The sequence below is a fragment of the Colossoma macropomum genome, unplaced genomic scaffold, assembly GCF_904425465.1.
Source record: "Colossoma macropomum unplaced genomic scaffold, Colossoma_macropomum, whole genome shotgun sequence".
Classification (NCBI taxonomy): domain Eukaryota; kingdom Metazoa; phylum Chordata; class Actinopteri; order Characiformes; family Serrasalmidae; genus Colossoma; species Colossoma macropomum.
This window is the reverse complement of record NW_023494791.1, coordinates 3,663,923-3,808,101: the sequence shown is the minus strand read 5'-3', so window position 1 is coordinate 3,808,101 and position 144,179 is coordinate 3,663,923. Positions and strand designations below refer to the sequence as shown.

General features: G+C 39.4%; 1 protein-coding gene across 1 annotated transcript; it reads right to left on the bottom strand.

The window, feature by feature from the left end:
• Nucleotides 1–67,335: 67,335 nt before the first annotated feature.
• Nucleotides 67,336–143,953, bottom strand: lrrc1 (leucine rich repeat containing 1). The gene is made up of 14 exons (XM_036573671.1): nt 143,264–143,953; nt 115,861–115,978; nt 114,133–114,211; nt 105,708–105,797; nt 95,169–95,225; nt 95,012–95,075; nt 93,886–93,960; nt 92,437–92,581; nt 90,605–90,723; nt 88,419–88,502; nt 77,475–77,590; nt 74,831–75,000; nt 72,586–72,725; nt 67,336–68,966 (listed from the first exon to the last, which is right to left on the bottom strand). The coding sequence occupies exons 1-14, from the start codon at nt 143,420–143,422 to the stop codon at nt 68,808–68,810; spliced, it is 1,575 nt and encodes a 524-aa protein (XP_036429564.1). The 5' UTR covers nt 143,423–143,953; the 3' UTR covers nt 67,336–68,807.
• Between the last annotated feature and the right edge of the window lie 226 nt (nt 143,954–144,179).

The following is a 144,179-nucleotide window of genomic DNA, read 5'->3' as shown; positions in this document are numbered from 1 at the left end:
GATTACTGACAAAATCTGATTTTCTGCAGTTATCAGATTATTAATGTAAACGCACTCAGTGTTTTGATAGGCCAGATATACTTATATATTTTTGTCTCTCACCTCTACAGCTCTTATTGTACTGATATGTTCTGATGTTCTGTCTCATTAGCAATGAAAAAAGGCTAATCATTTTGTATGATGTCATCATTCACATCACATACTTAAAATTCAGCACCTCCAACTTAAAAAACCTTCCCACGTCCCCGAAGACAGGGTAACGTTTTTGACCGGAGTTTGCTGTAACAGCAGCTGGTGATCAGCGCAGGTATGGAATGGACACAATGCTACACAATGATACATGACACTCCACATAGCGCCACATAGCCTCTGAATCGTAATCGAATCGAATCGTGAGGTGCCTAGAGATTCACACCCCTAATGACAACTGTCTCTCATCTAACCTAAAACTGCTAGCTCTAGCAGTAGCTCGCTAGCATTAGCATTAGCTTTAACCCACAATGGCTTAAAGACTTCCCTTCCCTTTTGAATGACTGATGCTGTTTGCCTGATAAAATCAATCATTCAATCAAGCCATCAATCAAACAATGTTTATAAATGTGCTCTGTCTGCTTTTTTGCGAGCTGAATTTGTTGAGAAGCCCTGTTGGACGGCTGACAAAATAATTTACAGCAGCCCTCTGACTAAAAAATGATTCATGTTATGTTGCCAAAAGAACATAAAGAGGGCTTAAAGGACTTAACTGAGTGGGTTTAAACTTTAAAGGTCTGTGACTAACAAGGATTTCTATAATCAATTAATTGTTTCATTACGGCTTTGATTTATTTATTAATCTGAAGAAGAAAAAGTGCACGTAATAGATGTGTTTTTAGGCCATCAATATGCTGGCTCAAGTGGTTGCTAAGGTGTTTCTAAGGCATTGCTATGGTGTCTCAGGTGGTTGCTAAGGTGTTTCTAGGGCATTGCTATGGTGTCTCGGGTGGTTGCTAAGGTGTTGCTAGAGCATTGCAATGGTGTCCCAGGTGGTTGCTAAGGTGTTTCTAGGGCATCGCTATGGTGTTTCTGGTGGTTGCTAAGGTGTTTCTAGGGTATTGCTGTGGTGTCTCAGATGGTTGCTAAGGTGTTTCTAGGGCATTGCTATGGTGTTTCCGGTGGTTGCTAAGGTGTTTCTAGGGCATTGCTATGGTGTTTCCAGTGGTTGCTAAGGTGTTTCTAGGGTATTGCTGTGGTGTCTCAGGTCGTTGCTAAGGTGTTTCTAGGGCATTGCTATGGTGTTTCCGGGGGTTGCTAAGGTGTTTCTAGGGTATTGCTATGGTGTTTCCGGTGGTTGCTAAGGTGTTTCTAGGGCATTGCTATGGTGTCTCGGCTGGCTGCTAAGGTGTTTCTAGGGCATTGCTATGGTGTCCCAGGTGGTTGCTAAGGTGTTTCTAGGGCATTGATATGGTGTCTCGGGTGGTTGCTAAGGTGTTTCTAGGGCATTGCTGTGGTATCCCAAGTGGTTGCTAAGGTGTTGATAGGCTATTGCTATGTTATCCCAGTTGGTTGCTAATATTTGTGTGTATATATCGAAACTAATATGTAAGTGAGCCTGTATGTAATTCCTATGAGGGGCAGTGTGAGTGTTGTCATTTGTGACCTAATTTTTGGCAAGTAGATTTGAATTTTCTCAACATTTTGCTGTTTATTTCTAATGGAAAAAAATAATAATGCATGCTGTATGAAAACTGTACATGTGATCAGCCCCTAAACCACAAACACACTATTGGTTCTAGCTTGAAAACTGCAACCTGCAAAAGGTAGAACAATGAAACAATGAACAGTAACTTGACTTTGTCAAGCCAACTTAATTAATGTGTAATTAGTGTGTTTGGCAGTTAACTTGTATTCAAACCTGATATTACCAAGCACACAGGAACAACTGGTCATCAGTTATATCAGCCATGTTCAATAATGTTGATTAGTTGCTAAAACTTTGAAAAGATTGTGGTAACACTTTCTATGAATGTCACCTTTGTAAGCATCTATAAACACATTTATAACATGTTATAATGCCTTCATATGGCATTATAAACATGATTATAAACATTTATAAAAATGAATTACACTAGATTACACTTTATAGCCATGTTTATTATGAATTGTTAATAAAATGCATTATAAATAGTGTTAATAACATGTTATAATGTCAGTGCCAAAGAAGTCAGTCCCAGCTTGGAGAGCGTAAAGTAAAGACAAATACCAAGCTAACGGTGGTGTACATTACCTTTCCCACATTGGGTAAAACACTGATGGCAGCTCTAGTTTAAACTCTGACATTTGAAGCCTGTAATGTGCTTTACTGTGAATGTTTTAGTGTTTCAGTAAATCCTTCAGTAAATACTTCAACTTGAAGCCTCACTCTGAACACTGGAGGAGGCTTTAGTACAGTACGCTTCACTTTACTTAGAGTGGACAAATACGACTTATGAGCTTATATAATTTGTTATGATCAGTACTTATAATGTATTATGTTAACAATTCATAATGCATAATAAGCATGGCTATAATGTATAATGCATTTTTATAAATATTTCTAGCCATGTTTATAATGCCTTATGAATGCATTATAACATGTTATGAATGCGTTTATAGATGCTTACAAAGGTGACATTCATAGAGAGTGTTACCAAGATTCTTTATACTCACACATCTCACTCACAAAGTGAATGCGTTTTTGTGGCTTCATTTATTTTTAAGAGTGCGGCCTGATGTTCTAACTTCTCCACTACCAAGACCCACTCATGGATCAATGGAATGAAGAATGGAGTCTACTGAATGGAGTCTTCTTCTCTTCATATTACACAATACTGCTCATGTCAATACCCTTAGCTTATGTTACAGTGAGTTTCTTCAGACCCAAATGTTAGGATAACGTTAAGAAAAACAACCGGAGAAGAAAGAAGAAAGAGTTGACCGTCCATACTGGGCTTATTTGAATCTTCATTTGAATGAACGTTGTGAGAGGAACCTTCTGAAAAGACAGCGAGGGAATATGAAGACAGGCCCCGTGGCTCTGGAAACAGTATCTAATCAGCAAACATAGGCAGCACTCCTCCTCCAGTTCAGCTTTTTGAGAGCTCAGCTCGAAAATAATGAATCATCAAGTGTTCCCAAACAAATCGATTTACCATTCCAGCGCTTGTCAGTTCCAGCAATAACACCACCCCCCACCTCCTCCTTCACACTCATGCCCACCCCCATCCCCCCTTAGTGAAAGCTCTCGCGCTGGCATGCGCCACATTCTGCATTCTGCTTGCAGTTGTCGCTGTCCGTCTCTCGTGCACCACCATCAGCGTCCTCTGGGGTGCGCGCATACCAGTTGGTGTGGCAGCGTATTTAGCTGTTTGTGGGGACCCAGGATGGCAGAAAAAACATGCAGTTTAGTGTGTGGCTGGTTCTTGTTTTAAAAAGATGGTTATGTTTAAGGGGATTCCGTGGAAATTTCTGTATAATTCAGTGGTGGTGATAGGAACCAGGGGTCACCATGACTACAACACAAATATAGACATTTTATTTACTATCCAAAACCACCAGTGAACCTACACGAGTCTTCTGAGTTTATATGTAATGTTGATGATGGAAATCAGAAATAATGTGTTTTCTTTGGGGACTATTTTGCCTCACAACGGCCTGCATGTGTCCCTCTGCTATAAAGGAATTTTAACAAGTGCAATTTGGCCAGAAGCTTATGTCAAAACAGACGTAAAACAATGTCTCAGGCATCAGGCAGTGAATTCATAACCATTCTATGTAGTAACTTTCTGTGATGGAGCTTTTAGAGGTGGATGTCTGGTTCCCATCACCACCACTGTGAACAATCCTGACTCTCTAGAACAGAGCCTTTTTGGCACCAAACCACTCTGAATGACTTTGTATACATCTTAACCACTTAATGATGCAGATATTTAAAACAAACAGTGGAATTCCCCTTTAAAGAGCCCTTTTTGGCACCTTTATTGTTAAGAGTGTAGCTTCTCCACTACCAAGTGCACTCATGCCTTAATGAAATGAAGGAGTCCACTGAACTGGAACATGCTTCTCTGATGGCTTATGTAATACTGTCAATATCAATACTACCTCTAGACTTGTGTAACAGTATGTATCTTTTGACCCAAATGCTGTTTGTGGGAACCAACTGTCTCCAGGATGAAGGTGAAAAATGCATAGCTGGTTCTTCTGAGGAGATTTTTTAATGCAGTATTATTTGAAGGTTTTCTTTGAGGGCTATTTTGCCTTGCAGCGCCCTGCATGAACCAGCACCCTCCACTATGAAGATTTAAAAATACGTTTTAGACCAAAATCTTCTCAGAACTATCCTAAAACAGCATCAGGCAGTGTATTCATAACCATTTAATGTAAAAAACTTTCTGTGAGGGAGATTTTAAAGACATTAACCTCTTTAGATTCTATCACCACCACTGTGAAAATCTTTATCATAACAGTTTATTTATGTAGAAATGTTGGTGCAATTGGTTGCAGTTGCCCCAACAGTGTTAACTTTACAGCTTGTTAGGCCCGTTAGGCCTAAATCTGAGTCAGGTGTTGGCAATTCCAGAGCATAAATTCTGTGACTCTTTCTGCTGATAATCAACAGTGACGGGCTCATTAAGCAGCTGACTAAAGATCTGAAATTAAAGATAACTCACTCTTACAAAGAGAGAAAAGGCTATAAAATAGATCAATAATTTATGTAAACACCTCCTGTTCACAGTTTTCACTATCTAAAATGTCTTTAATAAACAAAAATACAACATCACTGCCAAGGACCTACAAATTTGGCTGGCAAGGGAATAGTGATGCACTCCACAAACATGGATCACAAGAGTCATTAAAAGGAAACCTTAAAAGTGACACAGAGACAAACTCAAGTGCAAAGCAGTAGAGACTCAAGAATGGAGAAGATAGAAAGGGAAAAGTAGGTTGCATTAAGCAGGACTGTCGCAATATCAGGTTCAGCTCAGGATATCACTCCTGTGTTAGTCGCTCTTCACTGTAAATCAGAGATGTAAAATAATGCACTACATTTAGTCTTGTTATTGTACTTGGCTACATTTTTCTCTGTACTTTTTGGAGTATAATTAAATCATAGTGGGTTTAACCCTTACTTGAGTTGGTTTTTGATTAAATACGTTTGCTAAATCATGTGAATTTCAGCATATAAACCAATTAGAAGAAAGTGTGGTTAAATTTAAAAGACTCGGTTCTGAAAAGTGATGAAAAACAGAGCAATATATAGCAGATCCCAGCTGCAAAAGGCTCTGATGAATTGATAGACGGCGAGTTTAGAAACGTTAACAGCACACACAAAGAACATACTTTATCAAACAGTCATCTTCATTCACTTTCCAGATGTTTAGGTGGACTCAATGTGTTACAAGAATGCCTGGACCCAGGGTTTCCCAGCAGAACATCACCACGAGCATCACACTCCCTCCACCTGCTTGCCTTCTTCCTACATTGCATCCTGATGCCATCAATTCCCCAGGTAAGAAGACACATACCTGGGCATCCACACATTGTAAAAGGGAATGGGACTCATATGACCTTCCATCGCTCCAACGTCCAGTTTGGGCACTCGTGTAACCATTGTAGGCTCTTTCAATGGTGGACAGGGGTCAGCATGGGCACTCTGACCAGTCTGCAGCTACACAGCCCCATATGCAGCACAGTATGATATGCTGTGTGTTGGGACACATTCCTCCCACAACATCATCATCATTATTAAACCAATATCATTAAACATTTCAGTGACTTGTGCCACAGTAGCCCTTCTGTCAGTTCAGACCAGACGGGAGAGCCTTTGCTGCCCTCACACATCGATGAGCCTCAGGCGCACAAGAACCTGTCACCAATTTATGGTTTGTCCATCCTCAGTCCACAGTTAGTAGGTACCCACCACTGTCGACCACCACTTCTGACCAGGAGAACGCCACAAGCCTTGTCACTTTCTTTTTTAGAGTCTGACCAAACAGGTGCAGGTCAAATATAATTTTTTAGAAGTGACTGAAGTTCATTTTCTGTTCATTTTCTGTTTTTGTATGTGCTCAGGAAGAAAATCAGTAGCAATTATTTGGTGCTACTACATGCATATCTGCATATCGTTGCCATTCAACGAAAAACAAGTATCTCCCAAATGATAACTTTACAGAGGAGGGCAAAAACCTTCCTTACATACATTTATTATTAATTTTTCACACTATATAAAGGACAGCTGCTGAGCTCAAATGATGTAGAAAAATAAAAATTGCAAAAAAGTGATGATATGCAGAAACAAAACTATATTCTGAAGTGGCTGCAGTTTTTTTGCTTGAAAACTGGTCCCAAAATGAAAAAGCAATTTGTGTTTGTCTTATTTGCCTAAATTAAACAGCACAGACTGATTTGAGACTTTTTCCACTGAGCAGCACACCTTGAGCATTCACTCTCAAGCTTAGACCAACAGGATGTAATTAAACGGCTCATTTTTAGCAGCACTGAGAGAATTCTTTCAATGTTGGTTAATTATTTATTTACTAAATAATTCTACTCTACATAACACATGCCTGGTTTTCCAAATTAGCACTTCATGCTTCAGGGATTGTGGTTTGGCAGCATTATCTGCATCTTTTCAATTTACAGGATTTACGCATTCTTACACTCCTGCACCTCAGGAAAAATATTAGTGTTTAATTAGATATAATTTACATAATTTGTAACAGATTTTAAGTCAAATCTCTACAATACTATCAATAAATTATTGCATTATGGCAGTTCAGTCATAAAATCAAATATGAATGTACGAATTGAATGTAAAAACTTCTGCTTTGTTTGTTTCTTTGTAGAATTTTTGTTTGTTAATACAAGATAGACAGACTGATGATTCTGATTTTTGAATAAATTGTATCTAACATGTTCTTTTAAACTGTAGCCATAAAAATGTTGATTGTACATGTTATTGTTGATTTTCTAAGTGAAAATAAGTTAGAGTGAACACATCCTCTTCAACACATCTGCACATTTTAATACATAGTTAATGTGGTAACACTTTCTATGAATGTCACCTTTGTAAGCATCTATAAACGCATTCATAACGTTATAATGCATTCATAAGACATAAATATAAATTTATAGCTATAAACATAGCTATAAATATTTATAAAAATGCACCATACGTTATAGCCATGTTTATTATGCATTATGAATTGTTAACATAATACATTATAAGTACTGATCATAACAAATTATAAGTGCTCATAAGTTGTATTAGTCCGCTCTAAGTAAAGTGAAGCGTACTGTACTAAAGCCTCCTCCAGTGTTAAGAGTGAGGCTTCAAGTTGAAGTATTTACTGAAGGATTTACTGAAACACTAAAACATTCACAGTAAAGCACATTACAGGCTTCAAATGTCAGAGTTTAAACTAGAGCTGCCATCAGTGTTTTACTCAATGTGGGAAAGGTAATGTACACCACCGTTAGCTTGGTATTTGTCTTTACTTTACGCTCTCCAAGCTGGGACTGACTTCTTTGGCACTGACATTATAACATGTTATTAACACTATTTATAATGCATTATATCAACAATTCATAATGTATAATAAACATGGCTATAAAGTGTAATTCAGTGTAATTCATTTTTATAAATATTTATAACCATGTTTATAATGCCTTATGAATACAATATAACATGTTAAAAATGTGTTTATAGATGCTTACAAAGGCAACATTCATAGAAAGTGTTACCGTTAATGTTAACGTTTATGGGGTTTTTCTTCCCCAATATGTCAAACCCAGCAAATGAATAAAAAATTGTGCAATAAAATTTGCAGAAAATTCACATATTTAAGTGTGTTCTCTGTAGAAGATGTGTCGACTTATTTAATATATATTTATATTTACAACTTAGAAAATCAACAGAACATTTAATTTGACCCAACATTTGTTCAAACTGTTCAAACTTTTGCATTATACAGAAATTCTGAAAGATCGGCAGAATTCCCCTTTAAACTTCAGTCAGCAAAAAGTATATAAAATAATCCTAAAATACTTGAGTATCCACATGCAGAATGTTTACTCTTTATTATAGGAGAAGTCCACCAAGTTTTTACATTTTTGTACAATTAAATGGTTAAGATGTAAACAGAGTCGTCTGAGTGGTTTGGTGTGAAACGTTCTGTTCTAGAGAAACTTACCGAGTTAGAACTGTTCACAGTGGTGGTGATAGGAACCAGACGTCCACCTCTAAAAGCTCCCTCACAGAAAGTTACTACATGAAATGGTTATAAATACACTGCCTGATGTCTGAGACACTGTTTTAATGATACTTTTGAGAAGATTTTGGCTTTGGCCTTTGTTCATGGTGGAGAGATACTTGCAGGGTATTGTGAGGCAAAATAGTCCCCAAAGAAAACACATTATTTCAGATTTTTCACTATTTTACCATCATCAACATTCCATATAAACTCAGAAGACTCGTGTAGGTTCACTGGTGGTTTTGGATAGTGAATAAAATGTCTATATCTGTGTTGTAACCATGGCAACCCCTGGTTCCTATCACCACCACTGTACAGAAATCTGAACCATTTCACATCAAACCACTCTGAATCTCTCTGTTTACATCTCAACCACTGACTTATGCAGAAACTTTGAAATGAGCTAGACACCCCAACCGCTGTTGGATGCTGTGAATGAAAAAAAAAAAAAATGAAAAAGCAATTTGTGTTTGTCTTATTTGTCTAAATTAAACAGCACAGACTGATTTGAGACTTTTTCCACTGAGCAGCACACCTTAAGCATTCACTCTCAAGCTTAGACCAACAGGATGTAATTAAACGGCTCATTTTTAGCAGCACTGAGAGAATTCTTTCAATGTTGGTTAATTATTTATTTACTAAATAATTCTACTCTACATAACACATGCCTGGTTTTCCAATTTAGCACTTCATGCTTCAGGGATTGTGGTTTGGCAGCATTATCTGCATCTTTTCAATTTACAGGATTTACGCATTCTTACACTCCTGCACCTCAGGAAAAATATTAGTGTTTAATTAGATATAATTTACATAATTTGTAGCAGATTTTAAGTCAAATCTCTACAGTACTATCAATAAATTATTGCATTATGGCAGTTCAGTCATGAAATCAAATATGAATGTATGAATTGAATGTAAAACTTCTGCTTTGTTTGTTTCTTTGTAGAATTTTTGTTTGTTAATACAAGTCATAAGTCAGTGCCTTTTGGGTGTTTATTTACAGGTTGACTAAACTCTAAACCTGTTCTGCACCTTGTGTAAAAGATCTTTCACAGACAAAACATCCTCTTACTAAATCTGGAGTTATCTGAGTTCACTAAGTGAGCGAAAACAAGAAAATGCACGCTCAGAGTGTGGACCTTCCTCTGTGTCATTTGCCTGGAGCACTCAAAAAGTCTTCAGGCAGAAGGAATAAGGAAGTGCCTTTGGGGATCCCCACGAACCCGAGGTTCACAAGCCACCGTGACAGCTTTCCATCACAATCACAGCACTCTTAAAGCCGAGCAGTACGCTATTATATCGCTGCGGCTCATCTTCATCTTTTTTTCGGCTGACTGTATTCGACGTTTTGGAAAACATTTTTTGATCTTATCTTCTGAACGGGGCTGGTGTCACACTTCCTGGTTCTCATTCGGAATCTCATTCCATTATGGACTCCACTTCCTAGAATCCTTCCGTCAGTCATACAACTCCACCCACCAGTAATTAGCCACCCAGCGGATTACAGTTACATGAATACTGATTACCATCACCTGTACTGCCCTGTATATAAACCTGTCTGTTTGAACCCTGTCTTTACGAAGTATAGCCCCTGACTGTCAGTGCATACCAAGCCGTTCTCTTCTCCGATTGCTGTTCCGTTTATGGCCTTGCTTTGTTTCCTCATTACTGATTCTCATCTTTGTCCTTTTGGCTTTGTCTACTTGTTTGTTTACTTTTTGGTTACAACCCTTGCTTGTAAATCCTACTCTGTTATCATCTTCGCCCATATATGTGTTTGGTTTATCTGGTTGCTGACCTGGTCTGGTGTTAACCCTGCTACTTCAGTTCATTTTCCTCTTAATAAACCAATTGGTTTATCTTTTATCCTCGAGTGTCTAATTCATGAATGGATGAATGGATGAATCATGGACGTATACAAGAGACATGTTTTCACCCGTAAAGCCTTTGTACACTTCTGAGTTCATGATCCCATCAACAAACACAAGCTTAGCGACAGCATTGTAAGAAAAGCAGCCCCAGGCCCTGTGCTTTACAGTAACATTACTGTAGTCTGGTTGGAGTTCTTCTCCAGAAACCTCTTAACTCAGTCAGTGTTCGGGACTCAGACACAGCCTCAGTCTTGAAGTCTAGGCTAAAAACTCACTTGTTTAGTGGAGCCTTTGGTAATTAGTTTTCCCTGTTAGACAAAAGGTGCAGATCTGGGGGTTCATGGTCATAGAGTATTACAGTAAACTGGGAGTGTTGGTGCCGTCGTCCCGCTGCCTCACTCACTCACTCAGGTTTGTTGACGGTGGAGCGGAGGGGCGCCGACATCTCAGGGAGCCTCATGACTCTGTTAGCTTTCTGGTTTCTCCCTCTTAGTTAGGCTGTAATAACTAGACCTGCTGGAGTCTCTGCTGCTCTGTTACACTGTAATCTGTGATCAGTCACTCTTTACAGAACTGACTCTCTGTGTGTTTCTCTGCTGAGCTGAACAGCTGCCCACCCTATGAGTCTGGTGCTGTTGGTTCATCTGCCTTGATTGGGTGCCCACTGCTCGCCAGCTCTCTGGACTTGCTTGGCCACCATTTAAGCCATTGCTTAACCTGATTTTTTCCCTTTTCTGTATTTTAATATGTTAAAACCTTATTCTCCGTTCATTTTGCTTGTGTTATTGTTTGCTATCCAGTGTCGACCAGAGGAGGATGGGTTTCCCTTTTGTGTCTTGGTTCCTCTCAAAATTTCTTGCTCTTAGGGAGTTTTTTCTTGCCACTGTCGTCGTTGGCAATGTCCATGGGGATCCGGATTTTTCTGTAAAGCTGCTTTGTGACAGACGCTGCAGACACACCTTCATGTTTTAATGTTGATGATAAAATATTAGTGATGGTGGTGAATAATGAGGAGACGGAGCTGAACGTGTGTGTTAGTTAGGAAGAATAACGTTAGCGTGCTCAGCTAAAGCATTTGGGAAATGGAGACTGAAACTGGGGAGCGGCGGCGCTGTGATAAACAGCAGGGGGCACTGACACATTCAACTGTATCGCACTTTAATTTTGTTTGACCTTTTTTTTACATCAGTAACGTTGTCTTGATTATTTTGATTTGTTTACATTTCAGCTGTGCACATATGGTCAGTTGCTAGGTAACAGACAGGACAGTCGACTTTGATTGAGTAAGTTAATATTTTCTAACTTGAGATAAGATGCTGTAAGATAAGATTCCTAAATTAAGATGAGATTTGTTTCTGTAATACGAATTTGTGAAAAATCATATCTTGACCTGCACTCTTAGCAAAAAGTGTTCTATATATTACCAAAAAAAAAGTGTTCTTTGGGTTGTAACAATAATGGAACCCTTTTTGATGCTATATAGAACCCTTTTCCAAAAGCGTGAAATAATTCATATGAAATTACAACAATATGAAATTTTCTATCAAAGACTCAACATCTAATAAAATGTGTAAACGTTCATGTAACTATGCCACACTTTTTCCATGCAATCAAAACGGAGTAGAGTCAGCATGTACAAAATTTGTTACTTATACAGGAAATGTGAGTTAATTTGTTAAATGTATTTGTTAACGTAAGTAAAATGTGCAATTAATGCTGAAATATTTTCAAGTTTGTCAAACAATTCATTTGTTCTATTTTTTGAGCGAGGATTAATTGCAGCTTTAGGTAAATACATATAGGAACAATAAACAAAAAAGATTTACTACAATAAATAAATAAAAATAAATAAATAAATAAAGGAAAATCTGTTTAATGTAGGCAAATAGAAATGCTATAGAACTTGCTGGGAAAGCTGGAATCACCAGTGAGGGTGAAGAATAGGTCAGGACTAAAAAAGGAGTTTAGTAAGGTTTAGATTTTAGAGTAGATGAGGTGACATGAGCACTTACGATTGGCCTTATATGTGCCTCAAGATTGACAGATATAACTAATCCAGCTATGGGAGGACATAACAAAGCAGAGGTCTGGAAACGCAGGACAGGGCTGTGGGAGCCGACGATGATAATGACCGCAGATGTGCTCCGCATTAATGAGAAAACTTTCAGTGACTGACAACCTCACAAGTCATCACAACAGGGACATCATGCTGTGAGAGCAAGAACGGCCCTTATTAATGATAAAAATGGCAGTTTTATTGTCACAGCGCTCAGAGGATCTTTTATATGCTCAGGACGAGCATCAAATTAAATCAACAACTATGGCAGGACATAATCTGTGAAGGACAGCGGAGCCATTATCCAAAATGGAAAATCTAAATGACCAGAAATTGGACAGCCATTGAGAAGTTAAATACAGGATGATGAAATCATCTAAAATACAGAGCCAGACAGGAAATCATGAAGCCTATGGCCAAAAGTATGTGGACGCCTGCCCACAAGAATAAATTGTTGGACGTCCCATTCCAAAACCATAGGCATTAATATGAAGTTGGCCTCCTTTGTGGCTATTACAGCTTCCACTCTTCTGGGAAGCTTTCTACAAGAGTGTCTGTGGGAATTGTGGTCCATTCATCCAGAAGAGCATTTGTGAGGACAGGCACTGATGTTGGACAAGAGGGCCTGGCTCACAATCACTCACTGGCTCTGTTTATTTCATTTCGGAAGACAAGAGAAGCTTTTAGAGCTCAAGTCTGACTCCATAAGCTGGAAACAGCATTGATGCGCCCTCACTCAGCACTTACACTCCAGTTTTACTGGAGAAACTCACCAGGCGAACTGACCATTTTGCATTTGGTGGCCCTCTGGCCAATACAAAAGGGTGGTCAGTGGTCCATAACAGACCAATAAAGACACTCTGAATATAAAAATCAGTGAAAAAAGAATTGACTTAATAAAAAAACTAAACTAAATGTTTTTAAATGGTGAACAAAATTAAGACAACACCAAACAAAAGCAGCTTCATTCAGTTTTTGCTCCTGACCTCTAGAAACAAAATACACTCCCACTGGCCCTCAGTTGTCCACTTGTGAGCGACTAGTGTTAAAAATTGTGCTCCAGAAACATTCCACTTGATTTGCCACCGTTATTTTGATATTTTTTAGTTTACTGATACATGCTTATAGCAATAGGACTCTGTATTGACACCAAGCAATACATTTCTACACCACTGTTATTTGTAATAGGCAAAGATGTATATTTTATATAAACATTTTAAACATATAGTGCAAATAACCGCTTATTCTATCAAGTTATAGAGGCTGAAGCTGGGAATACACAACATGACTTTTAAAATCTTGACAGTTTTCCAAAACGGAGAGCATCACAAACTCAACATCATCCTTTCATAGAATCTTCTTGTCTTTTTGGTGTGAGGACGCACACACTACACTGTAAGGCAAAGAGAGATTGTACCACACGTGTGAAGGAGCGAGGACACTGGGAGCAGAGTGTGCAGACACAGAGTTACCTTTTATTCAGAGCACAATGCAAAAATCGCTCTGCTTTTCAGCCAGCATACAAAATCAAAGAGCACACTTTCAAGAACTTTGATTTTATTTTATTTTCCTGTCTTTTATTTTTGTTTCGTTTCTTTTCGCGTGGCTCCTTCTCTCTGGGCTCTGCCACCTACTGAGAAGAGAGATGGCTATAAGTAGGCTGACAGAAACAAGGCACAGGTGAACATTATCAGCCACTCAGCCTGCTAGTTCAGCATGACTGGTTCTCTATCCTGCACCTGACACTCAGCCACGCCCCCTCCTCCACAACACCTAACAAGTTACAGCTACAGAACAACTCAAACTCTCAGAGGCGGTACCTCCCCTGGTATCACATGATACAAACAAAGCAAAACTGCACCTGTTTGTGCTTTTATGCATAACAAAAACCAAACTGAGGATGAGTGGGGTTGAGAAACACTGATATTACAGTCAGAGAGAGAGAATATTTCATTACAAACTGGCTTATTTGTGTGTTCATCAAGCAGCTCCTCTGTCTCCTCTGCACTCACGTTGTGCACACACATTTTCTCAACTCGTCCAGCTCTTACATTGGCAGTTAGTTGAATCACTGGCCGTGTTTACATGCAAAGATTTTTATCAATCTGATTGAATACATTCCTGTTATAGATTAAGACTGATGTGTTTATTCTCACTCTACTCAACAATCTGATGGAAAATCTCCATTTACATCCTCACTACAAGTAATCTGATCCAAAATTACACACATGTGTAGAGAACCACTGAGTGTAGACGTTACCATGACAACCAGTGAGTCCAGTCAGAGTGAGATGAGCAGCAGTGAGCAGTGCTTGTGTTTTTAATCGCTTTAAAATGATGTCAGACTCAGGAAAACGTCCTTCACGTGTCCTTATTAAAGAAGGCCGAGAGGAAGACGTCGTGTTCTGAGACACATAAGCTGGACGTCCATCCCACCGCCGTCTTTTAAAGAGTCTCCTCTGCAGACCAGTTTCTGCTCCGCCATGTTGAACGGTATAAACTTTCACTATGACGTGACGAACAGGATCAGAACATACTTAAACTTTCCGATAGGGAATGTAATCAGATACAGGTGTTTACACGGATATTATTCTTCTATTTAATGGATTATTTACAGGATTACCCACCTCGATCAATCGGATAGAAATTGTTTTCCGAATGGCCTCAACTGGACTAGACTATTCCGATTGAAGTGATTATATGGGCGTCTTCTATTCCGATTGAGCTATTAGTCGGATTATTAACGGATTATTAGGCTGCATGTAAACGTGGCTACTCATTCAGTTACATCACTGACCATCTCACATTATTGGAACATTATACTTCACACTATAGTTAACATTATAAGTGAACATTTTGAGTCATAAACATTAAACATGTTTGAAAACATGTTCTTGTCTCACACTACAAGATCATCCAGGCCATCAAGTTGCCTCCAATTGAGCTCCTGACCTGGAGAATCGCGTCAGATTGTGAAAATTTGTCAGAAAAAAATCATGTAATGTAGGTTTATACAACTCTCCTCAGCCTCCTCCACTCCAGGGTCAGAGTTGGGAACTGCATTAACGGCTCTGAGCCCTCGGTAAATAAACAAGTTTGTCGGTGCTTACATATGATAAAAGTAAATGACATCTGTTTAGATCTCAGCGAGACACAGTCTCCACAAATCTGTCCTATTTCGAGCTTCTGAAACACCTCCAGACGTCCTGCTGAGAACACTGACTTTGATGATGATGAAAGATGTTGCCGGAACATTAACCTCCCCAAGATCCTCCTGAGGGCCATTTACGCAAAGAGGAAACCAAGAAAAACCAAACGATCTCTGTGGATAAGCGAATCCTTTCATGGCTACCATGAATCTAGAAGAGTGAAGGATCTGTGAAGGAAGAAAAAGATGTGTCTTTAGTTTAGTGAGGCTCCCTGGTGCAGTTCTGTCAGCTCAGGTCTTTACAGCAAACTGTATTAAACAGAGTTGGGCAGAGTGAAGTAAAGTGAAAAATAAACCACTGTATAATCGCTATAATATGCCTTTTCTGGTGCCAAAGGTGTTTGAGATATTTAAGCGATAGACCCGAGACTACAGAGCTACACATCATGTCAGAAAGAGAATAATTTCAGATGTTTTCATTGATTTTTTATTGTATTTGCCATTTCTGGTCTGACTTGGGAATACGGCTTGTTAAAAAAGGAAACAAGATCATGAAACAAGTTTAAAAATGAATGAAAAGAGAACTTGGCATTTTTATTTCCATTTCAAGTTAAAAGCCAATGAGCCTCATCTGTTTAGAAACTGTGGTGCTTGTCAAAAGTGGGAATGTAAGTGCCATAAGAAATCATATCAATTAAGCTACTGACAAAATCCAGTTTTGAGGATAAATAAAATCCCATAGCTCAACACGAAAGATCCACCAGAGCACTTCTAACAAATAGGTTTAAAGTCAGAGGACTTTTAACTGACTTGGACTTTAGACTAAAATCATTTTGCTTTGAGTGACCCTAAATCTTAATTATGTTTATTTTATTAAAACAAATGATTGAACATTCCCTGCGATGGACTGACGACCTGTCCAGGGTGTAGCCTGCCTTCCGCCCAATGACAGCTGGGATAGGCTCCAGCACCCCACCACGACCCAGAAGGATAAGTGGTTTAGATGATGGATGGATGGATGGATTGAACATTCCAATTCAACACTACCAAAACAATCATAACACTACCAAATGTTTCAGTAGTGACTGTTTCGGTGGTGACAATTTTAGCTCATTTTGAACTCAAAAACAAAGCTAGTACATGACCAGCAAACACAGCTTTGAACAGCTGTTCACACAGAAAAAAATCATCATATTTTTTCTTGAAAACACAAGTTTACTTCATTCCAGACAATGTGTTTCGGTAGTGACAATTCATTGATTTTCAGACACATTTACTTCAAAACAATGGGATCTAACTGCTCACCATGTGGCCATGAGGGACAGGGATGCAGCCTCGCTGCTCTAGAATGCAGGGGCTTGGCTAAAATAAGGTCCCACCTACAGACTAAAACTCAGTAGTGACATGAAAATGGGGGTGGCATTTGTTTTCAGCACGTTTTTCTTGATGAATCTAAATCTCACAGCTTCGCTTTTAAAAAAATCAAAAAGATCTGAAGATATTAAAAAGATTAAAAATACAAAAATATTAAAAAGGTATCATTTGCAGTGTAAAAGTGTAAATTTAGGGTTAGGGTTTGGAACAGACACCTCCCAATAGAAAGTACCCTATAAATGATGATTTTGTGTGTATTTAGCTTATTACTACCTCAATTAATGCCTTGGGTCTAAATAGATCAGAACATAATCCTCGTAAATATCTAAGATCTGAATACATTGTCTTTTAAATAGTAGGACTGCAGTTTAAACTCATTTGGTAGAGTGGGATATATCAGTCTTAATGGCACAGTAACAAAAACAGCCTGTTTAATTATAAGGGATAAAGAGAGGACCCTCCTCCTTTTGCAGCACTTAAGAGAGCACTGGTCTAAGTACTTATTGACATGTATTGCATTTATACTGTGTCTAATTGTGTATCTTTGTTCTTCTAGGTATCAGCACTGGCTTTTTTTTCTGGCATTGTCTGAGCTCAAGGGTAGTTTGGGCTCTAACCTAGTTGTACTAGCTAAGATACATTCTCTGAGTGGACAACAAAGCACCTTTGTAAGTCACTCTGGATAAGAGCATCTGCTAAATGCTGTAAATGTAAAATGCAAATAAGAAAAAAAAACATAATAAAATGAAGAATATGACCCTTTTATGAAGAACATAACCATAAGACTAGACTCCGTTCCAGAGGTTCCAGTCGTTGCTGTGGAACTGAATGTTCCCCAGACCAATCCCAAGTATCTGAAGCATCAGGTGCATTATACGTTATAGCCATGTTTATTATGCATTAGGAATTGTTAACATAATACATTATAAGTACTGATCATAACAAATTATAAGAGCTCATAAGTTGTATTAGTCCGCTCTAAGTAAAGTGAAGCGTACTGTACTAAAGCCTCCTCCAGTGTTCAGAGTGAGGCTTCAAGTTGAAGTATTTACTGAAGGATTTACTGAAACACTAAAACATTCACAGTAAAGCACATTACAGGCTTCAAATGTCAGAGTTTAAACTAGAGCTGCCATCAGTGTTTTACCCAATGAGGGAAAGGTAATGTTCACCACCGTTAGCTTGGTATTTGTCTTTACTTTACGCTCTCCAAGCTGGGACTGACTTCTTTGGCACTGACAGTATAACATGTTATTACCACTATTTATAATGCATTATATTAACAATTCATAATGTATAATAAACATGGCTATAAAGTGTAATTCAGTGTAATTATTTTTATAAATATTTAAAACCATGTTTATAATGCCTTATGAATACATTATAACATGTTATAAATGTGTTTATAGATGCTTACAAATGCGACATTCATAGAAAGTGTTACCAAACATTTTATGCTTAAATGGTTCTTTGCATGGTGAAATGGTTCTTCAGATTGGTGGAGAATGTGTTGAATATGGTTCTACATAAAGAACCTTTTTTGAAAGTCTTTCTATAGAACACCAAAAACCGGTTCTGCTATTTTGCCTTGCGATTAACTATTTGAGCATGCAAATGGTTTTATATAGAAGTCATGGTTCTACATAGAACCATTGCCTTTAGTAAAGAACCCTTGAAGAACCTTCTTTTTTAAGTGTGTAGTTAATCACAAAGTCGGTTCTTTATTCCTTCACATGGTCACACAATCCCACAAGTTTCTCATAAGGTTGTTGCCACCTTCTCCATGAAAACGCACCACCCGACGCCCACAGAGAGCGTCATCTTCTTCAGTCACCATCTTCAGTGCGATAACACCACTTTCTCAGCGGATATTATAGTTTTGAAAGTTGCCTGAAATCTGCGGAAATGTGTCATGTTTGTGTTCATAAATTCATGTAATAGTGCGACAGCCTGGTACAAATAATATGCTAATAATGTCAGTGATTTATGACACATAAAAACAGTTCACTGACATGAAATCAGGAAGTTCAGCATCATCTGTAGACGATCACAGATGGCTGGCGAGAAAACATCACATTATGAACAGGCCTGTGTGAACAGTGTTTACTCAATAAATCTCAGCATTCTGTTCAGTTCTGCTGCAGAGGGACATCCACAGACATGCAATCCACTGTGTCAAAAATAGAACAAAACTTTAGATTTTTCAAAGATATTATACCTTCTGATGAATACATCAAACAAAAATGGGTCCATATATCACACAAACCTTTCACTGATGGAGTCTCATTAGGAGGATGCATTAATTGTCATTTATTGTTTTGCTATTGCGGGCGGCACGGTGGTGCAGTGGGTAGCGCTATCGCCTCACAGCAAGAATGGCCTGGGTTCGATTCCCGGCCGGGTGACCAGGGTCCTTTCTGTGTGGAGTTTGCCTGTTCTCCCCGTGTCTGCGTGGGTTTCCTCCCACAGTCCAAAAACATGCAGTCAGGCTGATTGGACATGCTAAATTGCCCCTAGGTGTGAGTGAATGTGTATGTCTGTCTGTCTGCCCTGTGATGGACTGGTGACCTGTCCAGGGTGTATCCTGCCTTCCGCCCAATGACAGCTGGGATAGGCTCCAGCACCCCTCCGTGACCCAGAAGGATAAGCGGTTTAGATGATGTATGTTTTGCTATTGCTTAAAGTGCCTATTTCCTACATTTGACTTGTACACTGCATGGCCAGGTATCTGGACACACCTCCTAATTACTGAATTCAGGTGTTTCAGCCACACCCATTGCTGACAGATGTATAAAATCAAGCACATAGCCATGCAATCTCCACAAACACAGTAGAATGGGTCGCACTGAAGAGTTCAGTGACTTTAAACATGAGACTGTCATAGGATGACAGTAAATTCATGAAATTTCTGTCCTGCTAGATCTGCCCCTGTCAACTGTAAGTGCTATTACTGTGAACTGGAAGCAACATCAGCTCAGCCATGCAAACTCACAGAGCCACTGAGTGATGAACAGTGTAGCATGTAAAATTTGCCTCACTCACTACAGAGTTCCAAACCACCTCCCTGCACTGGGAGCTTCATGAAGTGAGTTTCCATAGCCAAGCAGCTGCACACAAGCTTAATGCCTGTTTCACACCAGATGTGATGCAACACGCGTGTTAATCCAGAAACGTTCCGGATGCTTGTTATTTCACACCAGACGCAATACATGCATCACAAAGCAAGAGCCTTGCTGTTTGTGTTGGGTTTTCACATATTATAAATATCTGTATTGTAATTATTGCTCATATAAGCTTTGTATAGATGACATAAAGAGATCAACAATAAAATCTTGACGAGCTGCCCTGACTGTAGCTGGCTTTCTCACCAGGTGATGTAGCTCTATATAAAGAGGAGGAGATGACTGTGTTCACAACAGTAACCGACTCAGTGGATTTCAGTCAACCTGTCAAAGAGTTAAAACTAGATCTACTGGATTTGTTTATTAGCCTAGATTGTATATCATAGCATAGACATTGCATTTCTTTACTGTTTTTGCATCGAAACTGCTGACATACCGCACGTTGGCACACATTAGAAATAGACCTAAAGCACATTTTTTGCACTTCACGCATACGTTTTCATCACTGCGCCACATGACATGCGCGACCGGTGTGAAAGGCTACATTGAGTGCGTTTACATGCACTTGAGTAATCAGGTAATGTGGAAACTCCAGGTCTACAGGTCTAGTCAGACAGTAATCAGATTTCTGTTTTACAACCAGCCAATAAACTCACAGAAGAAGACAAGACATAAACGTAACGTAAAGCTCAAACTTCAAGCCCCGGCTTTTACATCACACAACTTTACCTGAAAATATGAACATACATCATCGTCGAGAATGTAGTCGGTTTCAGCGTCACTCCAAAAGTGTTTTGCTGCATCTCGCGGCAACACTGCTCACTTATTTCCAGTACTGCAGTCTGTTTCATACATGTGCAGACGGAGAAACCCGAAAGAAATCAGAGTAAGAGTTTACATGCACTGAGAAATCTGATTACCAAGCTAAAATCCAGCTCTCTTTATTGGATTTCTTAATCAGATTTCTAGATCGGAGTATGGTGTTTACATGACCATTTGAATAATCAGTTAACTGCAGAAATCTGATTATGATCAGATTATTGAGAGTATGTAAACACGCTCATTGATTAATATAGGAGTAATATCCTATTTTACGCCATTGCGTGCCGTGTCATATGGCGCAGTTACTGCTTCTGGTGTGAAAAGGGCTTAAGATCACTAAGCGCAATGCCAAGTGTCGTCTGGAGTGGCGTGAAGTATGTCACCACTGAACTCTGGAGCAGTGAAACTGTGTTCCCTGGACTGATGAATCATGCTTCACTGTTTGGCAGTCTAATGGGTGAATCTGGGTTTGGTGGATGCCATGATAACGCTACTTTATACGTAGAAGAGGAGATATTTTATTATGATTTGAATTTGATGAAAACTTTTTTGATGTTTGCACAGCTTGTTTGGCTGAAAGAAAATAATATTCTTTAGATTTTTGTTGTTTTTTTGACATCAAAACGAATGTAAAACATCAGACGTTCAGACTCAAACCTGTACATACAGAATGTATATTGAATGTGAGCATCATTTTTAATTGTGAGCATCATCATTAATTGTGTAATTGATTGTGTAATTGCCACAATGATGACTAAACAAAGGGTTCAATGAAGGTACTGCGGGAAAGGGGTGACGTTATATAAAGCCCAGAAAACTAAGCCTCTTTAAGTCCTGAGGGGGCTGAGGGAGGCTGAGGGAGTAGAGCTGTGCAAATTGTCAGGTAGACAAAAAACAATGCTCTTATTTCCTTGGAGACTCAGGCTACCTTTGTGTCTGTCATCATGTCAGTCCGACTCGATATCTGCGCTTCATAAAGAACCAGCCACCACACAATCCTCTGATCCACCCAAATTGGAGAAAAGCACCTCAGTGTATTCTGAGAATTGATGCTGGGATAATATTGTCTGTGAAATTAAGACAGGCGCATACACCACACCACCGCGCTGACTCCCTCATTGTGTTTCTGGCGAAGCATTGAAAGACAGAGAAAGAACACCTGAAAGAACACCTGAGGTCAAATTACAAAAACTTCCTGTCTACAAAAGCTAAAGGGGAATTCCAATCTCTGTATAATTAAGTGGTTAAGATGTAAACCGAGTCGTTCTGAGTGGTTTGGTGTGAAACGCTCTGTTCTAGAGAAACTTACTGAGTCAGAACTGTTCACAGTGGTGGTGATAGGAACCAGACGTCCACCTCTAAAAGCTCCCTCACAGAAAGTTACTACAAGAGATGGTTATGAATATAGAATAGAAAATTGCTTTGCATGGTGAAATGGTTCTTCAGATTGATGGAGAATTGTATAGCACTTTTTTGACAAGGGTTCTATTTAGCACCAAAAAGCGTCTATTCTATTCTATACAAGCTTGACATCATAACAATAGAAGAACCCTTTTTGGTGCTGTACAGAACCAAATACAACACATTCTCCATCATTCTGAAGCACCATTTCACCATGCAAAGAACCCTTTAATCGTGCAAATGGTTCTTTTAGTGTTCATGGTTCTATATATAACCATTTTCTTAACTAAAGAACCCTTGAAGAATCTTTTTAAGATTCTTAAGAGTGGTCTTGGATACAATGCAAACTGGCTGACCCTTCATTTATTTCATTTCCAATCAAAATATCCATGAAGCACAAGTTATTACATATTCAGGAAAGATTTTTTAGGAGATTAGATAGTAAATAATTCAATTGAATAAGGAAGGAGAAAGTCAAAGGAAATAAGTGAAAAAAAGGAGATAAAAAATTGATTAAAGCTACAGAGAAAATGGGGCTCCTAACAACCACCTGGAAGACCTGGTAGACACCAAAACTGCCCCTGTCAGATAAACAGCACTTAAAGCTTTCATCTTTGAGAGAGAGGAGAAAATCAAGCTGCTTCAGATCTGAAAACATCCACAGGTGTTTCTGTCCATCCTTCCACTGTGAGAAGACGACTCAGCGCTGTGGGTCTGCAAGGATGTGTAGCTGATCAAGAAGAACCTCACTGAGAAAAGGAGACGGACACATCAAACAAAGAAGCTGAACAATGGACTGACCACCCCAGAGTCCAGACCTCAACACCACTGAATGTGTTTGATTACTTCAGAAAATGATCAACCAGGAAAAAACAAGCACTGCAGAGGTCACAAAAATGATGCATAAAATGGTCGTGGGTGCAGCAAACTCAAAGTAACAATTCTGGCAAAAAACAGAAAATCCATCTGCATCCACAAGGCATGTGCAAAACAAATCCCAGAGTAAAGAAATTCCTGGGAACACCGTTTTAGGAGAAAAATAAAAATCCTTTATTAAAACATGACGATATGTATAAAAATGTGCCGACGCGTTCCGGCCTTCTCAGGCCTTCATCAGGACACAAAAAATGGCATAACAATAGAAACCACCCGAGAACACCCATTCATATACAAAAGCTTCTGCCACCTGTTGGTCAGGAAGAAAAAGAAAAGGGGGAAGGGAAAAAAATTAAATAAAATTCTTAAAGAAAAGGAGTGAAATCACTATCCTCATTCAAGCCGGGATACTCTGTGGCTTTAAGAGTAAAATTCCAAATCGTCTCCCTCTGAACTAAACGCCCGGCCACAACACGTCGGCACATTTTTATACATATCGCCATGTTTCAATAAAGGCTTTTTACATTTCTCTTAAGGCAGTGTGCCCAGGAATTTCTTTGCTCTGGGATTTATTCTGCACATGCCTTGTGGATGCAGATGGATTTTCTGTTTTTTTGCCATTCCCAGCATGGAATTGTTAGTTTGAATGCTAAACAAACTTCTAAGACTGAACTTTGGAGGTGTGTCTGCAGATTCTTTGAGGAACTGAAAGTGAGTCTCCTGAAAAGAATGGAAGCTGGAATAAATACTGAAACACTGAGTGCATTTACATGCACTCAATAATCTGATCATAATCGGATTTCTGCAGTTATCTGATTATTCAAATGGTCATTTAAACACCGTACTCCAATCTAGAAATCCGATAAAGAGGCTGGATTTGAGCTCAGTAATCAGATTTCTCAGTGCATGTGAACTCTTACTCTGATTTCTTTCAGATTTCTCAGTCTGAGCATGTGCAGAACAGATGGCAGTACCGGAAATAAGCAAGCAGCGTTGCCGCAGCGAAACACTTTTGGTGTGACGCTGAAACCGACTACATGCTTGACGAAATAAAGGACTTAAATATTCTTCATCTTCTAGATGATGTATGTTCATATTTTCAGGTAAAGCGGTGTGATGATTTAAAAAAAAAAAACCCGCGGTATGACGTTTGAGTTTTACGTTACGTTTACGTCGCGTCTTCTTCTGTGAGTTTATTGGCTGGTTGCAAAGCAGAAATCTGATTACTGTCTGACTCATGTAGACCCGGAGTTTCCCCATTATCTGATTACTCAAGTGCATGTAAACATTTTGTTTGGATTACTGACAAAATCTGATTTTCTGCAGTTATGTAAAGCACTCAGTGATATATTCTCCCTTGTTAAATGTATGTTTTCTACTGCTTTTGTTTTCTGATGCTGAACTAGTATTTAATGGCAGTTTTGACTGGAAATGAAGTAAAACTCTGACTTTTGCACAGTATTGTTCCTGTAGTGAACAACTCTAAACCAGACAGAGGAGGTCTGAGCTACAGTGAAATCATCAGTTTCTTCAAGTTTTTACTTGTTACGACAAATTGAATAAACTCTTCAAGAGAGCAGTCAGTCACTGGAGCATTTCTCAGAATTCATTTGCATATAGAACGGGATGTTGAAGATTCTACCTCATACATTTTGTTTCACATAACCAATTAAACACTTCAGTGACACCAGCATGAAGACGTCTTACCTAACCGCTGTTAACGCTCCTCCCCGCCACAGCGCTCAGAAGACCAAAGACGAAACTTCTCAGCTTGTGGAGTAAAAAGGAGGAGAGAGACAGAGAGAGAGAGAGAGAGAGAGAGAGAGAGAGAGAGAGAGAGAGAATAGTGTATAATTCAACAAAAGAACATGAAAGTCTGGCCATTAATGAGCAGAGTGTCCACGCTGTAGAGACGCAGCAGAATTTCCTTTTGAACCTTTCAGGATATATTCAGCACTGCTGCTCTGACTTCTCAGAAGTGTGTTGAGATTTCTTTGAGTTTTGGCAACAAAACAGTGTTAAAAATACAAAACACTCCAAACCAGAAACACAACACAAGGCAGGCAAGCTCTTCAGCATCACCCGCTCTGATGGGTTTACAGCTCAAAGAGCTTTTAACCTGATTTCACATGCTTGTATGTTTGTTTCTGACATCGAGAGATCAGTCGGCCTGTGACTCATTTCATACCTTTGACAGATATTATTATCATTAAGTGCTTTTAAGTTGATTCCGACTCCTGGTGACCATTTGGACAGTGTTTCTCCAGAGTATCCCATCTTCTGTTTGGGTCTTCAGGCCTCTGAATGGCTGGTTCATGATTCCTCTGATCGTCTCCATCCATCTCGTAGTTGGTCGTCCTCGTTTATCTTCATTTCTTCCCAGCATAATGATCTTTTCCAATGAACTGGTTCTTCTCAGAATCTGTCCAAAATACGATTTGGTTATTTAAGTTATTATACGTTTGGGTATCTGGGCTTCGAATGAGAGATGAGGCTTGATTTGGAAGAAGACTCATTTGTTTGTTTTCTTTGCTGTCCAAGGTTCTCTCAAAAGTTCAAAAGCATCAGTATTTTTCTTGTTCTGCTTTATCATTGATGTCCAGCTTTCACATTTATAAAGAACCACAAAGACCACGTCCTGGACAATGCTCATCTTTGTCTGTAGAGACCAGAGGTGTGGATTCGAGTCATATGACTTGGACTTGAGGCCGACTTGAGTCACGAGTTTGATGACTTTAGATTTGACCCAAGAAAATCGAGAAAGACTTGGGACTCGACTCTGACGCGAACTTGAGCTTCATGACTCGAAAAGACTCGACATCCAAATGGGGAGAATCATGGAGAATCTGGCTGCAGACACAGTCGATTATTTATCATGTGAATTAATTCATTTGCTGTCGTAAATTGAATAAACAGCAACGTCGTCAGATGTATGTCACTGTGCTCATACTCGTTTATTTGATTTCGTAAAATAAGAGAAGCGTTTAGAGCTCAAGTTGCCCTCCATAACTCCTCAATAATAATCCTCAATAATAATTTTGTCACATTTGTTTCATTTGGTACTCTTTATCTACTATGAGGGCTTGTGTGAATATCTGATGAAGTTTTAGGTCAAATTTATGGAGAAATATAGAAAATTCTAAAGGGTTCACAAATATTCAAGCACCATGTATGTGGAGGGAAATATTGTAAGAAGCAGCACTGCAATCATTCATCCCTTTCTGAATTGGGGAACCATGTTAATCCAGAACTCACTCACGCTATCATGCTTGTGCTGCTCTTTGAGCAAATCTGATTCTGACATTTCCAAGATCTCCAGTTGAGGAGATGCTTCATCCAGAGATGGAAGTAAGCATTTTGGCCTCTGTAGTCCACTGGCCATCTGTAGAAACGGTTAACGGCTGTTGTAAAAGCTGGAGGATTTCACTTGAGAGCTAGAAGCACTGTAATTGCTACCCTGCAATTCTCTCGCTGTCTCGTCATGAACGCATGTCTTTGTGCATTTTGTTTTTCTCGCTGTGTTGCCGCAGTTTTGGAAAGTGCCCTTTTCCTCTCTGTAGATCTCATTCAAACAGTGCCAGATTTAAGCAGAAAGCTTGCAGTTGCAAATTCAGCAGATTTAGGTGAGACATGATGTCACATAAAAAATGCACATACACTGATCAGGCATAACATTATGACCACCTCCATGTTTCTACGCTCATTGTCCATTTTATCAGCTCCACTTACTATATAGGTGCACTTTGTAGTTCTACAGTTACAGACTGTAGTCCATCTGTTTCTCTGATACTTTGTTAGCCCCCTTTTACCCTGTTCTTCAGTGCTCAGGACCCCCACGGACCCTCACAGAGCAGGTACTATTTGGGTGGTGGATCATTCTCAGCACTGCAGTAACACTGATGTGGTGGTGGTGTGTTAGTGTGTGTTGTGCTGGTACGAGTGGATCAGACACAGCAGTGCTGCTGGAGTTTTTAAACACTGTGTCCACTCACTGTCCACTCTATTAGACACTCCTACCTTGTCAGTCCACCTTGTAGGTGTAAAGTCAGAGACGATAGCTCATCTACTGCTGCACAGTTTGTGTTGTTCATCCTCTAGTCCTTCATCAGTGGTCACAGGACGCTGCCCACAGGACGCTGTTGGCCGGATATTTGTGGTTGGTGGACTATTCTCAGTCCAGCAGTGACACTGAGGTGTTTAAAACTCCAGCAGCACTGCTGTGTCTGATCCACTCAGACCTGTGCTAAGGTTATGGCACTAGTTATATTTTGTGTGTTAGACTCTCACTACTCTAGAATATTCTCACACACACACACACACACAACATGGAAGGTGTTAGCTCATGTGGTGGTTTTCCTGATGAAACACTGCATCACCTGCAACAGAGCTCATCTCCAGAACATAATTGAAATCTGCTGTGAACTTGTCAAAGTATACTTCAAAATTACATTTGTCCTTTAATCTGTTTATTTTTTCCTTGATTTTATCCTTGATTCCAGCCTTTCAGTTGCTTATTTGACATAACAAATAGAAGTGATTAATAAACAGTGGGGAACCCTCAAAACCTTCAGAGAAGATCTGTTGATTTCTGTAAAATAACTAAAATACACACCTGTAATTTATAATAATAAAGCTCATTTCTCTGTAACAGAACCATCAAACCTGCTGTGTTTAAACTCTCCAAGTATTGTAGCAATACTCAGTTTTGGTTGGAAACAAAAGGGTTAAATTCTTGAAATGCCCAACAGAAAATTGTCCAATCAGGATTATTTTCTCCACGGTATTTGGGTAGATACAGCTGAGCAAGCTCTCCCATTGTCTAGGACTTCAGGAGCTGGACTGAACAGCTTACATGTTAGATTAACTACCAGCATAATTAGAAAGTAGCTGTGTCCCAATTCAGGGTCTGCATCTTTCGGCCGATTGTGTCACAGCGGCGCGACTAGGCTGTCCGATTTCGAAGACCTTCATATGCGGCCAAGAAATGTGTCCCTCTTTTCCACGGCAACGAATGATCCAGTGGGTGGTTCCTTCGCCAGCCAACATATCCTGAGGTTCACTGCGTGCCTGTGAGGATTCGAGAACATGGCGGCGCCAGCAGAGGAGCAAACGGCGGCTGAGGAGACACTTTAGATGCAAGAATTGGGTTTAAACTGAGTCGAATAGCTAATTATACAAATGTTAAAAAAAGCCAATGTGGTCTGAAGCAAGACTTATGCTAACGTGCAGGCGCTGGCAGTGAAGCATCTCCAGCTCTAATAAATGAAAAAATTAAAAAACTAAAATCGAAGTTTCTGGCTCCATCTTTAAAGAACCTTAAAAGAAGTTGACAGGAGCAGCATTTCGTGACGTACCGGTAAGGGCAGGAAGAGCGGTGCTGTGACACAAACGTCAGCCTTCGTAGGTCTATGCAGCTTTCGAAGGACATGCCTTCATAGGGGATACACCCAGTGACAGAAGACTCAACCAGTCATGTTTTGTTTTGGTGGGACCAACTTTGGGTAAAAAAGAAATTTCACACTAGACTTCAAGGAGTTCTAGATATAACTGTGTGGTCTATTTTTATTTTCTTTAGTTTTAGTTATTTCTTTCAGACTTATAACAGAATGTCTACTGTATGTGTTCCCTAACTAGCAGATGCACAAATAGCTGCAGGGGAAATACAAGGTATAAAGCCTGTTTTCTAGAACTGTTGTCAGACTGGGCCTGGATCAGACTGATCTCGAGCATGTTCTTCAGTAAAGACATCAAATCTGCATCTCCTAATTTTTGAACTTTGCACAGAAAAAGTTTTACAACAAATGTGAATACGAGCCGTAGTCTAAGCAGGTTTGGGTTAGTTGTTAGGAATGTAAAACGGTGGTGGAAGCTCTATGGCAGGAGTCTTTACTGAAAGAGTCACTGTAAAACTGATGCATACAAGCTCAAATACATGTTAATGTCTGTTACAAGCTCGAAAATTGACATATAGAATGTCTTTTAGGAGCTTTAAATGTCCGTGTTTAATCTAAAACAAGCAAAAAAGGTTCGTGTGAGTCACTGTTAGTGATCATATAGGGGCAATCGCAGAAATTAGCGTTATCATTATGTTTTTTTCCTTGTTTTTTTTTCAGTTTTGACATGTATAGCCTGAACTGAAGGCCTAGCTCTAAAAGTCACAGTTTGCTAATGTTGATAAACAACAGGAATGGCCTGGTTTTTGGTATTCAGTTATGATACAACATCACATCATGCACGGTTTTCTGCAGTGAAGGAATCTGATAGAGGTGGCCATACGCTGCAGTACTAACAGTCCACCTGTGTTCCTGCCGTCTCCAGCCCCTATGACCCGTGTTAGTACCTTCTTGGTTTATTTAAGGCCTCTGCTGTAGTTTGGGCTCTGTGCATGCCATAGGGCACGGAGCGGTCATGAAAGTTTCAGCCTGTCTTTTTATCCCCCACAACTTTCCCCTGTAGCAAAGCCCCCCAAACTGACAAACACAAGCAGATGCACTCAAACCACACACAGCGCACTCACTCTTAAAAATAAAGGTGTCTAAAAGAGAGAGATGCCATATGAGAACCACTTTTTTTCATAAAGAACCTTTCATTTCCTTTTGTGAATGAGATGTGCAAGTGTAAAGAACCTTTTTAAAGTCCAGCCTCTACATAATGTAAAGGCTCTATATCAATTCAAGAGTTTTCTATAACCATAAATCCAAGACAAAACATGCTTAGGATGGTCAGTGTATTCATTCCTCTATTCACTATAATTATAGTTACAGGCTCAGTAGCTCTTATATTGCTGCTTGGGATGAACGGATCAATTCTGAGGTATCAATACTTCTGATTATGATGTTTCCTTTTGAGAATCAAGCCTTGAATTAAATATTGATGCCTCAGTCCTTTAACTAGTAATTTGTTTTCTAGAGAAGCACAATAATAATCAGCACATATAAGCCTAGATTGGAGAGTTTAAGACTAATACAAAGACAAATATATTTTATTGATTTCTAAAAGTTTGTATTCAAGTATGTTAGTGAGAATACATTTGTGCATAAATTCTTATTCCTAACATTAAGTCCTTAATTAACACTAGTTTCAACCTACCATGTAACCTAATTCGCTTGCACCACAAATCCTTAAGCCATGTCTCAGCTTGTAACAAATGCATATGCCACTTGAACACAACAATAACACGTTCAGAACCGATCAATAAACCCGCTGCCATGGTCATAGCCAGTTTCAAGGTCTCTCTGAACTACTAAGCTCAAATTAAACAGTAGCTCAGAGGTCAGTAACACAAATGTTAAGAAGAGCCATTTTGTCCTTTCAACAAAAATCAATCCACAGTGGCCACAATATTTTATGTCCATATTACTATCTTGGCTCAGTACATGCTGAGGTACCAGTATAGGCTAACTAACTTCATATAAACAAAAATGCAGACTTACTTTGCTCTGATTTAAGTTTAAGTTTAGCTATAGCCGCTTTTCTCGCATCTCAGGCAGGAAACTTTTTCAAAAGTGGAATAATTCCTTGTAAAATGTCTCTCAACATTCAATGTTTTATGAGGCTGAAGTCGCTTCTTATTCAGCTTCTTGTTTGAATTTTTCCCATTCCACCTTAAATGATGCCTGAGGTGCCAGAATGTAACTGCAGCACCATTTAAGGTGGAACGGGAAAATTTGAACAAGAAGCTGGCGAATGAGAAGCGACTTCAGCTTCACAACTTTTTAGTGTTTGAGTGTCTCATTGCACAATAAACATATCAGGAAACCAGCTGGAGTGATTATAAATGCAAATAAGTCCATTCGTCTCCAAATTATCGATGTTCGCCTTAAATTTTTCTCTTTGCATTTTCGTTAGCTACTAGCTGGGCGAGATTGTTGTCTGTGTTGCTATGGTGACCAGCAGTCTGCGCGCCGACCTTCAGGGTTAAAGGGTGAATTAGTAGCTATATTTTAACTCCAGCGTTTAAGACCATTTATAATTGAACTCTGTTGAACAATCAGCAGAGCTTTATTTTACTGTAAAGGAGGATTATTTTATTTTTACCTACTAATCTAATTCAACTGTGGAGTCACAACAGGACAGTAAAACAGCCGTGAACTAGTTTTAGTGGTGAAGCCCATTTTGATTGAGGTACATGTAAACCTAAACAAAGAAAACACATTATAATTAGCCTACACTCTTAAAAAAGGTGGTTATTCAAGGGTTCTTTAGTAAAGAAAATGGTTCTATATAGAACCATGAACACTCAAAGAACCCTCCGCATGATTAAAGGGTTCTTTGTATCATAACGTGGTTCTTCATATTGGTGCAGAATGTGTTGCATAGGGTTATATATAGAACCTTTTTGAAAAGGAGTCCACATAGTACCAAAAAGGGCTCTGCTATTATTGCAACGTCTAGCCTATAATGGTACAAGAACCCTCGAGGAACCTTCTTTTTTAAGTGCATATCAAGTCTGCTCAATAGTACTGAAGGCCTGAATGTGGTTTAAGTGGGTTGGGAGCAGTTTTGGGGCTGTACTTACAGAAAGAGATTTGGGTGACTATTGACTTCTAGTGTTTGTTAGCATAGTTAGCCTTGTAGCTCCAGTTCTAAACTAAAGAAAGTACCAAACATGGCTCAGCTGATCAACTACAACTGTATCTTCAGTCGTTGTGTCTCTGTGAGGTCTGTGGTGTGTCTGTGTCATGTCTAGTCTCGTTCTGAGCACTAAGGCTGATTGTTCTTTGAGAGGCTTGTTGTGACTGAGATAAGGACCACAAGGCAGCTTGTGGAGATAATCCTACATCGTTGCTGGATGAATGTAGCCAGTGACGCTGTGCCTGTACGCAAGAATGAATGTTTGTGACTCAGTCTTGTCTCCCATTAAAACTTTTATCTGCCACAGTGTTTAATAACATTTTGTCTGATTTGCACATGATTTGCATAGAAGTAGAACCGCTTTCTGTCAGCATGTTAGTGTGGAGAGACCTCTCTCTTCTCTCGTCGCTCATCTTTCTTTCTCTTTGCCTATTATTTTCCTTATTTGTCTTTGTTAAGCCTTTTTTGTCTAATGCAGTTTGCTTAAGTAGTTTATTATGGCTCCTTTGTTATTAATACCTCATTGGTTTTCCTATTTGTTTACCTTTAAATGTTAAAAGGTGCTTTTGCATCAAATACTTTGAATTTTAACTCAAAATTTTGGTCTTCCAAATGTACCTTTTGGGCTCCCATCATAGAGGTTTTGAAAAAGTCAAATTTTCATCTTAGCCATTTTCATGTAAATGTGGTAGAGCTGTGTGAATTTATCCAACCAACCAACCAACCATGCTGATGCTGTAACTGAAGCTACTGTAAGAGTAGCTTTTTCCTTGCCTTCCAAATAATCTGTTGGCATGGAGGTGGCATCTGTTGATAGTTTTGGAGACTTAGTGACCCTAAGATGCTACTTTTTTCCGTGATCCTTGGAGATTTTTTCGCCTCTCTTACCATCATCCTTGTTGTGCATGGAGCCAAAATAAACGTAGGTCCTCGTCCAGGCAGGTTTGTCACAGTTTGATTGGAACTGTTTAATTATTGCTCTAGCTGTAGATGTGGGCACGTTTCTGAAGGAGAATTATTTTTTCTCTGAATAAACTTACTTTAATTAAAAGTTTGATTTCTCTCATTTTTCCAGTGTGAGCTTAAGCTTATTCACTAAAAGTTTCACTAAAAAACATTTTTACTCATCTTTACCAGGGGTGCCAACAATTGTGAAGGGCACTGTAAATAAACACTGAGAGAATTTAGGATTGAAAATTTAGGACATGAAGTTAAAATAACTGTAAAGGCAAAGGAGCCATATTAAACTGGAAGAACTCTGCTATCTTAAAGTGAGAGTGAGTAATGCACAGAAACTCAGATGATGCAAGTGAACACAAATCAGCCTGTAATTCAACACTATAATAATTTAGCTCATCTGAACCACCAGGAGACCTAAGCTGTATGGAAAATACTGCAAATTTTCTCAGACAGTAAACCACACTCTGGGAAATCCGCAGCAGAAACAGAGGGGAATTTAGTCTATTGCAGCCTAAAGGCCCCATAATAACTCAGCGTTTTAACAGTGAAGTGAATAAAGCACTGCATGTACATATTATTTAATATTATTTGCTACCTTTTTCTGATCATATTTCCTGGCCTTACATGGTGATCAGAGGAACCTTCTCTACGTCTAACAGTTTCAGGGTTAGAGTTAGCTGCTCTAGTTTAGCTTGGCTGTTTTATTACAGCATGTCACACTGAAGCAAACTGAAGTTCCAAAGCACTTCAGCATTTATTTTCAGTTCCATCCACTCAAGCTAAACCTAAAGGAAAGTAAAAGTAGGAGGAGAAGAGCTGTGCAGTGGGAAAAGCTACCATCACAGTGCGTAACAGAGCAGCTAACTAACAGGCAGCTTCTTAGTAAGCATCTCTCTCTCGCTCTCTTTCTCTCTCTATATTTACACCGATCAGGCATAACATTATGTTTCTACGCTCATTGTCCATTTTATCAGCTCCACTTACTATATAGGTGCACTTTGTAGTTCTACAGTTACAGACTGTAGTCCATCTGTTTCTCTGATACTTTCTCTGCCCCCTTTTACCCTGTTCTTCAGTGATCAGGACCCCCATGGACCCTCACAGAGCAGGTACTATTTGGGTGGTGGATCATTCTCAGCACTGCAGTAACACTGATGTGGTGGTGGTGTGTTAGTGTGTGTTGTGCTGGTCTGAGTGGATCAGACACAGCAGTGCTGCTGGAGTTTTTAAACACCTCAGTGTCACTGCTGGACTGAGAATAGTCCACCAACCACAAATATCCAGCCAACAGCATCCTGTGGGCAGCGACCTATGACCACTGATGAAGGACTAGAGGATGACCAACACAAACTGTGCAGCAGCAGATGAGCTATCGTCTCTGACTTTACATCTACAAGGTGGACTGACAAGGTAGGAGTGTCTAATAGAGTGGACAGTGAGTGGACACAGTGTTTAAAAACTCCAGCAGCACTGCTGTGTCTGATCCACTCGTACCAGCACAACACACACCAACACACCACCTCTATATAACACCAAAAAGTGTTCTTCTATTGTTACGCTTTTAAAAATTATGGTTCTTCAAGGGTTCTCTAGTAAAGAAAATGGTTCCATACAGAACCATGAACACTCAAAGAACCCTTTGCATGATTAAAGGGTTCTTTGCCTCATGACAAAGTGTCTAAGAATGTGATGTAGAAACCCTTTTGAAAAGGGTTCTATATAGCACCAAAAAGGGAACCTTTTTGGTGCTAAATCGAACACTTTTCAAAAAGCTTCTATGTAGAACCATCTACAGCACATTCTCCATCAATCTGAAGAACCATTTCACAATGCAAAGAGCTCCTTCATCATGCAAAGGGTTTTTGAGTGTTCATGGTTCTATATAGAACCCTTTCAAAAAGCTTCTATATAGAACCATCTACAGCACATTCTCCATCAATCTGAACACTTTCACAATGCAAAGGACACTTTGCATCATGCAAATGGTTCTTTGAATGTTTTATGGTTCTGTATAGAACAATTTTCTTTACTAAACAACCCTTGAAGAACCATCTTTTTTGAATGTTTAATAGACCCCATTTGATCCATCTAATTCTTACCTTTAGAAGTCCTCAATTAGCTGAATGAGGTGTTAGATTTGAGTTCTAGGTGAAGGTAGAACTCCAGGAGGAAGGTTAGTGACCACTGGTGTCGAGAGATGGATGACTCAAAGTTCTAAATTAGAAAAATGCATAAATCATTCAGTAACACTCTATGAATGTCACGTTTGTAAGCATCTATAAACACATTCATATTTTAATGCATTCATAAGGCATCATAAACATGGTTATAAATATTTATAAAAATGCATTACACATTATAGCCATGCTTACTATGCATTATGAATTGTTAACATAATACATTATAAGTACTGATCATAACAAATTATAAGAGCTCATAAGTCGTATTTGTCCACTCTAAGTAAAGTGAAGCGTACTGTACTAAAGCCTCCTCCAGTGTTCAGAGAGGCTTCAAGTTGAAGTATTTACTGAAGGATTTACTGAAACACTAAAACATTCACAGTAAAGCACATTACAGGCTTCAAATGTCAGAGTTTAAACTAGAGCTGCATCAGTGTTTTACCCAATGTGGGAAAGGTAATGTACACCACTGTTAGCTCAGCGCTAACTTAACACTGCATATCTAATAGAATGCTAGCAGAAAATATCATTACTGTACTGTAGTGTAGTGTAGTGTTACAGAGTGAAGGGTTCTAGTGCTTGACGTTAGAACCAGTGAGGGAACAAATTACAATGACAGCGCTCTACTATCTCACCTCTCCCTCTCCAGACCTTCACTCCACAGTGACTTCATGCTCAGTGTGATGTCAGAGGGGGGTCAGGGGAGGGGCTCACGAGTACTTGGTTTGCTGTGATGTAATGTAACATTTAAAGTGAGAGCTCTGGGTAAGAAAAGCTCACTGTAGCAGTAATTCTAGGCTGGACAGCCTGTTTGGAGCATCTGAATATTCAGGACTGAAGCCCTGAAGATGCAGCTCTAACAGCACCAGCGCTCAGAAATAAAATACTGGAAATCTCAGGGTGTGAATGAACTTTGTATTTGTCTTTATACTCTCCAAACTGGGACTGGCTTCTTTGACACTGACAGTATAACATGTTATTAACACTACTTATTATGCATTATATTAACAATTCATTATGTATAATAGACATGGCTATAAAGTGTAATTCAGCGTAATTCATATATTTATAAATATGTATAACCATGTTTTTAATGCCTTATAAATGTGTTTATAGATGCTTACAAACGTGACATTCATAGAAAGTGTTACCAATCATTCTTCTGAAGAACATGTGACATGTTAGGACTGGGAAGCCCTTTTCCAGAGTGGCTACAAATGAGCCTTTGTAGACGAAAATATTTTTGCAAATAAGGAAGCGATTTGAGGACAGTGTTTAATGTACAGATTTAATATATATTTAATACATTGGAAATAGTTCATATATAAACAGTATATGTGAAATATATAATAGACTTTAGATTGTAAGGCTCAAGTTAAAATAGATAATAGTTAAAATAAAATAAATCTGCTCTATATTTTTAATTCATGTCTCTGTACAGCCTAGTCGCTATGAAACATAGAAAACCACATAGCGTATACATACAGTTACTGATGGGTGGTTATGTAGGAATTCAAGTGCAGCCTCGACTGGATACATCGTAAAAGACCTTAAGAGCATGAGGAGGGGGGCTCAGATGTGCCTCTGTCATCGCCCCCGTAGAGCTGTTTCTTGCGCCCCTGCTGCCAGATTATAACCCAATTATCAAATGTATTAGATCATTTGTAGAAAATGCAACACTTTGCTTGATTCCTGCTACATAACTTAGACATAACCAAGCCATAGACACGCCACAGCAGATGTCATATGCCGTCATGATTTGATTTTGTTTAGGGACTGGACCATAGAATCATCCTAACTCTGAGATTTTATCTCATCAGTTATGCCACCATGACTCCTTTAGACAGAACTGACTTTAGGACCAGAACTGAAAGCCCTTATAAAGAACAGAGTGAAAAGATGGGACTTCAGCTCAAAGGTTATGACAACAGGAAAGACCACTAACTTCACCACTGATGGAGAAGATGTGGAAATGGAGGACTGCCTTTACCTGTGTGTGCGCGTGCGTGTGTGTATTCCATTGTAGGTATGGTGGCACAAAATGACTGCCACTTTACATTGGTTTTTAATCTGTTTTCATTTGTTAGGAGTTTGCCATCATCCCACCAAGACAGCGACCAAGAGCAATTTTCCACCCGAGGCTCGGAGGCTTCTTGGGCTGGCTGTTTGGGTAACACTACATCACAGCTATGATGCAGCCTGGACCGGCCGCGTGGGTGACACTGTATTGCAGCTATGAGGCTACCTGAAACGGAGACCTGATCGACTCTACGTCGCAGCTGTGGGCTGCCTGGACTGGCAGTGTTCGCTGGGCAGCGCTACTCCACAGCTACAAGGCCTCTCGGGCCAGCTGCCTAAGTGACACAACATCGCAGTCACTCAGCTGCCTGGGCCGCCACTTGGGTGACTCTGCATTCCAGCTGTGAGGCTGCCTGGACTGCTGGTGTTCGGCTGCAGGGACATTTTCGGCCTTCAAGGTTTCCTGGGCTGGCCGCCTGTGTGACGCACCATAGTTGTGGAGTGAGACTTTCCCCAAGACTAGGGACTCTTGCCAGGCTAGCTAAGTGACTCTATACTGTGGTCATTGTAAACCCCCTCGCTAGCTGTTGGAACTGTGGAGTTGTGTGTGTTGTTTCTGTGTTGTTTCATTTATTGTTGATTATGTATTTTGCTATTTTCTGATCTCTTTGTAAAGCGAACTTATTATTATTATTATTATTATTATTACCTACTAAGATCAACAACAAGGATCCAGCACTTTAGAAATACGACACAGATCAGCACTCGGCAGAACCAGGATGAAGGAGCTTGAAAAGATCTTCAAATGTTATGCTACGCCTCTGCAGACAAAGATCAGAATTGTGGTTCTTTATCGATGTAAAAGCTGGACAATAAACAAGCAAGACAGGAACAATCTGAACTTTGGTGTTGGCCAAGACTTTTGAGAGAAACTTGGACGGCAAAAAAAACAAACAAATGGATCCTCGACCAAATCAAGCTTCTCCTCTCACTCAGAGAACCAAACTGAAGCTCTTACTTTGGACACATTCTGAGAAGAACAAGGTCACTGGAAGTGAGTTTTATATTACTGAAAACATCTGTCTTGACAGCTCATACCATCTTATGACATCTTCCATGACATGTTTATGGCATGGTTATGTCAATGTTATGTAGCAGGCTTTAAGTAAAGGGTTACTGAAAATGCATTATGCGTGAGTGACAAGCAAGACCAACTCTTGGAGCACGGGTCACCAATCTCAGGCTGTTTTCACACCTAATTGGTTTGTTCACACCAGAGTTTGGGTTTTTGTGACATGGTATCACTTTCATTTGGCTCAGCTGGTTTCACACTGCAGTGGTTGTAGAGCACCAAATTACACACATCGGTAGTTCAATACCTGCTTTAATCGGTCAGAAGTTTGGCAGGGATATAAAAGAACTGTTACTTTTGTGTTCGCATGCATTAAGCAACCTATTTTCTATTTTAAATTTCACTAGGTTATAGTATAAGATCTATCTTTTACTTAAGTTCCTATTAAAATGACTCATAACTTCATGATGAACGAAAAGAAAGCTAATGCTAAGAGTAAAAAAAAATAAATCTTACTAGAAATGGTTTAATTATGCATCAGTTTCAGTATAAAGTTGCATTATGTAAGATTTTTGGTTAAATTTTTAAGAGGTTTCTGAGTCTGAAATAATCAATTAAAAATTTGGGTACATCTTAATGTATTAACGTCACACACAGACTCAAAAAGAAGGTGCGGTTCGACGTTTATGTCTCAAATGATCTCAATATCAACATTATACTGATGAAGATGTGATGACTATAGTAGATAATTCACTCACATCCTCAGAAGACGCTCCTTCACCAAGTTTTGACTGAGTTCTCTTAGAATTCTCTTTCAATCGTCAGATTCATCCACTTGGGGAAGGGGTCCGAAGAACAATCCACATACAAAATGTTCCTCTTCACACTGTGTGCAATTACACATTTCCACCAGAGAGGTCTCCAAATCCCCAAATCTTACATAATGCAGCTTTAACCAATCGTGTGGTGTTAATAGCAGCAGCTTGTGCTGCAAGAATCATATTAATGTCTGCACCCAGCCAAAAAATAGATGTGGCCCACTGCAGCTTTGACCTACATTCAATTCTATTTTTAGTTTGTTTGCTTCCTTAAGCCTTAACTGTTTTGAAATCTTTAATAAAAGTCACATATTAAATAATAGTACAGTGTAACCCAACAATTTTTCAAAAATACATCTGTTGTTTTAATAGTTATTACTGCAAACATGCATTCAGGCTCTTTCTGGTGTGATTTGCATGCTCATAGCGCCCCTTGCTGGAGAAACTGCAACACCTGCCCGAAATAATTGGCTTCTTGGTATAGTGGAGCCACTCTGGAATTCAGCTATAAATCAATAAATCACTCTGGGGGAAACCAGCAGAAATGGCTTGTTAAGGCCCCATAACCCAATGTTTTAACAGTAAAAGTTAATAAAACATTATATGTACATATTATTTATTTTGTTTAATGGTAAATTGGTTCTAGTTCTCTATCTGTTCTCTTTCCCAACACAGTGATTATCGCTTTTTAAGCATTGTCATTGGCTTACTTGTCAATATTCAATTACATGGCCCTGTCGCACAGGCCTAGTTCCCAAAGGCTCATTAGGCTCGTTATTTTTGCCAGACTAGTTTCGTTTTGCTGGATGTGGACCCAAGTACTGGTGGAGCGTTCACACCTGTTAAAACAAACTGGTAGGTGTGAAAGGCCTTTATTCACAATGTGCTCAAGTGGCTGCAGATTTTCATTCCAAACAAGCTGGAGAACCAGAAGCTGAAACCAGCCACTGAAACAGGTGGAATCAGGAGTGCATTTGCTTAATAGGAATGAAAACCGCGGTTCTTCATAATATGACTGGTGACTCCTGCTTTAGAGTTTCCTCATTTCATGTCACAATTTTCTAATGGAAAACTGACTTTTTGGCTGTGTTTTGTTTTCAAGCATCCCTGAATGCCTTCAATGTTAGTTAATTGGATTAATGCATCAGTAAATAAATAAATAAATAAATAAATAACTATGTTAACGCTACACAAATGAAATAAACTAGGCATGAGAATTAATCCTGCCAACCCCCTGCCTCACCACATAAAAGGCTGACCACTTAAGGCATACGGACACATGCACAGCATTCTGGGAAATAACACAGGAACCCAGTCCACTTCCACTGAAATTGCCTGCGAAAGTGAATTTGAACAGTAATTGGAGACGAGTCGCCCTCTGACACAAACAAGACTAAGATAATATAATCTGCATGGCTGTGAGGGCGATTCATACTCCTCCACCTATATTAAAACAATACCAATTCGCAGAGAATTTACCCATTATAGGCCTCAGAGCAGCGCTCGGCCAGAAAGTGCAGAGCAGCATGAGTGGGTGAGTTGAGTTCACTTGCTTTTTACTGGTAAAGTATGTACTGGATAACTGACAGCCAGGCTTGATAACTACCAGCCCTGTAATCTGTTCTTTTCCAAAACATAGGACGTTTTAATGTGATTGAATCTGTGCTCATTTTAGGGGCTGAGGGTAAATTACTGCAGGTTTTTGCAAGAGAATGTCTTCAACTCCATGAATCAATCACACAATTCAATATAGTACTGAGCAAAGGTCAGAGACCACCCTTCATTTACCTAATTACTAGTCAGAAAGGCCAGTTAGTACAAGTTTTTCATTTTTTAGGAGATTAAATATAAAATAATCTACTTGCAAAAGAAAGGAGAAGGTCCAGTTTCCAAAATTGGAAGGAGAAAATGTGACTCCTAGCAACCACCTGGAAGACCTGGTCGACACCAAAGCTGCCCCCATCAGATAAACAGCACTTGAAGCTTTCATCTCTGAGAGAGAGGAGAAAATCAAGCTGCTTCAGATCTGAAAACATCCACAGGTGTTTCTGTCCATCCTTCCACTGTGAGAAGACGACTCAGCGCTGTGGGTCTGAAAGGATGTGTAGCTGTCAAGAAGAACCTCACTGAGAAAAGGAGACGGACACATCAAACAAAGAAGCTGAACGATGGACTGACCACCCCAGAGTCCAGACCTCACTTTTGCACAGTGCTGTATGTCACCTTCGGACACAGTTTTTGCAAAGTGGTCGGCGATAAAAGCTCAAAAGAACAGCAGGTACTGTTGAGTATGTGGCACGTCATCATGCAGGAGCACCAGTGAATGACATGCCTGCCTCTCTCTGTTCTAAGACCCTCAACACTCCACATTTCCTTAAAAACTGTAGTCTATTGGGATATTACTGATTTACAGAAGAAGAAAATGAATGGTAATCAATTCTTTGTTATTTTGATCACCCTTGAAACTTGACAAGATGAACCAATCAGGTTATTTGACGGCCAACGCCAGCACTGGATAGCTTTCTCAACTGATGTGGACCACTTCCGAGGACCAGGAATCACGTCTCCCGGGTCCAAAAACAGCTTTCACACCCGACCAAATGCACCAAACTGAAAAAACAGCTTCAGGTCTGGAAAAACCCTAAAGGCTGCTGTCGGGAACTTGATCACCAGGTGTTTTCCATCTTTGACTCCCTTGTAGGAATAATCCTGCAACTTTTTTTGCATGTGAATAAAACCATGTCCTTGCAATGCTAATAAATTAGCATATATTGCCTATTAGCTTTACGCTACTTGTCAGAAAAAAAGGAAAATATCCATACAATCAATCTGCTCTTAATTACAATTACAGTATAAAATGTTCCTAATGACATCATTGAAAGTAATACAAATGCAGACAGTACATCCTCTCCAGAGGACTAAGTCACTACGACCAGATAGAAAACTCGCTGTAGTTTGCAGACTTTCTCACGGCGGGTAGAAAGCACTGTTCACATCTGAGTAGACGTGGTCATCGGGGTCGTCGGAGTCATCAAAGTCGCCTCCGTCCGCATCGTGGGTCAGGGGCTCCACGTCTTCGTCCGAGGTAGAGGGATGAGTCAGAATGATCCGAGGTATCTGAAAAGGCAGAACAATTGAAGGAGAGTGGCAAAAAAAATCAATCAAGGACGCTTTTTGTGGTCACGCTGATTGAAATGGTGCTCGTATGACACTGACCGAGACTTCAGTGTGAGCGCTACTGTTGGCCCATTGAAGTTTTGGGTTCAAACAGCCTTATTACCACTGAAAAGACATTGAATTAGTTCAGATCCCTCGTCATGACATGACCTTGAGTGCGGCCAGTGTTTTTATTAGGGACACACCAGAAGGACACGTGTTCGCCAACAGAGAAATGAAAGGCCTTGTTTCAGATATGTAGCATAAATGCATGAGAATGTAGGTCTATAGCAGGGGTCAGCAACATGCAGCCCTTTTACTGCCCCATTGTGGCTCCACAGCAGAATTAGATTTGTAGGTAAAAAATAAAATTACGGAGCCCCTGAAGGGACATGGTGTGTTTTTTTTTAGGTAAAAGGAACATGGTGTATTTTTTTCTTAAGGTAAATATCGGTGCGCACCAGATACTATCAGGTGAGCACCCTGTACTATCAAGTGAGCACCAGATACTATGTGGTGAGCACCTGATACTATCAGGTGAGCACCAGATACTATGTGGTGAGCACCTGATACTATCAGGTGAGCACAGGATACAATCAGGTGAGCACCAGATACTATGTGGTGAGCACCAGATACTATGGTGAGAAAAAAAAGTGTGTGTGTGTGTGTGTGTGTGTGTGGTGTGTGTGTGTGTGTGTGCTCATCTGCATATCCATAAACTGTGTCAGTGTTCATTGGGCTCCATAGTATCATGACTTCACAGACCACTACTCTGTACACCGGCTGTGCTTGTTATCCTTCATCATTCCGTCATGGAAGAAGACATTCATGACTTTTCACAGTCGAGACGGGTGGCACAAGAACAAATAAAGCAACTTAAAGATGATAACGTAAGCTTGTTCAGACAGCTATAAAAACCTTAATAATTTACCAATTTGTCCCTTTCAAAGAGATATAGCTAAATGTAGGCTGCCTTTGCTATAAACAGTTAGCTAGCTAACCTAGCTAGCTGTAAGGCTTGCATTGTTCTCTACGCAATGCATGTTTTTGCATTAAAACTATACACACCCACGACAAAAATGAGCCAGTGGGCTCAAATGTCTTCAAGTTTAAGTGACAAAGAGAACTTCTGCTCCTTGCAAAACGGATAAATGATTCCATTGGCTGGGTTACTTTTCCATTTTGGAAAAGTGAAAGGAGCACAGACAGTTTCACCACCTCATTCAGCAGCTGGGACTTTTTACATAATTTATAGCTAACTGTATATAGCAAAGGTAGCCTACATTTAGCTATATCTCTTTGAAAGGGACAAATCTGTAAATTATTAAGGTTTTTATAGCTGTCTGACCAAATAAACTTACCTTATCATCTTTAAGTAGCTTTATTTGTTCTTGTGCTACCTGTTGCCAGTGAACACCGACACTGTTTATGCATATATGTATTTTTTTTCTTACCACATAGTATCTGGTGCTCACTTGATAGTATTGGGTGCTCACCTGATAGTATCAAGTGCTCACCACATAGTATCAGGTGCTCACTAGATGGTATTGGTTGCTCACCACATAGTATCTGGTGCTCACTTAGTATCTGGTGCTCACGTGATAGTATCCGGTGCACACCAGATTTTTACCTAAAAAAAAAATAAATACACCACGTCCCTTTCACCTAAAAAAAAATACACCACGTCCCCTCAGGGGCTGCGTATAAAATAATCCTCCTTTACAGTAAAATAAAGCTTTGCCTGTCAACTTAACAATAAATGGTCTTAAACGCTGGAGTTAATGCAGAACTGCTAATTCAACCTTTAATCCTGAAGGTTGGCGCACAGACAGCTGGTCACCATAGCAATGCAGTCAGAAGTCTCGACTAGCTAGTAGCTAACGAAACAGCAAAGAGAAAGATTTAAGACGAACATCGATAATTTGAAGACGAACGGACTGATTTGCATTCATAATCACTCCAGCTGGTTTCCTGATACGTTTAATCTGCAAAGAGAAAGTCAAACAATAAAAAAGCTGAAGTCAGTCTTTTACGGAGTGCCTAAGAGGCCGTGGTTAAAGAAAAAAAAGTTAATGACATTGCGTTCCCTCGCAAAATATACGCTCTTCAGACAGCAGGCAAACGTAGGACCAGAGGTGCCCAACAACAGAGCTTTGTTTTTGGCATATTTAATTTTAAAAGCTGTTTTATTTGTAAAGTTTATTCAGCAGTTGTTCTCTGCAGGTCTCTATACATGTAGCTTTTACTGTACGAGGACACTCGACCTCAGTTTCAGTTTGAGTCATGTTTGATTTTGAGAAGCGACACGTCTTTATATTTCAATCCAAGATCAACGTAAAATTCACTGAGCTGCTTCATGTCTGAGCTTAGCAAAGCTTTTGCAAGCGAATGCAAACCGTTGCATTGTAATGCAAAACATTTGCGAGGGAACACAATGTCATTACCTTTTCTTACCACGCCCCCTTAGGGGCTCCGTAGTTTTTCTCATTTGAATTTTCACGTTCCACCTTAAATGATGCAGCATTTGCATTTTGGCGCCTCCATTTAAGGTGAAACTGGACATTTTGAAGTCCGCGTTTTCATTTATAATATTTTTTTAGCCTATACTATTACATCAGAACATACTGAGACATATTTGCAGCCAAGATGGTAAAATGGACATTAAATGTTTTGGATCCAAGGTGTCTTTTTTGTGTAATGGACAGAATGGCTCTTTTTAACATTTAGGTTGCCGACCCCTGGTCAATGGCAAGGATTTCATCAGACCCAAACATCAAATAGCATAAAAATGCAAATGGACATCTTCACTTACCGTCATGGTGTGTTTCCCAGCCTGCAGGGTGCTGGTTTTGAGCGTGCTCTCCCTGTCTTTCCCCAGCCTTATTTCCTGAGCCAGGTCACTCTAATGACAGAATAACATCACAGTTGTGAAAGCAGAGTTATATCAAGCACAGCCTCTTCATTCAAATAAAACAATTAACCCCTTAAACTCTAAGGGTTCTAAGGGTACAGTACTGTGACAGAGAACATCCTTCATTTAGTTCATTTCCAGCCAAAACAGCCTTTAAGTATAAATTATTCTGCCAAAACTAAATATAACCTAAAATCTTTAGTATTTACAGTGTCCACTCTTTCCCTTTATTACAGCTTGGGCTTAGCATATACTGCTTCTCACAATCCAAGTAATCCCAAACAAATTCAGTGGTGCTGAGGTCTGGACTCTGGGGTGGTCAGTCCATCGTTCAGCTTCTTTGTCTGATGTGTCCGTCTCCTTTTCTCAGTGAGGCTCTTCTTGACAGCTACACATCCTTTCAGACCCACAGCGCTGAGTCGTCTTCTCACAGTGGAAGGATGGACAGAAACACCTGTGGATGTTTTCAGATCTGAAGCAGCTTGATTTTCTCCTCTCTCTCAGAGATGAAAGCTTTAAGTGCTGTTTATCTGATGGGGGCAGTTTTGGTGTCGACCAGCTCTTCCAGGTGGTTGTTAGGAGCCCCATTTTCTCTGTAGCTTTTAATCATATTTTGACTTTCTCCTTCCTTATGCAAGTTGATTATCTTATATCGAATCTCCTCAGATATATTACCTGAAATATGAACTTGTACTTTTGACTGGAAATAAAAAAGAAGGGTCTCTGACTTGTGCATAATGTTTGTGCACCTACAATTCAATTCCTTAACCCTCTATCACTCTCATAACTACATAATATTAGTTTTATAGTAGTTACTGCATAATAAGCTGGTAACTTGCTAGTGGAGTGTTTTCCTCATGATAGGTGGGATTGGGGGTTGAAAGGGAAGGTAATTGCATGATATTATTGGTTCATGTTATTTTTCCCACTCACTGGTGCAGGACGTTGCATTCAAAACTCAGAGGATGTTTCCAAGAGGAGGAAACGTCATTACATTTTGATGAAAGACTACAGAGAAACAGGGATTTTATCTGTTAAATGAGATGATGTGATGAGTCGTGTTTAATGTGGTCAGGGAGGTGAGCTAGCTAAGGCATAAAAGGTCAAATTTGATTTCAGGTTGATTAATTACTGAATAACAAGCCTGAAAACAGCCCAATGAACCCTTGAGAACTATTTATTCTGGAACAGTAACTATAATAACTGTTATGAAAGTGAGTTGTACAGAGAGTGAAGAACTGAAGTGTGGGTATACACAGTCGTATGCCAAAGTTTGGGCACCTCTGGTGTTTTGCTGATTGAAAATAAGTGAACATATCCTCTAGAGAGAACACACGTCCACACAATTACTGTTAGCATGCATATATATGTCACTGTTGTCAGAAGAATCTCCACTTTTGACGTTTTTTCAGTTTTTGACTTAATTTGGAAATGCATGTTACCCTTTACATTGTATGTAAATTTCATGATGAATACTAAAAGTTACTAAAAGAAATGACCTAAAATGACTTGGAAAAAAATCTGGTTCCACTGACTTTACATACATTAAAAGTAAAGTGTGTTTTTTCCTTCTTCTGTAAAGTTACCATTTATGAGATACAAGGTTTTCTTCCAACATCAGCGTCATGTATATTTATTTATAAATAAATATACATGTATAAAGCAATACCACTTTGATTAAAATAGGTAAATTAGCTATTAGTGATACATGTATTTGCTTAAAAAGTATATTTAGAGTTTTTCAACCTAAACTCTATGTACTGCAGTTACATGTACTGGTCAGTTACCATGGACAATAATTTTCTTGTGCTTGACACATAGAAAAATAAAAAAAACAAAGAAAATGCCCAATGGCTTGTATGAGTTGGTTATGAGTCAATAGGTTTTATGTTCTTTAGCAAGTACAGGCAAAAATGTCAATATTTCTGTCAGTGGTAATTGACTGCATGCTCCAGGATCAGCAGATAGAGAAGAGGAGGAAAAACAATGGAGTATTCCTTTAAGGCCTTGTTAGGAAGTAGGTTGGAGAAAAACTGATAAACAATCACTGACTGAACTGTTTTTCTCAGATGGATTTATTGCAGATTTAGTTTCACAGCTCCTGGGTTTGCACTCACCAGCCCTTTGCCATTGCAGACCACAGCTTCAATCCTGCTACCTAAAGGACTGCGGTCCAGGGCGGACTCCGGGCAGGAGTCAATCCACTGGCGGCTAATCATTAGAGGCTCAGAATCAGTCATGTCCTGCTCCTGAGACGTTCGACTGTCAGGCGGTGAGGGTCTCTCCCGGAGCACCTTCATCTTAATGCAGCTCCCGGCACTGCGCAGGGCGCTGACCGCCTCGTGGTGACTGACTTCACGCATGTCCTGACCGTTGACCTAAGGGCAGGCAGAAGAAATGAGACAGAGCAGCAGGTCCAAAACAGCCCTGAACCCATTATGTGAGGAGAGTGACAGTGTGGGCAGTGAAGATTCATGCTGACCTCACCTCAAATGATCACTTTTTACCAGCACCTGCATATCAAAGGCCTTCTAGAGTTCCCTCGGTTGATACCTGCTGGCATTGTTCTTTCAAGTTGAGCTTGTTTGTGGTTACTTTTCAGAGGCCAGTTGCAGAAAAAAGGCTACAATCGTGCCAGAGGACTTCTTGGGGCAGAGGGGTTGACTGTGGGTCACCTTATAGTCACAGACTCCCCACCAAGAAGGCCTCTGCCACAATTCTAACCTTTTTTCTACATATCCCTCTCTGTCTCTGTCTCTGTCTCTCTCTCTCTCTCTCTCTCTCTAAATATATATATATATATATATATATAGATATATATATATATATATATATATATATATATATATATATATAGATAGATAGATCTATATAGATATATATCGCTGTTGTCGGAACAAAACCTCGTATCTCCAAATTGGTAACTTTACAGGAGAAGGAAAAAACCTACTTTACTTTTAATGTAAGTCAATGGAACCAGAACTTTTTCCAATTAATTTTGGGTCGTTTCTTTTGGTCCATTCTTTATGAAATTTACACACAATGTAAAGGGTAACATGCATTTTCACATTGTGTCAAAAACTGAAAAATGTCCAAAAATAGAGATGCGAGGTTTTCTTCTGACACCAGCAATATATATATATTTATATATATATATATATATATATATATATATATATATATACACACACATATATATGCATATATATATATATATATATATATATATATATATCATATATATACACACATATATATGTGTGTATATATATATATGCATATATATGCATATATATGTGTGTATATATATATAGATAGATAGATATATAGATATATATAATCTTTTTAGTTTGAACTTATTCATTGATATTATTTACTTAAATTGCGACGTGTGAAACTCTTATAAACCCATGTTTCTAGAAAACCCATAACTGTAATCATTTACATTTTCCTGCTATCATGCTTTAGAATGAACAGTTCTATCCTTTACGTCTGGGTTGCCTCAGATGGGCTCCAAAAGCCTTTTGTAGCATTTTGAGGCAAAACTTTTACGGCACAATGGAGTTTTTGAGGATCATCCTGATGCAGCTAAATCTGAAGTACATCCGCTTCCAGTAGAAGCACATTCACTCATGAGGGTGGCAGCCTTCTGCTGATAAAGTCTACACAGCGTTCAGCATCTGGGTGATGATGACCTCCAATGGCCAACCGTGAAACAGCTCCACAGACTGGTCAAATATGAGCTAAAAACAGTGCACACAGTCCCAGGTCAACAACCAGCCATTTTTGGTTTAGTGAATGCTCCTAAAGTATTGGTTTATGGTATTTATACTACATTTAAAGTATTTGTTTGAGTTGAGTAAGCTCAGCTCGCTGGGTCACTCGGTCATTTTAAACTTTTACTCTCTAACCACCTCCACTCTGTCTGCACCTGTTTCACCTGATTTTTTACCTTTATTATCTTATTTCCACTATTTTACTATTTATTTGTTAGTTTATTTATTATGATTCATATTCTTATTCTTAATTTAGTTATGATTATTATTATTTTAGTCATTTTAATACATTTTTGTTTACTTTTTGATCTTATTTTCCTCTTATTTTATTTTGATTTGATTTGATTTTATTAACCTTTACATCTTAGCCATGTTTTAATTATTGTTTTATATTTTTATTGTATTTTTATGATATTATTAATGCTTACCTGATTTGAGTCTTTTTTTATTTATTAAATTTACTTTTATTATTTGATATGTTTTTACACATTATCAGTCCTTTGCTCTGTATCTACTCGGCAACACTGTAAATGAGGGTCACCGTCAATGTTCTCCGAGATTAAATGAAGGTTGATTGATGATTGATTGATTGATTGAAGATCCTGCATTAAAGTAATACCTCAGCTAAAAATGTTGCTCATTGCTAATGATGTATGAAATTAAATCATGCTGATGGGTCTATATCAGCTTTCACTGACTGCATTTCTGGGTTACTTATTCTACATTTATCAATATTCTAAAATCCTAAAATCAGTCATTTCTATGGAAGCCCTCAGATGCACACCATATTTTGCATTCTGCAGTTCTTTTAACAACAAACTCCATCTGGATGTGCTGAAAGCAACACAGCCCATACCAAAAAGAACTGTAGTAATATTATAAGAGGCTATACATTTTCTATAGTGCTGTACAATGCTTCTATAATAATTCATAATATTTTTGAACCTGGATAGTGCTTTCTTATAGTAATCTATAATACATATGTAGTATCCCATAGAAACTACAGTAATCATCCTTCTTTACTATAAGATTCTTCTAGGAATCCTGTAGAAATGACTGCAGCGTTGAAGGGGAACTCCACCAATTTTGCGAAGTTAATTAATCATTTAATGGTTTAGATGTAAACAAAATCCTTCAGTGGTTCGGTGTGAAATGCACCCTTCTAGAGAAATTTAGTCAAAATTGTTCACGATTATAGTACTAGGAACCAGACGTCGTTATGTCTAGACTACAGATATCTCCATTTTATCTGCTATCCAAAATGACCAGTGAAAATGACCAGGTATCTTATCATTTTTTTTTTTTTAACCCAATTTTCTCCTCAATTTAGTCGTTTCCAATCCCACCCAATAGTCAGGACTCCCCCAATCACACAATACTACCAACGCTAGGAGGGTGAAGGCAAACACAGGCTTCCTCACAGACCTGTGAAGCATCACCGCTTCTTTTCGAACTGCCGCTCATGCAACATCATTGGACAGCTGAACGCGCTCGGAGGAGAACACTAAACGCCAGGTCTGTTATGTCAGCTAACAAACGCCTGCACTGACAAGCATCGTGCTGAGTGATGGGGGAGAAGGAGGGGCTATCCTACCCACCCAGAGAGAGCGAGGCCTGTTGTGCTCTCTTGGACTCCTGGCTACGGACGGCTGTAGCATCACCAGGGATCGAACCCGTGATCTCCTGATGATAGGGCCAACGCTTAGACGGTTTTTATGTCTCACTGATAATGCTAAAATAGTGCTAAATTGAAAAAAAAACACGTTTTCTTTGGGTACTATTTTTTCCTTACAGCGCCCTGCTTTTGGAGAAAAGGCCACAGATTTACACACTCCAGCAGAAAGTTGAATCAAGGTAAGAAACATTCGTGAGTGAACTAAATTAGTCGTCCGTGCAAATATCACTGTCACAGCCGTTAGCTTAGAACAGACCGTCTGAAGTGGGCCACGCCATAAAATAACTACATGCCTCGCTATCCCACCTCATAAACTGGTAATCCAAACAGCAAGTAGTTTGTTGTTGACACCACTAATTTCCATTCACCCTGGGTTGCTTTGCATCGACGCTGGCAGGTTCAGTCTCTCTCTCTCTCTCTCTCTCTCTCTCTCTCTCTCTCTGTCTCTCTCTCTCTCTCTCTCTCTCTCCCTTTTGTCTCTCTCTCTTCTTTAAAACCGCTGCACCTCCTTTGTGTATTCTGGTTCAAACTGATATGGATCTACGACAGTTTGGAAACAGAGCTCCTCAGTCCTCCCCACACTCTGCCATCTTCCAAAATAGGTAAGAAAACCATAAAAATAAACTGTAAACAAAAGCTGTTGGTGGCGTTGGCCATGTTGAATGGCTATAGCTACAGGCTAGTAACAACAAAAGCATGTGTGCATTGATTTTAGTTGAGATGCGGTTTTGAGAGGAAACACAGAAATAATCCTGGAGAAACAGTTTATACTAAAAACATGTTTTAGGCCAAAAATCTGTAACAAAACTATCACAAAAACAGTGTCTCAGGTATCAAGCTACGCATTCATAACCATTTTGTGTAATAACATAAAAATGCTGCGGACGTCTGGTTCCTAGTACTATAATGGTGAGCAATTTCTCTGGAAAGGCACATTTCACACCAAACCACTCTAAACCACACAATTTTGCAAAATCGGTGGAGTTTTCCTTTCAATATAGATCTGCCTCTCCACTCTGCCAGCACAAATGGCACATGTTAATGCACTGCTTATACAATACTGAAAAGAATATTAATAATTCCTCAAGCTCACCTCCAGCACTCTGTCTCCTATATGAACTCCTGCCTTCTCCGCTGGGCCTCCTTTACTCACCCTGGAAATGAAGATGCCCTTGGAAGGTAAAGGACAAATCAAGGTCAGGACAGGACGCTCTTACATTTCAAGCACGTCCAGCAGTTACGCACCACTGTTTGACCTTTTCAACCCTCGACTTACTCCAGATATTAATCCTAAAGGAGCACTCCAGCATTCCTCAACCTAATCTCCATCTGCTGTATCTGTAACATACAGTCAACCACCATGGACAGTAATCTCCACATGTTTCCCTGCAATTAGTCACAGAAAGGAAGCATGTTGACTCAAAGCTGTTATAAGCCAGCAAGCAGATGATAAAACACCTCCTCATTGCTTCTTGTTCTCACTTTATTTCAAGCCAACAGGATTTTCTGTTCTCATTAGATATTAGGTTGAAAAACAGTGGAGTATTCCTTTGAAGGGGAAGTCCACCAAATAACCAGCCTATAGTAGCGTTTTGAGGCAAGACTTCTTATGGCGCAATGGAATTTTTGAGGATCATCCTGATGCAGCTAAATTGGAATTATGTCCACTTCCAGTGGCAGCCTGTAGCTGATGGTTGAAAAATAGTGGAGTATAGTGGAGATAGTGGAGAAGGAGAAATCCACCAATTTTTCAAAATTTCCTGTCTTGTTTTTTCTTTTACAGTGTTGGTGAGCTGGAACCAGGGGTCCTGACGTCTATCCATTTTATTTACTATCTCAAACCACATATGTCTTTTGAGTTTTTATAAGTAATAATTAGGCCTCTCTGGGGACTATTTTACCATCCTGCATCTACTCTATGTTTTAGGCCAAAATGCTCTCAATATTATCAAAAATGTCTAAGATATCAGGCAGCATGTTCATAACCATAATGTTTTATAACTTCCTGTGAGGAAGCTTTTAGAGGTGGACACCTGGTTCCTATCACCACCATTGTGAACAGTTCTGACTCTGGAATGGAGCGTTTCACATCAAACCACTCGGAATGACACTGTTTACCTCTTAACCATTTAATGATGCAGAAATTTTGAAAAAATCAGTGGAGTTCCCCTTTAAGACATTCTAGTCTGTAACTACTACAAAGCTAATATATAGTTATGAGAGAGAAGAACTGCGACACAGGCTCACAGAGATCAAAGGCTTAAATGTGCAGCGTTTAATAACTGATGCACTGAAACAAAGTTAAAGTAAGAAAGGTTCAGACTACCTTTGCTTTCAAATGCACTGTCAAAGATGCGGAGGATGTTTGCTCACAGTCTCGCATGCAAATGCCGTCTTCCAGAATTTATTAACGAAGCCAGCTCACTGGCAGCTCATTAGCCTGATTAACCTCAGCAGCTACACTGACTCACTACTTGTTTGGCAATGAGAAGAACTTGCACACAACAAATTGGGCAATTAGTAATATGTGTATGTACAGTCTTGTGAAAATGTTTGGGTGCCCCAGGTCAAACTGTATGTTTTGTTGATATGTGTATATATATATATATATATATATATATATATATATATATATATATACACACACACCAATCAGGCATAACATTATGACCACCTCCTTGTTTCTATGCTCATTGTCCATTTTATCAGCTCCACTTACTATATAGGTGCACTTTGTAGTTCTACAGTTACAGACTGTAGTCCATCTGTTTCTCTGATACTTTGTTAGCCCCCTTTCACCCTGTTCTTCAGTGGTCAGGACCCCCATGGACCCTCACAGAGCAGGTACTATTTGGGTGGTGGATCATTCTCAGCACTGCAGTAACACTGATGTGGTGGTGCTGTGTTAGTGTGTGTTGTGCTGGTCTGAGTGGATCAGACACAGCAGTGCTGCTGGAGTTTTTAAACACCTCAGTGTCACTGCTGGACTGAGAATAGTCCACCAACCAAAAACATCCAGCCAACAGCGTCCTGTGGGCAGCGTCCTGTGACCACTGATGAAGGACTAGAGGATGACCAACACAAACTGTGCAGCAGCAGATGAGCTATCGTCTCTGACTTTACATCTACAAGGTGGACTGACAAGACAGGAGTGTCTAATAGAGTGGACAGTGAGTGGAGACAGTATTTAAAAACTCCAGCAGCACTGCTGTGTCTGATCCACTCAAACCAGCGCAACACACACTAACACACCACCACCACATCAGTGTTACTGCAGTGCTGAGAATGATCCACCACACAAATAGTACCTGCTCTGTGAGGGTCCATGGGGGTCCTGAGCACTGAAGAACAGGGTAAATACAACAGATCTGTCTTATATGCTGTGTAAATATGCAAATAGATATACTTCCATTACTGCTCTCTCATATTTTACTCTAACTCATGTCTATTTTTTTATTTCTGTGTAATTTAAGTCTGTTTTTATTTCTATTATATTTTTATATTCCTAAAATGTTTGTGTGCAATCATATGTCTTGCAACTGTAACACCTCAATTTCCCATTAGGATCACCATAGTTCTACCTGTCTATCTATTATAAAGCAGAATTACTGTTTATTAGCTGAGTGTAACATATTGGAAATAAAGTTTTATTACATTTGATTTTTTTTTGTAAAACTCAGCAAATAAAACTGCACTAAAATATGCAGAAAAAGCCATATTTGTTAAATTATTTTTACTTGAAAGTGAGTCTACTGAAAAGAATGGACGCTGTAATAAAGGTAAAGAGTGGACACAATAAATACAGAAAAAAATGATATTGATAAAGATAATGATATTTAATTGTTCAGTTTTCTGCTTTTTTCCTGCTGCTGAAAAATGAATAACTTGTACTTAACGGCTGTTTGGGCTGAATATTGTATAAATGAAGGGCCTCTGATTTTTGCATTATAACAAAATATATCGGTCATAAGTGACTCATTTGCAGTAACTTGGCGTCAGAGACGCTGTTCTATATTCTGGCCCTTGCGAATGGATGTGCATGTGTCTGTTATCTTAATCAGAGCCGGCATTATGGTAATGCTGGTGGAATGAGAGGCAATGCAGGAGCAGCAGAGAGAGATAAGGCACCTCATCATTCTCCTTATAGGGCAGGGAGCCTTTCCCTCCTGCAATGCTGATGCCCAGACCACTTCTCTGCCCACTCACTTTGATCAGGAGCTGAGAGAGAGAGACAGAGTGAGAGAGAGACAACAAATAAATGCTTACTCCTACAACTGATCTACTGAAGAAGAAATTTCACTTAATGTACAAAGTGAATCATTTCAGTTTTGACGGATAGAACAAATAAAATGTACTGAGTCACCAGTTACTGTAAATGTGCAGTTTATATAGAAAAGGCTTCTAAAGTTGTGTCATCATTGTATAGTTGACATTATGCCCATATAAGGAGCTCATGGTCTAAGCTGGTTTTCTCTATGGAAAAAATGAATGGCATTTTTAAAAACTGCCAGTATCACAGCCTGTGGTAAACAAAAGTCTTCCGAAGCTGATATGTTTTTATCCTGTGTACAGTTTTTTCCCGTATTTTACTGGATCCTTGTAATTTCGAGACCTTCAAATAGCTGAAATATGAATACTGCTATATGCAATAACTAACCAAGCTAACACTGCAGTGCAATGAAATGACATTGTAATCTTAAAAAGACATGGTGGTATAGTGTAGTGGGTAACACCTCTGCCTTCTACACTGTAGACTGGGGTTCAATCCCCGCCTGGGTAAGCACCCTACACTATACCAATAAGAGTCTTTGGGCAAGACTTCTAACGTCTACTTGTATAAAATAATCAAATTGTAAGCTGCTATGGATAAGAGTGTTTGCTAAATATAAAAAGATATGAAAAACTACACATGCGAACCTGGTCACAAAATCACTTCTTTTAAAAAAATAATGTTTAACCTCTAATTCTCCTGGGTATATTTCGGTTTGTCCATCTGAATTTTCATGCCCAAATCGTAAGGCAAATTATTCAGTACCTGCATGAAATAAATGTACATTTTTGTTTTTTTTTGTAAAAGTTCCCCTCTAATTAACAGAAAATGTGTTTTATGATCATAAACATATTGCTATATGCTTACAATTTACTGCTGAAAGCCAATAATCTTAGATGTTCTTTGTATTTTTTATAAAGATAATTTTTACAGAGCAGATCACTGAAGAGACGCCATCTGTTTATAGTTTATAGCCCAGATTTGTGGAAAAATGGGTCGACTTTTAGTAGAAAAAAAAGTAAAAAAAAGTGAGTTCAGCTTCTTTTATTATAAAGCTTTAAAACTACATTACCCATCTATTTGACTGGAAAGAAGACAGTTACAGCTCTCATACGACACCCACTTTTAGAATGTAGCTTATGAAATATGAAAGTTATGAAGCAAAGAATATGACGAAGTGCGTTTTGGAACCACCGGTGGAGTTAAAAATGTTAAACATTAGCTTACATAAAATCACAAGAGGTACTTAAGAAATAATTTAGGTTTAATGGGTTCAGCTGACAAAAAAGGTTCACTTGACCTGCGTTCAGCCCCAATAAAACGTGGCAAAACATTTATTTAAGCAGAAACATGGCAACTATGGCAGCTGAGAAGGCATTCTTGACCTTTCTGGCAGATCAAATGGGTGTAAATGTGTGAATGAAGCTAATTATATAAACAACAATGTTGAAATGCTTTCAAAAACATGACAAAGATTGTTTGTGGAAGTCTACATGTACAATAACCCATACAGTGTGTTAAAATTAAATAATTATTAGTTGATTCTATTAAAAAACTTTACAGTAAAATGTCATGTCTTCTAACAGCTTCAATAATTGCGTACACCAAGCTGCAGTGGATGCATTTGTAAAGGTGTGCATGGCCTTTTTTAAGGCGGGGTTTATATACATGTCGCTGCTGATTGGGTAACACCTCTGACACAACCATCCAACAAGAAAAAATGTACCTCAAAGCCCACTACACACTATTTTGACAAAACTTTTTCAACCCGGAAACCAGAATGTCTTTCCCGTTTCTGCTGTTTCTCTTCTTTTAATCTTTTCTTGGCAAAACAATATACAATGTTAGGTAAATGAGTTTTTGGTACTCTCACTATTCTTGTAGAACACGGTCAGTCCCCTGAAGGGGTGCCAGAATGCAAGACACATTTCTGTTCGCACTGTATTTAAAACAAATCTTTAACCCAAGGGTCACCAGTCTTATCCGCAAAGGGCACTGTGTGGCTACAAAGGGCACTGTGTGGCCGCAGGTGTTCATTCCAGTCAAGCAGGTGCCCACCTGTAGCTACACCAGCCCTTTGCGGATTAGATTGCTGACCCCCTTTTTAATTAATTTAACAAAGAGATTCATTTTCATCTTCCAGTACTGCAATAATTGCGTACACCAAGCTGCAGCGGCTGCATTTGTAAAGGACTTTATTAGAATCCACGGTAACACTTTCTATGAATGTCACCTTTGTAAGCATCTATAAACACATTCATAACATGTTATAATGCATTCATAAGACATTATGAACATAGCTATACATATTTATAAAAATGCATTATACATTATAGCCATGTTTATTATGCATTATGAATTGTTAACATAATACATTATAAGTACTGATCATAACAAATTATAAGAGCTCATAAGTCGTATTTGTCCGCTCTAAGTAAAGTGAAGCGTACTGTACTAAAGCCTCCTCCAGTGTTCAGAGTGAGGCTTCAAGTTGAAGTATTGACTGAAGGATTTACTGAAACACTAAAACATACACAGTAAAGCACATTACAGGCTTCAAATGTCAGAGTTTAAACTAGAGCTGCCATCAGTGTTTTACCCAATGTGGGAAAGGTAATGTTCACCACCGTTAGCTTGGTATTTGTCTTTACGCTCTCCAAGCTGGGACTGACTTCTTTGGCACTGACATTATAACATGTTATTAACACTATTTATAATGCATTATATTAACAATTCATAATGTATAATAAACATGGCTATAAAGTGTAATCCAGTGTAATTCTTTTTTATAAATACTTATAACCACATTTTTAATGCCTTATGAATACATTATAACATGTTATAAATGTGTTTATAGATGCTTACAAATGCGACATTCATAGAAAGTGTTACCGAATCCATTGTGTGCATGTTTTTTTAAAGGCGGGGTTTATATACATGTCACTGCTGATTGGGTAACACCTCTGACACACCCATCCAACAAAAAAAATGTACCTGAAAGCCCACCACATACCATTTTGACAAAACTTGTTTTTCAACCCGGAAACTGTAGCAAAACGGGACTGAACGTGTCCCAGGTATGGGGTATTCTGTTGAGGTTGCCAGTGTTGTTAGTTCAGTGTGCAGCAGTTTTAGCCAGCATGTAGCAAGATTCATATTTCGACTCTTTTAACGGCCTCAAAATTCAGAGACATTCACAGGAAAATGCATGTGGGACAAAACAGTCAACTTTGGAGCATTTTTGTTTACCACAGGGCATGATGGGGGTGAATTTTTGAGGACCGGCATTCATTTTTTCCTATGGCGAAAAACAGCTTTGACCAGAAGCTCCTAATACAGCTATAAAATGACGACACGTCTTCAGAGGCCTATTACAGACTGTTGCAGCACAACTGATCAGCCACCCTTTACCCCATCTATCAGTGGACAGTGTGCACAATGTTTAGCACAAAACCAGCTACTACTATGTAGGTGTCCTTGTCCACTGATGGATGAAATAGTGAGGGGTTTGTAAACTGTGCAGCAACAGGTTGGCTACAGTCAGTAATTATATCCTACAAAGTGCACCAATGCAGTAGGCGTTTCCGATAAAATGGCCAATCACTGTATGTTCAAGATGCATAATAAACAGGTAACTCAGTACACAGTAAATCTAGAGTTATATTATCAGCAAACGCCAAATGTGCTTTGAAGCCGTGTTTTTTGTGACGGTTCATTTGTTCCCAGATGTCTTACTCTTAATGGCACTTGGGAGATGAATGATTTGTACGAGCAGGGTCGTTCAGTCGGGGGCGACTGGCTGAGCTTCTCTGAACGGGGCTGGTTCTCCGACTCATTAGCCGCGTCTCCTTGGAGATGGCTTGCCAGACGCTGCGCTCTGTATTTCTGCAGTTTCCGGTCCTGTCGGTTTGCCCCTCCGGTTTGCCTTGACCTCCGTACCACCCCTTCCATTTCTGAGAAATGAGTCAAGCCATCCTAAGAGAGATAGAGGAAGATGAAAACAGTGTTGGTGATTGAGGCATATTGGTTTCTTTTGGCAACTTATCTTGGTGATGCGCCTTGTAGGTGGACAGTTATATCTATAAACTATAGCTTATTATTTTCCACGCAGACCTGTTTAAGCCATTATTTAGGCCTGAGATCATCAGTTCTGGTGTCCGAAGGCCACAGTTTGGTGATTTTTTTGCTCTACAAAACCTTGACTAACTGTTTAAGTGACAAAACAGGTGTATTGAGCAAAGACATAACCAAACTGTGCTGCACTGCAGTGACTCTTGCTGTAGCCTTTCATCACTGGGCATTCGGATCACTAATGTTTGGAGGACTGTTGCCAGCAGAATGGTCCGCCACTCGGATAATACGTATCTGGTCAGCAGTGGTCCTATGGTGGGGCACTGTGTGGCTGCAGGTGTTCATTCCAGTCAAGCAGGAGCCCACCTGTAGCCACACCTGCCCTTTGCGGATTAGACTGATGACCCCCTTTTTAATTAATTTACATAAAAAATCGCATAAATCACAAAAAGTTTTTTTGCAGACCACTGTCATCGTCCTAATCTTCCACCTCTTTATTGCGCCCCAGATTCTTTCGCATGCAATCAGTAATCTGATCATAATCCGATTCCTGCAGTTATCTGATCATTCAAATGTTCATGTAAAGAGCACACTCTTATTTCTTAGATTGGAGTACAGTCTAGAAATCTGATTTTAGCTCAGTAATCAGATTTCTCAGTCCATGTAAACTCTTACTCTGATTTCTTTCAGATTTTTCAGTCTGCGCATGTGTGAAAACAGACCACAAATAAGCGAGCAGCGTCGCCGTGAGACGCAGCAAAACACTTACTGAAACCAAACACATTCTTGATGAAATTAAAGATTTAAATATTCTTCATCTTCTAGATGATGCATGTTCATATTTTCAGGTAAAGTGGCATAATGAGTAAAAAAAAAGCTGCGGCATGAAGTTTGAGTTTACATTACGTTTACGTCTCGTCTTCTTCTGTGAGTTTATTGGCTGGTTGTACAGCAGAAATCTGATTACTGTCTGATTTATGTAGACCCAGAGTTTCCTCATTATTTGATTACTCAGGTGCATGTAAATGCGTTGATGGGATTACTGACAAAATCAGATTTTCTGCAGTTATCGGATTACTCAGTGTTGGGGATTGAGGCATATTGATTTCTTTTGGCAACTACCTTGTAGATGGACAGTTAAAAACTATAGCTCACTATTTTCCAAGTACAACTTGTGTCAGTCATGCTTTAGGCCTGAGATCATCAGCTCTGGTGTCCGAAGGCCACAGTTTGGTGATTTCTTTGCTCTACAAAACCTTGACTAACTGTTTAAGTGGACAAAACAGCCTACTGTACACATACAGTAAGGATAAAAATGACAAATAATGACAAAGTTTTTTGCAGGCCACTGTCATCATCCTAATCTTCCACCTCTCTATTGCGCCCCAGCTTCTATCACTTGAAGCCCGCATAGTATTGATCTCTCAAAAAGACAGAAGGATCACCGAAGAGTTTCCATCAGCACTAAGGTAATGATTTCACACAGCCAGCAGCTTCACCTCATCGGTGGGCTCCTCTATCTCCTCTGCATCTTTCTCCGGGCTGGAGCTTCGGCCGTGCGAGGTATCGTTAACAGGGAAAAGACTGAGAGTGCCAGGCAGCCACTCTCTGCCCGTCACCCAGCGCAGGCCAGGAATGGGCCAGCCATGGCTGCCGTTACTCCCAGAAGGCTTAGCAGCTCGACATGCCTGCAGGTGAAAAAACAGCACAGCCAGTCACACAGAGGTGCAGAGTTACCCACAAGCCTTCAGCTGCCTGCTGGCCAGCTCTGAGGACCATTTAACCAGCACAGTGATAGACAGCCATCGACCGCTGCGCCTCGGCCTGTCGCAGCTGTCAGATTCTGTGCACAAACACTGCCAATGAATGCAATGAAAGGATCATAGTCAACCTGCCGTTCCCAGAGCTGACCAGTCGAGTGACGTTGCGTCTGTGTCTAAATTTTCATTAGTTCTTTCTATGAATAAAAATCAGGTATAAGAAAAATACATTAAAATTCAACATGACGCCGAGATGTCGACTTTGTTTACCTGCACATGTACTGACCTGACCTGAAGTTCTCATTAGCATTCTCAGCACAAGAAGAGCACAAGAGCAGAATTAATGTGATGCACTTGTCATTGAGAGTCTTGGTTCGCATTCGTCTCTGTCACTTACATGGATACAGATATTTGTGTCGTAGAGTACTTGTGGTTTTGCTTCCACTAACGAGTGTTGGCAGTCAAGCCCTATAGTGCCTGCGTACCTGCAAAATGCAAATGACCCATCTTACAAGCAGGGCTTAAGTAGGCTGCATCCAGGGGTTCCATATAAATGGGACATCGCTGAATTTGCATGTGCGCAATCGGATGAACGTTAAGAAATCCAGAGGAAGGTGTTTGAAAAGAGTATGTGAAATTTACGCAAAGGTAAAAGCACTGTTACTTCGAGAGAATCTATTTGAATAGATCAGGGGTCAGCAACCTGTAGCTCTTTTACTGTCCTGCTGCGGCTCCACAGCAGAATTAGATTTGTAGGTAAAAATAAAATAATCCTCCTTTACAGTAAAATAAAGCTCTGCTGATCGTTCAACACAGTTTTAACAAAAAATGGGCTTAAATGCTGGAGTTAATGTAGAACCGCTAATTCACCAACTTTTAACCCCGAAGGTTGGCGCGCAGACTGCTGGTCACCATAGCAATGCAGACAACAATCTCGACTAGCTAGTAGCTAACGAAACAAAGAGAAAGATTTAAGACGAGCATCAATAATTTGGAGACAAATGGACTTATTTGTCACGAAGCTAAAGTCAGCTCCTCGTTCACAGCTTCTTGTTCGAATTTTCCCGTTGCACCTTAAATGGTGCAGCAGTCACATTCTGGCACTTCAGGCACTATTTAAGGTGGAACAGGAAAATTTGAACATGAACCTCATGAATGAGAAGCGACTTCAGCCTCATAAAAATCTAATGCTGAGAGACATTTTACAAGAAACTAATGTTACTCTACTTTTTTGGAAAAGTTTCCTGCTGGAGATGTGAGAAATGTGGCTATAGCTGAGCTAAAGCTTAAAGCAGAGCAAAGTAAGTCTGCATTTTCATGTATACTATTTTTTATGCTATACTAGCACATCAGCACATACTGAGACACATTTACAGCCAAGATGGTAGAGTGCACATAAAATGGCTCTCAAGGTGGTTTGATTTTTATTAAAAGGACAAAACGGCTCTTCTTAACATCTGTGTTGTCGATCCCTGGAGTAGAGGTACTCATTCAAGGCACTAACTCAGTAACAGTTACTAATGATTTTATGTCTCCAGGAGAGGAGATGAAGAGCTTGATAGAAGTTGACCCACCACCTCACCCAATCAAAGAATAAACATTTTTATACTATATGTAACTTAAGTTATATTTTCCTTTCGTTTTTGCATTTGTAAGTAAATTAGTAACACAATATTGTGCTATGATATAAAATACATTTTAAAAAAATCCAAACCTACCCACAGCTACAACCACTCCACTTTGGCCCTGCAAGACAAAAAGTTTGGAAAGTCTGCAAAGTTTGGAGGCTAGGAAACATAGACTTATAAGGAGCAATCAACTAGAGATAGTTCTGACCACAAGGGGCAGATTACAGCTCTAGAGGAAACAGTGGGCTTTGGAATCATCTACAGGTGCTACTGGGCTTAAGACCTCATAAGTTCTAATCCAGTGAAGGGATAGCTTATTAAGGTGTTGAGCTGGAACATCCACCGAAAGGAAGTCACTCGTCTTAGAATGGGTCTGACTTAGCAAACGTTTTGCAGACATTCCTGAAGCTCCAAATCTTCTTAGAGAGTATCATATGCAGCTGGTCACAGTGCCGAAGGGTGTGAAGAGCTAAAAAGAGGGGGTTAAACCCTGTATTGTCATGAACTGGGCTGTTTTAGGGCAGAATAGCTTGAGGTAGATGATCATTCCGTTTTTTGGTTTGGATATTTGGAACTTCATCCCACTGAGCATGGTGGAGTTTGTGAATCTGGCTCAAATTGCCATCCTTGACCATAGCATGAGGTTTCAGGGACTCCGTGATGAGGAATGTGTTGATTAAGGGTTGAAATGGACAGAGGTTTGAATGGACAGAGGTTGCATTACTTGGTACAGTTGCTCTGTGACATTAGTGGCCACAAATAGCGGATTAGGTGAAATAAGCAGCAGAGAAGTCGGATGCTAATAGAAGAAGCATGCAGGTGTGTCCACCTTTGACTTCCTTAAATGACATTTCAAGCCCTGGGGTTGCACCTGCCCTTGCTGTAGTTGCACCTGCCTTTGGTAATGATTCATTGTTTGAGATGCAACTTAAACAATAAGGGCCTGGTTAGGTTGGGGAGGGTGGACATAAATCAAGGTCAAATAGGCAGAAGGATACAGCGTCCACTTTGAGCTGCTTAGAATCATCCTTATAGGTCTACTTTGACAAGCCCAACACACGTCAGCCAGCAAGATCCTGATCCAGTGGAAGACCAAGAAGAATCGTGATAACAGCAATCAGTTTCCAGGTTGACCATTTCCTCTTTGAAGCCAAGACATGTCCTCTCTCACTTACCACTTGTGAAGGAACATTCTCAATGGTGTGAAGAGAAGTGTAGGTATACAAGAGAAAGGAACTAACAAAAGGGGAAGGCAAAATAAGTGGTGAGATCAAGGCACATCTGATTGGGCATCAGCTTCTGTGGATCGTTCAAAGGACACTCCTTTGTGAAAGAGGTGATGGAGAGGTTTGCAGCAGTGTGGGTGAAAACTGCCCAATTACTTGACTATAACAGGAACACAGACCTAAAATATTTCTTATCTGTAGCTGAGCAAGAAACACGGCTTTGTCCATGTTAGAGGGAGGAACGTCCATGACGACGTAACCCAGGAATGTGGCATACAAAGGTGGCATAGAAACTTAGATGCTATTAGGATGAATTCAACTTGAAGGCAACTATAAAAAACTGCTGAGGCTTTGGAGGAAATCAGCATTATATACAACCATGTGTAGGTGAATTGAGCCATTGTTACAATGAAGGCCACAAAGAATAGTGCTCATCACTTTCGGAGCGCCACAAATACCCAAAGGCATCATTCAAAAGTGAAAGAGCTCTTGACCTGTAAAGAAACTATTTTCTCTTTGTCTTGGAATGAAGAATCTACCAAAAGCGATGGATTAAGTGGATTAGGTGAAGAAATGTGCTACTTACTATGACCTAAGTAGATGCAAGAACTACAACACTGGCAGATGACAGTGACATTATGGCATTGGAGGACATAGAGATATCTGCGTAGCTTCCTCAATTTAGGAATACCACCAGCTAACAGCTCTTCACACCACATCCATGTCTTGCCCCTGCTGTGAAGCTAGGTAAACAACTAAAACTGAAAGACAGTGATGTGATATGCCAAGGGTCTTTGAGATAATGACATGTGACCAATAGTTCTGGACTCAAGGCCAGAGCTCCAGGAAGATCGCTCCCTCTCCCTCATAGGCCCAGATGACAGATCCCCTGTTGTGTATTTGGTGCTCATCATGTGTTTCCATGGGCTCAATTAATACCTAAAGCACCTGCAATTTCATGTTACATATGACTAAACTTCTCTGTTTCCCCTAAACCAGGGCTCGGCAACCCAAATGTTCAGAGGAGCCATCCACCTTGGGAGCCACAACATTTTATGTCCCTTTTAAGTATGTCCCAGTATGTGCTTATGTTCTAGCATAGGCTGGAAATATAATATAAACAAAAACACAGACTTACTTTGCTCTGCTTTAAGCTTTAGTTTTCTCGCATCTCTGGTAGGAAACTTTTCTGCAAATGTAGAATAATTTCTTGTAAAATGTCTCTTAATGTGTTTTGTTTTTCACTTTATTTTATGAGGCTGAAGTCGCTTCTCATTGTGGCTTCTTGTTCAAATTTTCCCGTTCCACCTTAAATTGTGCTATAGGCACCACTTAAGGTGGAACGGGAACATTCGAACAAGAAGCTGGCGAATGAGAAGCGACTTCAGCTTTGCGACTTTTTAGAGTTTGACAGTTTCTGACCTTCAGGGTTAAAGTTTGGTGAATTAGCAGATATAGGCAACATTAACTCCAATGTCTATGACAATTTATTGTTAAACTGTGTTGAACGATCAGCAGAGCTTTATTTTACTGTAAAGGAGGATTATTTTATTTTTACCTACAAATCTAATTCTGCTGTGGAGCCACAACAGGGCAGCTCTAGGCCACAGGTTGCTGACCCCTGCCCTAAACAAATAGTTGTGGAGGATTCTCAAACGCCAGGGCACATCGGACATTCAAAAATCCAAAACTATTGTTTCGTTGATGCGTATCGGTGCTTGGCGACTCCAAGCACTATTCAGGTTTCTCTGCAGGCCCTTAGCATGCTACATTAGGCCCAGAACCAGACCACAAAAAGCCATACAAGATTACATGTGGCCTAAAATGTACACAGAGAAAGGCAGCCAATCCAGATAAACAGACAAACGTTACTACAAACTTTTTCACCTCATATATTTTAGTTCAAAACAGTGATATTGGAGAATAAGCTGATACTAAACTGTGTACATTCATGAATGTAACTCATAAAAATTTTTAGACATTTTCTTCAGTTCACCTTTCAAGGCCAGGCCAGTTGCAGGTTCTGCCCTTTCTGCCTTTTGCTAGTCCCAAGTGTATTCAGCAGGCATGCAGGCTGTTGTGTTCAGGTCAGGGGGTGTACAAATTCTTCCCCAAAGGATCCAGACCACAGTAGACACATTGGCACCTGCTTGGTCTGACCGTAGGAGCTCCCTTAGGTCGGCTCAGACCATCCAGTCCACATGTCTACGACTGGACTCGCACTTTATGACGCCTTCGTTATCTCTCAAATACGCTCATGGCGTTGTCATTGTCCTCTCACATCATGCTGGGCAGCTGCCTGGTATACCTCACTCTCCTGTGCTTACCGGGCATGATGGCATCAGTTGTGACAGTCATTCCCCTGGGCTTACTGCACAGCCAGATGCGGCTTCATCACGTACATCATATGGATCCCATATGACCCAGACACCGTGGGGAGCTTACACATCATTGCACGGCAACAGTGGAGAACCGGAGGCGATGACATCATCTCATCCAAGGCAGTGGTCATGACTGATGCATTCCTTTCAGATTGGGGGTTAGGTTTGATATTGATGATCAGTGGGGAGTCAAAGGGTGTGGTCCCAGTCTGTTGCCTCAGTCATTGCAAGCTGCTGATTTACAGTTGAGGCATTTCCTGCCACTGCCTGACAAAACCTTTCTAGAACGGCAGGTCAAATAGTCAAATTTGTTTTGTTGCATGCGTATTTTGTCTCATCGCTCTTACCACAATAAATTGTTACCCGTGCTTACCATTTTGAGATTTATTGGCTACTCAGAATTCCTTTATCTCCACTAGAAATGGTTTGGAAAAAGAAAAAACTATTTTTTTAAACTACTGTTTTAACATATCCACATTAAATACCAATATAACTCTTCTTAATACCCTCTATCACTGATTTATCCTTGTATACTCAAAAGATCACATAAAGAACAAGTAATATTATGACCACCTCCTTGTTTCTACGCTCATTGTCCATTTTATCAGCTCCACTTACTATATAGGTGCACTTTGTTCTTCTACAGTTACAGACTGTAGTCCATCTGTTTCTCTGCATACTTTGTTAGCCCCCTTTTACCCTGTTCTTCAGCGGTCAGGACCCCCACTGGATCAGCACAGAGCAGTTATTATTTTGGTGGTGGATCATTCACAGCACTGCAAGGATACTGATGTGGTGGTGGTGTGTCAGTGTGTGTTGCGTTTGTACAAGTGCACGTTTTTAAACACTGTGTCCACTCACTGTCCACTCTAGACACACCTGCGTTGTTGGTCCACGCTGTAGATGTAAAGTCAGAGACGATAGCTCATCTCTTGCAGTACAGTATGAGCTAATTATCCTCTAGTCCTTCATCAGCGGTCACAGGATGCTGCCCACAGGACGCTGTTGACTGGATATTTTTGGTTGGTGGACTATTCTCAGTCCAGTAGTGACACTGAGGTGTTTAAAAACTCCAGCAGCACTGCTGTGTCTGATCCACTCAGACCAGCGCAACACACACTAACACACCACCACCACGTCAGTGTTACTGCAGTGCTGAGAATGATCCACCACCCACATAGTACCTGCTCTGTGAGGGTCCATGGGGGTCCTGACCACTGAAGAACAGGGTAAAAGGGGGCTAACAAAGTATCAGAGAAACAGATGGACTACAGTCTGTAACTGTAGAACTACAAAGTGCACCTATATAGTAAGTGGAGCTGATAAAATGGACAATGAGCGTAGAAACAAGGAGGTGGTCATAATGTTAAGCCTGATCTGTGTATGCTCTTAATATGGTACAGACTGAACAACACAACATTAAAATTTTATCAAAACTCACAAATCATTCATGAACAAGTGCATGATAATGATCAGGGACCATCACATACACACATACAATGCTCACAAAGGACAATGGCAAGGCATACATGGAGAAAGGAACATGCCAGGGTGAACACTCCATGAATGTATGACATTGAATGCATTGCAGAAACTGTCTCTTTGAAACCTACTTAAGATGCTATATGGGTATTGAGTTAATCTCAGTGAGTTTCTTTTAATTTAGCTTCTCAAAAGATGTAGATCTTATTCTACTGTTATCTTATAGATTCTGCCCTTTGCAGGACGTCTGAGTTAATGGATCTTTGAAGTTCAGCAAATGAAAACGATCTGAATATGAATATGCAGGATGATAAGGTACATGATGACTTAAATTGTTTTGGTTTTAACTTTAAAACTGGTGGCACAGATACAGAAATGGAATGCAGAAAGTGAACATTTGTAAACCTAGTTGTATTAGAAAAATGAAGAATCATATACTCTGATTTCATAAAATCATTTTATTGTATCAGTGGTTAGAAGTCATAAAAATATAGGCCCAGGATCGATGCCTATTTGAGATCGTTTTCTGTGCAGCTTTATCATTGACAAACAAAAAAAAATATATATATATAATTAAGAGATTAAAATCAACATTTTAAAACCAATCAGCTGGTCTCTTTTTGCAATAAAGAACATACAATGCAAAATGGATTCTGTAGTGTACCATAGAAATAAGCAATTTTAATAAAACTTAAGAGCAAAAGTGCATTCTGTTTTTCTGTATTCGTTTCTCTGCACTTAGAAGGAAACTGCCCAACTAAACCAATCAGAAAGTAATAACTAAAAGCCTTTAGTGTTCTGAGTTTGCACAAAGCAGGGAACACTCAAAAATGGAGCTGATTTTGGAATTAATGTGGAGATTAAAAGGACACGTCATCCAGGAATGCTATATATAATATTGCTAATAATATATGAAATTTAATATCTTTTCCCTCAGGTTATTCTCAATGTTCCCCACTTCCAGTCATTTTTAGCCAAGCTAGCATTTCTGGGTGAAACAGTCCTGTAAAAGCGAGCCATGGTGAATCAATGTAGGTGAAACCCAGCATCTCTGATTCCAGTTTCCGGAGGTCATACGTGCTCTGTGCTGCGTCAGCCCTTATTAACTTAAGTACAAAACCATGTTTACTTGGAATAAGAATGGGATTGATTGAAGAAAAACAAACAGCCCAACCTGAAAAGTAAATACAAAGATCTCCTCTCGCCCCTGGCTAATTTATTCGCTGTGTAAGACATTAACATTTCTTTGTTCAATCATTCAATGTAAAACCACGAGTTTTTGCAAAAAAAGGAGTAAAAACGCTCGTTGATTAAGAAACGTGCTATACATCTAGTTTTTTTTTCTCCAAATTTACACCATCTGAGCTGCCACAAGTACAAAAGTATTGATATTCACAAAGATCTATACAATAATTCGTTTAAAATCAGTAGGTCCAAAAATGCCTGGGCTCAACATAATCCGAAAGAACTGGAAAAAAAAGAAACATCCACCCAGTGTTTAAAAAAAATAATAAAAATTTCAAAATGAAAAAAGAACAAAAAAAAAAATTGAACAAATATATATAAATACAGTATGTGTATACTCTATATATCTATGGAGATTCTGACAATATTTTAGTGAACTCTAAGACTTGATGTAGTGCATCTATCGATTTGCTGTGGGGGAAATATCTATGTACAGAAAGTGTGCCCTCCTGCACAGATTATTGCTCCGGATAAAAAAAAAAAGGCACCTGTTTTTAGGGTCATTCCCCGTTTCAGGAAAGGAGGAGATGAGGCTGAAAGCGGGAATGACCCCGGACAGAGAGACGGGGGTCACGCCCCAGGGAGAAAGCTCACACGGAAGGGGGCTGAGCGGGGAACATGAGGGAAGACACGATGGGAAAAGGGCCGTCTCGGAGGTAAAAGCAGTCACACAGACGTGGTCACTCGGTCCACAGCGTTATTGACCTCGTTTTTGTTGGAATCCAGGCCTTTGGCGGCGTTCATGTCGTTACGGAGGTTCTCCACCACCTTCTTCATCGTCTTCAACTCGCCAGGGTGGGGAGTGGCCCGCCGCAGCAGCGTTCCCTGAGAGGGGGGGACAGAGAGGGACAGAAAGAAAGAGCGGGTAAGAAAAACGAAAAGCATCAAAAGAAACAATTAAGGAAAACGATCTCTGAGGAATCCTCACCAGTCAGTATAGTACCAGTCAAAAGTCACTGATTTTCAGAATTAAATGTGTCCAGAGGTGGGAACAAGTCACTAAGCTGTCTCAAGTCTTCACACACAAGTCCGGAGTCAAGATAGTCAAGCCTTGATTCAAGTCCCCAGTCAGTACAGGTGAGTCTCAATCAACAGTCCTGATCTTCGAGTCCTAAACAAGTCAGTCTGCATTATTCAGCTAATTTAAGGCCACAACACTCAATAATGGTAACAGTGCTGTAGCCTTTTAATGACAGCACGTTAGCAGTGTGTGGCTGTATATTAATTTTTTATTTATTTATTTTTTACCCTTCCAAATAAAATGCAAAATCCATGGTACACAGATAACCATGACAGGCATACTGTATATACAAAGAGTAGCGCACTACAAATATAATTGAATTTAGGTGACAACAGAAACCAAAACGACTCAGAGCTGAACAAAGTTTACAGAAAAGGCAGCAAAATGATGGTGAATGTATGAGCCTGAAGCTGACTTTGTTTCGCCAACAGCTTCTTATTTGAATTTTCCGTTCCACCTTAAATGGTGCAGCAGTTACGTTCCAGTGCCTCACTGCTCCACCATTTAACGTGGAACGGTAAATTTCAATACGAAGCTGATGAATAACGAGTCAACTTCAGCCTGGTGGTGGATGTTTGTGCTTGTTTTACCTGCAGAAGCTCTTATAATCGGTCGAACAGAGAGAGCTGTGACTCTTGTTTTGCTGCCATGAGGAAAACAGTCAGTTCGCCTGAGGAGTTTTTACAGTAAGGCTGGAGTTTAAGTGCTGAGGGCGCATTGATGCTGTTGACATGTCGCTTGTTTCCAGCTTATGGTGGCGAACTTGAACTCAAAACGCATCTCTTGTCTTCCGAAATGAAATAATCTGAACTTAAGCACTTTATCAGGCATCTGATGGCAGTGCTGTTTATTCAGTTTACGGCAGGAAACGAATTCATACACGTGAAAAACAATCGGCTGTGTAGAGTCCAGTCTGCAGTCAGACTCTCCACATTTCTTACACTTTGGTGTTCAGGTCAAAGTCGGGTCCCAAGTCCTTCTCGATTTTCTCGAGTCGAGTCTAAAGTCATCAAATTCGTGACTTGAGCCAGATTCATGTCCACTCAAGTCCACAACTCTGTTATTTTCTTTTCATTCAAATGGTAAGTTTGAACAGCCAACAAGTTCCCAGCATACAGTACTGGGCCAAATTCAGGGACCACTCTTCATTAACTGAATCCCAGTAAAAACAGCAATTAAGCACATGTTATTCATTTTTCACTGTCAGGAAAAAAGCAGCAAATAAAAGGAAATTACAAAGAAGGCCTCAACTTCACCACTTAATGTGGCCACTCTTCGCCTTTATTACAGCGTCCATTCTTTTCAGCAGCTTTGCTTTCAGTTTTTTAAAGAAATCTGCAGACAGTCTTCTGAAGTCCAGTCTTAGGGTGCGTTCGGACTCGACAGGTTTGGTTTGATTACAACGAACCCTGCTGCGATTAGAGCGAGTGAGAACGCTGCCATCTGAACTCTGGTGCACAAAATAAGAGGATCGAGGGGCCCCTGAGCTTCGTTTTGCTTCAAAACAAACTCTGGTGCGGTTCATTTGAAGTACCCACACAATACAGACCGAAGACATCTCAAACAGACCAAAGACAGAACGAACCGTCGTCTCCTCTCTGCAGAACTTCTCGGGTTCAGGGTAAAGAAAAGTTTCCGATGCCGTTTTGACACATGTGTGTTTTATTATCTTGTCACAGGCTTTGAATCAGTAATTATAGAATAGTTCAAGTTTTAAAACAAGGCTGAGGCAGGTCTGAAGTCATTATACACTCTCAGAAATAAGGTACTTAACTGTCTCTTGGTCAGTTCCCCTCTTGTCACTGGGGTGGAACCCTCAAGGGTTCATCTCAGTACCTTTAGTCAGGGAACATAACTGAACCATAATCCACTGAAATGATATGTTCTAAGCTGTACTGACTCCACACACCCCGTCTCGACTCCAGGACTTTATTTTACTGTTCTGTTTTAAAACATTCGGTTATGAAAAGGTACAAATACAAACTTTTCACCTGGAAAAACTTATTTAAGGTTCACAATCAGACCTTAAAACCACTGTTGTACCTTTGAGGGAACAGAAACTTTCTAACAGTGTCCAATACTCATTAAACACATTTGACTGCACTCGTTAATTATATTATGCATTGAGACACCAATGTTTCTCTGTTTTGTCGAATCAGTGAGCCACTCGAGGCCTTGCTTTGCATCGCAACCACGGTAACGCGGGGAGCCTTGTGACTTATTGTTCAAATATCATGAGACAGATACACAAGACATAAATAAAACCAACAGGCTCAGACAGAACAGAGAGCAGCAGTCATGACCTTTTACTCGTATGACTTTTTACTCCACTACATTGTGAGAAATCTGTCGTTCCTTTTGGTTTATGTGTGTATAAAAATGTAACATGTCAAAACGAAAGAAGCGCAAAGAAAGAACACCAATCAGGGCACAGCGCACTTAGTTTTGAGCTTGTTTTGACCTGTTGGTCATACCGACCCAGTGCAGCACACGGTTCAACGTCAGTGCAGCAGCATAATATTGTGGGAGAGTCTATTCAACATAAATGATGAACTAACCTAACTTTGTGTAAACAGACCACAATATAGAAATATGTACACATATGCAGTTGTGACTGGCGTGTCTTTATTCTGAATTTATACAAACACGATTTCATTTTATAGTAAATTAGTTTTGGCTAGTTTATGTTTATGAACAGAGACCTACAGATGCAGTTTAGTAAAGGAAACTCATTTGTGAACCTGAGATTAAAGTTTTTATTAAACTTAAACTTGTAACTAAGTTGCAAATAAATCTTAAACTGAAACTTTGCTTGTTTGTAAAAAGTGATTTCAGAGCCACTCAGTTCTACCTGATGGAAACTGTTTGCCTTCAGTGTTTTGTGCTTATGATAACTTTAATAGTCATCAGCGTCACTAATTAATGACATTCTATTAAAAGATTGGTGTTACGAGAGTGAAACTACAGTATTTTCACCTAAAATGAGTTAATGAAGTGAGTCTTGTTACAAAAATGATAATAGGACATTAAAGTCATAAATAATCTTTTAGTACTTTCACTTTCGATACTTAAGTACATTTGAAGGTGAATACATTTGTACTTTTATTCAAGTGGAGGTCTAAAGGGAGGAACTTCTGCTTTTACTGGAGTAATATTTTACTTAGGGTGTCTCTACTTTAACTCAAGTACATGGTTTGTGTACTTCGTCCACCACTGTCAGCCACACATTTAATATGTTCTACTACGTTCTGCAAAGCTGGGGCAAAAGGCTGAGTACATTGGGCCCTCAGTATTCTATTTATGTTTTTTACAATTTTAATGTTAAATTACCAAGAAACACCTCCCTAAAGATCCGACTCATGAACTCCATTTATTTGCAGCCACATTTGAATCTTTAAGATCTACCCTTCTCATTTCTCCCACCTTTTCATCGTCCTCTTCATCATCATCTTCCAGGAAGCGGATGGCGCTGATTCTGTTCATGGCTCGGTTGTCCCAAGTGTCGTCCGCCATGTCGTTCACGAGACTCTCCAGAGCGCCACAGCGTGCCAGGTTATCGGACCCTGCGCACAAACATAAGGACACAAACAGCACATAAGCATGCATTCCACCACATTTCTCCACGTCGCTGCTTCTCACCATCGTCATAAATGTACAGCTAGCAGAGCTTAAGATTATCAGTTTCTCCTCAAGTGCTTTAAAGTTCACACAGTAGAGCTTCGGCGCCCCGGCAGGAGAAAATTAGGACCCAGAGATGCCAGATCATGCTTTCAAATCCTGGCTTATTCAGAGGCTTACTGCAAGACAATCTGCACCCCCTCCATCCCCCTCTCCCTCCCCCACCCTCAGTGACTTAGCCACTGCAAGTGTTCCACCCTCATCTGCTCCGCAAGCCGGCCACGTCACGACAAATGACCATAAGCCCTCGGCTTGAGCAAGAAACAGACACGTGGGCCGGAAGAGGTCAAGCAGTGACCGACTTTCATCATCTTTCCCTGCATAAACAACAGGTTTAATGCTGCTCACGGTTCAACAAGAGGACGCAGAAATCATTACGAGCACCCTGAACGGACGAGACGTAGATTTTGGAAGGGCCGCGTTTTGCTGCCACTGTTGAAGGTGCTTAATAGAAGTGGGCGGGGCCTAGCGGAGAGATAAGCCTCTTTAACCGTCCAATCTGCTGGGCGTATGTAAAGGACAGCACAGGAACACAAACAGAGTGAGAGAGAGAGAGAGATCGAGTGAGAGAGGTGCCAAAGAAGTTCCCAGACTCCAGGCTCTCTCAGCCATCAAGTACCACCAACACGTTTACTCTAAATAAACACGTTACAGCATCCAATCCAATCTTGTGGCCACTCGTAGCATAATTAAATCCTAAAGGGCACTGGCTAGATTAAGTACAGCGGTCTGCTGGCTCTGACGTGGGACGTTATTAGAATATTACACCCGAAAGGATTAAAATTACAGCGGGGACATCCTTCTGGATGATCCTTCTCCATGACTCCATAAAACACTGTACAGTCGTAAGCAAACGTTCGAACACTACTGGACAAATTACCAGTTTTCTTGATTTTCTAAATAAAAATAAGTGAAATGACACATCATCTACAGAGAACACATCAAATATGCCATATTCCCCCAAAATTTTGTGCATTTATTTCTTAAGTTTAACGTATTGGTAAAAAAAATAAATAAATAAAAACAACATAATAACATTAACAATAATAATAACAACTTGAAGGGGAATGTTCATGTTATCCCAGGTGGTTGCTAAGGTGTTCCTAGGCTGTTGCTATGGCATCCCAGGTAGCTGCTAAGGCATTGCTATGTTAACTCAGGTAGTTGCTAAGGTGTTGTTAGGCCGTTGCTAGGAAATCCAAAGTGGTCGCTAAGGTGTAGCTAGGCCGTTGCTATGGTATCGAGGAGGTTGTTAAGGTATTGCTAATCCATTCCCAGGGAATCCCAGGTGATTGCTAAGCTGTTGCTATGGTATCCCAAGTAGCTGCTAAGACCTTGCCACTGCTATGTTATCCCAGGTGGTTGCTAAGGTGTTCCTAGGCTGTTGCTATGGTATTCCAGGTAGCTGATAAGGCACTGACACTGCTATGTTATCATAGGTTGCTAAGGTATTGCTGGCCGTTGATAGGGAATCCCAGGTGGTTGCTAAGATGTTGCTGGGCCATTGCTGTCGAATCCTATGTAGTTACTAAGGTGCTGCTGGGCTGTTGCACTGGAATTTCAAGTAGTTGCAAAGGTGCTGTTACCATGGTATACCAGGTGGTTGCTAAGGTGCTGCTAGGTCACTGTTAATATAACCCATGTGGTTGCTAAGGTGTTGCAAAGGAAATTGCTATTGTTTACATCTTAACAACATCTCAATGCCAGTAATAGCAGTAATGTTAGCACTGGAGGCTTTGGGGAGACTACGATGGACTGTGCTTGCAGGTGAATTATACAATGAAATAATGACAATAACATTAATTATTAAAAGTAATGATGAAGCTTATATTCTCCACTCATACAGCTATAGCAAAATATATTTCCTTAAGTGTGATTAAACATGATTAACTACACAAAATTAATAGCGATTAATTATTTTCATTGTTTGACAGCCCTAAAATAGATGTATAAATTACTGAGATTGTCAGTGTAGAACAGCATATTGCACCTTTGTCTGATTCGCAGGGCTGCTGGGGAAGGAGCACACAGGTGAGCACCTTCTCTCCTGTGTCAGGATCCGCGTCTGTCTGGAAGGTGAGCAACGGCTGAGACTGGTTCTCCGACAGCCAGAGGGCTTTGAGCCGCAGTGTGGTGAAAGACAGAGGCAGATACGCCAGCCTAATGGGGGGAGAGAGAGACAGAGAGAGAGACAGAGAGATAGAGAGATGCTAAACAGACTCATTCCCAACCTGTGGTATTCAGATGCACTTGCTAACAATCTGTGGTGTCAACATTTGAGTATGTCAGTCAGTGCAACCAAAATATGGAATAATTAATACAGAGAAATCATTTTCAAAGTACATTTAAATATACAAAAAGTGTAAATGATATCTAGCAGTGAAGGGGAATTTCTTCTTTCTTTTCTTTGTTGTCTCTTTTAGGAATATCATGGAGTGACTGGAACCATTACAATTTCTGTATCATAAATATTTATTTCCACATTATACTTTTTTACAGCATAAAACTGGCTACTTCTGATACGCAGTATATTTCAGGGGTCTCAAACTGAAATTACCTGGGTCACTTCTCCAAAAGTGGGCTGTCTATATACTACTACCACTTACAATAATAAAAATTCATAATGATTATTGTAAGTAGTTGTAGGAGTATTACAACCCCCATTTCCAAAAAAGTTGGGATGCTGTGTCAAATGTAAATAAAAACAATGATGTGCAAATCATTTAAATACTATATTTAACTGAGAATAGTACAAAGACAATATAGCAAATGTTGAAACTGAGAAATGTTATTTTTTGTAAGATATAAGCCCATTTTGAATTTGATGCCAGCAGCATGTCCCAAAAACCTAAGAACAGGGGCAACAAAAGACTAGTAAATTTGTGTAATGCTAACAAAAACACCTGAAGGTTAACTGGCAACAGGCCAGTAATGATTGGGTATAAATAGAGCATCCCAGAGAGGCTGAGTCTTTTAGAAGTAAAGATAACGAAGGGTTTACCACTCTGTGAAAGACTGTGTGGGCAAATAGTGCAACAATTTAAGAATAACGTTTCATCATGTAAAATAGCGAAGAACTTGAAGATTTCATCATCTACAGTACATAATAACATTAAAAGATTTAGAGAATCCAGAGAAATCTCTGTACGCAAGGGACACGGCTGAAAACCAATACTGGCTGGCTGTGATCTTCAGACCCCCAGGTGGCACTGCATTAAAAACAGACACGATGTTGTAGTAGAAATCCATGCATGGGCTCAGAAACACTTCTGAAAACCACTGTCTGTGAACACAGAGTTTTTTTGCATTTGTGGATGCAAGTTAAAACTGTAAAATGCAAAGAAGAAACCAAATATATACAGGATCCAGAAACACTGCTGCCTTCTCTGGGACTGAGCTCATTTAAGATGGACTATGGTGAAGTGGAAAAGTGTCCTGTGGTCCAACAAGTCAGGCTAAAGACCAACTGTCTTGTTATCTGTGCACAGTTTAAAAGCAAGTCCATGTTGTTATGGGGGTGCATGAGGGCATGGATGACTTGCACATCTGCGAAAGCACTATTAATCCTGATACAGGTTTTGGCATCATACGCTACAATCCAGGTTACACCTTTTTCAGAGAAGGTCTTGCTTATTTTCGCAAGACATTGCCAAACCACATTCTGCAGGTGCTACAACAGCATGGCTGTGTAGTAAAAGAGTCCAGGTGCTAAACTGGCCTGCCTGCAGTCCAGACCTGTCACCCACTGAAAACATTTGGGGCATTATAAAACGAAAACTACGACAAAGGAGACCCCAAAATGTTCAGCAACTGAAATCCTATATCAAGCAAGAATGGAAAAAACATTTCACTTTCTCTTCTCAGTTTCAACATCTGATGTTATTTTTGTACTATTTTCAAATTTAATATAGGGTTTACATGATTTGCATAATTGCAACTTTTTTGGAAAGTGTTGTGATATAAATACATCAAGTGTTTAAAAACCAGTTTAGTTACTGTTAAACGTACATTCAACAGTAAAATTATATGGGACTCTTATTGTGATAGTGTTAGTGTTCCTGCTGAACATGAGTGAGGTTAGAATCTGCATCCTCCGTGGGTTTGTTTGAAATTCATTCATTTCTTAATTCTAACATGCTGTATCTCCCGCTGTGTCCTGAATGAATCCACAAAGGCAGATTTATTTAACTATGTGTCTAAATTAGATGTGTAGCTGAGTTAGCTGAAGCTAAATTAGTCATGCACGTCCAGTGTGCAGTATTCATGCTGCATCAGGTTTCCATGTCTGGTGGGCGAAGCTCAAATACTCGTCAGATGTAAATATTTAACCTCAGAAAAATGGGAAAAAAACATCTGTGAGCCAGATTTAAGGATAAAACGTAAACATGTGACAGGCTGTATTAACCCATATCTGGTAGTTTGAGACCTCTGACATATACCGCCTTGCAACCCACCCTTTAGAAAAGAATATTAATATGAATGTCATATTAACCCCCCTAAACCCCCAATAGACAGTAGTTATGCAACTGAATAATTTGTAGCAGCTACTGAATAATACCTCTTATGACTAGAAAGTAAATAATAAGTTCAAAGGGTTAGAGAACCTCCTAGAGTGTAAGCATGTTCCAACAAACCTGTTTCCAGACACGTCAAACACGTGCAGCTCTGTAGCCTGCGACAGCTCTGAGGGGATGCGTGATAAACGGTTGTCTCTCATACACAGCACATTCAGGCTACTGCAGCCTCCTATCTGGGGAAAACAGAGAGACATATGAACACGTCAGAGGTTCAGAGAACTAATAACCGACAGCCACAGACAGGAAACAATGTAATATCAGCATGGAGAGGAGGCGGAGGACAGAGCTTGGGTTTTTAAGCTGGTAACACGGGGGGAATTCCGGCATGGCCGGGGGTTAACAGCTCATGACAATCATCGAGTGCTCTAAGCCTCGATTTTCATTATTATTATTGTGGTTCAAAATAAGACGGGAGGAGAATTAGTGGGGAAAAAACTGTGGGAAAAGTAAAGGAGGGATTTCACATTTAAAATGACAAAGCTTCACTGATTCACTGATTCACTGTGATTCACTCGTTCACTGATGATTCAGTGAACGAGTAAGTGAGTAAATAAAAAAAAGCACTTTTTTTACGCTACATCTGGCTTTCTCTCTCGGATCTATAGAGTGCCGATGGGGCTGGACAACGGGGCTAAGTTTAGAAGCAATTAATAGTGGCCTACAGCACAGAGTTAATGGGCAGCCAAAGACACAGAGCGTACGCCAGGCTATGAAACAAATACAGTAACGGCCGACTGTGTCTCGTCACATTAAATCAGCAGGACTGAGGAAGCCATATGCGTCGAAGAAGAGTCATCTCTCTGCGCTAGAGGACATACAGTGGCCCCAAAAAGTATTTGGACACTAAAAGCTTTAGGTAGTTTCATATTATGTTGAAAAACAAATGATATTTTGTATTTTTAACATATCAGACTAATGATAAAGTCAAAACTGCATAAAAAGAGTACAGATTTGACTGAATGAGTTTCAGTGTGTGAAATCAAGCGCCAGCCTACCAGCACCTTATTTACATATGATTAACATGAAGCATGCTGTAATTCATGCAGATGTTTGGTAGGGGGCCAATAAAAGGGCAGCATTCAGCACCTTGTGAGCCAACAGCTGTGCTTATAGGCGGAGTTTAAGGTCAAGCAGTGTATGCACTGCACCCCCTACTGACCAAACTTTACAGTGTTAAACTATGACGAACAGAAAGGATAAAATGTGAAATAAACAAAACAACTTTTTTTAAACCCCTTAAAATCCCAGGTTTATTACATACTAAGGCTTCTGATTCAGTAAATACAGGGACTTCAATGCAAACTGGCTGAGCTTTTCTTAGGTTATAGAAGTGTGTAATAAAATTGTGGGTTCTCCGGTGGGCCCATGGCCTGTTAAGGGGTTTAGATGATAGAATCATGTGATTATGTTGGTTAGTTAGCCACAAATCAAGCATTCATTTCTACCAAACATGAGTAAAAAAATGCTGTGTCCCTTCACTCTGTTCTCCTCCTACATGGCCTGCTGTTAGTGTGTATGTGTCTGTGTTTGTATATGTGTGTGTGTGTGTGTGAGGGTGGACAACATGGACAGGCTGCTGACTGGCTACAGCTGCTAAAGGAGAATGCTACGCTGGACACTTGTGATATTTTAAGCATCTGGTATTTTTACATAAGTTGCTATGGCTGTACTGATTTAAAGAAAATAATGTGGTGGGTCCACCAGACCACTGAGTACCAAACACACTGACACCACACAAGGGTTACTTATATAGCGCCTTTCATAATTTTAGTTTCACAGCCTTTACATTTTATTTATATATATTCCCATTTCAAGCTGTGGAGAATGAGCGATTCTGATCACTGTTGAAAGTGTTTGATCCTCAGTATGAAATTTGAAGCACGCCACATTTCAGTGCACAGATGGTGCCAAAAATGAATGAAGAAACAAAGGCAGAACTTTGTGAAGAGCTGGTGAGGCACATTTTACTGTAATTACTTTGGACAGCTGGACATCTCAAATTGTTCTCAAATTGTTCTTGTTTTTTTGTTTTTTTTACCTTTCCAAAAATTTTGCAAAAAAGGACTTTAAAAGTCATTTGTTTCATTCTTTTTAAAAAAGATTTCTGTTTTTTATTTACACATTTTACACTCATGTGTCATGTGTTGTCCACAAAAGTTCACAGAGGCCATGAAGTAGTTATCATTTTCTGGACTGTAATCTTGAGATCACAACTTAATTGCCTTCTGATATCCAGATAAGCTGTGACCTCAAGAAATGTTTATCTTGAGATAAGACAAATTCTAACAAGTTGTGACCCTAGAAAACAACTTTTGTTGTCTTGACATCACAAGGCAAGTCATGATCTCAAGATAACAGTACGGAAAATGATATCTACTTCATGGCCTCTCTGGACTTCTGTAGCTCTGTGAGGTTCAAAGTTGGTTACATTTGTCCATGTTGAACCACAAAACAGACCAAACCGTGACCCAGAAACCGAGGACTGAACCTAACTGTGAAAGGGGTGAACCGTTACAGCTCTAGCAACAACCTTTCCAAACATTTTCTAAAAGACATTCATTAAAAATAAGGCCGAGTTCTAGATTATTTCTTGTTTGTCCGTGGAGAACAAGGAGATTCAATGGAGATTCCTTCAAATTTTTAAAACTAGCCATCCTTCCAAGTGGACACTATGTGCTCTGAAAGAGGTTCGAGGTCTGAAAAGCTGCTGAATGAGTGATGTGAAGGGGAGCTGTGGGAATGTGCGAGTGCATGGCGTGCGGCCGTGTATGAGGTCAGACTAACGGCAGTGCTGAAGGCTCTCACTGCACAATCTGAATCACTGACACACAGGGCCATTGTTTCACTGCAGAGAAAAGCCTTTCAGATTCCACTTTAACCAGAGCCTGTGCTCACCCTCCTCTACACACCAGAGACTGCAGCCAGAGAGAAAAACAAGTGATGTGCGATATGGCAAAAAATACAGCGGCATCAAGATATTTGCATGTAATACACAATAATGAGACCTGATATGTTACATTCATCTTTTCTGGGAACAGATTAGTAGGGGAATTCCAGAACGGGCAAAATCCAACAAGTGGCACAGTATGAAAATAAAATAAATGTTAAAAAATATGATCTTAGGGTGGAGTGTACAAATGCAATATACAAAATTAAACAGGATTAGTAATAAGTAATTCTGCACTATTTATTTAATTTCCAGTCAAAATGGCCATTAAGTATAAAGTTAATCACTTTTTACGAGCTATTTCTGAGGAGATATGGATTATCAGATATAAAATAATCCACTTGAAAAGCAAGGAGGAAGTCAAAGGAAAAGTGAAAAAAAATAAAAATGGATTTTAAATATATATAACAAGAAACTGGGCCTCCTAACAACCACCTGGAAGACCTGGTAGACACCAACACTGCCCCCATCAGATAAACAGCACTTAAAGCTTTCATCTTTGAGAGAGAGGAGAAAATCAAGCTGCTTCAGATCTGAAAACATCCACAGGTGTTTCTGTCCATCCTTCCACTGTGAGAAGACGACTCAGCGCTGTGGGTCTGAAAGGATGTGTAGCTGTCAAGAAGAACCTCACTGAGAAAAGGAGACGGACACATCAAACAAAGAAGCTGAACAATGGACTGACCACCCCAGAGTCCAGACCTCAACACCACTGAATGTGTTTGATTACTTCAGAAAATGATCAACCAGCTTCTAAGACTGAACTTTGGAGGTCTGCAGATTCTTTGAGGAACTGAAAGTGAGTCTCCTGAAAAGATGAATAGAAGCTGGAATAAAGGTTAAGAAAGGACACATAAAACACTGAAAAATCTATATGCTGAAATTAAAGGCCATTTTGACTGGGCTATTATCAAAATATTTACTTAAAAAATATTGTATATTTTCCAAAATAAACTCCAAAACAGTGAAAAAGTGCAAGGGTGTGTAGAGATGTGACACTTTAGAGAATGACTGATGAAATTAGGCTGGAAAGGAGGGAATAAAGAACATATTCACACAGTGAGCCGACCGTTTAACCAGGCTTGCATGCCATGCACGGCCCTAAAGTGGACATCGAGGTCATGCCACAGAAACAAACACAAGCACTCACACGCAGACACACAGCACATGGCCTGTAAGAGCAGGCGAGGTGACGTGTGATGGACTAATGGACCATTGACTGCAAAGCAAAGGTTTCACTCAATAGGATTCGGCTCACAGAAACCGGATTTGACGGTTAGCAAGTGTGAGGATTATCTTTCATAGGGCCCATTAGAATGACTGCAGGGACAGTCCAGTCAGACGAGTCAGCATGCAGACCAAGCCTCCAGTGACAGAGAGAAACAGCACACACAAGCACCACTTACTGGACCAAACGTAAGGTACTACTATCACTCCGAGCAGCAGAGGTCATCAGAGACAAAATATATTCAAAGGAATTAGTATGATGAAGGGTTTGTGTTCAAATGACCGATCCAACTTCTTCTGAAGACCACATAGTTATCTGTATTTATAGGTAGGACTGTTGCGATATCCATTATAATTTAATTTTTTTTGTATAGGAGATGTGAGAGAATGTGAGCTGTGAAGCAATAAGAGTTAGATTTGAATTCCCACACAGTCTCTCTCATCACACACTGGGAGGGTGAAGGTGTCATTGGAGGGCTGAGAGACGGGATCAGAAATCAAACTCGAATTAATAATATACAGTATATAACCACACTAAACAACAGATTTCTAAGTCAGTGTCCCCTAAATCCAAGAGAAGGTGCTCAGTATGAATTATCAAGTGACCCCTAAAGCTCACGACACTATAAAACAGTGATTCTCAGTCTGGGGGTGACTAGCCACACCGTCAAAGTGGCAGCTTACTTGACTAGCTTACAAATATTATGCAATTATTATCACCACACTACAAGCGTGTATGTATATATATATATATATATATATATATATATATATATATATATATATATATATATATATATATATATATATATATATATGTATGTATGTGTGTATGTATATATATTAATCAAGTAATTAAACAATTAATCAATTAATCAGAGTTTAAAAAAGACCAAACAGTAAATTAAGTAATCAGCGCACACACACACACACACACACACACAAACACACTCATACATACATACATACATACATATATATATATATATGTGTGTGTGTGTGTGTGTGTGTGTGTGTGTGTGTGTGTGTGCTGATTACTTAATTTACTCTTTGGTCTTTTTTAAACTCGGATTAATTGATTAATTGTTAAAACAATTACTAATAAATAATAATACAATCACAGTAATGACAACTCTAAATTCAAGTGATGTGATGCAGACAGTTATTATTAATATTAGTAGTAGTAGGAGTATTAATATTAGTATTATTATTATTATTTGTAGTAGTAGTAGTAGTAGTAGTAATATTATTATTATTATTATTATCATTATTAGTAGTATTATTATTCGTAGTTGTAGTAGCAGTAGTATTAATATTAGTAGTAATGGTATTATTTGTAGTAGTAGTATTAATATTAGTAGTAGTAGTATTAATATTTGTATTATTATTAGTAGCAGTATTAGCAGCAACACTGAGCTCACTGAGTGTCAGGGGTCCTAAATCTCCTACTGTTCAGGGTTAAGCTGAAACGGTGGGGGAGGTGTTAATGGTAGGAGCCTACAAACCTACAGACCAACGCACAGCTGACAAGAGTGCAACGCTAATGAGCTTAATGACACCCCTCACAGCCTCGTCAGCTGTACTCCAATTATACCTGACTTAGTATTTGATGGCTTAATTCCATTACCTAGCTTACTCGCTAGCTAACTTTAACTGAGTACCTGCCTTTACACAAGGACTCCACCTCTATTCTCACTGGCTCACTGGCTGGCAACAGAGGAGACGTCTTAACTGACAATGCAGGCTGCATTACTTTTACATATGGAGGTTCCTTAAAGCGCTCACATCATGGAAAACTGAATTTCCCTCACCTTTTTGCAATAAAAGAGTTTGCTGTAGTATGTAAACAATGGCAAAGTTTCTGATCGTACATTCACTCATCAGTCTATACAGCCCATATGTGGAAACTACTGGCCTGCTTTGAATTCACTGCTTTTGTGATGTCACAACAACCAACACATTTACATATATATGTCTTTTCAGCCTGCAGCACTTTAACCCCGTCCATTCCCACTGCAGTCATACGGAGGGTTTCAGCCCGGACTGCTTTTTAAATGAGGCACAATACATGGAAGCCAATCAGAACTGAGTTCATTTACATATATCACTCTTAAAGGCACAGTAACAAGATTAGCCTGTGTAATTCTAAGGGATAATGAGAGGTTAGAAAATGGTTATGTTAAAATTAATTATGACTCTTTTTTTGGTGCATAAATTCACATAATCCTTATAAGCAGAGCCCCCAGCAAAATAAACAAAAAACAAGAAAACAAGAAAAGGTAAGATATTGGTCCCTAAAGCTTTACAAGGGGTCTCCACACGTCTTCTTTACATACACTGATCAGGCATGACATTATGACCACCTCCTTGTTTCTATGCTCACTGTCCATTTTATCAGCTCCACTTACTATATAGGTGCACTTTGTAGTTCTACAGTTACAGACTGTAGTCCATCTGTTTCTCTGATACTTTGTTAGCCCCCTTTTACCCTGTTCTTCAGTGCCCCATGGACCCTCACAGAGCAGGTACTATTTGTGTGGTGGATCATTCTCAGCACTGCAGTAACACTGACGTGGTGGTGGTGGTATGTTAGTGTGTGTTGCGCTGGTTTGAGTGGATCAGACACAGCAGTGCTGCTGGAGTTTTTAAACACCTCAGTGTCACTGCTGGACTGAGAATAGTCCACCAACCAAAAATATCCAGTCAACAGCGTCCTGTGGGCAGCGTCCTGTGACCACTGATGAAGGACTAGAGGATGATTAGCTCATACTGTGCAGCAGCAGATGAGCTCTCGTCTCTGACTTTACATCTACAAGGTGGACTGACAAGGTAGGAGTGTCTAATAGAGTGGACAGTGAGTGGACACAGTGTTTAAAACTCCAGCAGCACTGCTGTGTCTGATCCACTCAGACCAGCACAACACACACTAACACACCACCACCACGTCAGTGTTACTGCAGTGCTGAGAATGATCCACCACACAAATAGTACCTGCTCTGTGAGGGTCCATGGGGCACTGAAGAACAGGGTAAAAGGGGGCTAACAAAGTATCAGAGAAACAGATGGACTACAGTCTGTAACTGTAGAACTACAAAGTGCACCTATATGGTAAGTGGAGCTGATAAAATGGACAATGAGTGTAGAAACAAGGAGGTGGTCATAATGTTATGCCTGATCGGTGTATAAAGTAGTTTCTGAAACGCCACACATCAACTGAAAGGGTTGTCTGAGGCAGGCCCCGACAGGATTCTAGCATGATGGCAACCTTCCAGCAGCAGGAGCACTTGCTGCTCGATACCCTCACTTTCTGACAGCCTTAAAGCAGGAAGCACACAGAACCCGACACCACACGCTGGCTAGAAAAGACTGAGGTGTCTTTCTTGTGTGGACTATGGAAAGTAGAGATGCATGGATACGGAATTTCTGGCCTTGATATGATAAACACCTGATTGCAGCAGATACAGGAATCAAACTGATAATTAAATTTATTTTAATTTAATTGATTATAACGTTTTACATTACTTTATGCACAGATTTGATATCATTTAGCGGACACTCTTGTCTAAAGTAGTTCACAACAGTATGTGACGAGATTAACAAATCCCTAGAAATAAAGAACAGGGATACAGAATTAACTACGACAACTAACAATGTTCTAACCACGGGTGAACCTGACACAAGGCTACAAAAATCCTGTCATATCCATGTAGATATGTGGCTAAAAGCTGCAGCTACAACTTTCAAAATATGGGGTAACGTGCAAACACTCAAGATAGATGGGGGCATGATTAATCGTGAGGTTTAAATAGTATTTTCTTGTATTTTTGGGGAAATAAATAAAAGAATTGATTAAATATATATGAGCCACTGTGATGACCCTCTGTATAATGTGCATATCCTCGAATGGTAGCTTCCTTGCTGCTGTGATCATATTGTGAGCGCTATCTGTTCCTATAGATTAATCACGAGCGTTAATGCGTTACAGCCCTTGTAATTATTAAAAAATTAATAATGTTTTGACTGGAAATTGCATAAATTAAGAGCGATCTTAATTGTGTTGACACTAATCCACAGCTACTGGACAACTCCTCAATGCCTCCCAATAGATACTCCTTTAAGTGACCTTACTGAAGTTACAGTGTAGCGTGTGCAGCAGTGGTCAGTGTTATTTTGCCACTGGGAGCAGTAAAGCAACATATCAGTTCATTTAAACTGAGAATATCTGGTTTAGCAAAAACAGCTTTGTCTACAAAATCTGCCAAAGTCAAGCAGGCTTTACGGTAAACGAGCCTGGAGCTCCAGAAAGGAAAACACCTTTAAAAATACAGAACATTTACATACAAAACATATTCAACATATTTTTCATGCTGCTGAAATTTCCAGTACTACGTTTCAGCCATATAAGTCAGATCTGATGTCTAGCAAGACCTGCAATAATGTGTGATCTAAAATATCTGAGAAAGAAAGTAAACCAATTATTAATTCAGGACGTTTTGTGAAGCTGGTAAGAGCAAAAAAAAGCCACATTTTAACTTTCAGAACTCATGAAAAGAGCTCAAAGTTCATCACTAAGGATAATAATAAAAAGGAGACTGTCAATCATTTAACATCCCAAACAGAGGATAAGCCTGCACAGAAACCATTCAACCAAAAAAACAGAAATTATTTAATGAATCTTCCCTTCCAATGGTTTTTCTGTGCCTCTGCACCCTGATGTCATTACCACAACACTTTCAGCAGATTAGAATTCTGTCAGCACTGATGCAGAACGCAATGACATGGGTGTACCTGAAAACAGGCATGAAGATTTCCAGGAAAGACCGGTTGCATCACAGCTTGTGCCGTGGGTCTGTGGGTTAGTTTCATTTACTGTAAATGCACTGAACACCAGACGTGTCGGTGCAGATGAAGATCCAATCAGAAATACACACAGTGTATAAAACGTTTGGGCGCCCCCGGGCAAACGACATGATTTATTATTATCTAAGCGAAAATAATGAACACATCCTCTACACAGAGCACACTCCTGCACATTTTAACGTGAAATTACTGCTTATTTTCTGAATTACATTGATAATAATGACAATAAACACATTGGAAAAAAATAAAACAAAATGAGGCCTGTTGCTATGATATTCCACGTGGTTGAGAAGGTGTTGCTAGGCCACTGCTATGGTATTCCAGGTGGTTGCTAAGGTGTTTCTAGGCCATCGCTATCTTATTCCAGGTAGTTGCTAAGGTGTTGCTAGGCCACTGCTGTGGTATTCCACGAGGTTGTGAAACTGTTGCTAGGCCATTGCTATGATATTCCAGGTGGTTGCTAAGGTGTTGCTAAGCTGTTGCTATGGTATTCTAGGTGGTTGCTAAGGAGTTGCTAAGCCATTGCTATGGTATTCCAGGTTGTTGTGAAATTGTTGCTAGGCATTGCTATGGTATTCCAGGTTGTTGTGAAGGTGTTGCTAGGCCATGGCTATGGTATTCCAGGTGGTTGCTAAGGTGTTGCTAGGCTGTTGCTACTGTATTCCAGCTGGTTGTGAAGGTGATGACTGTGCAAATGTTTATGCTTTTTTTTCACCAAAATGTAAAGCTCACCAAATAACTAAACATTGTGAACTATAATTTGCAGAAACATTCCAGATTTAAGTGTGTTCTCTGTAGAGGATGTGTTACATTTATTTTCCCTGAGAAAATCAACAAACATTTGACCGGAGATGTTCAAACCTGTGCATACAACTGTGTGTGTGTGTGTATATTATATATATATATATATATATATATATATATACACACACATACAAAATGTTAACTTTACAGAAGAAGGAAAAAACCTACTTTAACTTTGATGTAAGTCAATGAAGCCAGACTTTTTTTCCAAGTCATTTTGGGCTGTTTCGTTTGGTCCATTTATCATGAAATTTACACACAACAAATATTTCTAAATTGTGTCAAAACTGAAAAATGTCAAAAAAGAAGACACGAGGTTTTCTTCTGACAACAGTGATATATATATATATATATATATATATATATATATATATATAGCACTTAACTGATTTTAAACTAAAATCCTTTTGCTTTTAGTGACTCTATACCTTATGTTTATTTTATTAAAACAAACATTTGAACATTCCATTTTGCCAAAACAATCATAACACTACTAAAACTTCACTAAGTGTTTCAGTAGTGACTGTTTCGGTGGTGACAGTTTTGGCTCATTTTGAGCAGTATATCACCAGCAAACACAGCTTTGAACAGCCGTCACACATAAAATCATTTTACAATAATTTTCATCTTAACTGCAGAAAATCTGTGTTTCGGTAGTGACAATTCTTAATGTTAAACACTGATTTTCAGACTTTGAGTCACATTTACTTCAAAACAAATGGGATCTAACTACTCGCCATGTGGCCATGAGGGACAGAGATGCAGACTCACTTCCTGCTCTAAAATGAAGGGGCGTGGCTAAAATAAGACTCCACCCATGGTCTAAAAGTCTGTGTTTCAGTAGTGACATAAAAACGTGGGCCGGCACTTTTTAAACAGTTTCTTTTATTTAAAAATTAAACTCATGATAAATCTAAATCTTTCAACTTCACTTTAAAAGTAATCAAAAAAATCTCATTAACACTAAAAAATGTAAATATTATTTTACGTTAAGTTATTTATCTGCTCACAAGATTTCAAACTACTTTTTTTATAAAACAAACGTTCTTATCACTTTTAACTGTGTATGTTTGTACCTCTATTCTAATGTTATATGGCGTTTTTAAATGCAAAGTCTTTTACACGATACTGTACATGTAGATGAAATGAGACATGGTACATACCTCTTTGGGTAAAGATGTTAAGCGATTTCTGTCACAGTTGAAGTTGGAGAGTTTCTTAAGTTTTCCAATACTCCTTGGCAAATTCTGGGGAAAATAAATATGAATATGAATCACTTCCACTCTAAATTACAGAAGGAAATGCAGAGCTTGTGCTTTAGCTGCTCTTTTATTAGTCAGCTCGTTGGCCTTATAAACAGCTCTAATGAGCTGGTACAGGGCCCTTCGGGAAGTGATATAAGGGGCCTCCCAATCAGGGGACAGTGCATTCCTAAGCACTGATGGCTGGAGGTGAATATGAGGTCACGTCATTTACAGTAATAATCTCTAAGACCTCTTAAGCTGTTCTCAGTTTACAGATGTAGCTGCTCCTCGAGGCTCACCGTGGCCTGAAGGTGGCTCATCCGCTTTTTAATACTAACTACTGCAGAATTACTATGGCACCAGAAATCATTCCTGTGATCTGATTTGTGAGCCCACTGCAGGATCAGGTTGGGTATCGTATACAGATTTATTTAAGAATGTTTTAATGTTTTCAATTTAACAACAAGCGGAAAGTTCGTAAACAAACTTGGCTTGGCTAGGTTGGCTTGACGAAGCTACTGCTATGAAATCTCAGGTGGTTGCTTAGGTGTTGCTAGGCTGTTGCTACGGTATTCCAGGTGGTTGCTTAGGTGTTGTTAGGCTGTTGCTATGGTATTCCAGGTGGGTGTGAAGGTGTTACTAGGCCATTACTACGGTATTCCAGGTGGTTGCTAAGGTGTTGTTAGGCCATTGCCATGGTATTCCAAGTGGTTACTAAGGTGTTGCTAGGCTGTTGCTACGGTATTCCAGGTGGTTGTTGAGGTGTTGCTAGGCTGTTGCTGCAGTATTCCAGGTGGTTGCTAAGGTGTTGTTAGGCCACTGCTATGGTATTCCAGGTGGCTGCTGAGGTGTTGCTAGGCTGTTGCTATGGTATTCCAGGTGGTTGCTTAGGTGTTGCCAGGCCATTGCTGCAGTATTCCAGGTGGTTGCGAAGGTGTTGCTAGGCTATTGCTATGGTATTCCAGGTGGTTGCTAAGGTGTTGTTAGGCCATTGCTATGGTATTCCAGGTGGGTGTGAATGTGTTACTAGCCCATTACTACGGTATTCCAGGTGGTTGCTAAAGTGTTGTTAGGCCATTGCCATGGTATTCCAAGTGGTTACTAAGGTGTTGCTAGGCTGTTGCTACGGTATTCCAGGTGGTTGCTTAGGTGTTGTTAGGCTGTTGCTACAGTATTCCAGGTGGTTGCTAAGGTGCTGCTAGGCTGTTGCTACGGTATTCCAGGTGGTTGCTAAGGTGTTCTAGGCCATTGCCATCTTATTCCAGGTGGGTGTGAAGGTGTTGCTAGGTCATTGCTATGGTATTCCTGGTGATTGCTAAGGTGTTGTTAGGCCATTGCTATGGTATTCTAGGTGGTTGCTAAGGTGTTGTTAGGCCATTGCTGTGGTAATGGCCTAACAGGTGGTTGCAGGTGGTTGCAAAGGTGTGCTAGGCTGTTGCTACGGTATTCCAGGTGTTTGTGAAGGTGATGCTAGGCCATTGCTATGGTATTCCAGGTGGTTGTGAAAGTGTTGCTAAGGTGTTGCTAGGCCTTTGCTAGGGAATTCCAGGTGGTTGCTAGGCTATTGTTATGGTATTCTAGGTGTTGGTACATTAGTCCTTGTGGTTGCGATGTATTTAATATCAATGATGGACCTCCAAAACAGGCTGAACTTCACTGAAGGACAGTATTCTTAATTATGACATGGCCACTGACATAAATCTACATGAACATTTATAAAGGCTTATTTTTATAAGCGTCAGTTGTCACAAAGGCAGCTTTTGTGAAGTTTAATGTGATTTCATTTTATAAAAACTTAAGACAAATTAACCTCGTTAGAATGAGCCTTAATAAATGTTTATAAACATTTATGTCAGTCATGAAAGTCTTGTGTAGATGTTGTGTAGCCTTATAAATGTTGCCCTTCTGTGAAGTCTACCCAGAATTAGAATCACTTCAAGAAATCGTTAGTAGTACTGAAATTAGCGAATTTCAAATGATACCCAACCCTGAGTATAGCGGCCCCCACAGTCTAACATACCTTACAATTTCTTAAAAAGCTGGGCGTAATTCCAGCGTACAGCACGCTGCTGTGATATGAGTCATGTGGGAAGGCAGTAACTCACCACCAGCTGGTTCTCGGTCAGCACCAGTTCTGTCAGGCTTTCACAGCTGCCGATGCTCTCGGGGAGCTGGACCAGGCGGTTTTGATCTGCTTTCAGTATTGAAAGGCGTTTTAATTTTCCTGTGGGAGCAGACACAGCAACATGAGATTATGGCTGAAACCACACGTCCCAAGAGAGGGACGCTCATATCCACCAGCGGCTATTTGATTCACAGGCGACAAATGTAGGTCAGTGGGCCAACAGAAGTCTAGCTAACTCAGTGCCATTAATCTTTCTGGACTTTCTGCAGGGAAACTACGGGCCGTAGACGCTTACTGTCTGACGTATGTACAGTATACATACAGTACGCAAGCCTAAAAATCACCATTCATTAGAATAAATGCAAATTTCTGCTGTTGGAAGAAAACTCGTATCTCCCTTTTAGTCGTTTTTCAGTTTTTGAATTAATTTGAAAATACCTGTTGCTCTTTACATTGTGTGTAAATTTCATGATAAATGGACCAAAAGAAACGACCCAAAGTGACTTGGAAAAAAGTCTGGTTCCGTTGACTTACATTAGAAGTAAAGTAGGTTTTTTCCTTCTCCTGTAAAGTTACAATTTGGAGATACAAGGTTGTTCCAACAATGGCAAAATTTGCATTGATAAAGCAAAAAGTAATATGATTTTCTTTTAAAGAACATTCCTTAAAAAGGGTTCTTTAGTAAAGAAAATGGTTCTATATAGAACCATGAACACTCAAATAACCTTTGCCTGATTGAAGAGTTCTTTGCATCATCAAGCGTTCTTCAGATTAATGGAAAATGTGTTGTGCATTTAGTTAAGTGACCCTTATTAGTCCCACAACGGGGAAATTCCATCTCCGCATTTTAACCCATCCGTGCAGTGAAACACCACATACACACTAGTGAACACACACTAGGGGGCAGTGAGCACACTTGCCAAGAGTGGTGGGCAGCCCTATCCACAGCGCCCGGAGAGCAGTTGAGGGTTAGGTGCCTTACTCAAGGGCACTTCAGTCACAGACTGTCAGCTCAGGGGATCAAACCGGCGACCTTCCGGTCACAAGGCTGGTTCCCTAACCTCCAGCCAATGACTGCCCCCATGAATGGCTCCATATAGCACCAAAAAGGGTTCTTCTATTGTTACAATGTCAAGCTTATTGCAATAGAACAACCCTTTTTGGTGCTATAAAGAACGCTTTTCAAAACGGTGCTATATAGAACCATATACAAAACATTCTCCATCAATCTGAAGAATGCTGTAACAATGCAAAGACCACTTTAATCATGAAATGGGTTCTTTGAGTGTTTAAGGTTCTACATAGAACAATTTTCTGTGCTAAAGAACCCTTGAAGAACCATCTTTTTAAGTGTGTAGTTGATATCTTATACGTAAATTTCTCCCAGACAGCCGCGGCCATCACACAGATTTGTTAGATTCTATTAGCAGCACTCTTGATTTAATATAATGAAGTATTGATTAGATAAACTGGGCATTGAAAAATAACGGAAATAATACTGATCTTCCTCAAGCAGAGGAATTTATAATAAGTACACAACTTATAATAAGTGCACAACCATCTCAAAATAAGAAATATTTGATAGATCAATGAGAATTAAGATAATCTCACTGGACAAGACACTATTTTTTTCAGTGTATATGGGAGTGAGATCAGGGAATGAATATAAGTGATGATAAACAGGAAACTATTTGGTGTCATACATTTTTGAGATCTGATTTTGAGATGATTTATTTTATTTTATGCATTCATGGCAGGGAGGTGCCACACAGACGTGCCCCGTGGCGTACAGTAGAAAGTGTAATCACTGACCTATGCCCTCTGGCAGGGCATCGATGAGGTTCTGGGACACCAGCAGATCAGTGAGAGAGACCAGGCCAGCCATTTCCTCCGGGAGATGCTCTAGCTTGTTCTCCGACACATCCAAACAAAGTAGGTTCTTCATGCTGCCCAGCTCCTGAGAGAAACGCATTTCCGCTGATTTAAATTTCTCGCCTGACAAAAATCTCTCTGCTGACATTTGAGCCCTTTCAGTGAAAAAGCACATAAACCATTCCAGGCTTTCTTTTTTGATTCGCTGTTATTTTGTTTTCTATTTTATTTTGTACAACCTTTTACATAAAAGCCAAACTATGCTTTATTTACGTTTTAGTGGGCTCGTTATTTTAAATACAGAGCATCATTTTAAACCATGCTCACATGATTTTTACAAAAAAAAAGTTACATATACTGTTTTTTGTTGCAAAGGTCATCTGCAGCTAACAGTATTGCTAAAGAACACGATTATTGCTATTTGCTATGTTCAAAATAGTCAACAATCAGAAAAAAGAGAACCACTCAATTAAGTGTAGCACGCTGCCAACGTGCACAAGATAAAAGAAATAGCTGCCAAACTATGCTAACTGGCCCTGCTAGCCTTGATTCTCCCCTAGCCTTGATTCATTGTTAGCCATGTTAGCATTTGGTCACCTTACAACTTCAAGGGGCAATTCCACCAATTTTTCAAAATTTCTGCATGATATCAATGTTAATATATGTAAATTTAGAGTGGTCTGGTGTAAAGCGCCAGTCAGAACTGTTCACAGTGGTGGTGATAGGAACCAGATGTTCTAAGTGTTTAAGGCCTGCCTCACAGAAAGTTATTACATAAAATGCTTATGAATACACTGCCTGATGCCTTAGTTTTTAGCCTACACAATATATATATATGCATGATGTATATATTGTATGCATTCATGGTGGAGGGGTACATGCAGGGCATCATGAGGCAAAATAGTCCTCAAAGACTTTCATCATGATGAGCATTATATATATATAATACACGGCATGACATACGGTTCCTATCACAACCACTGTAAAGAAAGCTGAGTGTGTACATTTCTCTACAGTCGACAATTTCACATAAACTCTGAAAGACTTTGTTTACATCTCAAGAACGATATTCAATAAAAATTGGGGCAATTTATCTTTGAAGAAATAAAAAGATCCAGTACTGTAGAGCACAGCACAAAACAGAAATAAGGAGCAGTGGAAGAGAATCAATGAGGACGGCATTTCACAGCCCCTACAAAGTCAGTACAGATGAGACTATAATAATAATAATAATAATAATAATAATAATAATAATAATATGCTAATTGGACATTAAAAGCTAGGCATATTAGCACTTTTGTTCTCTTTAAAGAAAAATAAAAAAGATAGCTTTACAGCTCCCTGGTGATAACACAGTGATCTTAATGGAGCATTTGAAGAATTCTTTACCGGCGGTATGTCAGCCAGCTGGTTTCCGTCTAGCCACAGGTCCTTTAAGCTGACAAGGCATCCTATTGTCTCTGGCTGGAAGAGAACATGTTCAACAGTTTAGAGGGGATACAGACCAAAACAGGTGACTGTCACCAGCGTACACAGGAATGCAGAGGTATGCAAAACATTTGTGAACTGGCATTCCACTGTAGCCCGTTTTAGGTCCAGCACATAGCTGCCTCTGAGGGTGGTCAGTCACACTATCTCAAATATGTGGGTTTTAACTAGGGCGCCAACTATTTTGTTCATTTTTGAATATTCTATTGAATGTTATCTTGAATATTCAAATATTCTGTTAGAGTAAGAAAAGCTTGAGACATGTTTCACTTTAACAACAAAACCGAAAGAAAAAATATTATTATGATTTAATATTATCGCTGTTGATTTGCTGTTATTTATTTATTTATTTTGCTTTTCAATAAAACCTAATTGAAACACTAAAAGGTAATTAAAAAAGATCACTGAATAATTGCATTAAGGAGTCACACTAAAACAGTAAACCCAATCTGGCAACCCTGTTTAGGTTGCTGCCCCTGTTTCAAGGGCAGGCTGGTAGAGGAAACAGCATCTTTTTAATCATCATCATGCTAAAATAGAAAAATAACTCAGCATCCAATGTAAATGAAACTGAGAACACGCTGGCTGGCTGGTAACCCAGAGCAGCGGAAACTTATTTGGACTGAACCTGGAGTTTAAACCAATACGGTCCCCTTGAATGGAATCTTGTCAGCGTGCTAATGGTGATAAACAAACAATTATGTGTTCACAAAAGTGGTAAATGTGTCGACTATTTCAGGGTCTCTTCCATTTTCAAATATTTTTCATTTCAAACTTGCTGAAAGTTATCAAGTATTTATTGCAGCCCTAGTTTGAAGTTCAAACACATGGATGGGGTTTATATTTTTCCACTGAACAGACTTTTTCAGTACATCTGGAAAAAAACGATTTATAGCAGTTTAGTTTTGTACGTCTAAAACAAGCTTGTACCCATCACCGGAAAAAAAAACTGGAACGTTTTAGGCGTTTTTATGTGCTCTTGTACAATACGTCGTTCTCCAAAAGCAGTAAACACAGAGGAACTTACCAAATTATATAGTTCATTGTTCCCTAGATCAAGTTCTTCTAGTCTGTGCAGCTGACAGAGAGATCTGAGGAGAGCAATAAACAACATGCAAGTGAGCAATTACATGTCTTGTAGTCGTACAGTACGTGCACACAAGATTTCTCTGTGGTCTACTTACTCTGGCAAGTATGTCAACAGGTTCTCTCGGAGTTCCAGTGATACCAAGTTAGAGAGGCTGAAAAGAAAAGACAATTCTTATTACAATTATTATATTTCAGTGCATCATGAAGGAACATGTGTTTTTTTTGTCCGGGGTCGTAATGCAAGATCACTAAATCAATACATCATATCAGGGCCTAAAATTCAGACAGTTTATTCAATTTCTCAGTATGCAGTAGTACGACAGTGCTTGTATCTTATAAACTATAACTTCAAATGATCATATTAAAACACTATACACCTTATCAAAAATAAACCTGGGCAAAAAACATGAAAATCTCTAACAGCACATATAAAAGCCCCCTAAATGACTTATCAGTTGGGGCCTCTTTTGCTGGTGAAGTTTGCCAGACCTTAAAACGGCAAGAACTACAAGCACTATGATGAATTGCCATAATTCCCGAACCACCATTTATGGCAAAAACAACTCTAATTGCAATGCAGAAATAAAACTAGCCTCACTCAAATGCAACCAACTTGAAAACTTCAAAAAAAAAGGAGAAAATGAAGTCATTCTGTGAAAAGGAGCACCAGAGAAAGCTTTCTCTGTGGGACAGCGATGTGTGGTAGGTTCTTTAAACGGGTTCAACCTTTAATGCATTTTAATTTACTCTTCTTCAATAATGTGATTTCTCAGTGATGTTGTCAAATCTGTTTTGACAGGAAAATTCAAACATATTTTACCAAGCTCCATAATTCATAGAAATACTTCATACTTCAGTCACCTTTTATTGTTTCTTGGATGAAACAATAAGCCACTGGTGATCTGAACTCAGTTCTGAACGTGTGCTGGCTCAGAAACCATCCCATCCAACAACAAAGGCATCACCATGTTTCCTCTATATAGTGAGAGAAAACACAGTGGCTACAAATTGTTTTAAATAATTAAATGCATACTTGCTTTCTAATTATGTACTAGACAAATTCCAGTCAACCACAGTACACAGACTGCACTCATCTGTGTGGCAAATAGCCCGAGGCTTTAGTCCTGATTCACATAAACTATTCATTCTGGCCTTACTGGATCACTGATGGACTTGAAAACTGGGTGAGCATCTCAGGCACACAGTTTTGAACGGTTATCATCATATCTGACATGTTATTTGACTAGGTGTGTTCAAACTTTTGCATACAACCGTATCTGTCACAAAATGTGTTCGCTTGTTGACAGAGCCTTGACTGTCAGAGGGAATGGAAATGTTATAATTGTGTATTGTTAGCATAGCTATGAAAATGTGTTATCTTTTATGATCACATTTACTACAGGTAGCATGTAAAGTGAGAAAAACACTGGGCCTAATATGGAACCTTGAGGGACTCCAAACACAAATTTCTCAGTTGGTCTCGCAAAATTGTTTGCAGCTTAATCAGGACAAAACACAGAGACTGATACTTGGTACTAAATTCCAGCAAAAACTGATTTGAAAGAAACTGGGCCCTGGGGCCGGATTCACGAATGTGTCTTAAGAAAGAAAATCTTCTTAAATGTGTGTTTTTTATTCTTCTTAAGAAAAATATTACAAAAAATAGTTTTTTCTTCAAATAGCTTCTTAAGGATTCTCTTTTTTTAACTATTATCTTAAGAATAATTCTAAGAACAAGTGGTATTCTTGAAAACATTGTGTTCTTAAATGATTTCTTAACCTGACAGTGTCCTCATGTTTGTCTTGGGCTGTAGGAGTTGACGAGGTGAGCATCGAAATTTATCAAATTTAGACAATGCCTCTGCTATTCTTGCCCATCCTCGTCTCTCGCTTTCCACCGTCACCCCAAAATTATCATATTTTTTAATGAGGATTCTTCTCCTGTTGGCTGTTTCTTCCACCTCTTGTTTGCTAAAAATTTTAATGGCTTTATGTTTTTCCTCTGTTTTGCTTCTCTGAGTGGATTCCATAACGGAAATAACAGTTAATACAAATTTATCTTGTGTTGTTTATGGTAAGATGTAAAATGCAACAGAGCCGACATAAGAACATTTTTCTTAAGGAAAGGGAAGAAATACAAAAAAAAGAATATCCTATAATATATAAATAATATAAAAAAGAGAATATCTGAGAACTTCTTAAGTTCCGAGAACTGCATTTAAGAAAATTCTTATGAACTTCTTAGTGTTTGTCTTAAGAATCTTCACAGGTTTTTTCTTAAGAAAGCTTTTGTGTGTCCGGCCCCTGATTTGTAAAAAACTCATGTCAAATCTGTGCATAAGCAAAATTGATTACTGTAATGCTCTCTTTAGTGAGCTGACCACAAAAACACCTAATCCCCCACAGCTTGTGCAAAATGCAGCAGCAATAAAAGCAAAAAACCAGTGCGCATACTTACTGTGTATTGTGAAAATGTCTTAAAAGTACTGCGATGTTTTATTTCTGCAATATCACCAACCTCTACTCACTGAACGTCAATGAATTTAGATGGACACTGCCAAAGTCTATAGCTGCAGCACTAGGACACAAGAGACGGTGGGTAAAATAGGGTTAAGCAGTTTATATATGAAGCTATCAAGACAGAGAAAATCCTCTGAAAGTTAAAGTAACCAAAATAGAAGCAACAAATTAGATTTCCACACGCTTCTGCATAAATCCAACCACCATCAGACTCCGCAGTTACAACATGAGCTTGATTTCACGGCCACAGAAAGCCACAAATTGTGTCACTAACTCAAATTTAGGCAAATTTAGCCTAATTAAATCATGACAATGTCACACTATCGTTCTTTCATATGCCTAAAGCTTAACACTCTTTAAAAGATGGTTCTTCAAGGGTTCTGTTGTAAAGGGAATAGCTCTGCTTAGAACCATGAGTTCTATATAGAACCATTTCAGCATTTCAGACTTTGTTCTTTGCATGGTGAAATGGTTCTTCAAAATGACTGAGAATATGCTGCGTATGGTTCTATACAGAATCTTGGTGAAAATGGTTCTTCATAGCATCAAAAAATGTCCTATTCTCACAAGTTTAACATCGTAAAAACAGGAGAACCCTTTTTGGAGCTACATAGAATCATTTTCAAAAAGACAAATCAATCTTAAGAACCGTTTTTCACCATGCAAAGAACCCTTTCTGCATGAAATGGTTCTATACAGAACTCATGGTTTTAAATAAAACAACTTCCATTCCTAAAGAACCCTATAGAACCATCTTTTTCAGGAGCGTCCAGTAAAAAAGCTGCTCTGCTCTCTTGTTCAAGTCACACAGAAAGTAATCAGCGATGTTATCTCAAAAGGGGGAAAAAGAGGATTATTTGTTGGGGCTGCATAGAAAGCAGTATTATAATACCAGGAATTACAGGCTTCAAAAACAACAGTAATAACTTTGGACCGTAAACAAAGTCCTGAGAGAGGGTGAAGAGGGAAAAACACAGTCTTAAAATGGGACATTTTTAGTGTCACTGATTATAAACAGCCAGCTCAGAGAAGACATGTTTTACAGTACAGTATAGCCTCATTACTTTCTGTGCTACGCCCCCCGGTCAAACGACATGTTGATTTTCTAAGCAAAACTGGTATAGTGGATAAACCAGTATATATCGCCCACTGCTATCCTACCATTTTCTAGGAAATTATGACTACAGCCTAAACTATCACATTTGCAACTATCACGATTTGGAAGCCCCAATCAAATTCCATGTTTTGATGATTTTCTAAGTGTAAATAAGCGAACACCACCTCTACAGAGACACAATTCTGTACATTTCAATACACAATCACTGTGCTGAATTTAACATACTGGGGGGAAAACATTAAATGTGGCCTGTGTAAAGGTCATGGCACATTTTATACTGTCGGTTTAACTTTTTCCAAATATTTACATTTGCAGAAAAATTTAAGGTTCTTCCATATCGAGGATGTGTTAACTTATCACTTCGAAAATCAATAAAACATATTTGCATACAACTGTATTTGAACTGTATGGCTCAGCTTAGGTTCATAATTTGATGTAGCCCTGCGGTCACTCTCTTCTACACAATCTGACCCAAAGGGCTGCAGGTCAAATAGCATCTTACAGAAGTTATTTAATGGACATTAAATCATCCATCCATCCTGGAGAGAGAGGGGGCCATTTTTGACACCTGGCCACGGATGACGGTGGCATCACCGGGGACTGAAATGAAGATAAAGCCAATGCTTAGACAGCTGTGCCACTCAGCAGCCCTGCTTTAGCTGCACCCGGTGCTCGGAGGAGTTATAGCTGCACATACTGTTTTACAATAACTGTATCACTGCGCTGAGCACTGGTTGCTAACGCTTCTCAATCAATAAGATTGTGCCATCAGAATTAACTGCTGTAAAATTCAGCTAAAAAAAACAATACCGTTACAGAAAACTACAATTTCTTAAGCACTGTAATGAGAATAGTTATCGTTTATTTTCTCCCATCTTGGGCTACATGTGGGGGCCGCTGTTATGACAGGAACTAGTAGTTTAGCTGGACTACAAAGGGGTAGTTTAGGAACTACTTTAATTGCACTACAAAGAATTCTGTGACACTTTAGATGGGATTTTTAGCAGAATCTGATCCGATATTCCATCTGGATCTACAAAAACATTCTACATTATTAAAAAATAAAAATTAAAAAAACACCACCACAAACTTTGCACAGCAAAGCACAAGAAGAAATATCACAACCCAAAATGATACTAGTCTGTTGTGGGGGGGTCGGGAGAAAAATAAATAAATAAATATAAACAATGAAGATTTCAGACCTTAGATATTTACAGGATTATGTTATGATCTATTTAAGCCCAAAGCATTAATATAGTAATAACCTAAATATATACAAAATAATCATTTACAGGGTACTTTCTACTAGGAGGTGTCTGACCCAAACCTTAACCTCATTTTTCTATATGTTTTGATTTCTTTTAAAGTGAAATATTTAATGTGTTTAATTTAAAACTTTACTCAAAATTGCTGTCCCACAGAGTTTTGGTCCATGGGTGGAGCCTAAATTTTAACCAGGCCCCTGCATTTTAGAGCAGGAAGTGAGGCTGCATCCCTGACCCTCATGGCCACATGGTGAGCAGTTAAATCCCATTGTTTTGAAGTAAATGTGTCCCAATGTCTGAAAATCAGTGTGGAACATTAACAATTGTCTATTTTCTGCAATTAAAATTGCATGTCTGTTCAAATCTGTGTTGGCTGCATTTTAGAGCTTAAAATTATCTAAAATTGACACTATCGAAACAGTCACTTCACATGTAGTGTTATGATTGTTTGGGTAGTGACAAATTGAAAAGTTAAATCATTAGTTTTAACAAATAAACATAATTAAGGTATAGAGTCACTCAAAGCAAAAGGATTTCACTCTAAAGTCCAGGTGTGACTTTGAACCAGTTCTGTAAAATAATCCATATTCTACTAATGGAGTTCTGAGTTCCTATAACAGGTTCTGTTGTGGGAGTGCTGGGAAAGCATTGAGTGAAAGACACATTAACACAGTGACCCATCTCACTCAGTTTTGTCCCAGAGGAACAGAAAATAAAACCCCTCATGACAGACAGTAATTTAATTTGCATGGCCTAATTGTTGAAGCACTTTTCTGCACTGAATAGAGCAGCAACCAGTGCAAATCTGCCGAGAAGAACGTTGTGGTCTCCGTGTTTCAGTCATAATGAGAGGGGTGGGAGTGGTGCGGTGAGGTGGGAGTGGTGCGCCGGGGTGGGAGCGGTGCGGGGTGGGGTGGTGTATGACTGTGGCCTGAAAAAGAAGCATGCTGCAGGATTAAGCGGGTGGCGCAGTGATTTATAGCTATAAATAACATCTCCTCGATGACAGGCCCGGCTCTGTCGGCCCTCAGATCCAGAGCTCCGCCTCTAGCCCCGCCCCTCTCGACATGACTGGACCAGATCAAATAAATAAATAAGAAAACAGTAACTGAATAAAACTGAGAGGACATAAACCCGAGCCACTGCCAACGACAACATCCCGCGTGTGGTGAGGTGATCCGTTGGGCTTTGTGTGATGATGCTTTCAAAACTGGTCAAACCTGCTGCCGCATGTGGACGATGGAAGAAAAACAGTCCACATAACTGTAAGTCATTTTTGGGAATGAAGAAGGCGGATCTGAGCTTTCATGAACAATCAAGTCCTTTCATAGTAGCGGGCGGCGCGGCCAATGATCTGTGTCATGGTTTAATTACAATTTCTGACAGTTTCTGTACATATTTGTATTCATATAAACAGAATTTATACAACAGTTAGTTCTGGCCACGCAAGCTGATTGGTTGAGCAGCGTTCTAACTGTACTGTTATTTCGCCATAACATCACGTTTTTTTCACAAACACTGTATCACTCCGCTGAGATGCCGTTGCTAAGCAACGACTTTGACAGCTGTAGGAGACGCTCAAGCCATTTGAATGTTTTTACTTCTTACTTTGGGCACAAACAGAAAATGGACACTTTTAAGGTCACATTTGACCGACAGCCGATTTGGTCAGACTCTGAAGATGAAACTACACTAAATTCCCAAACTGTCATCACCACTGAGCAGCTTTTCAGTCGGCAGCTGTGACAGAAGAACAGCTTAACAACCTGGAATCAGCCAGAAATGAACCCACCACCATTCGCCAAACTAAATGGGCTGTAAGATGCTTTACAGACTGGCTGGAACAAAACAACATTAATACTGATCTGGCAAAAACTGACAAATTTGAGCTGAACTTGATATTGCGGCAGTTTTATGGCTCAGTCTGCAATTCAAAAGATGAGGCTCACAGCAGACTGAGCAACGAATGGGCGGAGTTCGTTACTCTGGCGTAGCATCAAGCTCCTCGTTAAGGAACTATAATTTGGTGAAGGAACTGCGAACATTAAAACATAATAAACGACGCGTTCACGGCCCAGTTTATTAATTTATTACTTTATTTAACTGTTGTATTAAAGCAATAGAACACTCGAGGAGTGTGTTATCGCCAATAACATCACGGCTGTGATGATCTACGGTGACCAAATCACAGCCGTGATGTTATTGGCGATAACACACTCCTCGAGTGTTCTATTGCTTTAATATAGTGTATCTTTAGACTTTTTTCATAGAGAACAATGCTTAAGTAAAACCTGACCAGGTAAGGCAGCACAAAAGGAGACAGAAGTGTGGCTAGAGGTCTGCTGTCCATGCTTGGCTAACAGCTCAACCAGCCATTCCTTTCATATCTCTCTCCATCTCTTCTGCCTTGAAAAAGTGGACCACCTCAGACTGCAACGGACTAGACAGCGAGGGGGTGATTAAGGGTCTGCTGCACTTTCATTTTCATTTGAAACATGGTTGAAACACCCCTAACTCAGACACTCAGCTAAACGGGATAACTTAGCATGTCGGACTGTCGGTACTTTGCATTATCTCACACGAACGGATTCGATTTCAACCGGTATACTGGATGAACTGGTATGTTGCCCACTGCAACTGGAAATTATGCTAGAGCAAAAACTACTGGATGCAGACATCTGGGCACCCCTGGTCAGATTCCATGTATTTATATATTTATATAAACAGAATATGTTTAAAACTAAAACAAAATGTGCACTTAAATATGCAGAAAAATGCCAAGTTTACTTATTTCCACTTACAAAATCAACAAAATGTAATTTGACAAGGGGTGTTTTGCATACGACTGTATAGTCTAATAACCGCTGCTACATCACCTTTAAACTCTTGCCTGAAAAGACACGTTGTTTACAAACACACACAAAAAAAAAATTCTAATCCCATAAGTCCCCAACAAAACGCTCAGACTGCGATCAGATTGTGGGAGTCTGCTATTTGGCTGCATGCAAGATAGGCTGAAAGAGTTCGGCCAGCGGGAGGAAATTACTCAGGAAATTAAAAGGGTCATGGAACGACACACGGGACAGAGAGAAGGAAAAACAGAAGCGGTACACAAACAGCCCAGACTTGTGCTGGACACACGTCTCGGGCGTCACACAGGCTTCGAATGCAAAGAGCTGATACACGAACCCGCAATGGATTTCCAGCTGAAGTGGCCAGAGCTATTTACAGATTTCTGTCAACATTTGCTCATGGACGAAGACGAGCTGTGGAGGGGAAAGTGGCTGAAACTAGGTGTCATACTGACAGTTCAGAAATAAAAAAATAATAAGAATGACCTGATAAAAGACCAAAATACCACAACCCACCAATTGTCAGTGTCACTGCACAGAGAGCGGCAATCAAAACAGAAATACCAGATGTCACAGTGAAAAGTGCATTAAAAGCCAACAGGGAAAAGAGAGGCTATTCTCCATCCTGCAATCTAAATGTCTGTCTTTAAGGTTTTGGCATACTGGCACATGGTGGCAAAGACCATCAATCATAGGACAGTCAGGCAAATTCACTGCACCTCTGGGATGATCAGGAAAATCAAATTATCACTATAATTGTGATCGTTTAGTTGTAAAACTCAATAATTACAATGTTTAAAAAAAATAAATAAATCTAAGTCATTCAGCGTGTGATGTGAAATTTTAATGGTTAAATGCCTCTTAAAGCTCCCTCACAGGAAGTTATTACATAAAATGGTCACTAATACGCTGCCTGATGCCTCAGACACACCACAACAGAAACAAATACATGCAGGATGTTGTGAGGCAGATTTATCACTATATTACCATCATTAACATTCCTTATAAAACTCAGAAGACTCGTGTAGGTTCACAGCGTCCTGTGACCACTGATGAAGGACTAGAGGACGACCCACACAAACTGTGCAGCTGCAGATGAGCTATCGTCTCTGACTTTACATCTACAAGGTGGACTGACAAGGTAGGAGTGTCTAATAGAGTGGACGGTGAGTCTGTAATGTTACGCCGGACCGGTGTATATAAAATCAGAAACTTAATCCGAGAATCAAAAACAAGCCTCATCAATCAGCCACATCCTCATCAAGCCTTATCATGGTCATGTAGCTGCGATGTAAATAATTGTTAAATAAACTTAATTAAATAAACTTTTTAGTTTATTTATACAGTACAAGTCAAAAAACAAGCTGAATCGGCTGATTTGCAATCTTACTCCCTAACTCTTTACTCTGCAGCTAAGCTGCACTGTGGAGTGTGTAACAAGTGTCTACACTTACAGTCAGTGCTAAAATCTTTCTCTTGAGATTGTGAAAAAGTGAGCAAAAAACACTTATTCTGCAAGCATAAATGCTAAAGTTAGCATTAACTACCTATCTACCATATAAACAAACAAACATCCTCCTGAATGAGATACAATTTTGGAGAACTTTTAAGTCAGAACCAGAAAAGTTAGAAGAAATAGGTGTTTTATTTCATTTATATTTATTTGACTCTGCAATCATCTCAAATGATGATGATCAGGTGATTATGTAATAATCGTGACAGGTCTATCAGGCGTGCCTTAAGCCGGGCTTACACCACATGACTTCTAACCCTCAGTCTGGCTGAGTCTGTGCTGGTCGACTCTAGTCTGCAGATTTTGGGTCAGTCGAGTCGATAGTTGGGTAAATGAAATGAAGTGGTGTCTGAGGGGCGCTGACTCAGATTTCTGCCTCCCCGTTGCGTTTCAGACCAGTTGGAGGATATTAAACGTGTTTGAATTATCTGAGCCGACTCTGAATGTACATCTAGTAGTGAATACTGGTCAGCTACTTGATCTCAAAGGACTTTTCCAACAGCCAATGAAAACTGAGAGCGAGAAAGAAGAAAATACAGCAAGTAAAAAAAGAAAAATGGAGAGAAGACGTTCGCCAGTGTAGGGAAGCTTTATAATGAACTGAGTGTAAGGCACAATCGAGTGTGTGCACATCTAAAACTCCAGCACTACCACAATAATTACATCTTTACATCTGTGACCCTCATCTAAATGTGTGTACCTGTTGCTTCTTTACTGTGTCAGTGCACATCGTAGCACAAACAGTTGCAGCAAACTGCTCCACATTTGTTTATCTGTATCCCCTAGTAAATACACACCCTTGTGTGTATTAAGGGTGGGCAATATGACAATATATATCGTTATCATGATAAACTGTCACAATACAATGTGCTTTTCTGAACGTATCATGTATATCGTCAGCACTTGTAGTACACCAACTGCATGTTTCATTATAAAGAGAGCAAAATTAGTCCTGTTTAACTGGATTTAGTGCCAACATAGGAAAAAAAAACATTTAGAAAGTAATAGTATTTTTTTAAAATGTAGCACTACTGGTTCTTTTTTTCTCTGTTCCAACTGATTAAATAAATATTGTGACAAATCATGTATTGTGAAGTATCATGATATTAGATTTTTGCCACGTCGCCCACCTCCATGTGTATCTGTGCGAGTTTGGTCCTGCAGCAACTTAAAAGCCATATACTGTGTGATCCCCAATACTTCAGATGCACAAAATAATCTACAGAAACCAGTTGGATAGTCTTTTTAGAATCTGTTAGGACCTTAAAAGTCGTTTAGGGCATCCAAAGCTTTAAGCAACTCAATAACAGCATTTTTTTTTGGCTTTGTGGCAAAGCAGCAGAGGTGAAAGGTGAAAGGATGCTTACTTTCCAATGTTATCAGGAAGTGCTTGTAAAGAAATGTCGTTGATGGAAAGGCAGGTCAGATTCCGCAATTCAGGGAAGCTCTCTGGCAACCTGAAACAAACAGATACAGAATCGAGCAGCTGAAGTTAAAGGTAAACAATGCAGTGTGAAAGCAGTTAAAAACAAAGGTGTTTAATTAACAAAAACAGTGGAAACACTGAAATGCACACTCCTAATATTCCACACATACTGGTGATAAATCATGCCCTACACCAGGACTGTACACAACCCTTTTTTAGCAGGTAGAACTCGTGCTAGGAAAGTTGCAAATGTTGTAGAACAAATTAAAACATTGCACTGATATAAAAACGACAGAATAAGTCTTCATCCTGGTAATCAGCGGATCAAACTGTCACTTTGGCTGTAAAAATAGAAGCAGTATGTAAAAGATTGCAATGATGATGCTTATTTTCTGAAATACACAGAATATTTTCTCAACAATAATTGAGATTGTCCGACTCACAAGCGGGCCCTGCATGAACCCACACCAGCAGCATGCTCCGTATAATTGCTGTAATAGGTTCCAAAATGGGAAGTGAAACAGTTCATTGCCTAAAGGCACGGCTAAGGGTTATTGAATATATGTGTTTTAGCTTAATTAGTACATTCTGTTGAAGGACCTAGGCTAAAGAGAGTAAAAGCATTAAGCCCAGCGTGCCTCAGCCTGCTCAGCTGGCAAAATTATTCACGTTACATACATTATATCCCCAAACTGAACAACATTTATGCAATGTGTGGAGACTCTTCGTTTACAGATATTCAAAATACCCCATGGACAACACTATGGCTGAAACAACTATTCAACATTATCAATAATGTTGCTGTTTATTAGAAGTATTTCATTTGGCAGCTCCTCCTGCCAGCATATAATACAGCTCATTTTTGTAAAAATAGCTTTCATATTAAAAAAAAACAAAAAAAAACATATGGGCATCATGAAAACCTGTTCACACAGAACTCATCTAGTGAACTAGCACGTTAAACATGGGTCACTTCTGGCCTTCATAACTTCAGAACGGCCTAAGATACAAACATGATTCACATATCAGCACATTTAGCAGACCCAACCCTAACTAGCAAGCATGATGTCATCGAGCTGAGCATCAATGAGTAATTTGGCTCGGAAAATCACCTAAAATCCTGATATTACTGCTGCTGTTTGGCCTTCATATTCCAACAAAGGGTTAAAACAGCGACATGATTCACACATCAGATCACTCATCAGGCTCTGCCTCACCATTCAGAGTGATTTTATCCACCTGTAACCGTCCATCAGCCAGCAGTCCAGCTCCAAATTCACCCAAACCCACTTACTACTGTTATATTACATCTCTGATTTTAGTCTTCATATTATAAACAAAGGGCTTTCAGTTTACATTGATTTTGAGTATTAAAAATATCTGATATTAAATATGCAACGCAATTTGTAATTAAAAATAAAGACTGCCTTGCTGTGTATCAGAGTTTTAGCACTCAGCCTGAATCCAAGAGGACAGAAAATCAATAAAAACATGTCTGTCTTACGCTGATTGTTTATTTTTACTCATAATAACCAACAGAATGAATCACCATCAAAATTACTGCACTTTCGGCTCACAGACATTCCAGACTAACCATTTCTGAAAAGATAACTACAGCTGCACTTGTTTTCAAGATCTCTTTAATAAAAAAAATGCAAAATTTAGCAGGCGCTAGGTAAATTTTTGATCAGAAACGACCCAAATTCATAAAGATATCAAATTTCTGTTAGCATTTACATGTCAAACAATGGCATATCTGAGCAGCCCAGGGTCTCCTGAAAATAACAACATATGGCATGTGTGACTGTCTCATGTAAATACTTTATAATTGCAACTGTAATTAACCCAAAAAATACCAAAAAAAAATTCAAAATTGTAGGTTTCTAAGGGTTAAACTGTTTAGCCTTAAAAGCTATAAAGTTAATCTACATATTTATTATATCATCGTTCATTTTTTAGCTAGTCCTCCTGTTTCTTTTCCTAATTTAGTAATTTAGCTCTTGCTGAACCTCAGTTTGTCAGAACGCTGCAAACATTTCTCACTCTTCCCTTTTACCAGCCCCATTTAAGCTGATTATTTGATTATTAGTTGATTCATTCACATGAATAATCGTGTTTTTTGCAGCCCTAGACTACACCTACCACTAGTGCTGGGCGATAAAACGATAACGATAATTATCGCGATATAACTTTTCCTCGATAGATCGATACGACATGTTTGATATAATACACCATTCTCACACTCCCACGTTCAGCGAAAGCCTTGGTGGCGTTTTCTACTGCAAAGAAAAAGCGTCACTACTCTGCTGTCGCCAGGAGAGGGCGCACTTCCGAGTTTTTCAACTGATTTAGAGAGGGAGGGGGCCACGAGTAAGATGAGTCTTTAGCAACATCTGAAACGCGGAGTTATACATTCCCTGTTTGAGTGGAGCGACCGGCGATCTGTTCTCCTGTGACCGAGTGTGAGTGACGAGATCAGTGGTGTAACTGTACTGTCCTACATTGGACTCACCTCTTTCCGTACATCCTAACCAGCTTTAGCAGCGTTAAATCACAATCATAATCCTCACAACTACAGCGCTGTTGCAGCGCTCGGGCAGTCATATTTAAGTATTAGTGCATTCTTAAGCAACGAAAGTGAAAGAAATAAGGGGGTTCATGTAAATTACAGCCCTGATTTAAACGAAAGTAAACTGAGGAAGCTGTGAGGCATTGGAGAGCGGGAGAGCGCTAGCTTTCCAGGCTAGCTGTTTTTAGCAGCTGGCTAACTTAAAGCAGCGCTCCGTCACTCACACAACACGGAGAATTGATGATACTGTGGATTAAACACGACACAAAAGCACCGCTTTCAGTTTAAACGTTCCTAAAAAGAGGACTCTGTTTGTCTGGTGTTGATATTTTGCGGTTCACCACTAAAACTACCACGATAGTATAGAGAAATCCAGTCGTCGCTAGCTGGTGTCTGAATACTGTGATGTCATTTGTAGCGGGGTAGCCAAGCGCTCGTCACCAGCTAAAATAATGTTTTCTTTCTTAAATTATGAGTTACAAAATAGCCGTGCTTTTCCAGCTGGTAAAAACAGCTCACCAGACACTTTCTCCCACTGTTTCATGACAGATTTGTGAAATGTTCCACTGTTTGGTGAGTGTTTGTCGTGTTCAGACCATAAAGGATAGTTTAAAACAGGAATTAACCACCCAGGAGCAAAAATCAAATTGAAAGAAATAGTAATTTGACATTTATCGCGGTACGTATCGATATCGAACAATATGAATTTTGTTTATCGTGATAACATTTTTGGCCATATCGCCCAGCTCTACCTACCACAAATACTAAAACCTAGCATGCTTAGAACTTCTGAGAAGATGGCATAGGACTTCACTAAATATTAGAATGGAGATATTTACACTACACAAAGGTCTTCCACACATGTGCACCTGTGACCTTTCTTGCATTCGAACAGTGTTCACTTCTCCTATCATATGTGACAATATTGCCGCACCGTACAGCCCATTAAACTCTATATAACTCCTTAAACCCGCCGGCGAACACAATCCCCATGAAATCCCCATGAAATGACGAGTCTGGAAATGGAACCGTATGGCTGTGTGCAGGAAATACAAATAAACAGAGCACGCGGCTGAGGCAGATTACGGAGCTGAGTTTTTAAGACATCATCCATAAAGCAGCACGGACAAGTCAAAGGCCCATCAACGGTCCATTAAGACCAAAGGTGATAAACAAGCCTGCTGTAAACAGAGCAATCAGTGTGAGGACACCGCTGCTAATCAAGCAAAAACACAGCAGCAATCAAATAATAGTACATGCAATCACCTCAAATCAGAGCCCACAGTCTTCATAAACACAGCGAGAACAGCGAGAGAACTGATGAACTCGCCGAATAATCAGATTAAATGATGAGCAGAGATGGATTAAAATAGAGAAATGAAATCAAACATGGCTCAGATGAACGAAAGGATAAAGACATAAATGTTCAATAGCTGCTTTATCAGGCCCCAGTGGAAAGGTCAAAGACAAGCACAACGACCATAATAACACTGGAGTTTGGGCTGAACGATTTGGGGGAAAAAGTCTAATCGTGATTTTTTTGACCAATATTGCGATTTAAATGCAGTAATTTTCTATTAATTAATTTCTAGGCCTGTTTTTTTTGCCCAAGAAGACCAGAACATCCACTGTCTCTGGCATTAAGCTTGAACAATGAGAGTGTCAGACTATTTGTGATGGTACAAGCTCTGTGTTATAGTTTATTTTTTCCCCATTTACACTTGTTCAGACAACATTGCTGATAATGTATTATATAATAAGAATTGCAGCTGTTGTGGTTTTAAAAAAATTGCACTCTTTCAAATTTCAATTTAGATCTAAAAACGATTCAGCTTTCAGCTGTAACTGGAGGTCAATCACCCAAACATAAAGAGCATTCAATCCTATCAATAAAAAGGAGTGGATAATACTTCTATGGAGTTAGATTCATGCCATTAGAAATTGAATTTAAAGGCAAAAATCTGAATTTTTTGTGTTATTATTGTGAATCTGAATCCTACCATCTTAAAATTGAATTCTGAGAGAGAGAAAGAGAGAGAGGGAAGGAAACAGAGAGAGAGAGAGGTAGAGAAAGACAGAGGACATCGGTATTAGTCCTCATTATTAGCTTATTAGCATTATGATAAACATGGACAATCATCAACGCTGGACACAGAATGCAAAAATGGGCTAAAAGGCTCTTGGCAAGATATTTAAAGTGGGCAAGTATTTTATACTTTGCGTCATTTGTACAATTTAAAATGCAACGTCCACTTAGAGGGAAAACATTTCGTCATAGATTGGGTGTGGCTACAGGGTTAGCTGCATGGACTTTTTAAGGGTACTGGACAGTACAAACTGTGACTTGACCAATAAAAAGTTCATTATTAAGGCAGTACAATTTTTGTTGGACTTGTACTAACAGAGCACGCCACCATACGTCTGTCTGAACGTGTTTTTGTCTGCGAGACACCCTGATGTTGTTTTGAAAGTGAATCTGATGGTGTGAATTTAAAAAAAAGTGAAAGGAATCGAACTGCAATTGTATTTCACCACCACTATAAAGAAATCTGAGTCTGTAAGTTTCTCTACAATTCACCATTTCACACCAAACCACCCTGAATGACTCTGTTTGCACCTCAACCACTGAATTATGCAGAAAGATACATCAGTGGAATTCCCCTTCAAAATATCTGAAATGTAGGTAAATATGAAGAAAGCTGCGTGTGATACAATGTAGAACACAGTTTTACATTAATTTCATTTGCAGGCATTTGCGCAGGTTTCATAAGCCACATGAATATCATCAGCAAGTTCATTAAAACAGATACAGATCCAAGAAAAATAAGCATGAGAACAGGTTTGTGTCATAGTACAGATCTACTGTACTATATCAGTAACAATTTGCTATAATAGGGAATACTATTGTACTATTTACACTACATGTATATGAACACAGAAGTGCCGTAAGCACATTTCTTAATAGGTATTTATTGCAATACATCAACATTAGAAACACGCTGTCTCTGTGCTGTTTGTGCCTCAGTTTCTCTGCTACCGTCTCCCTTCAAACAATCTCTACAAAGCAGATAACAAACTGTCTCAATAAAAGCTGAATTACAGTCCATTAATCAGCCAATATGGTCATTTTCAGTGATCATTAAAACTAAATACTAAATTTAAAATTAACTGCTAAAGTTAGCTAGCTGATGTTTGTTAGCCAGCTGGATAAACATTTCCAGTTTAATTAGCTAACCTGTCTAACCTGCAAAGCAGCAATTTAGCTACCAGAGTAGTATCATACATTAGATAAATGGCTAAATTAAATGTTTAAAATGTACTTTTGTGACATTATTTTAGCCATTTAGCTAATCTATGATGCTATTCTGGTAGCTAAATTGCTGCTTTGCAGGTTAGACAAGTTAGCTAATTAAACTGGTAGTGTTTAGCTAGCTAGCTAACAAACACCAGCTGGCTAACTTTAGCATTACATTTTAAGTTTGGTATTTAGTTTTAATGATCTCTAAAAATGACCATATTAGCTGATTAATGGACTGTATCTCAGCTTTTATTGAGAGAGTTCGTTATATTGTAGAGATTGTTTTGAAGCTAACTAAAAGCTAACTTAGCTGGCTACCTAGCTGACTCATTTTTGCTAACATTAGCAACTGCTAGCCAAATAACTGCCTCAGCTTTTTAAAACAACACTATACTTTAAATTAGTTGGTCATTCAGCAGCTTTTCTGCCTTTTTGGCTTCACTTTTACTATGATTTCTTACTAAATTGTTTAAAAAAGATGGTTCTTCAAGGGTTCTTCAGTAAAGGAAGCGCCATGAGTTCTATACAGAGGCATTTTATGCTTAAATGGTTCTTTGCATGGTGAAATGCAAATGGTTCTTCAGATGGTTGTATATGGTTCTATATAGAACCTTTTTAAATATAGTTCTACACAGCACCAAACAGGGTTCTGCTACCGTAGAACTTCACATCATAACAACAACACAATTCTCTTACATGTTCTACATAGAACTACTTACAATGCGTTCTTCATCATTCTGAAGAACCATTAAAGCATGAAATGGTTCTATGTAGAACTCTTGGTTCTAAACAGGATCATTCCCTTTACTAAAGATCCGCTGAGCCCCAGCTAAGCCCTCTAAACTGCCTAGTGCTGAGCTTAGGCAATGAGTGAAACAGGAATTCTGACTTGTTATCCCAAAGTCATCAGCTGCACTGACTGGACTGCAGACAGAACCTTATAACACCAACTTAGTATGTGATAAGGCAATAAGCCATGAGAGGCCATGCATTACTGCGATTTTATCACGATAAGGGTGTTTTTAGGCACGACGCGAAGCGGATAGTGCACTACGTAGGAGTTTACTGGTTCCCGCAGCCCAACAGTGCAAAATATAGCTAAAAAACAGTGCTTTGAGTCTCAGACACTTTCAGACTTGATAAATGATGCGCTATTTGGCTGTAGAGGCTAGATTTTCTAAACTTTCATAGCTAGCACACTATTTACACTGCATCCGCAAAGCCACCAGCATTGTGGACGACCCCATCCATCCCTCACATGGACTTTTTCCACTGCTGCCGTCTGGCAGAAGGTACCGGAGCATCCGTGCCATCACTGCCACACTCTGCGACAGCTTTGATCCTCAAGCGATCAGCTTTTTAAACTGACAAGGACTGAACTGAAAACCCCCTTTCACACACACACACACCTCGCTCTATTTGCACTATCTGGAACATTGCTGCTAATACAGTGTTTACACTTTGTTTACTCTAGTACTGTGTACATTCTACCTCAGGAACTGCTGTGCTCACGTATGTTATAATCTGACTGCATTTACTCACAGATCACAGCATGTTAAATAATCTTTGCACCTTATTCCTCTACCTCACGCTCAGAAATGAGTGCTGTGTCGGCGCTGCACTGTCCTGTCTGTTTACTGTGTCTAATGTCTGTTTTATTTATAGTATTTATTGTATTGTTTCTAGTTTAATTTGTTTGCATTTGTCTCTAGTTTAATTTTTTGTTTGCACACTTCTGTCTGCACGTTTGCACTTTGTACTGTCTATTTTGTTCCATGTTGCACCATGTTGTTCCTTGGAGGAATGTAATTTCACTCCACTGTGTACTTGTACACAGATGGAATGACAATAAAAGCCTCTTGACTTGACTTGATTTAGGGAGTACAGAGCCGTTTGGGATTCAGCCTGGGTTTGAGGCGACTTCTGACTGAAACACGAACATCTGACGTGTGTAAGACGTTAAAGTGACATTTTTAGACTTTTATACCGCAGTTTTACAGTGAATCACACTGTAATTGCTTTAATTCAAGCCTGTGATATTAATGATGGAGTTGTTTAGGCTGTTGGCTGTTTTAGTCTGTTAGCTAGCTGACCAGCCTGGTTCTAGTTAAGAACATAAGTCGTCAGCACCCTCAGTTTAAACAAAAAATGGGTTCTTACTCCATCAGTACACTCGGTGGTCCATGTGAGCAGCATGAGAGTCAGATTATTCATTTAACAGCACGAGGGGTTTTTCATGCCATTGTGCAGTGATAGAGTTCAGTTGTTGTGAGGCGGTCACAGGTGTATTATTATTTTTAATAAGGAACCTTCTTCTTTTTAAAAACATAGACTTGTTTTTTGAAAATCACCACAGCAACAATAATTAGCACTAAATGATTGGTCAAATGTACATTTGTTTCTCAGTTTCTACAAAAATGAAAGAGAAGCCGTAGAATTTTAGAATTAAAAAGTTCATCAAATGCAGCCAAAACTGAAGGGTAAACACTGATCACGTACCTTGTCAAAGGGTTTCCACTAAAGTCTGCTACTTGTAGAGCTTTGCAAAAGGAAATGCTTTCTGGAATCTCTATAATGTCTGTAAAAAAAACACAGGAAAACAAGCAGAGAGTCACTGAGACAGAAAACTGCGCAGTCATAGCAGCAGCTTAAAACATTCTTTTAAAATATCTCACGTTACTGTATTATCAGGAATGCAGAGCATCTGACTATGAAGGAGGTGCAATGATTCAGAAGGAGGTCAAAGTTCAATTTCAATTCACTGTCAATGTTTAACAAAAGGACTTAGCAAGTCAGCCTTAGTGTAAACAGTCACGAGACATGAAACAGCCTCAGGAGGAAAACGGCTGTTTAAGACCATTTGAGCGTCCGCAAATTATGACGGCCCACGCCAGACGCGGAGGCCTGCTTGTGAAATTGCCATTTGAAGTTCGAAAATAGCGACAGAAAGGAGATAATTATCATCCTGGCCATGTTCGTGTAGGGCATGTTCTGTGATCCCAGCTGGGAAATATTTTTGAGTGATGTCGAGGCCACGGCTAATCTCGGAGCGCTCAAAAAACCAAGAGAAGATGCAAAAATATGCTGGGTGTGTGCGGCACAGTGTGTGGGAAGGGCCACAGGCTGTAGCTCAGACCTACCAGACCTACTCTCCCAGACACTTTATAAAAAGAAAAGAAAGCTGAGCAATTACACCAACACAGAGCATGTGTTTGTGTGTGTACATACTGTGTGTATACATACACACACACACACACACACACACACACACACACACACATATATATATGTATATCACTGCTGTCGCAACAAAACCTCGTACCTCCATTTTTTCAGTTTTTGACATAATTTGAAAATATATGTTGCTCTTTACATTGTGCGTAAATTTCATGATCATTGGACCAAAAGAAATGGACCAAAATTACGTGGAAAAAAGTCTGGTTACGTTTAAAGTATAGGATGTTGTTTCCTTCTCCTGTCAAGTTACTATTTTGGAGATTCCAGATTTTGTTCCGACAGCAGCAAGATATTTTATATTATACATATACATATATATACACACACACACACACACATACATACATACATACATATATATTGTGCACCAATCTGACATTTTCTTCCTTCTTTGAAATTAAGGGGTTTTTAAAATCAGGCACAATGGACAATTATTTCATATTCAACCATATTCTTCTAATTTACTGTAGGGATACAAAGTCCAACTCAAAGTCCAGAGATCTTAATGGCCACCTTATTATCTCTTAATCAGTTAATTAAATTGATAAAAATGTAGCCTGAAAACCTCTAATATATATATATATATATATATTATATATATATATATATATATATATATATATATATATATATATATATATATATATATATATGCGCACGCACACACACAAACACACACACACAGCCATCGGGAGGATTTGCCAAACCACTGTTTTATTTTTAAATATATTTTTAAATAAATGCATTTTAATAAATAAAGTAACAATACACTTAAAATAGCTTTCTGCAGAGATTCTGTTTACTTCCTTTCACTGTAGTTTGGCCTGGTGTGCTCAAACATTTACATACAACTGTGTGTATATATACACAGATGCACTCTATATATAGCTTAACCAATCAGTCACAAGTTACATGCTGCACCACATTACACCAACAAGACCTTACAGCCAGCTTAAAGAGACACAGAGAACATCAGAAAATCATCCTTACCATTGCGCGAGACATCGAGCTCCACGAGCTGCATGAAGTTGGCTATCTCTGGGGGAAGCCTCTGGATCTCATTGTCACTCAGTCCAAGCTTCCTTAACTTCACCAGCTGGAAAAATTGCTGAAAAGAACAGGGGAACATTAGTGATAGACTGTCCATCTTAACTTTTAGGCATGCTAAATTTTCTTTTTTAAGTCATGAAGTCACCAGCTGATACGTGTATACGGTGTATCAGGATGCATTTCAGCATCCGGAACTGTGGCTGACAATCATATTAGGTTTTTTGAGAAAAAAATAACCAAAAATAAGCTCATACTATTAGGCCTAACTAAGACTGAATGAGCAATTGAACATTAAATTTACATTTATTTATCCATCCAATAAACTTTTTATCCAAACAAATTAAACAGTATACATAAAATAGAGTATAATGTATCCTCATCACTACACCTAGTGGTGGCCTCATTGTGGCCTTTGTGAGCTTAAGCTATTTCCCTAATTAACTGATAAAAGAGACAACAGTCAAATGCATCACACACAGAGAACATACGAGACTCTGAACTTTGAGCGAGGTTTCTTTTTTGTTCCGTTTTGACAGAATCATGTCTGGATCTCTGGAGCAGAGCTCTTCACTCTCACTCCTGGAGGCCCACAGCGCTGCTCAATTTTCACTGCTCTAGCACACCTGCTTCAACTCGTCAGCAGGTTCTCGGTCCTGCGTGAGCTGAATCAGGCGGTGTTGAAGGTAAACGTGCAGTGCTGCAGTGGAAATGGGTCTGACGCTACAGATTACATTAGTAATGGAGTACTTAAAAAAAAATTAAAAGTGCCCAAAAATAAAAATGAACTCAACTTTTCAACTTTTAAACTGAACAATGACAAACCACACATAACTTTATAAAGATTCAAAAATACTGTAACTTTAAAATAATATATATGTGGCAAATATGCATGTAAATGTGCGCGTCCATCAGGCTGTTTCTTTGCACTAATAGAGACCAGAAGATTTTAAATATGCATTTTCATAATGCAAATAGCCAACTCATCACTGCCAATTCATCAGGAAGGTAAAGTGAGTTATCGTGGTGAAGAACAATATTCACAGTCAGGGAAAAAAAGATGCTGTCCAGGTAAATTTTAGTTCCCCAAAAATATAAATAATAATACACACCTATATATATATATATATATATATATATATATATATATATATATATCGCTGTTGTTGAAAGAAAACCGCTCCACAATAACTTTACAGGAGAAGGAAAAAACACACTTTTAATGTAAGTCAACGGAACCAGACTTATTTCCAAGTAATTTTGGGTCATTTCTTTTAGTCCATTCATCATGAAATTTGCATACAATGTAAAGGGTATCAGGTACTTTCAAATATGTCAAAAACTGAAAAAAGTCTAAAATGGGGATACGAGGTTTTCTTCAGACAACAGCGATATTTACACCGATCAGGCATAACATTATGACCACCTCCTTGTTTCTACGCTCATTTATTGTGTCCACCCTTTACCTTTATTACAGCATTCATTCCTTTCAGAAATCTGCAGCCACACCTCCAAAGTTTAGTCATAGAAGCTGATTGCACTTTCAAGTGCACTTTTCACTTGCTTCTGAGTAATCCTTATCTATACCGATCAGGCATAACATTATGACCTCCTCCTTATTTCTACGCTCATTGTCCATTTTATCAGCTCCACTTACTATATAGGTGCACTTTGCATCTACAAGGTGGACTGACAAGGTAGGAGTGTCTAATAGAGTGGACAGTGAGTGTTTAAAAGCTCCAGCAGCACTGCTGTGTCTGATCCACTCGTACCAGCACAACACACACTAACACACCACCACCACGTCAGTGTTACTGCAGTGCTGAGAATGATCCACCACACAAATAGTCCCTGCTCTGTGGGGGTCCATGGGGGTCCTGAGCACTGAAGAACAGGGTAAAAGGGGGCTAACAAAGTATCAGAGAAACAGATGGACTACAGTCTGTAACTGTAGAACTACAAAGTGCACCTATACAGTAAGTGGAGCTGATAAAATGGACAGTGAGCATAGAAACAAGGAGGTGGTCATAATGTTATGCCTGATCGGTGTATGTCATATCAAATCTCCCCAGAAATTTCTCCTGAAACATGAATAACTTGTACTTAATGGCTGTTTGAATTAGAAAATAAACAAATGACTCAGACTTTTGCACAGTACTATACACTACAGTCACTTTACCAAGAGAGAGGTGAATATTTGTACCTTTCCATAACTTTTATTTTAATTTAGAAAAATTTAAATAAAAAGCTTGGAGCCAAGAAACGGTGTAAAAACTCAAAGCAGCTTAAAAAAATATTACTGCAATGGAACATGATATGCTGTCTAACTAGAAGCACTGAAGATGTATCCTTGAGGAAACCACCACAGTGACAGCGTCTGCACCCTGAAAAGTACATTTTTCTGAAAGTTGCACCTCTGACACAGCAGAACCCAGAAGAGAAAAATTCCTTCTCAAGATTGTCTCAGAGAAATAAATCAGATCTCAATATTATATTAATGATCACTGATTTCTGAATTGTTTCTTCTGAACCTCCGCAGGAGAAAAGAGGAGATTAACATCAGCATCTGACTGTGAGAAGTTCTGGTGATGAAGGAGAAAAACATGAGTTCTCCTTCTACATGAATGGAGTGCTGAGAGAGTTCTGTGCTCTGGAACAGAGCTGTATTAGAGAACGATGAGATCTCGCACTCTTCTTATGGAGGTATTATTCAGCTGAGACGGGGCTGAGGCGAGTCAGACACTAAAGAGTTCAGCCACATGTGTGACATTTTGATCAAAGTAAAAATGAGTAAAATGAGTTTTATTTCTCAGGAGCCGAATTTCAGAAACAGGAGAAAATGGCTTAAATCTCACTCTGATTTTAAACTGGGCTTAACCGTGTCTAGGAGAAGAACCTGAGATCGAGAGGAGATCTCATTTAGAACATTTCTTTCCTCTGGGAAACTATCTTGACAGAAACGGGCAGTTTGTCTATTGAGGTTAAAACAATACAAAATGCCGGCAGACTGACCGTTCCACAATCAATTCCCTTTCCAAAAACAGTTAGGCAATTAGGAATGTCCAGTGGCCTGGCAAAAACAGCTGAGCGTATCTCCTACCTCTGATGTAATCAACCATTCATCTCTCTCAGCCTGCCCTACTTGTATGATTCCTCTCAGCACTGACCAGCACCACAGGATCACAGACTGAAGGACTGAACTATCGCCTTCAACCTGACACACGTAACCAGCTAGGAGCCAGTCATATGGCAAAAATACAATATCACAAGACTTAAAAACATTTTAATGATATACGTTACATACTTATCACAAACTGGGCTAAAACAATGATTTAACTTTATTGATAATGTTGACAAAAACCCATGCTTCATTTACATTTTACATCCAATCTACAGTGAGTCAATGACTTAACCCCAAGAAGACAGCAGTTCACCTGTAGTGTTGTACCTCTGTGAGCAGACATAAAACTTCCAAAAGCAAAAGCATTTCTGCTTTATTATGGCTGAAACTTAAAAAAGAAGTAAAGTCAGTGAGCAGTAAAAGCATAAAAGTGTCACGAGTGACGTAAAATTCTAAAATAATCAAAAACATCAATTGCTAAATGGGTCATTCTACAGAAACGTCCACTTTTCCATCTCTCCATAGGAGTCACTGGTGTCACTGATCCTCATTGGTGTTACACATAATAAAGGAACACCAGAGACATTTTAATGAACAATGCATTTTACAAAAAGGCTGCAACAGAACATCAAACCACATGTTGTCAATCATGGAATATCCACTAAAATATGAAATTTAATCCATTTGTATCGTATTTTTTCACAGTTACCTCAGAATAAAGTCGGTCACACCAGTGACTTCAGCTAAAAGCTTCATATGAAATCATGAGCTAAATGAGAAAATCTCTGATAACTGAAAGACACAGTGGACTCACCATGTGCTTTTCTTCATAGATCCTCACAAAGCAGGTAAAAGGAAGTCAAGTGATGTCAACAGTGTGACTTTTATTTCAAAATAAGAGACTTTTTGTTACGCAGTAACACCAGTGACACGACTCCTGGGGACAACTTTCATCATATATTTTATAATACTTACTTGTTTTCTTTATGTGATTTAATTTATATATTCCATAGTCATGTATAGATTATTGTAGTTAAAGTTGCATAAAAATGTCTTTTTCTTCAAAATATGGCCTCAGCCTTCACACATGACTGTGAGGACGAACTCTTCTGTGGTGCTTAGAATTCTAGATAATTGATTTAAAAACCAGTATTGCTAATCTGATGGCTGAAGAAGGTTTAATTGTTAATATAAAACATTGTTCTATTTTAAAATATAAATAAATTGTAACCCTAACGTGTTTTTTAAAGTGTAACATATCTGTAAACACTAGGGACCCAAAAATGGACGTTTTTGTAGAATGACCCGTATGTTAAACGGCGCTGCTAACTAGGAGAGAGGAGTTCTATTGCATTAGCTTCTGGCTAACTAAAGCGCTGACACAAGTTTAGGTAACAATGGTTCGAATCTGAGGGAGTGAAGCCGAGCAGCTGGCGCTGAAGAGGCAGAAAAGAGGATTTAAACCTGTGGTGTTACGTGATCTGTAGCTTTATCATTAGCTTAGCAAGCAGGCTACAGACCCAAACAGTGCCACCAGTACAGGTTTGATTCTAACTAGCTGAAACAAGTGTAGGTGATAGAAACTCATGTCTGAGAGAGCAGAACTGCAGTGACAGAAAGCTGAAATCGAACCTGTTCTCTGATGTTTGGGACTGTAGCGTTTTGGCTAAGCTAACAACCCTGATAGCAAGAGGATAGTGGACCACTGTCGGCCCGCCAATGGCAAAGCTGGCGGTCCACTGGCGTGTTGCTCAGCGTTTTCTGAGCGGCCCACCAGCGGTTAAGCAGAATAATAGACAAAACTCCACTTTTCATCGCTCATTTTTCCCTCACAGTCTAATTTACTGATTTCTCCTTTCTTCCTTTCTTTAGTTATACCTGGAAAATTAGTTTAGTAAAGAATTTTAATCAGCAACAACATTTTCTATAAAATCATTTTATATCAGGCCTAGTCATTATTTTTTTCTCTCAGTTGTTTGTAATATTTATCTAAGTTTATTTTCTAAAATAAAAGTCTCCTTGCATTTAAAATCTGTTTGAAAAACTAGTTAAAGCTTATACGCAGGACAGTAATCTGGGTGGTCCGAGGGTGGACCAGGAGTGGCAAACAGTCAGTTGGATGCCAACCTTATCAAGCCAGCAGACCGATATGTGCTCGCTAACAGGCAAGAGCTTAGTTTGTAGGCCAAACGGGCCGCACACCACAGTATAGGTTTGGTTTCAGCTAACTGATGCTAAAATGACCTCCGTTAGAGGACATCTGAGAGTGCAGTGTTGAATGAGTGGTAGTGGAACGAAAGCTGAAATCGAGTGTGTTGTGTGCTGTGTGTGTAGCTCTCAGCCGCCGCTGAGCTGCTATCATGCTCGGTTTTTCGAAGATTTTTTCCTCTTTCTGTCTGCTCCACATATCTGTGAGCTCCCACCCCGCTAATCAGTACGTCTTCCAAAATATGCACATGGAATAGAAATCGAACACGTCATATTTCTGAAATACCATCATCATTTTTAAGCACCACCATCATTTTTAAAATACCGTGATTTACCATATTACTGCTATACCACCCAACCCTACTCTGGAATATTCCAAGCTGCATCAGTTTCTATAAATTAGAAACGTTAAGCAGCATTTTTAAAAAAAACTACTGAACATTCTGCAGCTCGTCCTGGCACAGCATTACACAAATTAGCTAGCTAACGACATACAAATGCTTAATTAGCATAAAATCTCATTAATTAGCATAAAATCTCATTGAAAAACTCATTTTGTAAACATAGTTTTCACATGAAAACAAAAAAATGAAATGCTCTCCGCTCGTCATGGAAACTATCACGCTAAAATGTTAAACTAGTTAGCCTGAAGAGCCGCAATGTTAATCTACATATTTATTACCAATTATTTTTAGCTGTTGCTTCTTACTGTAGCTCAAAATTATGTGCAAGCTTAAGCAGAGTGGCACTTTTTTCTGTGGTGGTAATTTACAGGCCACAATTAAGTCAATTAATTGATTATTAGTCAATTAATTCACATGAATATTCGACCATTAAAATATTTTTGCAGCCCTACTTAAAATACTGAGTTGTCTGAGGTTTGATAAGTTGGAACAGATGAAAAAAATGAACCAGCAGCATCACATTTATAAACTACTATTAAAAACTATAAAAACATGCATTTTACTCAACATATTTCACAAAAGGCGCAGCACTACATCCAATTAAACAGGACCAATTATGCTCTCTCTAATTAAACATGCAGATCAGTGATCTTTAAGTACTGACAACAAGTTGTGATGTGTCATACTGCTCAGCCAGCCTTTAATATGAAAGGAAGTGAATAGTAGCCTTGAGGGAAGGACGTGCTGGTTTATCAACAAGCCGTTCTGGTAAAGACTTGTTTATACAAGCACGAAACACAGCCTTCATTTCAATTAACTGGCAAACAGGTCTACAGGGGGCACTTTTATCCATAACCAAATGCACAGACTAGAGCCCATGTGTCATTAACATTTATTACTTCTGAATATAAATAAGCCACTTTATAGCCAAGCTCACAAACAAATTACCTTCTAACACGCACGCCCAGAGAACCTCTTCAATATCATATAACAAAACTGCTCAATTTGTTCAGAATTTATGTCTTTCGTACTAGACGAACTACCCTGAATCAAAATGTCGACGTAGCTGAAGTGAGTCATTCACTGTAATTTAGTGCGCCTTCCTGTTTCCTGAGATCTCTTGGGGAAAACTGCTGCAAGGAGCTGTTTGAGGGAATGTGTTCAACTCACACCTCCAGCAGACTGAATCCCGTCCAACATTAAACCTCATTCAACAGGAATGCACCAAATTTTTCTCCCAAACATTTAAAATATTACTTCTAGTTTTTGGCTGAAAGAGAAAAGTAGACAGAATTTTTGCCTGAAAATAAAGATTAGAAAGTCCTACAGCAAAGTGTCAAAATCCTAGACTTCACAAACGATTTTCATGTTAACGTGAAAATGAGAAACAGTGACTAAAATGATCTTTGCTTTGCTCCTCTCTGCTGGTCGGCACTGACGAGTTCAGATAAACACTGAAAATATCGGACACACAAAACTATTTCACAGACTCCATCAAGAACGTCAGACATGGAATTTATAATCTCCATTCATCCTAAGTATTAAGAGGAAGTACAACACCCAAAAACTTCTCCACTACAGGTTTGACAGCACCTAAAACAGGGCCTGCTGGATACGCAGAATACAGCACAATAACAGAGGCAGAAAGGAAAGTCTGCAGTCTCGGTTAATACAAAAATGACATAAAAATAACCCATAAATTCAGGAATCACAGCCAAAGTGCAAAGTACAGTAAAAAACAAATAGAATTCATTGCCTGTCAGAATTTTTTCGTTTCAGTTTTCAGCTCAATGTGCCCCAAATTTTGGTTTCAGCCACATCATTTCAGGGCATCAATCGGTACAACAACTACAGCAATAACTACAACAAAAATCACAGTAATAACCACAGCAACAACCAGAACTACAACAACCACCACAGCAACATCCAGAACAACAACAACCACCACAGCAACATCCAGAACTACAACAAAAATTACAGTAACCACAGCAACAACCAGAACTACAACAACCACCACAGCAACAACCAGAACAACAACAACCACCACAGCAACATCCAGAACTACAACAAAAATTACAGTAACCACAGCAACAACCAGAACTACAACAACCACCACAGCAACATCCAGAACTACAACAAAAATTACAGTAACCACAGCAACAACCAGAACAACAACAACAACCACCACAGCAACAACCAGAACTACAGCAAAAATCACAACAATAACCATAGCACCAGCCACAGCTACAGCAATAACAACCACAGTAACAACCACAACGGTAACACCCACAACAATAACTACAGCAACAACTACAACAATAACTACAGCAACAACTACAACAATAACTACAGCAACAACCACAACAATAACTACAGCAACAACTACAACAATAACCACAGCAACAACTACAACAACCACAACAATAACAACCACAACAATAACCACAGCAACAACTACAACAACCACAACAATAACAACCACAACAATAACCACAGCAACAACTACAACCAATTTTCAGAAGGTTCCCTGAAACAGACGCAGAGTGAACACAATTATTAGCGCGAGAGTTGAAGCCTCATCTTTGTCAAACAGAAGAACCTGATAAAAGCTCAGTTCAGTGAAGGTTGTGGTTGCAGTTTACTATCATCTTTAATTTGGCCACTAAACTGTGATTAATCCAGTAATAAACAACAGAAATGTGAGTCTCACCTTAATGTGGACTGAAACTACAAAACGATTCCATTTGTTTTTAATGCACTTTTTTGTTCTTTCATACTAGATTGACTTGTTTGAATCAAGTGAGTCATCGCTGTAATTTAGTCTGCCTTCCTGTTTCCCGAGGCCTCCTGGGGAAAACTGCTGCAAGGAGCTGTTCAAGGGAACATGCACAGCTCACACCTCCAGCAGTGACCTGAACCCTGTCAAACATTAAAGCCCATATAATCCTGAAGATTCAAGACAGCAGTTACTCCTGAAGTCCACTGACTGCAGCGTGACAGTAACGTCCAAACAACTGTACGGCTGCACAGATTACACTGTTAGACTGTTCTGTACTCACTGTACTTTGTTGTATTCATATGACTGTTCTTCGTTTTCTTCTTATTATTAATCTATGGTCAAAAATTTGCAACACTAGGTACAGGTGTGTAGAGGCTATACCTGAATACATGGCATGTGCTTTTTAAACAGATTTAACTTCATACACCTTAACAACCACCTGGGATACCATAGCAACGGCCTAACAACACCTTAGCAACTACCTGAGATGGCAAAGCAACGGCCTAACAAAAATTTAGCAACTAACTAGTATACCACAGCAACATTCCAGCAAAATCCAAGCAATCACAACAATGGTCTAACAACACCTTAGCAACTACCTGGGAAACCACAGAAATGGCCGTGTAACACCTTAGCTACCACCTGGGATGCCATGGCAACAGCTTAACAATTTAGCAACTAACTAGTTTACCATAGCAACATTTCAGCTAAACCTTAGCAACCACACAGGAAACCACAACAACGGCCTAGCATCAGCTTAGCAACTAACTAGTATACCATAGCAACATTCCAGCAGAACCTTAGCATCCACATGGGAAACCACAACAACGGCCTAGCAACACCTTAGCAACTACCTGGGACACCACAGCAATAGACGAGTAACACCTTAGCAACCACCTGGGATGCCATAGCAACAGCCTAACATTACTTAGCAACTAACTAGTATACCATAGCAACATTCCAGCTAAACCTTAACAACCACATGGGAAACCACAGGCCTAGCAACACCTTAGCATCTACCTAGGAAACCACAAAAACGGAAGAGTAAAATCTTAGCAACCATCTGGGATGCCATAGCAACTGTCTAACAACACCTTAACAACCACCTGGGATGCCACAGGAGCAGCCTAACAACAACTTAGCAACCACATGGGAAACCTCAACAACGGCCTAGCAACACCTTACCAAGTACCTTGGAAACCACAGCAATGAAAAATCGAAGACGTTAGCAACCACCTGGGATGCCATGGCAACAGCCTAACAACACCTAAACAACCACCTGGGATACCACAGCAACCCATTAACCCAATGAAGTGTTCTTAAACTGCTTAACTTTTGAAGCATTATAAGGCGGCTTTGTCAAGTCTGTTTAAAGTCTGTTTATGAACCTCCTCTGTCTAGTTTTACCTGTTTTCTGTTGAAAGTTCGGTGCATCTGTTCTCTTACTACCCTGGGTTGGTAGTGTGTTGTATATTGGCTGTAATTCCAATTTAAAAAATAAAAACTTGTCCAATGAAAAGTAACACTGACTCTGGATCGATCTTCAAAAACCTTTTCCTTCTTCTGTTCTCTGTACTGGAAACAAAAACTGGACCAATGAATAATTCATGTTTTATATTTCTGCTTTTCATAAAGTGGATCAATAGTGCGTTTTATCGCTGTGAACGCTCCGTGTTCTCTCTATCGTAGAGGAGGGAGAAGATGAGTAATGCTGAGTTCACTCGCTGCTACAGTCGCCCGCCAAAATCAAATATACATCACTGCGCCGCTGCAAGCGTGGCTAACACAGCCCAGTATGAAAGCCAGAAATCTGATGACTTCAGACGTCATGCTGGGCCACCATCAGGAAAGAGTCTCTCTTACAGACAGCACGCTCAGCAACTCTTCCACTTAAGAGATTAATGCTAATTTATAGGGGTGTGAATCTCTAGGCACCTCATGATTCGATTCCGATTCAGAGGCTGCGATACGATTATAAAACGATTATCGATGCTTCTTTTTTTTCTATACAGGATTTCTGTTTTCTCTCTGTGTGAGGACTTGGTACTTTCAAAGCAAAGTATTTGTAATGATCCATAATGAATTTACTTAAAATATCTTTTATTAATAAAACAAATGGAAGTGATGTGGTAAGGGAACTAGACTCTCATTCACTGCTCTTGTTTGGAGCACATGAGACGCTGCTGCTACTCATCTGTGATAAAATGCGCAGTTGTGGTGAAATAAGATCCAGTGGTAATAGGTGTCCACGCAGCACATGTTACAGCTGTCCTGCCCGTTTTCTTTTATATTTTTTTGCTTTTGTAACTTTGGTTTTGGTCTCATTGTAGAGAGTGGCGGGTCACTTTGTCAGTAAAATATCTTCGATACTGGACGCTGTATCTCGGCTCCAAGGTGTACAACACAGTGCGAAAGCCCTGGTTCTGAGAATTGGCGTGCAGACTGCAGGTCACATAGCAACGCAGAGTCTCATCTGGCTAGTAGCAAACAAAAAGGCAAAGAGAGAGATTTAAGACGAACATTTGGAGACGAATGGACTTATTTGCATTTATAAGCAGCGCAGTTTCCTGGTACGTTAAATCTGCAAAGAGAGACTGTCAATAAAAATAAAACAATAAAAAGTTGTGAAGATGAAGTCGCTTCTCTTCCGAATTTTCTCGTTCCACCTTAAATGGTGCCGCATTTACATTCTGGTGCCTCAGGTAGAATTTAAGGTGGAACGGGAAAATTCAAAAAAGAAGCTGGCGAATAAGAAGCGACTTCAGCCTCGTAAAACAGCCGAACGATGAGAGACATTTTACAAGAAACCGTTCTACTTTTGAGGAAAAGTTTTCTGGCGGAGATGGGAGGAAAGCGGCTACACCTGAAGCTTAAAGCAGAGAGAAGTAAAAATGCGTTTTCATTTATATTGTTTAGTCTATACTAGGACATTATCACACAGTGAGACATACTGGACATTAAATGTTGCGGCTCCCAAGCTGGTTTGACTTTGTTGAAAGGTCAAAATGGCTCTTCTTATCATTTGGTTTGTGACTCCTGACCTATCCTGGCTTTAATGCAGAGGGAGCCGGTCGGATTTCTCACTCATCCAGTGGTGTTTTTGTTATGTGCCGCCACAGACTGTCCGGGCGCTGCACTTCCGCACTTCCAAGTTCCGCCTTTTGTGTTCCGTCAACATTACGTTATAAATTAAAAAAAAAAAAAAGATTTTTGACATTTCTCAACCGATTTTTCCCCCCACCCCTACTAATTTATGTTAATCAAAAGCATGTCAGGTTCAGAGAAAAACAACATCAGTTTTAAACTGAGTGCAGTTTTTGTATCTATTAAAAATGCACATATCATAGAAAATTAAAGGAGAATTTCATAATTTTTCAAAATTTCTGCATAATTAAATGGTTAACATGTAAACAGAGTCATTCAGAGTGGTTTGGTGTGAAATGCTTCATTCTACAGAAACCGAGTCAGAATTGTTCACAGTGGTGGTGATAGGAACCAGATGTCCACCTCTAAAAGCTCCGTCACAGAAGGAAATGGTTATGGACACACTGCCTGTTGTCTGAGACATTGTTTTACAGTAGTTTCAAGGAGGTTTTGGCTTAAAACACATTTTTAAAAATTAATTCATGGTGGAGGGATACATGCAGGGAGCTGTGAGACAAAGTAGTCCCCAAAGAAAATACATATTTTCAGATTTCTGACTATTGTCCATCATCTAAATTCCATATAAACTCAGAAGACTCGTGTAGGTTCACTGGTGGTTCTGGATAGTAAATAAAATGTCTGTATGTGTGTTGTAGTCATGGCGACCCCTGGTTCTTATCGCCACCACTGTAATGACATCTGAACCATTTCACACCAAACCACTCTCTCTGTTTACACCTTAAACACTAAACTGCAGGAATTTTGAAAAATTGGTGGAGTTCCACTTCACCAGACAAGGAGAACTGGGCCTAAACACAAAGCCTGAGGCCAAAAATATTTCTGAAAAGCTGCTTCAAAAGCAGGTATCTAGCATGTGTCACAGATCTGTACATAAAAATTAATGCTAAAGCCATCAGTGAATGCTGACTCACATCATTTACAGCTGTATGCAAAAGTTTGGGCACCCCAGTCAAATTATATGTCAATGTTGATTAAGTGCAAATAAGTGAACACATCCTCAACAGAGACACACTTCTGCGCATTTTAAAGCACAATTACTGTTTATTTGCTAAATGTAACATATCAGGGGAAACAAATGAAACATAAAATGAGGCCCGTGCAAAAGTTATGGCACGCTCTATATTTCATTTTTCCCCTAATATGTTAAAGCTGCACTATATAAGATTGTTAGCACTGAAAGAAATATCATTACTTAGTCAGGAGAATAAAAACAGGCTCAAATAGGGTTTGTGGTGCTGTGAGTCGCCCTGTAAAGCCTAATATAGTCATTTAAAGTCAGAGGCATCGGGTCAGGAGTTTTTCACACCACGTCATACATCTTTATTCATTAATGTCCTACACAGACTCAGAAAGAAGGTTCACCTTGATGTTTAGGTCTCAAATGATCTCAAAATCAACATCATACTGATGACAATAGTAGATAGTAGATAATAGTAGATAATTCACTCACATCCTCAGAAAACACATCCTTCACCACGTTTTGACTGAGTTCTCTTTGAATCGTCGGTCAACACGCTTGCAAAAGTCAGATTCATCCACAACCAACGTTACAAAATGTTCCACATGCTGAGTGCAATTACACATTCCCACCAAAGAGTAGATCTGGGTGATATGGCAAAAATGTAATATCATGACACTTCAAGAACTTTCCATGATAAACAGTAAGTCATATCTGATAAGTTGGAACGGACAATGCAGAGACACATTTTTAAAAACACTACCAAAAACATGATTTGTATTTAACTACATATGAAATATATAATATTTCACACACTGAGCTGCACTAAATTCAATTAAACTGGACTAACTATACGTGATTTGTAATCAAACATGCAGTTGGGAAGTGTTTCAAATACTGACAATATCTACAATATGTTTAGAAAAGCATAATGTGGGATGTTGTGATGTGATTTTTCATGATAACGATAAACACTGTCATATTGCCCAGAAACGTCTCCAAATCTTTCATAGTGCATGCTTTTACAGGAAAGTCACATACATTTTACATGTTAGGTCTGTAATCGCACCTTTTTTCACATGTAAAAACTAATTTTTTAACATGTGAATTCTGCAAAAACCACATATGTTTATTCACGTGAAATTCACATGACTTTTTTGTAAGGACACCTTTAAATTCAGCAAATAAACACAAACTGTGCACTTAAAATTACAGAAAGATGTCATATTTAAGTTGATTCCCTGTTAAGGATGATGTGTAAACTTATTGTCACTTAGAAAATCAACAAAACGAGTATCTTTAATTTATAATACTTTGGTAGACTTATATACAAAGGAACTGTGGGAATGAGAGCTTTCCTGTACCGGTCCTTCCTTGAATTGCAACACTACATGGACTAATTCAGGTCACTCCTCTAAAAATTTGGCACATCAGTTTATCCATTATAAAACAGTTCACAGAGAAAACCTTGTATCTCCATTTTTGAAGTTTTTCAGTTTTTGACTTAATTTGAAAATGTCTGTTGCCCTTTACATCGTATGTAAATTTCATGAAGAACAGATGAAAAGAAATGGCCCAAAACTACTTGGAAAAAGGTCTGTTTCCATTGACTTACATTAAAAGTGAAGTATGTTTTTTCCTTCTCCTGTAAAGTTACCATTTTGGAGATACGAGGTTTTGTCCCGACAACAGCGACATGCAACACCGTACAGGAGATATGAAATGAAGCGTATGTCTAGTTATACCTGTGATATTTGTAACTCTGCACCTGGTACATTTACGCATATATTCTGGAAATGTTCTAAAGTCGCAGATATACAGGCCTCTACAGTAGATATATTATCTAAAGCACCTGATCTCAGTGATCCACTGTCACCACATTTATGTCTTTTAAACGATGACTCAGCTCTTCAGTTTTCTTTGATTCAGCGAAGGATGGGGATGGCAGGTTTTACAGCTATCAAGAAAACTGTCTTGTAACTCTGAATCGCCCCACAGCTTCCAGCTATGAAATTCTGAATATCTAGTTTTGAAAATATAGTTCAGATGGAAAATCTTACAGCAGATAGAAGATTAACAAGACAAAACAGTCAACAATAAGAAACTGGGAGAATTTATATGACTCTATTCAAGAACTTTGGTTTCCAATTAAATTGTCCAACTAGTTGCCTAGTTATTTATGTATTGTCTGTTTTATTTTTGATTTGTGTGTATTTCTTAAAATCTATGTCTCCACCCTACCTTCCCCTTCTGTTCTTCTTCTATTCTTTATTTATTTATTTTTTATATGTATTCTTTTTATACTGTTTCACCCTTATTATTATTATTATTGCTGTCCTGTGTTGTGTGACTGATACTGCCTGCTAACTTTCTTTCGGGATCAATAAAGTATCTATCAATCTATCTATCGATCTGTCTATCTATCTATCCTATCCCTCACTTTTCCCCACCCTTGCTGTAAAACGTAATGTTAAATGTAATAAAAAGTTGAACCCAAAAAAAAAACATCCGGTTTCCAGAGTTTCCAGACGTAAAGGCTCCTCACTCCAGTGCCTAATAAAGCCTTTATAAGTGACAGCTGCTGTCTGAGAGCATTCTGAACCGCTCGTGTTGTGAAATGCAGCTCCGTCAGATGTACAGACCCTGCGCCTCTGCACTAAAACAGAATAAACAACTGCTTTACTTTTCATATCACATATCAAACCTGCTCCGAAATATCCGCACAGCTTAGGCCTACGTGTAACTAAATCCTACAGGGCTCTGCGGCCATCTGCACTTAAACAACAGTGTGAAGAGTGTCAGGCAAAAAATGTTACCCTTCCTGTTCTTCATGTATTCCAAGCGAATTGCTAACCCTCCCCAGACAACAGAGATACAGACAGCAATGAAGCAACATGTGGGCCGCATGACACTGACTGCAGGGTCTTTTCACCACAGTCTTGAAACCTGCATGCAAACTCATGAACCAGGGTCATTCATAGAAGACACTGAGGAGCTGAGATGGTAGAAGGTAACCAGAATGTTATCAGGAGCCCGTGCTAAAAAACACAGAACCTGTTCGCCCTGTTACTTCCTCTCGTTTCGGTGCCAAGCCTCTCTCACCCCTCCTCCACCCTGACAAGCATACATTAACCTTTTAACCTCCTCTGTCAATATTTGGAGCTTGATTGGGATCCGCTCGGTTTGAAATAGGCCAACGGCACAGCAAACAGAACTGTCCGTAGCTGACCTGATAGCCAGTCAGCAGTTCTACGGGAGCAAAACAAGCTCCCTGTGAGAGCTAGAGAACAGTCAATTTACTTTCCCAGAGGAAAGAAATACTGTAAAACAGATCTCCACTTAACCTCATGCACGTCTCCTAGATGTGGTTCAGTCCTGTTTGAAATCAGAGACTTAAGCCATTTTCTCATGTTTCTGAAATTCGGCTCCTGAGAAATAAAACCCAGCTTTTCTCACTTTGATCAAAATATAGTCACACATATGGATCATCTCTTTAGGCAACGTTTAAACGGCAGGTAAAAGTGTCCCAAATCTGATTTTCTCACCAAATCCGATTTTTTTGTTTGGCTGTTCACATCATTTTTTAAATGTGATCTGTATGCATCAGTCTGAACAGATCAGCTCCTAAACTGACCCACATGCACAAAGGAACAGAGCTTCACGCTGCTGGTAAACAATCACGACTGCCAACCAACGCCAGTCGCTCCCGGAGGATCAGCTTCATCTTCACCAGCATCACAGGAGCCTTAATGAAGCTTCCCTGACTGACAGCTGGGCTCATCACCCAGAATGTGTTCGAGCTCACGGTAAAAAAGGGCGCGGCCACTTCTTTGGTTCGCATCCAAAGAAGCTGCAGCCTCGCTCTTCTACGGCCGCGTTCAGCCGTTTAGTTCGAAATCTCTTCGAACACAGAGTGGCTGCGATGAGTCTCTTCTAATGTTTTGGTACAGAAACATCAGCCTAAATGTTTTTGAGTCTCAGCAGCGCAAAATTATGATGAACGTCGAGTTGGATTGATGTAAAAGTCGCATGAATTCCGATCCGGCTGCTCAGACTGAGTCACGTTGCTGCTTTTCGGATACGCATCGGATTTCAGTACCACATATGAACACGTCTCAAATCGGAATTGAAAATGTCAGATTCAGTGTGTTTTTCCTGTTCACACTGTCCTGGATGTGACAACAATATGCTCAGTAAAGCATGTTGTAACATATTGTGAGGTAATTTATCATGATAATATTTTTGTCAGATCAACCAGTTCTTGTCACTACACTGCAATGTTTTAATGCAGAAAGCCTGTAAATCACTTTATAAGCCTGATTAGCCGCATAATGCTAATTTCCACTAGCGTCTCTATTGGAATTTGCGGTGTTGTTAGCGCCAAGCTAGCTGAGTTATAATCTCATTTTATGCCAATTCTAACTTAAACACGCGTATGTGGCTCTTGTAACAGACATATACGTAAAATACTCTTTATTTTATATGTGCTTTATAGCGTGAATCTTCTGAATTTGAAGCTTGTTTCTCAGTATTATTGAAGCCTCCCTGATAGTAAGAGGACACTGGTCCACTGCTGGCCCGCTAATGTCGGTCCACTGGCGGTTAAGCGGAGTATTACCCAAAGTCCACTTATCATCACTCATTTTCCACTTACAGCCCAATTTACTGATTTTATCTTTAGTTACACTTTGATTAGTAAATAATTTTAATCTAGCAGAGTTTTAGCAACAACACTTTCTATAGCATCATTTCTATAGACCTAGTCATTACTTTTATTTTTCTCTCGATTGTTTATAAAAAAACATTGTATACATTTATTTTCTAAAATAAAAGTCTCTAAAAACTAGTTACAGCTTGTATGCAGGACAGTAATCTGGGTGGTCCGTAAGTGGACCAGCAGTGGCAAAGAGTCAATGGGTTGCCGACCTCATCAAACCAGCAGGCCGATATATGCTCGCTGTCTGGGCTGTTAGCCTGTTAGCTAACAGGTTAGAAGAAACACAGTGATGGCCCCCTGCACTACGTTACAGCACAGCTTCAAAACCTCGTATCTCCATATTTGGCATCTTTCAGTTTTTGACATCATTTAAAAATGCCTGTTGCAGCCTGCATTGTGTGTAAATTTCATGATTAATCGAATAAAAAAAAAGCAATTATTTGGAAAAAAACATCTGGTTCCATTGACTAACATTAAAAGTAAAGTAGGTTTTTTCCTTCTGCTGTAAAGTTACCATTTTGGAGATACGAGGTTTTGTTCCAACAACAGCGATGTGCAGTAAACGGTTAAAAGCAGGAACTGTTCGAGCCCTGATACAGCGCCCTGTAAGAGAAAACAAATACTTAGCCAGATGACTTTCGTTTTCATGTTTCCACATGTAGATAATAAAACACAGAGCTGCCCGAGTTCATTCATCTGAGCACAGACTCTTAAAGGACAAAACAACAGTCGTTAGCAGCAGCAAATCAAAACAAAACCCACGCAGCCCACTTGGGCAGCTTTTTAACCCGGGCTACTCGTCGGTGTCCCACTGCGTTCAGACGCTCAGGCGGGTGATGAATTCCAGGCTGTGGCGCTGAAGCTGTCTTGAGGCTAAAATGTGCACTGAGGATGAAATAACTAGCGCTGTTGCTACTTGCTCCAACCACAGACAGCAGCTGTATTCCAGTGACACGCTGCCCGGGGCAGGGGTGGGTATGTGGGTTCCCACTTGATGCATGGTCTTGGTGATCTATATATCTTTACAATTAGCTATACTCTTGAGTGCAAAAGTTTGGGCGCCCCTGGTCAAACATGTTCTGTTGATTTTCTAAGTGAAAACATGTTCCTCTACATCCTCTACTGAGAACACACTTCTGCACATTTTAACACACAATTACTGTTTATTTCATGATTTTAAAATACAGGATGATTCAAAAAGATTCATCTGATTTCAAAGCGCCAGATTTTTACAACCGTGAGGTGCCTAGGAACCAATCACACAACAATTGAAAGAGGGGGTCATAGAGTTTCTGACTGTCAGTGGAAGATGGCTCCCTTCAGTCTGAGAGGAGATGAGACCCCTGAGCAGAAAGCGTTCTGCGTTCTCCACTTCAATAAGAGTGAATCCGTCATAACTGTGCAGTGTGATTTCCGTGGGCAGTGAACCTCCAACAGCTCAGAGCGTTCGTCGCTGGTTCCACAACACTGGACGATCTCCGAAATCGCACTGAAAGAGCCGTGAGTGCAGCGACACCTGACATGCTCAATCGAGTGTGGGATGAATTTGACTATGGCGTTGATGTTGTCCGTACAGCTGGAGGAGGTTCATACTGAGACCTTGTACAATTACATAATAAACTTTATGCTCATTTAAACCATTCACAGTTTACTGCATTGATCTGTAATGATTTACAAGTGAAATAAATCATTTTGAAATGCTGCCAGTAGAAGATGTAACGCATTATCACTATCAACAAAACAAGTAACTTAACTGGGGGTGTTCAAACTTTTGCAAACAACTGTACATTTGAAAAATGTAGAAACTGGGACTAAATTAGTGCAGCAACCCAGCATCACCTAAACACTCTGCTCTCTAAATAAATACATAAATAAGTATGGGATTATATGGCAATTATCAGGTATGATCATGATGAAATGACAAGCACAACACACAATACTGTTCCACTTGCACGCCTCCCCATTTGTACTATGATGTTCATATGTTGGTTAAAAACAGGCATTTTATTTTAATACTGCTTACAGAAATTATTTAAAGGGCTTATTTCATAGAAAAACACTTTTTTTAATAAAATAGGTTGATGTAGTATGTAAATACTGATAGTGTTTCAAAACATCATTAATTTCCCAGACCAAACAGCCCATATATTGAAAATAAACTGCATGTTTTAACCTTTTTAACTCCTTGGGACCACCGGTGGTTCCAAAACGCACTTCGTCATATTCTTCATAACTTTCATATTTCATAAGCTACATTCTAAAGGTGGGGGATCGTATGAGAGCTGTAACTGTCTTCTTTCCAGTCAAATAGATGGGTGATGTAATTTTAAACCCTTATAATAAAAGAAGCTGAACTCACAATTTTTTTTCTACTGAAAGTCGACCCATTTTTCCACAAATCTGGGCTATAAACTATAAACAGATGGCGTCTCTTCAGTGATCTGCACTGTAAACATTATTTTTATAAAATAATACAAAGAGCGTCTATGATTTTTGGCTTTCAGCAGTAAATGGTAAGCATATAGCAATATGTGTGATCATAAAACACGTTCTGCTAATCTGAGGGGAACTTTTACAAAAAATAAATAAATAAATAAAACAAAAATAAAAAATTACATTTATTTCATGCAGTTACTGAATAACTCGCCTTACGATTTGGTCATGAAAATTCAGATGGACAAACCAAAATAGACCCTGGTCAATAAGAGGTTAAATTCACTGTTTCTGTAATGTCACAAAGACCATCCTCAGTCTGCATATTTAGCCTACAGCAGTTTGACTCCGCCCACTCACACTGAAGTTATGAGGAGTGTTTCAGGCCAGACTGCTTTTTTAATAAGGCACAATACAGGGCAGCCAATCAAAACAGAGCTCGTTTACATACATGCTTTAACAAAAACAACCCTTACTATCATGCATAAAGGTATACGAACTTTCTAAGTGGACTTAGGGGAAAATGAATAAAGAAAGTGGGAGAAATGAGCCCTTTAAACGTCACAGTGAGAACTGCTGCTGTGACATTTACACGTTCGCTGATGTCAACAAGCTCTGAATGAGGCTACCGAACCCTGAAGATCAGTGCAGCTATTGATTAAAGGTGACGAAATGGGGAAAATCCCTTCCTCTTGTCGAAGGCTGGGGTGAGTGAACGTCTGATCGGATCCTCCACTGCCATTCTGATCAGAAGCCTCAAACCTTCCACTGATCTGGAAGACTCCTCCTATTTGTTACCGGTTCACTGAGCCAGGCTCGGGATTCGATTATTTACATGCCAGGGAACACTGCAAGCAGCGCCCGCGGTCAATTTAACTGCACTGCACGCCAGATTTAGCATCTCCACTGCAACCCACAGACAAAGCTTTATGGACAAAGTTATTCGCAAAAAAAGCCCTACGGTGTATTTTGTCACTTCAAATGAGTATTCTCAGATATCTGAAGCTCAGTGTCCTAACTTAAAGGGGAATTCCACCAATCTTTTTAAATTTCTGCTTAATTCAGTGGTTGAGATGTAAAGAAAGTAATTCGGAGTGATTTAATGTGAAATGCTGCATTGTAGAGAAACTTACCAGCTCAGATTTCTTTACAGTGGTGGTGATAGGAACCAGGGGTCATCACAAATACTACCACTGTGAACAATTCTGACTTGGTGAGTTTCTGTAGAATGGAGAATTTCACACCAAACCACTCTGAACCACTTAATTATGCTGAAATGCTGAGTTCCCTGCACACCGAGCAACAATTTAAGATGAGAAATGGAGAAAACTCATTCAAAGTGACACAAATATTTCGAGATTTTGAAAGAAAAATTCAAAATATCCCTGTCGTCGGAACAAAACCTCATATCCCAATTTTTTTTCAATTTTCAGTTTTTGCCATAATCTGAAAATGCCTGGTGCCCTTTACATTGGGAATAAATTTTATGATGAATGGACCAAAAGAAACGGCCCAAAATGATTTGGAAAAAACTCTGGTTCCATTGACTTACATTAAAAATAAAGTTTGTTATTCCTTCTCCTGTAAAGTTACCATTTTGGAGGTTTTGTTCTGACAAGAGTGACATACATTATATGAGCGTGATAGATGAATATAAATTAAATCATAGGTTAAACAGAATTTGCCAGGGATGTACAATGATATCAGAAACGTATCAGTATTGGCAGATATTTACATATGTATTTCACTCCTGAAGAGCAGAGTGTTCAGGCGACACTGGGTTACTGCACTAATTCAGTCCTAATGCAGTTATATACAGTTGTGTGCAATAGCTTTAACACATTCTGTTGATTGTCTAAGTGAAAACAAGAGAACACACTTAAATATAACACTTTAACTGCTAAATTTAATGCACACTTTCTATTTATTACCCAGGTTTAACATATTGGAAAACATAAGTCATAAAATATAATATATCCAGACCTTATTTTATGTTTTATTTTTCCCCTAATATGTTAAATTCAGTTAATAAACAGTAATTGTGTATTAAAATGTGCAGAAGTGTGTTCTCTGTAGAGGATATATTGACTTATTTTCACAAGTTACTTAACACAGAATTTGACCAGGGGCGCCCTAACTTTTGCATATGACTGCATGTACATGAAAAGTACATGAAATTCTCAGATCAGCGCTTCAATCTGAAACACAGGCCTAAACTAACCTGACAAAAGCTGTCTACTCTCAGCCTCTGATGCGACGGTTCATTATATTGACCCAAATCCTATCACTGCCCCACAGTCAGACAGAGATAATGCCTCCTAGGTGTTTCACATCAGTACAAACTAAAAATAAAAGATTAACCAAAACACTTCAGTTTCACCCCAGAAAAAACACCCAAACACATCAGATCCTCAGAGCTCTGCAGAGTCAGTATCGTCTTCAGGGTTTACAGTCCACCCTGATTGAAACAGTTAGCATTAAAACAGCCTGTGTGTCTGTAGACTTGTTAGGCCAAAGCAGCCTCACCTAGAAAAAGTATCTCCCATGAGGAATCAAACTGTGTCAGGGTTAATATCCTTCACTCTGAGTGATACAGATTGAACACAAAGCGATGACGTTCCCTTTAAAGGGCCCATATCCCACACTTTCCTTGTATTTCTTTTTCTCTGAAATCCACTTATAATGTCTGTGTACTGTTATGTACCAAATACAGACACAATTCATTTTCACATGAGCAGTTTTGAACCTCTCGGTCTCCCTTAGAATTAGAGGCTGTTTCTGTTGCCGTGCCTTTAAGACTGATATATGTAAATGAGCTCCGCCCTGTATTGTGTCTCATTCTAGAAACAGATCAAGCTGAAACACTCCTTATAACTTCAGTGTGAACTGGTGGGGCTAAACTGCTGTAGGCGGATATATATATATAAATGTTTTGGTTTTTGTGACATCACAAAAACGACGAATGGGCTTGCAGCTTAAGCTATGTTCACATTACCAGGTTGAAGTGGCACAAATCTGATTTCTTGCGCTAATGTGACTCAGATCTGATGTTTTCAGAGCTGTGTGGACACAAATCTGATCTTTTCAAATCCGACCTGAGCCATTCATATGTGGTCCTAGATCGGATACATATCCAATTCGTGGCCGTGCGACCTTAATGTGACGCTCAGATCGGAATTCATGTGCTCTTTCCCACTGTGCGTGTGCCATCATTCAGCGTTACCATGACAACAGCGCCGAACAGAAGTTAAAGCCTGTAAACGGTGGAAAAGCAGCTCATCTCACCTTTTTCTCCTTCGTCTCGCTCTAATAATGAAGCTGAGAGCTGATCAGAGTTAATTATCTTCTCAGCGAAGCTCGTTCTGCTCGTTAGTTTGTGCTGATGATGCATGTGATTCATTCACGTGACGTTACTGGGTAGGATGTGCTCATGTGAATCATTTCAGGACGCTGGTTCATCACATTAATGACAGATTTGAGTCACTTACCTAAACGAGTGAGAACCATCGTGTCAGAGAAATCGGATCTGAGCAAAAAATCGAATTTGAGCAACGAGGCTTGTACTGTGAACGTAGCTTTGGTTTCCATATATGGGCTTTATGGAGTGAACAGTGTGTAGGCCTGTCACAATGATCACATTATCACCTGATTGCAATTATTTGAGACGATCGCAACGATCATTTTCCACATTAGATTTGAGAATAATATTAAGCCGCTACAAGTGAAATGTGAATTAGGTGCATCAATAGAATGAAAACAATGTTTTAACTTCTAACTTGGTGCTCTAACATGTTTAGAGGGCAGCAGTGAGTAAGCAGTGAGTTTGTTAACTATGTAGCTATCTAATGTTTTTAGCATGCACGCTAGCAGAGTGAAAGGTGTTTTTGCTTATATTTTCACTCTCAAGAAAAAAACATAAGCTTTTCTTGTGTATCAGACACTTGTGGGAGAGTTTGTGCGCACCCAACAGTGCAGTGCCCCATTCGACAGTATTATTAGTGTTACCTATCCAGAAAACAGAGCTGGGAAGAAGATGGCTAATAGGCCAATTTGGACACTTTTGGCTTGTACTTTAATAGAGGCATATAATAAACAAGCAAAAACGGCTAAAATTTCAGTTTAAATAAAAACAGTTTTCAATGACACAGACCCTTTAAACTCAAATTCAATTGTTTGCAACTGAAGCCTAACGAGCAACACTTAAGTTGAAGGGGTGCCACCACCTTTGGATTAAATCAGTTATGTAATAACAGCTAAGATGTCTATTAAGCATATTTTAATTTAATCTATATTTGAGATATACAATAAGTTGCCAAGAGATTATTGGGGGGGCTACCCAGTTGTTGGACCAATCCACTTTGAATTTTATTCATTCATTCTTGCAGCAGAACGTTTGGAGGGCATCACCCTAGTCATTATTTTGTATGCAAGAATAAAAAAATAATAAAAAATCCACATTTGATGATTTTCTAAAAATATCTATACCGGGGTGCCTAAACTTTTGCCAAAATGTGATGTTTGTGGTGGGCCAAGGGCCAAAAAGACAAAACAATATATAGATAAGAATTTAGACAGTTTATAAACTGTACTTTATAAGATTAGGCCACATCTGTTACATTTGTTACTAAAACACTCCAAACAATACACTTTTAAAATGAAAATAAGAATTTAATAAATTATATGTATTATAAAAAGTGTTTGTTCTCTCACTGGGCGAGGGGGCGGGGCTAGGGTAACTTTCTGGTGGGCCATCAAACTTCACCGAGGCCTGCAGGCCTCAATTTGGACAGCCATGCAAATGATCCAAATAAGACAAGTAAATAATGAACACACACGGTCTAAGCTGCTTATCCTTCTGGGTTGCAGGGGGTGCTGAAGCTTATCCCAGCACTTATTGAGCAGAAGGCAGGAAACACCCTGGACAGGTCACTTTTTCAGAAGCAAAGTCATCCGTGTTCATTGTATATTTATCTGCCAATATCATGATACACATAAAAACATACATTTTCACAGCCCTAGTGGTCTCGGAGACCCTACACGACTCCTTATACCGCTTATAATAAGAAAAAGCCCTGCATAGTATTTTACAAAGCAGGATTTAGGAGTTTGCCAGATGACTTAAACCCAAAGTTGAGGATTATTCCAATAGGAATGGCCCTCAGCACGTTTCCTACTGGCCAGGCCTGACTTTAGGGTTAAAGGGCTCTTATCATAGAAAAATTTAATTTCCTCGCTTTTAACGAAGTATGCAAATACTACTAAAGTTTCAAAGCGTAGCGCTCACTCCCCAGCCCACACATGAGAAAAAAAGCTGCAAAGACACCCTATTTTGTGATGTCACAAAAACAACTTGTTTACATACATCCACCTAGTCTAGAGCAGGCTGGCTCCGCCCATTCATGCCAAAACTGTGTCTGCTTTTTGCATTTCAAGAAAGGTGCAACATGTTTACGCACATACATTAAATACACACACACATATACATATATATATATACACACACACACACATTATATTTCACTGTTGTCAGAAAAAAACTTGTATCTCCAAAATGTTAACTTTACAGGAGAAGGAAAAAACCTACGTTACTTTTAGTGTAAGTCAATGGAACCAGACTTCTTTCCAAATCATTTTGGACCATTTCTTTTGGTCCATTCATCATGAAATGTACAAAGAATGTAAAGGACAACAGGCATTTTCAAACTATGTCAAAAACTGAAAAATAACATATTTATATATATGCATGTATTTATACAAACATATGTATATCAGCCTTAAAAGCACGGTAATAAAACCAGCCTGCTTATCTCTAAGAGATGAAAAGAGGTCAATTGGTCAAGTAAATACGAATTATGACCGTTTATGAATTATGACCCACACAAATGTTATATCTGGACCTCAGGGGAAAAAAATAAAACATGAGACAAAAATGCAGGGTATGGGCCCTTCAGGTTTTCTGGCTGAACTGAGAATCCCCCCCTGGCCTGGAGAATAATAACTCCAGGTGTCATATAAAAGCAGCAGTGTGCGAGACTCTCCTTATCTGCTCTTGCGTAACACATTCACAGACTGTACCTGCCCGAAAGCCCTGCAGGTGAGCTGTGGCACTTTCTGGTGCTACACAACAGCCCCTGAATGGGCCATTCACCACCAGCGGTAGTTGTTCTGCAGTGAACAAAGCGTCCATTGGCAGCTGAACGGGCTGGCATTCTCTGACCACCCTCCCCCCACCTAGAACTGGGCAATATGTTTTTGTTTTTTGTTTATCATTATCGTGATAAATTATGTCACAATACACTTTTCTTAGCATATTGTGGATATCATCAGTATTTAAAGAGCACTGACCAACCACGCTTCACTATAAAGTGAACGTAACTGGGCCTGTTTAACTGGACCGAGTGCAGTTTGAGAAACACTGAATAAAAATCACTGCGGATGCAGGTTTATCATTAATATATTAGTTATCTATTCTATGTGTTTATTATTAATATATTAGTTCTATATACTACACGTTCTATTTCGTCTGTTCCAACTTTTTAAACCTCAGAAAAACTAAATATTGTGATGCATATCATGTATCAAGAAAATACGGAAGCCTGTTTCCACCACTGGAAAATTATATAGGCAAAGTTTTGTACAATTATGACTTGGTATCTCATAATAATGACTTAGCGTCCCATAATAACGAGAAAAGTTTCTCATAATTCTGGGAAAGTCATAATTATGAGATATGAAGTCATAATTATGAGATTGAATCTCATTATTACAAGATACTAAGTCATAATTATGACATTGTAAGTTATTATTATGAGATTCTAAGTCATTCTTATGACATAGTAAGTCATTATTATGAGATTTTAGGTCATTCTTATGACACAGTAAGTCATTATTATGAGACACTAATTGGCATTACGTCATAATTATGAGACTGAATCTCATTACTATGAGATACTAAGTCACACCTATGAGATAAGTCATACTTATGACACAGCAAGTCATTATTATGAGATACTAATAGTAAGTCATTGTTATGAGATTCTAAGTCATTCTTATGACATAGTAAGTCATTATTATGAGACACTAATGGGCATTAAGTCATAATTATGAGACTGAATCTCATTATTATAAGATACTAAGTCACACCTATGAGATACTAAGTCATACTTATGAGATATTAATAGTAAGTCATTATTATGAGATTCTAAGTCATTCTTATGGCATAGTAAGTCATTATTATGAGATTCTAAGTCATACTTATGACCTAGTAAGTCACTATCATGAGACATTTACTCATGATTATGAGATAATATCTCATGATAACGACTTACTGGCATACTTAGTATCTCATTACAATGACTTTATCATAGTTATGACTTAGTATCCCATAATAACGACGTCAAACTTTCAAATCAGAAGTCAAACTTTATCGTCATTATGACTTACTAAATATCCAGTGACGCAAACGGGCTTCCATATGAAAAAGTACTGAAGTATCGCGGTATACTATTCTTGCCACATTGACCACCCCTACCCCTCACCTCACCTCCCCCTCCCCCCTTACCTTGGGCAGGTCTCGAAGCTGGTTGGCGTCGAGCAGCAGCTCCTCCAGGCTGCGGCTGTAGCGGTAGATCTCGTCGGGCACGTAAAGCAGCGAGCAGTGGCGCTTATCGATCGTTTCGACGTGACGGTTGCACCGCCACAGCGGAATGCAGTGAAACATCCCACCGGCGGAAAAAGCGCCGCACGGGGAGAGCAGGAGACACAAACACACACACACACACCAAACTCGGAGAGGAGAGGAGATGAGAGGAGGTCCACTGCCCGCTCTGCGCGGACTAAGTAACACACTAACCAGTAAACACGCAGCGACGGTTACAGTGTAGCTCTGTTATCCGCGGTTGTTCTCCGCTCTTCTCTCCGGGCCGCTCGCTCTCCCAGCGCGGACAGACATGGGCTTCAGTCCCACTCCTTCCTCTTCTCCTCCTCCGTTACACTTTTTCAAATCTCTCCCCCCTTCCTCCTCTTCTCCTGCTCATTCCCGCCACGTCTTCACTGGAATGTCGAGAAATGTGCCATCACTTCTTCCCCCCGGGACGCTTACATGTCTATTCGGGTGGGATTCTCCTTCGTCTTTTTAGTTTCTAGCTTTGTTTTGTTTTTTTGCACGACTTTATTTCCTCTTAGTCCAGTTTTCTGACCCGGAACACTCACTCACTCCCTCATTCCAAAGCCGACGTCACCGCTCCTCCCTCGCCAGTCTCTCCGCCCCTTTCCCAGGAATAGGGTTAAAAGGGCAACTCCACCGGTTTTTTCAAAATTCCTGCACAGTTAAAATGAAGTGATTTTTTTAAAGTTATTTTTTATTATTAGGGCTGGACAATATGACAACATATACCATAATCACGATAACTTATGTCACAATACAATATGCTTTACTGAGTGTATCTTGGATAGTGTCTGCGCTTGCAGGCGAAGTG

Coding starts and splice junctions, on each gene's coding strand:
- lrrc1 (XM_036573671.1), bottom strand. CDS start 143,422: ATGTTTCACTGCATTCCGCTGTGGCGGTGCAACCGTCACGTCGAAACG. Junction 105,798..114,132: donor AGTGGAAACCCTTTGACAAG/GTACGTGATCAG, acceptor TGTTTGTTTCAG/GTTGCCAGAGAGCTTCCCTG. Junction 90,724..92,436: donor TGCCCTGCCAGAGGGCATAG/GTCAGTGATTAC, acceptor CTGCTCCCACAG/GAAAATTAAAACGCCTTTCA.